At 46.5% G+C, this 134,416-nt stretch overlaps 1 protein-coding gene and 1 pseudogene across 3 annotated transcripts; both read left to right on the top strand.

The window, feature by feature from the left end:
- Positions 1–22,860: 22,860 nt before the first annotated feature.
- On the top strand, positions 22,861–83,022 carry OCM2 (oncomodulin 2). 3 transcript variants are annotated; one of them, XM_055114730.2, is made up of 5 exons: positions 22,861–23,084; positions 51,517–51,588; positions 78,539–78,671; positions 79,952–80,061; positions 82,121–82,999. In XM_055114730.2, the coding sequence occupies exons 3-5, from the start codon at positions 78,592–78,594 to the stop codon at positions 82,144–82,146; spliced, it is 216 nt and encodes a 71-aa protein (XP_054970705.1). In that variant the 5' UTR covers positions 22,861–23,084; positions 51,517–51,588; positions 78,539–78,591; the 3' UTR covers positions 82,147–82,999. The 3 variants fall into 3 exon arrangements, with proteins under 3 accessions (XP_054970705.1, XP_063462384.1, XP_063462385.1); XM_063606314.1 differs by lacking the exon at positions 22,861–23,084 and having other exon boundaries at positions 51,247–51,588; positions 79,952–80,075; positions 82,121–83,022; XM_063606315.1 differs by lacking the exons at positions 22,861–23,084; positions 51,517–51,588 and adding an exon at positions 74,641–77,047 and having other exon boundaries at positions 82,121–83,001.
- A 10,567-nt stretch (positions 83,023–93,589) lies between these two features.
- LOC100970075 (olfactory receptor 7E24-like) lies at positions 93,590–120,878 on the top strand (annotated as a pseudogene).
- The last annotated feature ends 13,538 nt before the right edge of the window (positions 120,879–134,416 follow it).

Here is a 134,416-nt window from a genome sequence, read left to right as displayed (position 1 = left end):
TAAGACGAAATCTCGCTCTGTCACCCAGGCTGGAGTGCAGTGGTGTAATCTTAGCTCACTATAACCTCTGCCTCGTGGGTTCAAGCGATTATCCTGCCTCAGCCTCCTGAGTAGCTGGGACTACAGGTGCACACCACCATGCCCAGCTGATATTTGTATTTTTAGTAGAGATGGCGTTTCATCCTGTTGGCTAGGATGGTCTCGATCTCTTGACCTCGTGATCCACCCCCCTCGGCCTCCCAAAGTGCTGGGATTACAGGCATGAGCCACTGCGCCCAGCCCAAAAACGATGTTTTTAAAGAAAAGAAACAGATATGTAATCCACTTTGAGCTAGAGAGACAAAATGAGGCTTTGACATGGGAGAAAGGGGTCCTTTCTCTTGCCCTTCACTTGCCCTGGAAGCTTGCAGGCTAGAACTGTCACCACTGTCACATGTCATAAAGGGAAAGCCTGCTTGAGAGTAGCCAGCAGAGGAAAGCCAGAGAGATAAAGCGAGGTCAGGGGTTGGTGACATCATTTGGCCTCTGTATGCAGCCATACCTGAAATAAACATCCAGTGGTGTGCTGGTAAAAGTTTAACAATCAGCTCTGGGGTGAGGGGTAAGAGAGCCCTGATTCATAGCATCTGCCAATTTCCATAGTGTAAATATTCTCACCAGGCTGATTGAACTCAGGCTTGGGAGAGATTGCACACAGTCAGTAAGCTGCTCCATCATATCACTGCCCTGACTTCGAGTTCAGTGAATAACCCAAGATATGCCCTTCTTGCTTAAGTCAGCTTGTGTTCGGCTTTCGGTCACCCAAAGATCCCTGATACAGGTGCTGATAAAATAACAAGCCAAGGATGGGCTTAGTGGCTCACGTCTGTAATCCCAGCACTTTGGGAGGCTGAGGCAGGCAGGTCACTTGAATTGAGGAGTACGAGACTAATTTGGCCAACGTGGTGAAACCCTGTCTCTACTAAATACACAAAAATTAGCCGGGGGTGGTGGCAGACGCCTGTAATCCCAGCTATTCAGGAGGCTGAGGAAGGAGAATAGCTTGAACCCTGGAGGCAGAGGTTGTAGTGAGCTGAGATCACACCACTGCACTCCAGCCTGGGTGACAGAGTGAGACTCTGTCTCCAAAAAATATATAAATAAATAAATAACAGCACAAACAAATGTGAAATTGCCCTTGTGACAGGCACAAAGAAGAAAGGCCCATGAGATAGCTTGCTTGGCAGTGCTTACAAAGCCCCATGGAGGGAGGCATAGGAGGGAGGACCAGCCTGGGCAACAAAGTGAGACCCCGTCTCCATAAAAAATTAAAAAAAAAAAATAGCCAGGCATACTGGTGTGCACCTGTAGTTCCAGCTACTTGGGAGGCTGAGGCAGGAGGATTGCTTGAGCTCAGAAGGCCAAGGCTGCAACGAGCTATGATTGAGCCACTGCACTCCAGAGCGAGACCCTGTCTCAAAAAAATTGACAATGAGATATCACTTCATACCTGTCTGAATGGCTATTTGAAAAAAGATGAAAGATTAAGTGTTGGTAAGGATGTGGAGAAAAGGGACATTCGCACACTGTTGGTGGGAATGTGAATCAGTACAGCCATCATGGAAACCACTGTGGAAAACAGTATGGAGATTCCTCAAAAAATTTAAAAATTTAGCATATGACCTAGCATATGATCTAGCAATTCCACTACTGGGCATATAGCCAAAAGAAGTAGAATCAGGCTGGGGCGTGGTGGCTCACGCCTGTAATCCTAGCACTTTGGGAGACCTGAGGTCAGCAGTTCAAGACCAGCCTGGCCAACACGGTCAAACGCTGTCTCTACTAAAAATATAAAAGTTAGCCAGGTGTGGTGGCACGTGCCTGTAATCCCAGCTACGCAGGAGGCTGAGGCAGGAGAACTGCTTGAACCCAGGAGACAGAAGTTGTGGTGAGCTGAGATCGTGCCACTGCACTATAGCCTGGGTGACAGAGTGAGACTCTGTCCCCCCACCAAAAAAAAAGTAGAATCAGTACATCAAAGAGATATCTGCACACTCATGTTAATGACGTCATTATCTTTTAAAATTTTTTTTCCTTTTTTTTTTTTTGAGATGGAGACTCGCTCTGTCACACAGGCTGGAGTTCAGTGGCGCAATCTCAGCTCACTGCAACCTCTGCCTCCCAGGTTCAAGCAATTCTCCTGCCTCAGCCTCTCGAGTAGCTGGGACTACAGGCGCCCGCCACCACGCCCGGCTAATTTTTTGTATTTTTAGTAGAGAGGGGGTTTCACCATGTTAGCCAGGATGGTCTCGATCTCCTGACCTCATGATCCGCCCGCCTCGGCCTCCCAAAGTGCTGGGATTACAGGCATGAGCCACCACGCCGGGCCAAATTTTTCCTTTTTTAAGTCTTTTGCACTCCTGATTGACAGCATTATTCACAATCGCCAAGATGTGAAATCAACCTAAGTGTCCATCACTGGATGAATGGATAAAGGAAATGTGGAATACTATTCAGCCACAAAAGGAGGAAATCCTATCATTTGCAAAAACATGGGTGAACCTGGAGGAAATTATGTTAACTGAAATAAGCCAGGCACAGAAAGACAAATACTGTGTGATCTCATTTACATGGGGCATCTGAAAAAGTCGATTTCAGAGAAGTACAGAGTAGAATGGCCTGTTATTCCATCGTCTGCTCTGTGATATGGCAGAGCCCAGGTTACCAGGGGGCTTGGGGTGGTGATAGGGGAGGAAGTTTGGGAGATGTTGGTCAAAGTTTACAAAATTTCAGTTAGATAAGAGAAATAAGCTCAAGAGATTGGTTGTACAACATGGTGACCAATATATTGGCTGGACAAGGTAGCTCATGCCTGTAATCCCAGTGCTGTGAGAGGCCGAGGCCAGAGGATTGCTTGAGCCCGGGAGTTCAAGACCAGCCAGGGCAAAATAACGAGACCCCATCTCTACAAAAAGTTTAAAAATCAGCCAGGCGTGGTGGTGCGCACCTGTAGTCTCAGCTACTCGGGAGGCTGAGGAGAGAGGATCACTTGAGCCCAGGAGTCTGAGGCTGAAGTGAGCTGTGATTGTGCTATTGCACTCCAGCCTGGGTGAGAGAGAGATACCCTGCCTCAAAAAATAAAAATAAAATAACAATATGTTGTTTTCTTGAAAAATGCTAAAACAGTAGATTTTAAGTGTTTCCACTGCAAAAATTACAAATGTGAGGTGATGCGTATGCCTGTTGGTTGGCTTGGTTTGGCCATTCTGCAATGAATATGTGTTTCAGAACATCATGTTGTAAACAATAAACATATACAAGTTTAGCTGTCAGTTAAAAAATAAGTAATAACAAATGCAAAAAAAACTGACTGGGTGCAGTGGCTCATGCCTGTAATCTCAACCCTTTGGGAGACCAAGGCTTGCAGATCGCTTGAGTCCAGGAGTTTCAAGACCAACCTGTGCAACATAGTGGAATCCATCTCTACAAAAAATACAAAAAGTTAGGTGGGCATGGTGGTGCGCACTAGTGGTCCCAGCTACTCGGGAGCCTGAGATGGTAGGATCGATTGAGCCCAGGAGTTGGAGGCTGCAGTGAACTATGATTGCGCCACTGCACTCTAGCCTGGGCAACAGAGCAAGATCCTGTCTCAAAAAAAAAAAAAAAAAAAAAAAAAAAAGGCCTGGGATTTTAAAGCAGCCGAGACAAGCAGTATTTGGAAGTTTTATGTTCCACATTACGAGGGTTTGATGTGTCTTCTGCAGGATTCTCCTTTAGCGTTTCAAGATTGGTTGTGGCTTGGGAGTTCTAATTCTCCAGCAGTGGGCCAGAGCTCTGCAGAAGAGGCAACAATGCACCTTGTTCAGGGACTCTTAAAAAAAGACAACTTGGCAGGGCGCCGTGGCTCACGCCTGTAATCCCAGCACTTTGGGAGGCCGAGGCGGGCGGATCACGAGGTCAGGAGATAGAGACCATCCTGGCTAACACGATGAAACCCTGTCTGTACTAAAAATACAAAAAATTAGCCGGGCGTGGTGGGGGGCACCTGTAGTCCCAACTACTCAGGGTCAGGAGAATGGCGTGAACCCGGGAGGCAGAGCTTGCAGTGAGCCAAGATCGTGCCACTGCACTGCAGCGTGGGCGACAGAGTAAGACTCCGTCTCAAAAAAAAATAAAAAACAAAAAACAAAAAACAAACAAACAAAAAACTTTCACTCCATTCACAGTGTAGCCCAGGGCAGGGTCGTGAATGTGTTGGAAAGGATGTTTTAGACACTTTGAGCGTACGGCTCTGAACTTGTTCACTCACAGGCAAGCAATGCCCATCGTTTCCCTTTTGATTTCTGCTGCTCACATTTCCACAAGCCATTGAGAGGCTGCCAGCTTGGATGGAACACTCTTCATCTCAGCCCTGTTATTCCATTGTCTGGGCTGTGATATGGCAGAGCCCGGGCTGGTTAAACACACACAATCCCTGCTCTATCCCTGTATGAGTCTGTTCTTGCTCTGCTGTAAAGCAATACCTGAGACTGGATAATTGAGAAAGAAAAGAGGTTTTAATTGGCTCATAGTTCTTCTGCAGGCTGTGCAGGAAGCATGGAGGCTTCTGCTTTTGGGGGAGGCCTCAAGAAGCTTCCAATCACGGTGCAAGGCAAAGTGGGAGCGGGCGATCTTACATGGCAGGAGCAGGAGCAAGAGAGAGAAGGGGAGGTGCCACACTTTTTTCCCTCTTTCTTTCTTTCTTTCTTTCTTTCTTTCTTTCCTTCTTTCTTTCTTTCTTTCCTTCCTTCCTTCCTTCCTTCCTTCCTTCCTTCCTTCCTTCCTTCCTTCCTTCTTTCTTTCTTTCTTTCTTTCTTTCTTTCTTTCTTTTTCTTTCTCTCTCTTTCTTTCTTTTCTTTCTTTTTCTTTCTTGTCTTCCTGCCTGCCTGCTTGCTTGCTTTCTTGCTTGCTTGCCTGCTTGCCTGCCTTCCTTCCTTCCTTCCTTCCTTCCTTCTTCTTTCTTTTTTTTTTCTTTTGAGGCAGAGTCTCCCTCTGTCACCCAGGCTGGAGTGCAGTGGCGAGATCTTGGCTCACTGCAACCTCTGCCTCTCTGGTTCAAGCGGTTCTCCTGCCTCAGCCTCCAGAGTAGCTGGGATTACAGGTGCCCGCCACCATGCCCGGCTAACTTTTGTATTTTTAGTAAAGGCTGGGTTTCGCCATGTTAGCCAGGCTGGTTGCGACCTCCTGACCTCAGGTGATCCGCCTGCCTCGGCCTCCCAAAGTGCTGGGATTACAGGCGTGAGCCACCGTGCCTGGCCGCATTTCTACTGTTTTAAGCCACCACCTCTGTGGTAACTGGCTACCGCAGCCACAGGAAACTAACGCGTTTGTAAACCCCAGTCTGTCCCCTGGCCCCTACCCCAGCAGCTGGAGCGACCTTTTAGGCCACGTCCCTCCAGCGTCCTCCCCTGCCATGCAGAATGAAATCCACCTTCCTCCCACAGCACCAGGCTCCCTGCCAGCACCCCGGCCATACACCTCTCCCCATTCCTCTCCTCTCCTCCCACACTGGACTCCACCCATCAGCTGTCAACTGCTTGAAGTCTTTTGTTTCTGGAAACTTCTGTTCCAAGAAAACCTGCCGAGCTCGTTCCCACATTGGGTCCTACACGGTCATTGTTCTCTGTTGCGGGACGTCCTTCTTGTGGCTCAGTCAGTGGTTGACTTTTCCTCCTGTGGGACACGTGATCTGGCAACATTTTGGTTGTGGGGACTTGGGGGCTGGGGGATAAGAAGAGGGCTACTGGCATCCAGCGGGCAGAGGCCATGGATGCCGCTCAACACCCTATTGGGCACAGGGAGCACAAGATAGCCCAGTTCCTCCAACTGCAAAGAACTATCTAGCTCCAAACATCCACAGTGCCCAGGTGGAGAAATCCAGTTTCACATCTTTCCATAACTCATTCCTTAACTCTATCCTTTTTGCCTTTCAGGATTCAGCTCCAAAGCCACCTTCTCGCAGTGGTTCACACCTGTAATCCCAACACTTTAGGAGGCTGAAGCAGGAGGATCATGAGGTCAAGATTTCGAGAACTTCCTGGCTAATATGGTGAAACCACGTCTCTACTACAAATGCAAAAATTAGCTAGGCTTGGTGGTGCATGCCTGTAATCCCAGCTACTTGGGAGGCTGAGGCAGGAGAATCCCTTGAACCTGTGAGGCAGAGGTTGCAATGAGCCGAGATCGCACCACTGCACTCCAGCCCGGCAACAGAGCGAGACTTTGTCTAAAAAAAAAAAAAAAAAAAAAAAGCCACCTCTTTCTCCAAGAGACACTGTCTCACTATCCATTGTAAAGTAGCACTCCTCCCCATCACCTGCCTTCATTTTCTTGTTTCGTGAGAATGGGGTCTCACTATGTTGCCCAGGCTGGTTTGAAGTCCTGGGCTCAGGCAATCCTCCCACCTCTGCCTCCCTAAGTGCTGGGATTATAAGCAGGAGCCACCGTGCCCAGCCAAGCTTCATTTTCATCTACCATTATTACTATTGTTATTTTAAGAGATGGGGTCTCACTATGTTGCCCAGTCTGGTCTCACGTTCCTGGGCTCAAGCAATCCTCCTGCCTCTGTCTCCTTAAGTGCTGGGATTATGGGCAGGAGCCACCATGCCCAGCCAAGCTTCATTTTCATCTACCATTATTACTATTATTATTTTAAGAGATGGGGTCTCACTATGTTGCCCAGGCAGGTCTCAAGCTCCTGGGCTCAAGCAATCCTCCCACCTCGGCCTCCCAAAGTGCTGGGATTCCAAGTGTGAGCCACAGTGCCCGGCCTGGCTTCATTTTCTTCAGGACCTCATCATCACTTGAAATCATCCTGCTTATTTATTTTTTGTTGTTTTTGTCTGCCTCCCCGCTCCCAGCCCTCCCCAAGACATCCCAGAAGATTTTCACAGCCACTGTGGATGGGAATTATTACTGTCTAGCCATCCCCGCCCCCGTCATCACCCCCGCCACCCCCAGGGAGTCATTAATTGAAGGTTTGTTCTTTCCTTGTAGCCAGCAGATACTTTTCCCCCTCTCCTAGATCTCCTTCTGAAGGTGAGTGCTGCTGGCTTGGACCTGTCTGAACAAGCATCACTTTATGCGGTTTTACTGGTACTTTCTAGTCTTGCCAAGGCTGTGAGGGTGGCTGTAAAGACGGTCGGCCTAGCTTTGCGTTGGAACAAGCTATTGAGGCTGTCCTGTTCCTTCTGAACACACCTCATTGACTGGGTGTTTCCCTGTGGTCTAGACATAGCCCTGGAACCAGAGCCGAGGCCAAGGTCCCAGCAAATCTAAACCTCCACTTATTTCAGAATTAGAATCCCAAGATAACAGGAGAAGGGGAGCTGTTATGGGCTGATCATGTTCCTCCAAAATTCATACGTTGAAACCCTAACCCCCATACCTCCGAATGGGACTCTATCTGGAGACGGGGCCTTTAAAATGGTGATTAAGTAAAAATGAGCCAGTCAGGGTGGGCTTTAATCCAGTACGACTGGTGTCCTTATGAGAATAGATTAGTGGCCAGGCACGGTAGCTCACACCAGTAATCCCAGCAATCTGGGAGGCCGAGGTGGGAGGATCACTTGAACCTAGGAGTTCAAGATGAGCCTGGCCAAACTGATGAAACCCTGTCTCTACTAAAAATACAAAAATCAGCCAAGCATGGTGGCACACACCTGTAGTCGCAGCTACTTGGGAGGCCAAGGCAGGAGGATTGCTTGAGCCCGGGAAATGGAGGTTGTGGTGAGCTGAGATGGCGCCACTGCACTCCAGCCTGGATGACAGAGAGAGACCCTGTCTCAAAAAAGAAGGAGAAGAAGAAGGAGGAGGTGGAGGAGAAGGAGAAGTGATTAGCACACAGACACACACGGAGGCTGACATAGGAAGACCCAGGAGGAAGACAGCCATCTACAAGACAAGGAGAGAGAGCTCCAAAGGGCACCAACCCTGCCAACACCTGAACTGTGGGCTTCTGGCCTCAACAATTGTGAGACAACACATTTCTGTTGCTGAAGCCACCCGGACTGTGGTATCTTGTGATGGTGGCCCCAGAGAACTAATACAGGGGCCAGCCTAGGCTCTAACCCCTCACTCCTCAAGCACTGTTAGGAAGGTAGCCTCATCTCCCTAAGGGTCCTATTCTTCCTTTGTAGCAAGGAGATGGTAAGATGCTTCTACTTTATTGAGCTGCTATGAAGAGCAAATGAGATAGACCTGATGTTTGTTTCTTTCTTTCTCTTTCTCTTCTTCCTTTGTTCCTTCTTTTCTTTCTTTTTCCTTTCCTTTCTTTCCTCTCCTCCCTCCCTCCCTCTTTCTCTTTCTTTCTTTCTCTTTCTCTTCCTTCCTTCCTTTCTTTCCTCTCCTCCCTCCCTCCCTCTTTCTCTTTCTTTCTTTCTCTTTCTCTTCCTTCCTTCCTTTCTTTCTTTTCTTTTCTTTTTCTTGCTTCTTTCCACAGACTCTTGCTCTGTCACCTAGGCTGGATTGCAGTGGTGCAATCCTGGCTCACTGCAGCCTCAAATTCCTGCGCTCAATCAATCCTCCTACATCAGCCTCCTGAGTAGCTGGGACCACAGGTGCATGCCACCATGCCTGGATAACTTAAAAAGTTTATTTTTATTTTTATTTTTTTGGGGAGATCGGGTCTCGCTCTGTTGCCCAGGCTGGTCCTGAATTCCTGAGCTCAAGCAATCCTCCTGCCTTGGCTTCCCAAAGTGCTGGGATTATAGGCATGAGCCACCATGCCCAGCTAAGCCAACCCTTCTTGAGAGCACCAAATATGCCCCAAGCTTTTGTGCATGATCTAGTATGCACCTACCTTGTTCAATTCTCCAGCAACTCTTGGCAAGGGGTTCTGTTTTATCCATTTTACAGTTCAGGAAACCAAGGCCCAGAGAGATCAAGTAACTTGCTCAAGAGCACACCAAGATCAGCACAGATATGGCGCTGAATGTGAATGCAAGTTTGCCTAAATCCAAAACCCAGGTTAGGAAGGTATATGGTACTCTGATGTACAGGAGAGCCCTGCACTTATTAGTTCTATTATTTACAATATACTAGTAAGTTACTATTCACCACTAAAAAAAAATTGAAGGCCAGGCACAGTGACTCACACCTATAATCCCAACACTTTGAGAGGCTGAGATAGGAGAATTGCTTGAGGGCAGGAGTACAAGACCAGCCTGGGATCCGATCCCTACTGAAGATCTTTAAAAATTAGCCAGGCATGGTGGCACATGCCTGTGGTCTCAGCTACTCAGGAGGCTGAGGGGGCAGGATCACTTGAGCCCAGGAGGTTGAGGCTGCAGTGAGCTATGATAGCGCCACGGCACTCCAGCCTGTGCAACAGAGCAAGATCCTATCTCTAAACAAAACTTTAAAACTAAGAAAAATAATTTGTGCAGCCATCACTGTGATCCATTTCCATAACTCTTTCATCATCCCAAAAAAGATGTCTGAACCTATTAAAGGTTCAGAGGGCACACAGACTCCACTTTTCAGGAGAGGTCTATCAGCCAATTTGTAAAAAGAGCACATAGGATAGATAAATATATTGATGAGGACATCTTTGAAAAATACAATCTGCTCCAGATGAGGAGGCTGAATACATAAGTGCTAAGACATTGCTCAGTCATAGAAATGGCCATGGGTAGAGGTGGCTGATCATGGACAACGTGATTTGGGGCTTGGCAAAAATATAGTATTTTACATGGTGGGAAAAAGGAAGCAAAGACAGCCAACACCGGCTGGAGAAAAGCCTAAGACTTGGCAACTCCTTTTTGACACGTGTGGCCAGTGCTGTGAGGTTGAGTTTCCATGGGACTCTACAAACTGATGGCTTGTGACCAACACTGCCACATATAAATCCAGCACGTCTTTGGGAGCCAGAGCCAAGAGCCCCAACAAAGAACCAGTTACATGGATGAGTTTAGAATCCAATGAAGGTGGCCTAGTAGCTCATCCCCGTAATCCCAGCACTTGGGGAGGCCGAGCCCGGAGGCTCACTTGAGGCCAGGAGTTCAAGACCAGCCTGGCTAACATGGTGAAACCCCATCTCTACTAAAAATACAAAATTGCCTGGGCGTAGTGGCTCACGCCTGTAATCCCAACACTTTGGGAGGCCAGGGCAGGAGGCTTACTTGAGGCCAGGAGTTCAAGACCAGCCTGGCCAAAGTGGTGAAACTCCGTCTCTACTAAAAATGCAAAAATTAGCCAGGCATGGTTGCACACGTCTATAATCCCAGCTACTTGGGAGGCTGAGGCAGGAGAATTGCTTAAACCCGGGAGGCAGAGGTTGCAGTGAACCAAGATCGTGCCATTGCACTCCAGCCTGGGCAATAAGAGCGAAACTCTGTCTCAAAAAAAAAAAAAGAAAGAAAGAAAAAAAAAAAGAAAACCAAGGAGGAAAGATTGGCTGCTTCAAGAAATGATGCTGGGACAATTGGTTAGCTTATTATGAACAAGAATAAAATTAGACTTCTTAACTCTCACTTTATGGTATCAAAATAAATTCCAGGCCAGGCGCAGTGATTCGTGCCTGTAATCCTAGTGTGTTGGGAGGCCTAAGTGAGAGGATTGATTGAGGCCAGGAGTCCAAGACCAGCCTGGGCAACATAGCAAGACTCCGTGTCTACAAGAAAGTTAAAAATTAGCCAGGCATGGCGATGTGTGTCTGTAGTCTCAGTTATCGGGAGGCTGAGGCAGAAGGATTGTTTGAGCCCAAGGAGCTGGAGGCTGCAGTGAACCATGATTGCACCACTGCACTCCAGCCTGGGCAACAGAGCAAGACCTTGTTTCTTAAAAAATAAAAATAAAAATTTTTAAAAAATTTAATGAAGCCATAAAAGAACTAAACATATTTAGGAGAATGTTGATCTGATCCTAGAGAGAGGAAGGCTTTCCTGAACATAAAGACATTAAAGTAATATCAAACATTCAATAAGGGATTTCCTCCGCAGTATTGTCTAGAAAAGGAAAAGATAAGGAAACCCTCACCTTCCCCGGGTCCAACGATGGAGAATTGGCTAAATAAATTATTGGATACATCCCTATGTTGAATAGTCATGTGATAATTAAGAATCATACTTAGGTAATATTTAAGGATATAAGGAAAATGCTCGTGCTATGTTAAATTTTTTTAAAATTATGTTGCAGAATGTTATAATTATACCACACTATACTTTGCTGCTGTGCTTGAAGAAGGGGGTGTGGTTCTACTGACGGCTTACTGGGTATTCAGCACTGTGCTAAGCATTTTACATGCATTTGACCATTTCCCCAGCTGGGTGAGGTGGCTCACACCTGTAATCCCAGTACTTTGAGGGAACAAGGCTGGAGGATCACTTGAGCTCAGAAGTTCAAGACCAGCTTGGGCAACATAGAGAGACCGTCTTTACAAAAAATAAAAATAAAAAATTTTTGGTGGTGCGCACCTGTGGTCCCAGGTACTCAAGGAGGCTGAGGGAGAAAGATCTCTTGAGCCTAGGAGGTCAAGGCTGCAGTGAGCCGTGTTTGCCTCACTGCCTGGGTGACAGCAAGGCCTTGTGTCCAAAAAAAAAAAAAAAAGAAGAAGAATATGCGGTAGATACTGTTAGTATTATTCCCATATTACAAGTCAGAAGACTGAGGTGTAGAAAAATTAATTCATTTGCCAAAGGTGGCAGGTAAGCAAAGAAGCTGCAATTGTAACTCATGCCTACTCGTTTCCAGAGCCCTGGCAGAAGATCCCTTTGAGGCTATGAATTTCCAATGTTGCAAGACGCCAACTCTCAAAGTGAATGGGAAAGGAAAGGGGATACTGGAAGGATACGGAGATCTAAATGTTAGCTGTGGCCCGGGCGCTTTGGGAGGCTGAAGCAGGTGGATCACTTGAGCACAGGAGTTTGACACCAGCCTGAGCAACATGGCAAAATCCTGTCTACCAAAAATACAAAAATTAGCAGGGCATGGTGGCACACACCTGTAATCCCAGCTACTTGGGAGGCTGAGGCAGGAGGATCTCTTGAACCCGGGAAACAGAGGTTGCAGTGAGCTGAGAGCATGCCACTGGACTTCAGCCTGGGCAACAGAGTGAGACACTGTCTCAGAAAAAAAAAAAATGTTAGCTGTGGTTATCCGTGGGTGGTGAGATGATTTCCCAGATTTCCTACAGATTCGTGTGACTTTTAGAGTAAGATCAATTTATAAAACATTTTATAAAAGGGTGGGCGTGTAGCTAGATAGACGTCCACACCGGCAGGTTATGAAGCTCTCTCCTTTCTTGGAGTCCCCAAGTGACTTGTCCCTGCGGAATCTGGAGGTCCCCACAAAGACACACACCCATAATAAATGCGACAAGCAGTGCGTGACACCAGGCAGTGCCCGGCAAGCCTTTGATGGCTAATGGCTGTAGGTGAAGTTTCTGAAATGACTTGCTCTTGTCCTAGGGTGGCAGATGCAGTTACAAGGGACCCAGCGGGACAGGACAACGCTGTTCTTTATATTCAAGAAGTGCCCCCTTTGATTCATAGCTGGGGACCCCTCGCCGAGCGGGCCATCAGAGAGGCCACCGGTGGAGCCCGGGAGCCCGTCGTGGCGACTGGTCCAGCCTTGCGAAGGAGACCTGGTTACCATGGATACAGCAGGGCGGGGGCGGAGCCAAACCGGATAATTAGTGGTAATTAGTCTCATCTTCCCGCCACCTGCCTGCTTCCCCACCTCACACCCCATGGCCTCCAATCCTGTCGCTTTCCCCCTACCCCCTGCAGGCTTAGGTTTTCCTTGTCTTTAAAAGGCAGGAACTGGGGAGGACTGGGTTGGCAAACAAAAAGAGAAATTTGGCAGCCCTACTTTAAAAAAAAAATTGTGGAATTGTTCAAACCTACAGAAAACTATAGGGAGTAAAATAAACACTCATGTACCCTCCACCTAGAATTAATATATGTTCACGTTTTTGCTTGGAGGTGTTTCTGATTTTGATCTTCAGAAACCCCCTTTTCGGGCCGGGCACAATGGCTCATGCCTGTAATCCCTGCACTTTGGGAGGCCAAGGCAGGCAGATCTCTTGAGGTCAGGAGTTCAAGACCAGCCTGGCCAAAAAGGTGAAACCCTGTCTCTATTAAAAATACAAAAATTAGCAGGCCGTGGTGGTGGATGCCTGTAATCCCAGCTACTCAGGAGGCTGAGGCACAAGAATCGCTTGAATCTGGGAGGTGGAGGTTACAGTGAGCCGATATCGCACCATTGCACTCCAGCCTGGGCGACAAGAGCAAGACCCTGTCTCCAAAAAAAAAAAAAAAAAAAAAAAATTGGCGTTACACAGTGTAAAGATGAATGGTAAATTCATGCTAATAATTTAGATTTCTGAGTTTTCTTTACTTAGAATGATAGTAGGGAGCAAATAAAAAATATTGTGACAAGTCAATAGAGAGACTGCAGAAAAAAGAAAAAAGCTTTATATGTTATTCATTTTTTTTGTTTTGTTTCGTTTTGTTTTTTTGAGACAGAGTCTCACTCTGTCGCCCAGGCTGGATTGCAGTGGCATGATCTCAGCTCACTGCAACCTCCGTCTCCCAGGTTCAACCAATTCTCCTGCCTCAGCCTCCCGAGCAGCCAGGACTACAGGTGCGTGCCACCACGTCTGGCTAATTTTTGTATTTTTAATAGAGATGGGGTTTCACAATGCTGGCCAGTCTGGTCCTGAACTCCTAACCTCAGGTGATCTACCTGTCTCAGCCTCCCAAAATGCTGGGATTACAGGTGTGAGCCACCACACCCAGACACCATTTTGTTATGATTGAGTTTTAACAGTTCTTTGTATATTTGGAATACAAATCCTCTATCTGATATATGTTTTGCAAATATTTTCTCAGAGTCTTTGGCTTGTGTTTCCTTCTCTTAACCCTGGGTCATTTTGGAAAATCAGGGTAAAAATGGGTTAGGCCCACCAGTTAGGATGAGGGGAAGATAAACCAGTGATCTCAGGGGAATAGTCTGGACTGGAGAGGACTGGCTGGTAAAATTGGCCTCCAAAAAAACATGCCTGGCCCTTTTATCACATGGGAAAATATTGGGCTTCTTTTCCATTTCCAAGTCTTCTGGGTCTTTGGGGGTGAGGACTCTGCTACAGGGCCAGTTCCATAATTTGTGGAGTCCAGTGCAAAATGTAAATGCAGGCCTCTTGTTCAAAAAGCAGGAAAAAAGTGCTGTTCAAAATACTAGGCTGGGTGCAGTAGCTCATGTCTGTAATCCCAGCACTTTGGGAAGCTGAGGCAGGAGCATCTCTTGAACTCAGGAGTTCAAGACCAGCCTGGGCAACATAGCAAGATCCCATCTTTAATTAAAAACAAACAAACAGGCCAGGCAAGGACCCAGACAATTGTGGGTTGTATTTTTAGTAGAGACAGGGTTTTGCCATGTTGGCCAGGCTGGTCTTGAACTCCTGACCTCAAGTGATCTGCCCGCCTCAGCCTCCCAAAGTGCTGGGATTACAGGTGTGAGCCACTGCGCCCGGCCCCAGGAATAGGTTTGATCCTCAGCTCCTGACCAAATCTAGGCTGTGGCTCAGCGCCCCATCCCATCCTGCCTATTCCCCGTCTTGCGAGTGCCGGACACCAATGGAGAAATCCCAGGGTAACTTAGCAAATAGGTGATCTGCCAAGGAAGGGAACAGGCAGGCCAGGGCAGTCCTAGCCACACTAAGAGGGGCAGAGCCCTGTCAACACCTGCTTAGGCTCAGGAGTGAGTAACTGGCCAGGAATGCAGGTTGCCAGAGGGCTCAGCTGCTATGAGATGCCAAAATCTTTCTCGCGGATGTTAATTTCCACCGTCTCGGGAAGTGGCTGCTGTTTTCACACTAACTCTGCCGCAGCCAGGGGCTTTTCTAAGCCTCTCCATCTCACACTACACTGAAATCTCTTCAGACCAAATTAAAGCATCAAGGATCCACTTGTGAGATTTGAGATGGGGGTTACCAGTGGTGAACCCCATTGGAGTCGCAATGAGAGCTGTTGTGTCTTGAGGCTCACTGACTCTTTGGGGGAAAAAGTCCTGATCTGTAGCAGTTACTAATTTCCACAGTGTAAATACTCTCACGGTGGCCAATTTCAAGTAGATAACAAGTTGGACAAGAATCAGGCACAGGTTCTTTGTCAGAAGTTAGAGGGGAAGAGAGTGAACGTGGGGGAAAAGAGAGAGACTTTGGGGACAGACTTAGAGACTCAAGTTTGCGTCCAAACTCTCCCACTTGCCAGCTCAGACAACTCGTTTCTTCCTCCAAAGGCTTAGCTTTCTCCTATAGAAAACAGGGGCACTTGGCCGGGCATGGTGGCTCACACCTGTCATCCCAGCGCTTTGGGAGGCCAAGGCGGGCAGATACTTGAGTTCAGGAGTTCAAGAGCAGCCTGGCCAACATGGCAAAACTCTGTCTCTACTAATAATACAAAAATTAGCCAGGCGCGGTGGCTCACACCTGTAATCCCAGCACTTTGGGAGGCTGAGGTGGGCAGATCAGTTGAGGCCAGGAGTTCAAGACCAGCCTGGCCAACATGATGAAACCCCATCTCTACTAATAATACAAAAATTAGCTGGGTGTGGTGGCACGCAGCTGTAATCCCAGCTACTCAGAAGGCTGAGGCAGGAGAATCGCTTGAATATGGGAGGCAGAGGCTGCAGTGAGCCAAGATTGCACTCCAGCCTGGGTGACAAAGCAAGACCCTGTCTCAAAAAGAAAACAGGGACACTAACAATGCCTGCTTCGTTGGATTACTATGGGCATGAAATTTGGGGCAGTTGCAATAGCAGTTGGCAACTGACCACCTCATATCTATTTCTTCTTCTTAACACTATCCTGGATGGGTGCAGTGGTTCATGCCTGTAATCCCAGCACTCTGGGAGGCTGAGGTGGGAGGACTGCTGGAGGCCAGGAATTCAAGACCAGCTTGGACAGCATAGCAAGACCCCATCTCTGCGAAAAATTTAAAAACTATGTTCACACCACTGCACTCCAGAGCCTAGGTAACACAGCATGACCCTGTCTAATATATATATGGCATACTATGTATATACACATATATATTTATATATATATAAGACATATTATATATACATATGTGTATGTCTATTTATATATGTGTGTATATAAATATATATACATATATAATATGCCTTATGTATAACATATATAATATGCCTTATATATAACATATATAAGATATATAAAACATATATGTCTAATATATATAATATGTGTGTATATAAATTTTTTTTTTTTGAGACAGAGTTTCGCTCTTGTTGCCCAGGCTGGAGAACAATGGCACGATCTCGACTCACCACAACCTCTGCCTCCCAGGTTCAAGCGATTCTCCTGCCTCAGCCTCCCAAGTAGCTGGGATTACAGGCATGCGCCACCACCCCTGGCTAGTTTTGTATTTTTAGTAGAGATGGGCTTTTTCCATGTTGGTCAGGCTGGTCTCAAACTCCTGACCTCAGGTGATCCACCCACCTCAGCCTCCCAAAGTGCTGGGATTACAGGTGTGAGCCACCGTGCCCGGCTCTTTATATAAATTTTTAAAAAGACAAATACCCCAACTTTTCTGAAGATATTTACCCAAAGGTATCAGTCCAATGTGTTTGAGGAAAGCAACCTCCTCCTTCTCACTCTCATGACCTCTCCATGCCAGGAGAGGAACATGTGGTCAAGGACTAAGCTCACTGGGACATCACGTTTTCTGGCAACAGTGATTGGTTCAGAGACAGCCTGTGACCTCAGAGGGTCCAACTGGGGCAAAGCCTTGGATTTGTTTGGCGGTCAAGGGCACTCTCCTTCTTGCTGGCTGAAGACCCAGGAGAGTGTAGCTTTGTGAACTGCTTGCTGCATTTGTCTGTGATCACAAAAAAAAAAAAAGCATTTTTTTTTTTGGCCAGAATCCTGGGATGCAGAGCTGAGACGTGGATGGTGGTAAAGTTGCGTGTATGTTTCACCAAGCCCTACCTGAAGCCAAAATGACTGCTGTGTGTTCACAGGCTTTCACGGAGATGGTTCCGGGATTCTATTTATGGTAGTGACAGACAGTTTATTTTTAAAATAAATACATGTACGTTTGAAATGTGAGTCACTATAGTTTCTCTTTCTGCAATACATTTTCTTTCTGTGGAAATTTGATAATGTTTTCTGTCACTAGTAACAAAAGGTTCTTCCTGTATTGGTTTTCTCCTGTGTATTAGAGGGCTGCCATCACTCAATACCACAGACTGGGTGGCTTAAACAAAAGAAATGGACTTTCTCACAGCTCTGGAGGCTGGAAGTCCAAGAGCAAGGTATAGACAGGCTCAGTTTCTCCCGAGGCCTGTCTCCCTGGCTTACAGATGGTCATCTTGTCACTGTGTCTTCAAATGACATTGCCTCTGCACGCAAACATCATGGTGTGCCCCTGTGTGTCCCTCAGTCCTCCTCTTCTTTTTTTTTTGAAATGGAGTCTCACACTGTCACCTGGGCTGGAGTGCAGTGATGCGATCTCGGCTCACTGCAACCTCCACCTCACGGGTTCAAGCGATTCTCCTGCCTTGGCCTCCCAAGTAGCTGGGATTACAGGCACGCATCACTACACCCAGCTACTTTTTTGTATTTTTAGTAGAGATGGGGTTTCACTATGTTGGCCAGGCTGGTCTCGAACTCCTGATTTCATAATCTGCCCACCTCAGCCTCCCAAAGTGCTGGGATTACAGGCATGAGCCACCATGCCTGGCCCCTCATTCCTCTTCTTATAAGGACACCAGTAAGAAGGGATCAGGGCCCACCCTAATGACCTCATTTTAACTTAATTATCCTTTTAAAGGCCCTGTTTCCAAGCACACTCCCATTCTGACGTCCTGGAGGTTGGGACTTCAACATATAGGCCAGGCGCAGTGGCTCACGCCTGTGATCCCATCACTTTGAGAGGTCGAGCCAGGCGCATCGCTTGAGGCCAGGAGTTCGAGATCAGCCTGGGCAACATGGACAAACCCCATCTCTACGAAAAATACAAAAATTAGCCAGGCATGGTGGTGCATGCCCGTAATCCCAACTACTCTAGAGGCTGAGGCAGGAGAATAGCTTGAACCCAAGAGGTGGGGGGTTGCAGTGAGCCGAGATGGTGCCACTGAACTCCAGCCTGGGTGACAGAGTGAGACTCTATCTTGAAATAAATAAATAAATAAATAAATAAATAAGACTTCAATGTAGGAATGTGGAGGGTACACAGTTCAGCATGTAACACTGCAGCTGCTATAACAAGGTGCTGGCTGGGTGTGGTGGCTCACACCTGTAATCCCAGCACTTTGGGAGGCTGAGGCGGGCAGGTCACCTGAGGTAAGGAGTTCGAGACCAACCTGGCTAACATGGCAAAATCCTGTCTCTACTAAAAATACAAAAATTACCTGGGTATGGTGGTGCGTGCCTGTAATCTCAGCTACTTGGGAGGCTGAGGCAGAAGAATCGCTTGAACCTGGGAGGTGGAGATTGCAGTGAGCCAAGATTGCACCACTACAGCCTGTGAAACAGAGCAAGACTCCATCTCCAAAAAAAAAAAAAAAAAAAAAAAAAAAAGCCACAAACTGGGTGGCTTCAAACAACAGGCATTCTCTTTGCTCTGACAGCTCTGGGAGCTAGATGTCCAAAATCACTGAACAACAGCAAGAACAAAAAAACTTGCTTCTGTTAAAATCAGGTGGGACGCATCTCACGCTGGGACACGCAGGTCCAGACGGCAGCCCTGAGCATCTGTGGTCCTGTGAGCACCTCGAGATGACCGCCTGCAAACTGCCCAGCTGCCCTTGTGTGCAGAGTGCTGCAGGAAGGACAGGCGTATCTTCCCTAACCACACCACCCTTCAGTGCAGACGCAAGAGGTGCACGCCTGTCTCTCTCATTGTGAGGCTTCTTACTCATTCCCTTTCCCAATCTATACCCATCGATCCACCAAATACCAAGGACAAAACCAAGAAAAACCATTCATACCAATCTCTACACTTTTCTACCTTCTGTCCAGTCTCCGTTCACCTGTAGGTGTATTTTCACACAGTTCTAGTCAGCATGGATACGATTTTGGATTCTGCTCGTTTTGCTTAAAATTATGTGGACATTGGCCGGGTGCAGTGGCTCACGCCTGTAATCCTAGCACTTTGGGAGGCCAAGGCGGGCAGATCACGAGGTCAGGAGATCGAGACCATCCTGGCCAACAAGGTGAAACCCCATCTCTACTAAAAATACAAAAATGTGCTGGGCATGGTGGTACATGTCTGTAGTCCCAGCTACTCAGGAGGCTGAGGGAGAAGAATCGCTTGAACCCAGGAGGCGGAGGTTGCAGTGAGCCGAGATCGCACCACTGCACTCCAGCCTGGCGACAGAGCAAGTCTCCAGCTCGAAAAAAAGGAAAAAAAGAAAATTATGTCGACATTTTTTCTGTATTGCTGCAGTCTTTGTAGTCATGTGTGTGTGTGTGTGTGTGTGTGTGTGTGTATGTGTTTTGGGGGGTGGGGAGAGACAGGGTCTTGCTCAGTTGCCCAGGCTGGAGTGCAGTGGTGCAGTCATGGCTCACTGTAGCCTCCAAGTCCCGGGCTACAGTGGTTCTCCCACCCCAGCCTCCCAAGTGACTGGGACCACAGGCACATGCCACCACACCCGGCTAATTGTTGTGGGTTTTTTTTTAGAAACGGGATTTCACCATGTTGCCCAGGCTGGTTTCAAACTCCTAGACTCAAGCAATTCTCCCACTTCGGCCTCCCAAAGTGCTGGGATTACAGATGTAATCCCAGCCTGATTGTTATTTTGAAGAACTGTGTAACATTCCACCTAGAAGATGTACCATAATTTTTTGTTTGTTTTTGAGACAGGGTCTTGCTCTATGTCCCAGGCTGGAGTGCACTGGTACAATCACGGCTCACTGCAACCTTCAACTTCCAGGCTCAAGTGATCCTCTGGCCTCGGCCTCTTAAGTAGCTGGAACTACAGGCATGCACTATCACACCTGGCTAATTTTTGTATTTTTTTTGTAGAAACAAGGTTTTGCCATGTTGCCCAGGCTGGTCTCAACCTCCTGGGCTCAAGTGATCCTCCTGCCTTGGCCTCCCAAAGTGCTGGGATTACAGGCATGAGCCACAGCTCCCAGCCTGAGATAAAATTCTTTACTGCACAATAAATTATACTTCTGGGAAACCAAAAAGACTAACAAAATCCAGAGTAGTGAGAGAACAAGGAGACAGGCCTTCTCATGCTCTGTTTTGGGGGTGTCAATGATTATCATCTTTCCAGAAGGCAGATCAATGTTCTCATACTTCATTGGTGGGAATAAACTGGAACAGACTTTGGAAGACTTCTTGGAAGGCTTATTTAACCACCCAGAAATGTAAATGAGAGGATTCTTTGAAACAGCATTTCCACTTTTTCTAAAGGAGATCATCAGACAAGAGTGCAAAGCCGCATGATTTGCGCATTGGAGTTTAATTTCGGCCGGGCACAGTGGCTCACACCTGTAATCCCAGCACTTTGGGAGGCCAAGGCGTGCAGATCACCTGAGGTCAGGAGTTCGAGACCAGTCTGGCCAAAATGGTGAGGCCCCATCTCTACTAAAAATACAAAACATTAGCCAAGTGTGGTGGTGAGCACCTGTAATCACAACCACTTGGGAGGCTGAGGCAGCAGAATCGCTTGAACCCGGGAGGTGGAGGTTGCAGTGAGCCGAGATCATGCCACTGCACTCCAGCCTGGGCAACAGAGCTAGACTCCATCTCAAAAAAAAAATTTAATTGTTTAATTTCAAATATTGAAATACTGGTAACAACAGGCATGTTCATTAATAGGGAAGGGATTGGTTGAATAATTCATTGGGATTGTGTTGAATCTACAGATCACACAAATCACTGTACTATATGATCAACCTCACTCAAAATAAGAAATATAAATTAAAACTACAAGGAAATAGTATGTTTCACATCTCCGATTGGCAAAGATAAAGAAGGTAGCAAATTATTACTTAGGGTGTGAGGAAAGTCTACGGTAGTTGATGGGACAGTCAACTATAGGGTAGTTGATCCTATATTTGTAGGACAATTTGGCAACATCTATCAACCCCCAAATGCATAAGCTCTTTGACACATCAGTTCCATTACTGATAATCTGTATACGCTCTAGCATGGACTCAAAGATCTAAATACAAAGATATTAATTGCCACATACTTAGTAGTAGTTACTAAGTAATAAGTTACTAATACAGTAAGTAGTAAGTTACATAGTAGTAAGTTACTAAGTAGTAAGTTACATAATAGTAAGTTACTAAGTAGTAAGTTACATAGTAGTAAGTTACTAAGTAGTAAGTTACATAGTAGTAAGTTACTAATACATTAGTTACTACTAACTAATATATTTAAGGCTGGTTAAATACATTATATGACAGGGCCAGGGGCAGTGGCTCACGCCTATAATCCCAGCACTTTGGGAGGCTGAGGCGAACAGATCACTTGAGGTCAGGAGTTCAAGACCAGCCTGGCCAACATGGCAAAACCCTGTCTCTGCTAAAAATACAAAAATTAGCAAGGCATGGTATCACGTGCCTGTGATCCCAGCTACTCAAGAGGCTGAGGCACAAGAATCGCTGGAACTCAGGAAGCGGAGCTTGCGGTGAGCCAAGATCTCACCACTGCACTCCAGCCTGGGCCACAGAGTAAGACTCTCTCTCTCAAAAGACCAAAACCAAAAACAAAAACAAAAATATGCAGCTCTGCATCCTCTCAACAAATATGACTGAAGCCTACCATAACTAGGCATTATTTGAGGGGCCAAGGACTAAAACAATCTGTCCTCTCACCATGCTAAGATTCTAGTTGGAGAAGACAGAAAACTGTTCTAAATGTTTGTAATAGTCAAGTGGTGAAATGCACTCAGAAAAATAAGGCTGGGTAAGGAAGAGAAAGCGCTGGGACTGAGCGTGTGCTATCCTGTGGGTCAAGGAAGGGGTCTCAGAGCACATTTGGGGAGAAAGCTGAAGGAAGTGAAATGCGGGTATCAGGAAAAGAGTTCCAGGCAGAGGGAACAGCTCATACAAAGGCCCTGGGGTCAGGGTGCCCTAGGCACACTGGAGGAATAGCAAAGTGGCCCAAGTGGTTTAAGGAGTGAGTGAGGAGTAGGGGGAGGAGCTCACAGAGGTATTGGGGGTGGCAGATCCCTGAAGGCCTAGTCAGGTTAAGATTTCAGCCCTGGAGGTCACTGATCTGAGATAAGACTTCTTTTTTTTTTTTTTAAAGACTAACTTTATTGAGATATAATTCACATAACATACAATTCACTCATTGAAAGTGCACAATTCAGGCTGGGTGCAGAGGCTCACACCTGTAATCCCAGCACTTTGGGAGGCCAAGGCTGGTGGATCCAGATCACCAGAGGTGAGGAGTTCGAGACCAGCCTGGCCAACATGGTGAAACCCTGTCTCTACTAAAAATACAAAAATTAACCAGATGTGGTGGCACACATCTGTAATCCCAGCTACTCGGGAGGCTGAGGCTGGAGAATCTCTTGAACTCTGGAGATGGAGGTTGCAGCGAGCTGAGATCGTGCCACTACACTCCAGCCTGGGCGACAGAGCAAGCCTCCATCTCAAAAATAAAATAAAATACAACACGTTACATGGGGATGGCACGTTAGCAGCACCCAAAGCGAGGGGTGCAGAGTGAAAATGTACACCCTTCTGAGTGAGCACCCGGTGCTGACCAGGAGGTGTTCACAGCTGCCCTCCTCTATGCCCGTCCCCGCCGGAAGATGCTCTGCAGATTGTTCCAGTCGAGGATGCGTGGCAGATGGGGATAAGTCTGCAGAGCAGTGATCAGGGGAAGAGAGTGAGGAAGGCAGGCTGGGAAGGAAGCAGGATTGAACAGCGGGGAAAGCTGAGCTGCAATGCAGTCTCGATGAAGGCCTCAGCGGACTCCATAGGGAGCGCCGGAACTGGGAGGGCCCTTCCAAGTAGGCTTGAGTCAAGACAGGAAATTGGGTCTTCAGACCTCTTTGCTGCTAAGCATTGAATGCAGTTGCCCTGGGAAGGGACAGGGCTCTGTGCAACCTGGAGACTCTCTGCAACCAAGGTAACACCTGCAGAGGGCCATCAGGGGATGGGGGTGCTCTCAGCAGTGATGGGAGTCAATCTTTCCGTCCTATAGGGAGTCTGGGGGTTGCCATCATAGGGTTACCGTGGCTGGCCATTGGGCTGTACTCCTTGGGAGAGTGGGGACAGGGAAAGACTAAGTCCTCCCAGGACACCATCTGACCAGGCAGTCCTCCCTCCTCCATCATCCTCCTTTCCTTGGGAGATCTAGGGTTCGAATCTTGGGGTGGACTCAAGGAAGTGGGCGTCAGAAGTCACCCAACCTGGGTCTGCCTTTGATCAGGCAAGGAGTCCCTTCCACATGGCCACACTCGCTACCACCTGCCTTCTCTCTCTCTCTCTGCTCCCTCAGTGCCCAACAAGCAGACCCCCCATAACAGAAAAATAGGACTCTGTAGCCTGCAGCCCTGCCTCTCAGTGGCCAGGTAGCCTTGGGTAAGGCAGCTCCTGTCACTTGTGATTCACTCAGCTTTCTCAACCATCCAACGTGGATAAAGGTTCTTTTTACACAGGGTCTCTGGGGTCTTGATCTGTGGCCCAGGCTGGAATGCAGTGGCATGATCACAACTCACTGCAGCCTCAACTTCCTAGGCTCAAGTGATCCTCCCGCCTCAGCCTCCCACATAGCTGGGACCACATATGTGCACCCCCACATCTGGCTGATAAAGGGTCACTTGGAGGCAGATCACTGCACCTAGAGCCCAGGGCCTGGCAGTCAATTGGTCCTCATCAATGGAAGCTGTTGTCACGACTGTGCACAGAAACACACCCTTGACCTATAGAGAAATTATGAGGACGTGGTCGTAGGATGGCTTGGCATCACGTGGAAAGATGGGTTTGTGCCAGTGGGGAATTTCTTAGGGAAGATGGGTGCTCTTTATCTGCTCTGAGTTGAGTTGTGTGTCCCCAAAAAGATAAGGTGGAGACCTAACCCCGGTACTGTGAGTGTGACCTTATTTGGAAACAGTCTTGTTAGCTGTCATTAAGATGTAAGTTAAGATGAAGTCAGACTGGATAAGGGAGGGCCCTAAATCAAGTGACTGATGTCCTTTATAGAAAGAGAAGAGGGCCAGGCACAGTGGCTCATGCCTGTAATCCCAGCACTTTGGGAGGCCGAGGCGCGTGGATCACGGGATCAGGAGTTTGAGACCAGCCTGACCAACATGGTGAAACCCCATCTCTACTAAAAATACAAAAATTAGCTGGGTGTGGTGGCACGTGCCTGTAATCCTAGCTACTCAGGAGACTGAGGCAGGAGAATTGCTTGAACCCAGGAGGTGGAGGTTGCAGTGAGCCAAGATTGTGCCACTGCACTCCAGCCTGGGCAATAGAGTGAGACTCTGTCTCAAAAAAAAAAAAAAAAAAAAAAAAGAGAAGAGGCTGGGCGCATGTCTTAATCCCAGCAGTTTGGGGAGGCCAAGACAGGAGGATCACTTGAGGCCAGGAGTTCGAGGTCAGCCTTGGCAACATGGTAAGACCCTGACTCTACAAAAAATATCAAAATTAGCTGGGTGTGGTGGTGTGCACCTGTAGTCCCAGCTACTCAAGAGGCTGAGGTGGGAGGATCACTTGAGCCCAGGAAGTCAAGGCTGAAGTGAACTGTGATGGTGCCACTGTACTCCAGCCTAGGCAACAGAATGAGACCCTATCTCAAAAAAAAAAAAAAAAAAAAAGGAAAAGAAAAGAAAAGAAATTTCCAGCATCTCTGCTGCCAAGAGGACGGGTGAGAATACTGACAAGCTCCCTGAATCCGTGACCTGAGTGGAGAGATGGAGAGAGAAAAGGGTTCCAGAGAGAGGATCAGATGGGAGGCAGTGAGTTTAGAGAAATCACTGGAGGAGGTTTGGCTGAAAAAGGAGAAGAGAGAAAGAGGGAGGATAGCTGGAAGGGGGTGAGGCATCCTGAAGGGTTTTGAGTGTTTTGTTCTGTTTCTAACAAGAAGCCTAAAAGCCTGTTGAAAAGTGATGGGGAGGGCCCAGTGGACTAGGAGAGGTGGTGAGAGGGAGGTGGGGAGGGTTCCAAATCATGGATGGGGAGCAGGCTTGCAGAGAGGAAGGGATGATGGGGAGGGCAGATCTGTGTGTTTAGAAGAGGGCTTTGGAGTTTCTTTCTTGTTTTTTTGTTTGTTTGTTTTGTTGTTGTTGTTGTTGTTGTTGTTGTTTTGAGACGGAGTCTGCTCTGTCACCCAGGCTGGAGTGCAGTGGTGCAATCTCGGAATCTCAGCTCACTGCAACCTCCGCCGCCTCCTGGGTTCAAGAGATTCTCCTGCCCTAGCCTCCGGAGTAGCTGGGATTATAGTCGTGTGCCACCACCCCTGGCTAATTTTTGTATTTTTAGTAGAAACAGGGTTTCACCAGGTTGGCCAGGCTGGTCACGAACTCCTGACCTCAAGTGATCCTCCTACCTCAGCCTCGCAAAGTGCTGGGATTACAGGCATGAGCCACTGTCCCTGGCCAATGGGTGTTGGAGTTTCTAGCTGAAGGCTTCGAGGACCCTTATGAGGGGGAAGTGAGGCCACCATCTGAGTGAAAGGGAAGGGAAGGGGCAGGGACCACAGGCTTGAGGAGAGAAGAGAAGGGAGTATAAAACAGTTACTACACGCCAGGGGCGGTGGCTCATGCCTGTAATTCCAGCACTTTGGGAGGCCGAGGCAGGCGGATCACTTGAGCCCAAGAGTTCGAGACCAGCCTGGGCAATCTGGCAAGCCCCTAACTCTATAAAAAATACAAAATGTAGCCAGGCATGGTGGTGCATGCCTGTAGTCCCAGCTACTCGGGAGGCTGAGGTGGGAGGTTCACTTGAGTGCAGGAGGTTGAGGTGGCAGAGAGCCATGATGGCCCCACTGCACACCAGCCTGGGCCAAGAGTGAGACCCTATCTCAAAACAAACGAACAATAGAATAAAATAAAATAAAACAATGACTGCAGGGTGAGGAGGAGTCATGGAGCCCCAGGTTCCCCGGGAGGGTGGTAGCCCCTTAAAGAGGGCCATGGTAAATTTACATGAGTGCCCTGAGTGTCCGAGAATCTTGAGCTCAACTACCCCATGCCTTCCCCCAAATTCTCACCCTAGACAGAGCCAATTACTTTTGCATCTGAAATTCCTGCCAAGTCAATTGGCCATTTAGCAGGATCACTAAGGGATACTAGTTAAGGAGACAGTACATCTGTAGAAATCCAAATTTATAGAGCCTTCTGTCCATAAACAATCAAAATCTCAGCCCAGGGAACAGACAGCAAGTGTATGACATATTTACAAGGTGCAGGGCTTCCAGCAATGGGCATTAAAAGGAACTTTGGGGCCAGGCATGGTGACTCACACCTGTAATCCCAATACTTTGGGAGGCTGAGGCAGGAGGATTGCTTGAGCCGGGGATTCAAGACCAACATAGCAAGACCCAATCTCTACAAAAAAATAATAATTTAAAAAATTAGGCCAGGTGCGGTGGCTCACACTTGTAATCCCAGCGCTGTGGGAGACCGAGGTGGGCAGATCACGAGGTCAGGAGTCCAAGAACAGCCTGACCAACATAGTGAAACTCCATCTCTACTAAAAATACAAAGATTAGCCAGGCATGGTGGTGGGCACCTGTAGTCCCAGCTACTCGGGAGGCTGAGGCAGGAGACTCGCTTGAACCCAGGAGGCAGAGGTTGTGGTGAGCCGATATCATGTCACTGCACTCCAGCCTAGGGAATAGAGCAAGCCTCTGTCTCAAGAAAAAAAAAAAAAATTAGCAGGGCATGTGGTGTGCTCCTGTAGTCCCAGCTATTTGGGAGGCTGAGGCAAGAGGATTGCTTGAGCCCGGGAGGTCAAGGCTGCAGGGAGCTGTGATTGCACCACTGGACAACAGAGCTAGACTCTGTCTCAAAAACAAAAAAAAGTTAATTAAAAAAACATAAAAGGGGCCAGGTGCAGTGGCCTGTAATCACAGCAATTTGGGAGGCCGAGGTAGGTGGATCACTTGAGGTCAGGAGTCAGAGACCAGCCTGGCCAACATGGTGAAACCCTATCTCTACTAAAAATACAAAAATTAGGTGGGCGTGGTGGCAGGCGCCTGTAATCCCAGCTACTCCGGAGGCTGAGGCAGGAGAATTGCTTGAACCCTGGAGGCGGAGGTTGCAGTGAGCCGAGATCACACCATTTCACTCCAGTCTGGGTGACAGAGCAAGACTCCATCTGAAAAATAAATAAATAAATAAAATAAAAGGAACTCTGTAACCAGCTCTTTCTGATTCCAAAGGGTGGCCAGGAAGCTGGCATCGTTCCTCAGGCACGGGTGGGAGAACCAGAGCAGGCTCCTCTCCCCCACGGTGCCATCTGTGCCCAAGAACCGCTCTCCCCACGTGGCTGGCTCTATTTCGGCAAGAGAAAGAAGCTTCTCAGATGTGAAGCCCACGGGAGACCCACACGTATGAAGCAGGAGACCAAAAAAAAAAAAAAAAAGGCAGCTCAAAATAGATTCTGTCTACAGCAGAAAATGACCTGGTGCCAGAATGGAGAAAAGTGGCCAAAACGAGCCAGTTTCGAGGCTTTCTAGGGTGCACGCCAGCATTCTGTCTGGAACAGGGGGTACCTCGGGGACTTCAGGATTGTGTGGGCCCCTTGTGGGGTGCAGACGAACCTCCCCCTTCATTCAGAAGCCCGCCTCTATGGCCTGGCCTTTAAAAAAAACCCATCTCCCGGGATGAACTGGAGGCAGAAGCCACAGCAATTACTTGGAAGGAAGATCTGACTGCAGAAACAGTGATCTGCATAGCGAGATGTTTCTAAGGCTTGTGGGAGAAAGCCATGGTGGTTTCCAAGTAAACGGCTTTTTACAAATTAAGCACAGCTACAGACAACAGAAGCAAAAAATAGATAAATTGGATTACCTCAAAATTTAAAACTTTTGTGCATCAAAGGATACTATCGTCATAGCAAAAAGGCAACGCAGGAGAATGGGAGACAATATTTACAAGTCATATATATATATATATGACTTGTAAAAATACATTCTTTCTTTGAGACAGGGTCTCGCTCTGTCACCCAGGCTGGAGTGCAGTGGTGAGATCTCGGCTCACTGCAACCTCTGCCACCAGGGTTCAAGTGATTCTCGTGCCTCAGCCTCCCAACTAGCTGGGATTACAGGCACCCATCACCATCCTCAGCTAATTTTTGTATTTTTAATAGAGACGGGGGGGGGGGTTTCACCATGTTGGCCAGGCTGGCCTCAAACTCCTGACCTCAAGTGATCCGCCTGCCTTGGCCTCCCAAAGTGCTGGGATTACAGGCGTGAGCCACCATGCCTGGCCCACAGGTCATGTATCTGATAAGGGGTTAATATCCAGATTATGCATAAAGAACACCTACAATTCAACAGTTTTTCTTAAACCTGATAAAAATGGATTTGAACAGACATTTCTCCAAAAATACACAAATGGCCAATAAGTACATGAAACGATGTTCACCATTATGAATCATTAGAAAAATGCAAATCAAAACCACAGTGAGATAGAGCACTCTACCCATTAGGATGGTCACTCAAGAAAAAATTGAAAATGAGTGTTCATGAGGATGTGGAGAAATTGGAACTCTTGCCTACTGCCGGTGGGAATGGAAAATTGCACAGCCATTGTTGAAAATAGTTTGACAGCCCCTCAAAAAATTAAGTCAAAAATAGGGCCAGGTGTAGTGGCTCATGCCTATAATGCCAACACATTGGGAGGCCAAGGCGGGAGGATCACTTGAGCCCAGGAGTTTGAGACAAGCTTGGGCAACATAGTGAGCCCCCATCTCTACAAAAAAAAAAAAAAACAAACATACAAAAATTGGTTGTGTGTACTTATAGTCTCAGCTACTGGGAGGCTGCAGGAGGAGGATCGTTAGAGCCTAGGAGCTGGAGGCTGCAGTGAGCTGCACTCAAGCCTGGGCAACATAGTGAGATCCTGTCTCTAAAAAAAACTTTTTTGGGCCAGGTGTGGTGGCTCACGCCTGTAATCCCAGCACTTTGCGAGGCTGAGGCAGGTGGATCACCTGAGGTCAGGAGTTCAAGACCAGCCTGGCCAACATGGTGAAATCCCCATCTCTACTAAAAATACAAAATCAGCTGAGCATGGTGGCACGTGCCTGTAATCCCAGCTACTCAGGAGGCTGAGACAGGGTGATCACTTGAACCCGGTGGTGGAGTTTGCAGTAAGCCAAGATTGTGCCATTGCACTCCAGCCTGGGCAGCATAGAATTACCTTATGAGCTAGCATTCCAAAGAACTGAAAGCAGGAACTCAAACTATTTGCACACCCATGTTCACAGCAGCATTATTCACAATAGCTAAAAGATAAATACAATCCTGCAGGCACAGTGGCTCATGCCTGTAATCCCAGCACTTTGGGAGGCCGAGGCAGGCGGATCACGAGGTCAGGAGATCGAGACCATGTTGGCTAACACGGTGAAACCCCATCTCTACTAAAAATACAAAAAACTAGCCGGGCATGGTGGTGGTGGGCGCCTGTAAGTCCCAGCTACTCAGGAGGCTGAGGCAGGAGAATCGCTTGAACTCAGGAGGCGGAGGTTGCAGTGAGCAGAGATTGCACCACTGCACTCCAGCCTGGGCGACAGAGCAACAATCTGACTATAAAAAAAAAAAAAGAAAGATAAATGCAACCCAACTGTCCACCAGCGGATGGATGGGTAAACCAAATGTGGCCTATCCATACAATGGAAGATTATTCAGCTTACAAAGGAAACAAATCCTGGCACAAGCTACAACATGGATAAACCTTGAGGACATTGCATTAAGTGAAATAAGCCAATCACAAACGGACAAATCCTGCATGACTCCACTTATATGAGTTACCTAGAGTCTCAAAATTATAAAGGCAGAAAGTAGAACAGCGGGTGCCAGGAGGTGGGGGGAGGCGGATGGAGAGTGAGTGTTTAATGGGGACAGGGTTTCAGTTTGGAAGGATGAAAAAGTTCTGAAGATGGAGGTGGATGACGGTTACATCACAGTGTGAAAGTATTGAATGTCATTGAACTGTATGCCTCAACATGGTTAACATGGCACGTTTTATGTTATGGACATTTTAAAACTATTTTTGAAAACGTTTTAAGGCCGGGTGCGGTGGCTCATGCCTCTAATCCCAGCACTTTGGGAGGCTGAGGTGGGTGGATTACCGGAGGTCAGGAGTTCAAGACCAGTCTGATCAATATGGTGAAACCCTGTCTGTACTAAAATTACAAAAATTAGCCAGGCATCATGGCACACATCTGTAATCCCAGCTACAGGGGAGGCTGAGGCAGGAGAATCGCTTGAACCCAGGAGGCAGAGGTTGCAGTGAGCCGAGATCGTGCCACTGCACTGCAGCCTGGGTGACAGAGTGAGACTCCATCTAAAAAAAAAAAATAAGTAAAATAAACAATTAATAAATAAAATAAACATGTTTTAATAACTAGTGAACTAAAAATTTAAAAAATCACAAGATTCCCTTCCATAAATTCAGGAAACATCTAGAAATCTGCCAATCTATGGTGGAGTGAGCAGCTTCAGGGTCAGACATCCACAAGTCATCCCCAGTTGCCCGGGATCCAGGCCCCCTCAGCTCATAAGGAGGAAACAAACAATGGAAATCCAACCCAACCCCCTTCTCTTTCTTTTTCTTTTCTTTTCTTTCCTTTTTTTTTTTTTTCGAGACGGAGTTTTGCTCTTATTGCCCAGGCTGGAGTGCAGTGGTGCGATCTCGGCTCACTGCAACCTCTGCCTCCCGGGTTCAAGCGATTCTCCTGCCTCAGCTTCCCAAGTAGCTGGGATTACAGGCACGTGCCACCACACCCGGCTAAGTTTTTGTATTTTTAGTACAGGCATGGCTTCACCATGTTGGCCAGGCTGGTTTCGAACTCCTGACTTCAGGGGATCCACCCGCCTCAGCCTCCCAAAGTGCTGGGATTACAGGCGTGAGCCACCGCACCCGGCCGAGACTGGCATTTGAATCAGTGAATTGTGTAAGGGAGTTCTGCCCTCTCCCAATCTGGGCAGGAACCACCCAATTGTCAGTGGGCCTGGAGAGGATAAAAGAGCAGAGGAAAGAATTCTCTGTCTCTCTCCTGGACCTGGGACACCCATCTTCTCCTGCCCTTGGACATCAGAATTTCCAGTTGTCCGGCCTTTGGGACTTGGACTGAGCCACGCTGCTGGCTTCACCAGTTCTCCAGCTTGCAGATGGCACAGGGTGGGTGAGTGTCAGCCTTGATAATCTCATGAGCCAGTTCCCATGGTAATCCTCTTCTCATTTATCTATATCGCTATCTATCTATTATCTATCTATATCTATCATCTATCATCTATCTATCAACTATCATCTATCTATCATCTATCAATCTATCATCTGTCTATCTATCTAGCTGTCTATCATCTATCATCTATCTGTCATCTATCATCTATCTATCATCTATCTATCTATCTATCTATCTATCTATCTATCTATCTATCTATCATCTATCTATCTAATCTCCTGTTGGTTCTGTTTCTCTAAAGAACCCTGACACAATACACTTTTCCTATTCATTCGAAACATCATCTTCATTCTGCAGGATTCATCCCTCGCCTAGATGCTGGCGGGGCGGGCCTGGTCTGTCTGCGGGTGCTGTCTGCACACAGCAGGAACGAGTTAGCACTTGCAAATGCTCGCTGCTCCCCGGCGCCGCCCGCATGTCGGCTTGGCTCATCCCGCATCCTGGGCAGAGCCCAGCGTTTGTGTTTGTCCTTGGCCCTGGGCTCGAGGAGATGTTTACACTTTCTGCTTAAATCATAAGAAACTGGATCTGGCCAAGCACTTTCCCCAGATTTAGCCACTTTTCTTGTTTCGACTGCAAATATCTTATCTATTCTCTCGAGATATAAACAGCACGAGGGGATGATCTGGTGTGTTCATCTGACATCAGCCCCATTCAGATGCTGAGTCCGGGGTGCTGTGTGTGGACCAAACATGGGGTAAATAAAAATGGGTATGTCCCCCAGGAGGCAGTACTTGTTTCCTGGCCACCCTCAGGGACCCACCTGGCTCCCAAAGCTAAGCTTGGGGCTCCAACTGCCTATCTCAAGAGGGAGCCTGGGCCGGGTGCAGTGGCTCACGTCTGTAATTCCAGCACTTTGAGAGGCTGAGGTGGAAGGATCACTTGAGCCCAAGAGTTCAAGACCAGCCTGGGCAACATAGTGAGACCCCATCTCTACAAAAAAATTTTTGAAAATTAGCCGAGTATGGTGGTGCATGCCTGTAGTCCCAGCTACTCAGGAGGCTGAGGTGGGAGGGTCGCTGGATCCCAGGAGTTCGAGGCTGCAGTGAGCCATGATCACACCACTGCACTCCAGCCTGGGCAACAGAACAAGACCCTCTCTCTAAAAAGATAAAAATAAAAATAAAAAATAAAAAGGGCTCCTGAAGTCTAAATGTTCCAGAAACATGGAGAGGGAAACAATGATTTCTTTGAGCAATATGGGTACAGAAATATAGCTAGGTAGGTTGAATAAAATCTACTATTCGGTAACACAACAGGGTAACTACAGTCACCATTAATTACTATACATTTTAAAATAACTGAAAGAGGCCGGGCGCGGTGGCTCACTCCCGTAATCCCAGCACTTTGGGAGGCCGAGGCAGGTGGATCACCTGAGTTCAGGAGTTCAAGACCAGCCCGGCCAACATGGCGAAACCCCATCTCTACTAAAAATACAAAAATTAGCCGGGTGTGGTGGTGTGTGCCTGTAATTCCAGCTACTAGGGAGGCTGAGTCAGGAGAATCGCTTGAACCCGGGAGGTGGAGGTGGCAGTGAGCCAAGATTGTGCCACTGCATTCCAGCCTGGATGACAGAACAAGACTCCACCAAAAAAATAAAAATAAAAATAACTAAAAGAGTATAACTGGAATGTATGTAACATGAAGAAATGATACATGTGTCCAGGCACAATGGCTTACACCTGAAATTCCAGCCCCTTGGGAGGCTGAAGCAGGAGGATCACTTGAGCCCAGGAGTTTGAGGTCATACTAGGCAACATGGCAAGACCCCATCTCAGAAAAATATATAATCGATTAAAAAATTTTTAACAAAATGTGAAACATCACAAATGAGGGTTCTCTGTAAGTTCTCTGACCTGTTGATTAGATGCTTTAGAAGCATTCTTTTTTTTTTTTCCCCCAAGACAGGGTCTCACTCTGTCACCCAGGCTGGAGTGCAGTGGCATGATCTTGGCTCACTGCAACCTCCACCTCCCTGGTTCAAGCAATTCTCATGCCACAACCTCCCAAGAAGCCAGGATTACAGGTGCACACCACTACGCCCAGCTAATTTTTGTATTTTTAGTGGACCTGGGGTTTCACCATGTTACCCAGGCTGGTCTTGAACTCCTGGCCTCAAGGGATCCACCTGCCTCAGCCTCACAAAGTGCTGAAATTACAGGCATGAGCCACCATGCCCGGCCAGATGCATTCTTTCTGGGTTCCACAGAAGGGCCCCCCGTTGACCCTGAGACCTGCTGTCTGAGGCACTCCTATTTCCAGGCACGACTCCTTCCCGGGGTGAATATCCCAAGCTTCATTTGAAAGGAGCCATAATGATGAGGCAAGAAGCCTTTGCCCAATCCTCCCCAAGGGCTGGCGGTGAACCTCACTCCTGTTTTTAAAGCATTAGCTCAATGAGGTGGCAGTGAGGTCCAGGTATCCACTTTTCTTGATTAAACCGAGAATGCCTTTGCCTTCCATAAGGTCCAATTCCAGACTGGGTGTTGGGCTTGATTCAGGCTTGGGGGGCCTCCCGGGCAGGGCAGCAGTGCAAGTCAGCACCTGGTGTGTGGCCAAGATTACATTTCCTGTCCCCAGGTCCAGTGCATGGACACACAGGCTGGCAAAGGAATCGGCCCTCACTGTGACTGTGGGGCTTCCTTCCCTCCTTCCCTGGCCTATTTCTAAGGATGCCTCGCTCATCCCCAGACTCCAAGGATGCCTCTCCAGCTTGGTTTGGGTTTTTGGTGTTTTGGGTTTTTTTTTTTTTTTTTTTTTTTTTTGAGACAGAGTCTCGCCCTGTTGCCCAGGCTGGAGTGCAGTAGCACGATCTTGGCTCACTGTAATCTCCACCTCCCAGGTTCAAGCAATTCTCCTGCCTCAGCCTCCTGAGTAGCTGGGATTACGGGTGCATGCCACCACACCCAGCTAATTTTTGTATTTTTAGTAGAGACAAGGTTTCACCATGTTGGCCAGGCTGGTCTCGAACTCCTGACCTCAGGTGATCCGCCCACCTCAGCCTCCCAAAGTGCTGGGATTACAGGTGTGAGCCACCACGCCCAGCCTGGTTTGAGTTTTAAGTGTCACCAGAGGCAGATTGGGGACTCCAGGGCAGAGACTCACTCTTCCTTAGTTACATTTCATCCCAGCCATGGCCATGACCCATATTGTCTCCCCGAAGTGTATCAAGGCTACTCAGCTGCAAAGTGAGGGGTTGGCTCTCACCCCAAAATGTGGAGGGTTGGCTGGACGCAGTGGCTCATTCCTGTAATCCCAGCACTTTGGGAGGCTGAGGCAGGAGGATTGCTTGAGGCCAAGAGGTCGAGACCATCCTGGGCAATATAGCCAGACCCCCATATCTAAAAAAAAAAAAAGCAAAAAATTGGAGGGTCCTGGGGGGTGTCAGGGCCAATATGTTCTAAGGTCACTCTGACCCACCCTCCTCCTTTCAGATGAGGAAACTGAGGCTGAGAAGTCAGGTAAGCCTATCCGGGCCCACAGTGGGGCTTCCAGACTCCCAGGTCCTCTTCCCCGGTGCAAAGACCACAGGATACCAGGGAATGGGTCACCTCAATAGACAGCACAGGGACGTGGTTAAAAGCACAGGCCCGGGGCTCACACTGCCCAGGCTCAGCCTCTTCTCAGCCACTTACCAACCCCAGGACACCAAATAGCCATTTAACTCCTCTTTAATAGCCATTGAGCTTCAGAGAGTCCATTCATAAAATAGATAAAAATAGAAGCTGTTCCATGCAAATAGATGCCCAGTATCTGACATGCAGTGAAGCACTCAATAAATTCTAGATATTATTGTTATTAATGTTGACATCTTTCATCAGATTCTCTTTGTGAATTACAGCAAGTTTATAGGCTGGGGGGTGGATATTGAGAGCACTTCTTTGCTATTTGTGGCCAGGCTTGTAAATCTGAAGGGTTGCTTTGGTTTGCTATTAGCATTCAATTGTGCCTAGAGATACTGTATAAATTTTTAAAAGCCTGTTTATGCCAGGTGTTGCGGCTCACGCCTGTAATCTCAACATTTTGGGAGGCTGAGGTGGGAAGACAACTTGAGTCCAGGAGTTTGAGACCAGCCTGGACAACATAGTGAGACCCTGTTTCTTTCTTTCTTTCTTTTTTTTTTTTTTTAAAAAAAAAGCCTGTTTGTGATGACTGTTCTAGACATAGATACTTTTACTTCAATGGAAGAGGATATTTGATATTATATCTTCCTGAATAAATGTACATAATCTATCCTATTAAAAAAAAAACCCAGCCAGGCGCGGTGGCTCATGCCTGTAATCACAGCACTTTGGGAGGCCGAAGTGGGCAAATCACGAGGTCAGGAGATCGAGACCATCCTGGCTAAAACGGTGAAACGCTGTCTGTACTAAAAATACAAAAAATTAGCAGGGCGTGGTGGCGGGCGCCTGTAGTCCCAGCTACTCAGGAGGCTGAGGCAGGAGAATGGCGTGAACCCGGGAGGCAGAGCTTGCAGTGAGCCGAGATGGTGCCACTGCACTCCAGCCTGGGCAACAGAGCGAGACTCTGTCTTAGAAAAAAAAAAAAAATTCCCAGCCAGGTGCGGTAACTTACACCTGTAATCCCAGCACTTTGGGAGGCCAAGGCAGGCAGATCACAAAGTCAGTAGTTCGAGACCAGCCTGACCAAAACTGTGAAACCCCATCTCTACTAAAATACAAAAATTAGCCGGGCGTGGTGGCACATGCCTGTAATCCCATCTACTCAGGAGGCTGAGGCATGACAATCGCTTGAACCCAGGAGGTGGAGGTTGCAGTGAGCCGAGATCGTGTCACTGCACTCCAGCCTGGGCGACAGAGTGAAACTCCACCTCAAAAAAAAAAAAAAAAAAAAAATTCCAGCTCTATCCAAAACACAGGCAATAACAAATGCTGGCAAGGATGTGGAAAAGGGGGAACCCTCATACACTCTTAGTAGGAATGTAAATTAGTACATCTACTATAGAGAACAGTTTGGAGGTTCCTCAAAAAACTAAAAATACAGCTATGACACGATCCAGCAATCCCACTGCTAGATTTATCCCCAAAAGAAAGGAAATCAGTCTATGAAAGAGATCTCTGCATTTCATGTTTATTGCACCACTGTTCACAGTAGCCAAGATTTGGAAGCAACTTAAGTGTCCATTGACAGATGAACGGATAAAGAAAATGCGGTATTTATACACAATGGAGTACTATTCAGCCATAAAAAGAATGAGATTCTGTCATTTGCAACAACATGGATGGAAGCAAAGTTCTTTCTGTTAAGTGAAATAACCCAGGCACAGGAAGACACACTTTGATGTTCTTCCTTATTCGTGGGAGCTAAAAATTAAAAATAATTGAACTCAGGCCAGACGCACTGGCTCACGCCTGTAATCCCAGCACTTTGGGAGGCTGAAGCAGGTGGATTACTGGAGGTCAGGAGTTCAATACCAGCCTGGCCAACATGGTGAAACCCTGTCTCTCCTAAAAATACAAAAATTAGCCGAGCTTGGTAGCACGCGCCTGTAATCCCAGCTACTTGGGAGGCTGAGGCAGGAGAATGGCCTGAGCCTGGGAGGTGAACGATGCAGTAAGCTGAGATCGTGCCACTGGACTGCAGCCTGGGCGACAGAGCAAGACTCCATCTAAGAAATTAATTAATTAATTAAAACAAAATAAAATAATTGAACTCATGGAGATAGAGAATAGAAGGATGGTTACCAGAGGTTGGGAAGGGTAGGTGGCAGGGGCGGGTGAAAGAGGGGATGGTTAATGGGTGCAAAAAGTAGTTAGAAAAAATGAATAAGACCTTGTATTTGATAGTACCACAGGGTGACTACAGTCAATAGGAAATGTGCATTTTAAAATAACTAAAAGAGTATAACTGGATTGTTTGTAACACAAAGGATAAACGCTTGAGGAGATGGATACCCCATTTATCCTGATATGATTTTTTTTGAGACGGAGTCTTGCTCTGTTGGCCAGGCTGGAGTGCAGTGTCACTATCTCAGCTCACTGCAACTTCTGCCTCCCGGGTTCAAGCAATTCTCATGCCTCAGCCTCCCGAGTAGCTGGGATTACAGGCATGGGCCACCACACCCGGCTTATTTTTGTATTTTTAGTAGAGATGGGGTTTCACCATGTTGGTCAGGCTGGTCTCGAACTCCTGACTTCCTGACCCACCCGCCTCGGCCTCCCAAAGTGCTGGGATTACAGGTGTGAGCCACTGCACCCGGCCCCCCGATGTGATTATTATACATTGCATGCCTGTATCAAAATATCTTATGTGCCCCATAAATATATACACCTACTATGTACCCACAAAAATAAAAAACAAAAAATTTGAGTCCTTGGTGAAGGATTAGGATGGATCTCAGGGTTTTGTGCCTGGAAGTCCCCTTCACCCTTCTGCACTCACCTCTGCACACATTTCTGTCTTTAAATGTCATCCATCAATCAACTACATTGATGTAGTTGTAGTGCTGCTCACTGCACAATCAGGACTGTTTGCAGAGTAGGCATTTGGGACATCACTCCATGGGTCGCCACTGAGGCAGAGCCAAAGGTGAGTAACTGTGGCAACTCAATGTAGTATTCCGGTGGAGAAAACCAACAAAGTAAAAAAACAGTCCACAAGAGGATGCCTGCCTTCCTCCCTCCCTCCCTCCCTCCTTCCCTCCTTTCATTCCTTTTTTTTTTTTTTTTTTTTTTTTTGAGATGGAGTCTTGCTCTGTCACCCAGGCTGGAGTGCAGTGGTGCGATCTCGGCTCACCGCAAGCTCCGCCTCCCGGGTTCACACCATTCTCCTGCCTCAGCCTCCCTAGTAGCTGGGACTACAGGCGCCTGCCACCGCGCCCGGCTAATTTTTTGTATTTTTAGTAGAGACGGGGTTTCACCGTGTTAGCCAGGATGGTGTCGATCTCCTGACCTTGTGATCCACCCGCCTCTGCCTCCCAAAGTGCTGGGATTACAGGTGTGAGCCACCGCGCCTGGCTGGACTGCATGCCTGCCTGCCTGCCTGCCTGCCTGCCTGCCTTCTTTCCTTCCTTCCTTCCTTCCTTTCTCTCTTTCTCTTTTCTTTCTTTCTTTCTCTCTTTTTCTTTCTTTCTTCTTTCCCCTTCTTCCTTCCTTCTGCCCCCTTTCCTTTTTTTCTTTTCTTTCTTCCTTTCTCTTTCCTTTTCTTTTGTCTCTTTCTCTTTCCTTTCTCTTCTTTCTTTCTCTCTCCTTCTTCCTTACTTCTCTCTTTCTTGCTTTCTCTCTCTCTCTCTTTCCGTGTTTGTGTGTGTGTGTGTGTGTGTGTGTGTATGTGTGCGCACTGACATTCATGACTCCAGCTCCCCAAGATGGGGCGTCTTTGTCCGTGGGATCCAGTGGAGATTTTGTTTCTGCCTGGATTGCAAATCTGGGGCAGGAAAGCAGAAAAAGTATCAGGAAGCCAGGCATGGTGACACGCACTTGTAGTCCCAGCTACTTGGGACACTGCCGCTAGAGGATCCCTTGAGCCTGGGAGTTCAAGGCTGCAATGGCTATAATCGCACCACTGCACTTCAGCCTGGGTGACATAGCAAGACCCTGTCTCTAAAAAAAAAAAAAAAAGTATTAGAGAACTGCCACTTAATGCTAGAAAAGGGAAACTGTACTAGGAAAACATATGCATAATTTAACAAAAGGAACACGAATATTTGATGAAGATGCAGGAGGAACATACTCTCATACACGGTTAGAGAATGAATTAGTTTCAACTTTCTAAAACCCTACCTGGCAAATAAAGTCTTTATATTTCAAAAGTGTATAGTTTTTGGTCTGTGCATATTTGTGTGTGTACAGAAAAACACTGGAAGGCACTAGGCAAACATTTATAGTGGTTTTACCTAGTTGAAGGAATTATGGATAATTATTTTTATGTTTTCTTATAATTTCTTCCAATGCTTCTGCCTTTCCTCAAAAATGTTTTTTTTTTTTTTTTTGAGACAGAGTCTTGCTCTGTTGCCCAGGCTGGGGTGCAGTGGCGTGATCTCAGCTCACTGCAATCTCCACCTCCCGGGTTCAAGCGATTCTTCCGTCTCAGCCTCCTGAGTAGCTGAAATTACAGGCATGCGCCACCATATGCCCGGCTAATTTTTGTATTGTTAGTAGAAACGGGGTTTCACCCTTTTGGCCAGGCTGGTCTCAACTCCTGACCTCAAGTGATCCGCCCGCCTCAGCCTCCCAAAGTGCTGAGATTACAGGCGTGAGCCACTGCACCCAGCCCAAGACAAGACATCTTTAAAAGGAAGGGGGAAGGAAAGAAAGGGCTCGACAAATGTGGGCACGCAGGGAGATGCCTTCATTTGCACACATGAGTCAGGTCAGGTCCACCTGGGGGGCAGAGGAGGAAACTGAGCTTCCAAACTAATATTTCTCCCAACACAAAGACTCGGGACCATGATTACAGCTAGTTCTGTGGCCCAGGGCAGGCAATCTAATCCCTCTGAGACTCAGTTTGTTTGTTTGTTTGTTTGTTTGTTTGTTTATTGATGGAGTCTCACTCTGTCACCCAGGCTGGAGTGCAGTGGCGCGATTTCAGTTCACTGCAACTTCTGCCTCCCGCGTTCCAGCGATTCTCCTGCCTCAGCCTCCTGAGTAGCTGGGACTACAGGTGCCCGACACCACACCTGGCTAATTTTTTTATATTTTTAGTAGAGACGGGGTTTCACCATATTGGCCAGGCTGGTCTCGAACTCCTGACCTTGTGATCTGCCCACCTTGGCCTCCCAAAATGCTGGGGTTACAGGTGTGAGCCACTGCACCCAGACAATTCTTTCTTATTTTTGTAGAGACAGGGTCTTGCTCGGTCGCCCAGGCTGGAGTGTAGTGGCGCAATCATAGATCTCTACAGTCTCCAACTTCTGGGCACAAGTGACCCTCCCACTTCAGCCCCCTGAGTGACTGGGACCGCACTTGGCTCTTTTTTTTTTTTTTTGGAGAGATGAACGCTCACTATGATGCCCAGGCTGGTGTTAAACTCCTGGGTTCAAGCAACCCTCTTGCCTCTTCCTCCCAAAGGGCTGGGATTACAAATGTGAGCCACTGCGCCCAGTTGATTTGTATTTTTTAATCTGAAGCTGCTCTGGTATTAGGACTGATTTGCTTCCTGACCACAGATTTAGATGTCACTACAGTACTGATTCCCCAGTGCCCTGAGGCACGCGTCCTCCTGTGTGGGGAGTCCTTATGGTCCCTTCAGGGCTTGATTCTTCTCAAATGTTTAAGCATTTTTATTTATGTATTTATTTTTTTGAGACAGAGTCTTGCTCTGTTGCCCAGGCTGGAGTACAGTGGTGCAATCTCAGCTCACTGCAACCTCTGCCTCCCAGGTTCAAGCGATTCTCCCACCTCAGCCTCCCAAGCAGCTGGGACTGCAGACACGTACCACAACACCTGGCTGATTTTTTTTTTTTTTTTGAGACAGAGTCTTGCTGTGTTGCCCAGGCTGGAGTGCAGTGGCGAGATCTCGGCTCACTAGAAGCTCTGCCTCCTGGGTTCACGCCATTCTCCTGCCTCAGCCTCCCGAGTAGCTGGGACTACAGGCGCCCGCCACCACGCCCAGCTTTTTGTATTTTTAGTAGAAACGGGGTTTCACCGTGTTAGCCAGGATGGTCTCGATCTCCGGACCTCGTGATCTGCCCACCTTGGCCTCCCAAAGTGCTGGGATTACAGGCATGAGCCACTGCGCCCCGCCCAATTTTTGTATTTTTAGTAAGAGATGGGGTTTCACCATGTTGGCCAGGCTGGTCTCAAACTCCTAACCTCAAGTGATCGGCCTCCCAAAGTGCTAGGATTACGGGTGTGAGCCACCACTCCTGGCCTCAAACGTTTAAGCACTTTCAAGTTTATGCTCAGTGAAGTTTGCACTCGCTTGATATTCTGTTGAGGTTGAGGGGTGTGGGCTTTGTCCAATCCAAGCATCTTTATTATATCTTTTTCCAAGTATGGATGTCCTTTTGTACTTTGGAGTTGTTTTTGTTTGTATTTTGAAACAGAGTCTTCCTCTGTTGCCCAGGCTGGAGTGCAGTGATGCCATCATAGCCCACTGCAGCCTCAAGCAATCCTCTCGCCTCAGCCGCCCGAGTAGCTGGGACAACAAGCATGTGCCACCATGCCCAGCTAATTTTTTTTTTTTTTTTTTTTGTAGAGATGGGGTTCTCACTATGTTGCCCAGGTGGATCTCAGACTCTAGGCCTTAAGCAATCCACCCACCTTGGCCTCCCAAAGTGCTGGGATTACAGGCATGAGCCACAATGCCCAGTGAAGCGAAACACTTGGTATGCTCTCCCTGCTCCAGAGACAGAGGCCACTTCCCAAAAAGACATGAGGCCACGGACACTCAGTGAGCTGGCAATCTGTGCTTAGTTTTATTTCCTGGAATTGGCAAGGGGAGTCACTGCTCTCAATTGGACATCGAACTTCCAAATGGTGAAAAATGAGGGTTGTGTGTATATCATGGGTATCTCTGTGTGTATGTGCGTGTGTGTGTGTTTGTGTGTGTGTGACAGAGAGAGACTCTGAGAGAGAGAGAGAGAGAGAGAGATCGAGTTTGGCGGTTGGGCACAGTGGCTCACACCTGTAATCCCAGCACTTTGTGAGGCCGAGGCGGGTGGATCACTTGAGTTCAGAAATTTGAGACCAGCCTGGGGAGCATGGTGAAACCCCATCTATACTAAAAATACAAAGATTAGCCGGGCATAGTGATGCACGCCTGTAATCCCAGCTACTCGGGAGGCTGAGCAGGAGAATCGCTTGAACCCAGGAGGCAGAGGTTGCAGTGAGCCGAGATCACGCCACTGCACTCCAGCCTGGGCAACAGAGCAAGACTCCGTCTCAAAAAATAAATAAATAAAATAAAATAAAATAAAATAAAATAAAATAAAATAAAATAAAATAAAGAGTCTGGGGAGCTACAGAGAGGGGATAGCAGAGTTATTTCGCCCTGGGCTGTAGTCATCCTTGTTGAAATCTGACTTCGTTCATTCCATGGAATTTGGGGAGGGGGGTGTATATGGAATAAATGTGTCTGGGATAGCTGCATTCAGCATTGCATACACCCAGCTAGGGAGATGGATCACCTTCTCAGGACAGCTTGATCCAGCTGCCTGCTTGGGGTCGGAAGCAAAGACAAACCGGGACCTCCACAAGAAGTCCCATCCCCTGGATACAAACAGGGGGAGGGCGGTGGCAGCACCTGGCTTCTTACTGCATGCAGGTACCAGTTGGCCATGGGAAGCCCCATTTCAACACCTTCAGAGGCCATCTGTCAAGCGCATCTATTCTAGATCCTACAGCTGTGATCACATGCACTGAGTGGGTGTGAAGAGCTGGGGGTCCAGGACTTTCCAGCCCAACCCCGCAGGGTCTTTCTTCTTGGCCCCAGTCTCTGGCTTCTGTTGACGTAGCTGCGAGGACAAGCTCTCTTTCCCCACATTCAGGACTGTCACGCCATCCACATGCAGTGTGAGGTTGGCCTTTCCTGGGGTGGTTGAAGAATCAGTGTGCAATTTGCAGTTGACCTTTATTATTATATTATATTATATTATATTATATTATATTATATTATATTAATTTAAATAGAGACTATGTTGCTCAGGCTGGAGTGCTATTCACAGGTGTAATCCCACTGCTGATCAGCACGGGAGTTTTGACCTGCTTCGTTTCTGACCTGGACCGGTTCACCTCTCCTTAGGCAACCTGGTGGTCCCCTGCTTCTGGGAGGTCACCAATGAATGCCAAACTCCTGGGATCGAGAGATCTCCTCACCTCAACCTTCCAAGTAGCTGGGACTACAGGCATGAGCCACCACACCCAGCGCAGTTGACGTTTCTTATGTGCACCCAGAAATGTCATCCTGGTGACCAAGGAGAGTATATGATGCCCCCTGTTTATAAGAGCCCAGTGCCCACACTATAATGGGGTTACCAAGTGTCTATCAATGCTCAGACAAAAAGTTTTCCATGAGAAGGAGTGAAGCTCAGCCAGGCACAGTGGCTCACGTCTATAATCCCAGCACTTTGGGAAGCAGAGGAGGGAGGATTACTTGAGGCCAGGAGTTCGAGACTAGCCTGGACAACACAGTGAGACCCAACCCCCGCCACACACACACCCAAAAATTAAAAAATTAGCCCAGCATGTTTGCAAGTGCCTGTGGTCCCAGCTACTCAGGAGGCTGAGTCGGGAGGACTGCTTGAGCCCAGGAGGTCAAGGCTGCAGTGAGCTATGATAACATCACTGCACTGCAGCCTGGGCAATAGAGCAAGACCCTGCCCCTAAAAAAAAATTAAAACATTAATAATAAAAATAAAATAAAGATCACCCAGGCAGCTTAAAACTCAGGTTATCCCTGTGATCAGTGCTGCAAGGTATTGACCATTAGCATTGACCAGTGTCTTCAAGAAGCTTCCATCAGAGGCTGCAAAATGGTACCCACAGGCCAAGCCCGGCTGTAGATTGCCTTGACTGGCCCATGAAGAGTTTGAAAATAATTGTAACTAACTGCCAATATTCAAACATTTGGAGATTTCCTGTGGAAAAAAAATTCTGCATTTTCCAATTCTCTGGCCACGCGGAGCCCACATTCGGGCCTAGTAAGTGCCCAGGAGCTGGGCTACAAATGCAGCTACCCCCTTTAGAGTTGGCCTTGGTGTCCACAGGCCTCTCTCCCAGGGGCCGGGTCTGCTCAGGCCTGTGGACACCTCTCCAGCCCTGCTGGAAAAGTGCAATTCCTGGAGTGTGTTCTGACCAGGAAGGACTCCTCAGAGCTCCTGAGGAAGGCACGGGCCCCTGGCCTGAGGCTCACTGCAGCTGTCCCAACCCTGTCACCACCTCTGGGCTGTGGTTTGGTTTGGTTTGGTTTGATTTTAGAGACACAGTTTCACTCTGTGATCCAGGCTGGAGTGCAGTGGTGCAATCATAGCTCACTGCAGCCTTGAACTCCTGGCCTCAAGTGATCCTCCCACCTCAGCCTCCTGAGTAGCGGGGACTATAGGTGCCCACCACCACATCTGGTTCATTTCTAAATTTTTTTGTAGAGATGTTGCCCAGGCTAGTCTTGAACTCCTGACCTCGAGCAATCCTCCTTCCTCAGCCTCCCAAAGTGCTGCAATTATAGGCTTGCGTCACCCCACCTGGCTGATTTTTATTTGCCTATTTATTTATTTATTTTTGAGACAAGGGTCTTATTCTGTCACCCAGGCTGGAGTGCAGTGGCACAGTCATAGCTCACTGCAGCCTCAAACTCCTGGCCTCAAACGACCCTCCCACCTCAGCCTCCTGAGTAGCTGTTCATGCTCAACACCTGGCTCATTTTTAAGTTATTTGTAGAGATGGGATCTTGCCATTTTTCCCAGAGTGGTCTTGAACTCCTCCTGGCCTCCAACGATCCTCCTGCCTTGGCCTCCTAAAGTGTTGGGATTACAGGGGTGAGCTGTTGCACCAGACCCCAGTGTTTGTCTCTGAGGGACTTCCCTACACATGACCTCACCTGACCTTCAGAGAAACCATCCAGAGGGAAAAGAGACAAGGTCATTACCTGCGCAGGGAGAGCCCTTGGGCCAGGTAAATGGCGCAAGGTATGGGCTGAAGCTTTCACCTTGGGGAGGGAAGGGACATAGGTCATGGGACAAGGTGATGTGGCCTGGACACGGTGGGGCACTTTGTCATCCTGGGTGAAAGTAAGGACGTAGGAAGGATGGGAGCATGGAGTAATAGCAGAGTGGGTGACATGAGAAAGTGGAGGCCCGGCCTGAAAACGGAGGGGGACAATGGTGGGAGGTGATGGGCGGTGGAGATGCCAGCCCGGCCCAGCAGAGACTCAGAGCTGTGGCAGCGGCGCCCCCTGGTGGCCGTGATGGTGCCTGCTTCCCCTTCCCTGGAGATTTGATGGCAACATCACGGGAGAAATGATTCAAAGCTGAGCAGGTGCCAGGCACCGTTCAATGTACACAATACATGGGTGTTTCTCTTTTAAATTTTTTATTTAAAAGATTATTTTAAAAAATTTTAACAGGCAATTTTCCTTGGGTCTTGAAGTCATAATTTCTTTTTCTTTTTTTCTTTTTTTTTTCTGAGACAGAGTCTCATTCTGTTGCCCAGGATAGAAAGCAGGGGCACAATCACAGCTCACTGCAGCCTCGACCTCCCACCTCCCAGGCTCAAGCAATCCTCCCACCTCAGCCTCCCGAGTAGATTGGACTACAGGTGCACACCACCACGCCCACCCAATTTATATATATTTTTTGTAGTGATGAGATCTCACTGTGTTGCCCTGGCTGGTCTTGAACTCCTGTGCTCAAGTGATCCTCCCACCTCGGCCTTCCAAAGTGCTGGGATTACAGATGTGAGCCGCCACGCCCAGCCTGCGTGGGTGTTTCTACAAAATCTTAAGTATCTCTTACAGCAACCCTGTGATTGCCACTATTATCACTATCCCTTTTCACAGCTGAGGAGACCCAGGTTCTGAGAACTGAGGACCGTGATATATCCTATGCAGTGCTATACTGGGATTTGAGAAACCCAGGCCCACCCAACCCACTTCAAAAACAAAAGTAGGCCAGGCGCAGTGGCTCACGCCTGTAATCCCAGCACTTGGGGAGGCCGAACCAGGTGGATCACTTGAGGTGAGGAGTTCGAGACCAGCCTGGCCAATATGGTGAAACCCTGTCTCTACTAAAAACAGAAAAATGAGCCAAGCATGGTGGTGGGCGCCTGTAGCCCCAGCTACTCGGGAGGCTGAGGCATAAGAATTGTTTGAACCTGGGAGACGGAGGTTGCAGTGAGCTGAGATCGCGCCATTGCATTCCAGCCTGGGTGACAGAGCAAGACTCTGTCTCAAAAAAAAAAAAAAAATGTAGATCCAGCAATTCCACTTCTGGGTAGATGCTCCAAAGAATTGAAAGCAGGGACTGCAGCTGATATTTGTGGGATTTTTTAACCTCTTTTTTTTTTTTTGAGGTGGGGTCTCACTCTGTCCCCCAGGCTGGAGTGCAGTGGCAAGATCATAGCTCACTGCGGCCTCAACCTCCAGGCTAAAGCAATCCTCTTGCCTCAGCCGCTCAAGTAGCTGGGACTACAGGCATTCCCCACCATGTCCAGCTAAGTTTTTTATTTTTTGTAGAGATGGGGTCTTGCTATGTTGGCCAGGCTGGTCTCAAACTCCTGGCTTCCAGCAATCCTCCCACCTCGGCCTCCCAAAGTGCTGGGATGACAGGCCTGAGCCACTGCACCCGTCCTCAACAGATATTTGTACACCCATGTTCATTGCAGCATTATTCACAATAGCCAAGAGGTAGAAGCAACCCAGGAGTCCACCTACCAATGAATGAACAAAATGTGTCTATCCATACAATGAAATATTATGTAGCCCTGAAAAGGAAATAAATGCTGACACCTGCTACTGCATGGAGGAACCTTGAGGACATTATGCTCAGTGAAATCAGACAGTCACAGCTGGGCGCTGTGGCTCACACCTGTAATCCCAGCACTTTGGGAGGCTGAGGTAGGAGGATCACTTGGGCCCAAGAGTTCAAGACCAGCCTGAGCAATAAAGTGAGACCTCATCTCTACAAAAAAATTTTAAAAGCCAAGTGTGGTGGTGTATTCCTGTAGTCCCAGCTTCTAGAGAGGCAGAGGTGGGAGGACTGCTTGAGCCAGGGAGGCAGAGGTTGCAGTGAGCAGAGATCATGCCACTGCACTCCAGCCTGGGGCACAAAGCCAAACCCTGTCTCAAAAAAAAAAAAAAAAAGAAGAAGAAGAAGAAAGAAGGGAAGGAAGGGAGGGAGCGGAGGAGAGGAAATAAGTCAGTCACAAAGAGGCAAATATAGCTGGGTACAGTGGCTCACACCTGTAATCCCAGCACTTTGGGAGGCGGAGGAAAGTGGATCACTTGAGGTCAGAAGTTTGAGACCAGCCTGGCCAACATGGTGAAATCCTGTCTCTAATAAAATACAAAAAATTAGCTTGGCGTGGTGGTGCACGCCTGTAATCTCAGCTACTTGGGAGGCTGAAGCACAAGAATCACTTGAACCCAGGAGGCAGAGGTTGCAGTGACCCAAGATTGTGCCACTGCACTCCAGCCTGGATGACAGAGTGAGACTCGTCTCAAAAAAAAAAAACAACAAAAAGGCCAGGCGAGGTGGCTCATGCACTTTGGGAGGCTGAGGTGGGTGGATCACCTGAGGTCAGGAGTTCGAGACCAGCCTGGCTAACATGGCAAAACCCCGTTTCTACTAAAAATACCAAAAAATTAGCCGGGCGTGGTGGTGCGCGCCTGTAATCCCAGCTACTCAGGAGGCTGAGGCAGGAGAATCGCTTGAACCTAGGAGGCAGAGGTTGTAGTGAGCCAAGATTGCACCACTGCACTCTAGCTTGGGCAACAAGAGCAAAACTCCAAAAAAAAAAAAAAGGCAAATACAGCATAATTCCACTTATATAACGTACCTAGAATAGTCAAACTGATAGAGACAGAAAAAAAGTAAAATGTTGGTTATCAGATCCTGGGGATAAGGGGGATGGAGAGTGAGGGTTAATGGGGACAGTTTCAGTTTGGGAAGATGGAAAAGTTCTGGAGATGGATGGTGGTGACAGTTGCATAATATTTTGTTTATTTCTCTCCTGTCTCTCTTTTTTTCGAGACAGAGTCTCGCTCTGTTGCCCAAACTGGAGTATGGTGGCGCAACCTCGGCTCACCACAACCTCCGCCTCCCAGGTTCAAGCAATTCTCCTGCCTCTGCCTCCTGAGTAGCTGGGATTATAGGTGCGCACCACCACACCCAGCTAATTTTTGTATTTTTAGTAGAAACGGGGTTTTGCCACATTGGCCAGGCTGGTCTTGAATTCCTGACCTCCTGCCTGCCTCAGCCTCCTAAAGTGCTGGTGTTACAGGCGTGAGCCACCATGCCCAGCCCGGTTGCACAATATTTTTGATGTAATAAATGCCACTGAATTGTACCCTCAAAAATAGCTAAAATGGCAAATTTTATGTTATGCATATTTTACCATAATTAAAAAAAAAAAGCAAGTGTAGGATCCACTCCCAGCTGGGGCTCTGGCCCTGCCCTGGCCCCACAATGGAGGAAGGTGCTTCTCTCCCATTAAGGTGGACACGCATTGACCAGGATTTTGAGCATGTGGTTTTTCCCTTCCCTAGCCCGGGCCTCGACCTTCTATGACAATCCGCTTTCCTCTTTCATGTGATTTTACTTTCCCAGACTGGAACATTCGCTTTCTGTTCACTTTACTGAATGACTCTTAGACATCCAACCCCTCTCTGTCCTCTCTCTTCCCTGAAGCTTCCTTGGCACACGACACACCTAGGCAAGCCTGGGTGGGTAGAGGAGTGGTTCACCCCATCCCTGGAACAGGCTCAGGGGCTTTCGGGCATAAAGGCCTCCTCCCTGGCTTGATGGTCAACCTGTGCCCAGTGTCACATCCATCAAATGACTTTGTATTTCCCAGCTTCTCTTCCACCCCCACTCTCTTGGGAGAGGTCAGGCCCTTCCAGCCCAGAGTAGGGGTCAGTGTGGACCTGGGATTTGATGTATACTCTAAACTTGGAGAAAAAAAATGGTTAAAAAGTCCCCCAAGGGCAGCAGCAAATCGGGCTCTGTCCCCAGATGCATTTGTGACGAAAGGGATTAGACTCTTTGCAGATCCTGTTAAAACCAGCCACCGCGTCCATAGGTTGATCCAAGAATTCTCTGCAAAGTCTGTAAAATTCCATCCTTGGTCTTGCTTGCTTTAATGACAGTCTTTCATATTTTTGTCCTAACGTGTTCCTTCTCAGCCTGATTTTTTAACAAACTGGCAACTTTGAAATGTAAAACAGTGAAATCTAGAATTTTCTCCCAGAGAAAACTTTTCCAGAGAGAACACACACACACACACACACACACACACACACACACACACATCAATTGAGAACCATATGCTAAGAGCAACTATGTTTACTTTACAAAAGAATAATGTCTTGGCTGGGCACGGTGGTTCATGCCTGTAATCCCAGCACTTTGGGAGGCCGAGACAGGCAGATCACTTGAGCTCAGGAGTTCGAGACCAGCCTGGGCAACATGGTGAAACCCCATCTTTACAAAAAAAATTAGCCGGATGTGGTGGCACGTGCCTGCAGTCCCAGCTACTTGGGAGGCTGAGGTGGGAGGATCGCTTGAGCCTGGGAAGTGGAGGTTGTGGTGAGCCAAGATTGCACCACGGCACTCCAGCCTGGGAGACAGAGTGAGATGCTGCCTCAATAATAATAATAATAATAACAACAACAACAACAACAACAACAACATCTTGAAATATCCATTTCTGTCTCTTTCTTGCCACTGGAGACAAAACAGTGAGCCAGGTTGCAATTTTTTTTTTCCCATTCCTCACTCCTGGAGGCAGCCAGGCCACTGGGTTCTGAGCTCCTTGTCTCCAGAGAGTTGAGAAGAACATGCTAGAGTCAGCTTGCTTCAAGTCTCAGCTCTACCATTTGCTAACTTTGGGTAAATCATTCAAGCCTCAGTTTCCCCATCTGTAAAACAATGAAGATTATCAATGTAACTACATCCTACATGGAGTAGGCAGCAGACTACAAGGGTGTCTCGAGACCAGCAGAGGCAACATAGTCTTGCTCTGTCACCCAGGCTGGAGTGCAGTGGTGCGATTATAGCTCACTGCAGCCTTGAACTTCTGGGGCTCCAGCGATCCTCCTGGCTTAGCCTCCCAAGTAGCTGGGACTACGGGCACATGCTATCACGCCTTACTAACTTTTTAACTTTTTCGTAGAGATGGGGTCTCGCTATGTTACCCAGGCTGGTCTTAAACTCCTTGCCTCAAGCATTCCTCTTGCCTCTACCTCCCCAAGCAGTGGGACTACAGGCATGAGCCACTGTGCCTGGCTAATTTTTAAATTTGTGGCAGAGACAGGTGTCGCACGATGTTGCCCAGGCTGAGTCTATATTTTCATACGGTCATTATTCCCCATGTTAAACTTAGAGGCAAAGTCTTATTATTATGGTTGTAGTTGAGAAAACCTGGGCTCAGCAATATAACAAGGTTCATCTGAGGTCAGCCAGTTTATAGCACACCTGAGTTGGGACTGGACCCCGCCCGCCTCTCTCCCCTGCCCCGCCCACCAACTCTTCTGTTGGGTACAAGGTGCTGCCTACATAATGCAAAATATCCACAGTAAATTACAGCGAGGTGAGGCTGGAGCTGTAGTCTGCATGACAAAGCAGTCTTTAACACACAAACACACACTGCAGTAATCACCACGTACAGTATTCCCCTGTGAGAGTTAGTTGGCTTTCAGGTTGAAAATAAGCTGATTCTCTGAAACAAGAAAAATGTCAGATTACTTTGCCAAAAAGAGATTCAGATACTTTTTTTTTGAGACAATGTCTTGCTCTGTTGCCCAGGCTGAGTGCAGTAATGCAATCATGGCTCACTGCAGCCTCGACCTCCTGGGCTCAAGTGATCCTCCTGCCTCAGCCTCCTGAGTAGCTGGGACCACAGACATGCACCACCATACCTGGCTAATTTTTTATTTTTTGAAGAGATAGAGCCTCACTATGTTGCCCAGGCTGACCTCAAACTCTTGGGCTCAAGCATTGCTCCCGTCTCAGCCTCCCAAAGTGCTGAGATTACTGGGATTACAGGCGTGAGCCATAGCACCCGGCCTCAGACACACAGGACGAAATCTCCAAACTGCTTCTCTATAAAGAACAGAGGGTGACTCAAGAACATGAGCTCGGCTGGGTGTGGTGGCTCACACCTCTAATCTCAGCACTTTGGGAGGCCAAGGCGGGTGGGTCACTTGAGGTCAGGGTTCGAGACCAGCCTGGCCAACATGGTAAAACCCCATCTCTACTAAAAATAAGAAAATTAGCCAGGCATGGTGGCAGGTGCCTGTAATCCCAGCTACTCAGGAGGCTGAGGCAGGAGAATCACTTGAACCTGGGGGGCGGAGGTTGCAGTGAGCCGACATCGCACCATTGCACTCCAGCCTGGGTGACAGAGTGAAACTCCGTCTCAGAAAAGAAAAAAAAAGAACGTGAGTTCAAGGAACCTGACCCTCACGCCGTCTTGTTTCCACCTTGGGTGTTTATTTCCTTGTTTATTTGTGTTTCTTTTCTCCTTTCCCAGAAAGCTGACTTCATGAGACCGAGGATCTCATTCATTGATTGATGCTACATATTCAGCATGTTGGATAATGAGGTTGGTGAGATTAATGAAATCCCGTCCACCAGGGCCGACCCACAAAGAGCCTTTTTATGAAGAACATGCTCCTGAACTCCGCTCCAGAACCAGCTTTTGAAAAGAAAAATCTGAAAAAAATTGACCTCAGTTAAACTAGTCCAAATCCCTGAGCATAACCAAATCTTTCCTCATTCACTCTTCCCTTGGACCATGTTTAGTTCAGTTGCTGATGACAATATTTGTTTTAGTAAGATTGTCACTCTACCTTGGGTGAAGATTTGGGTTCTGTGGACTGATGTTTTTATTTTATTTCTTCATTTTATTTATTTATTTTAATTTACTTTATTTTATTTTATTTATGTTATTTTATTTTTTTTAGTTGAGACAGGGTCTCACTCTGTTACCCAGGCTGGAGTGCAATGATGTGATCGTAGCTCAATGCAGCCTCAAACTCCTGGGATCAAGTGATCCTCCTGTCTCAGCCTCCCGAGTAGCTGGAACCACAGATGCATGCCACCACGCCCAACTATTTTTTTTTTGGTAGAGACAAGGTCTCGCTATGTTGCCTAGGCTGGTCTCTAACTCCTGGGCTCAAGCCTACCTCAGACTCCCAAAATGCTGGGATTGCAGGTGTGAGCCATTAGGCCTTGCCAAGATGTCTTGATTTAAAACAAAGCCCTCTTCTGTGTTTGACACAGGGCCTTTCCACTCATGCTTGTGCCCTCTGCCACAGTGCTGTGGTTCTCACCCTGGGATTTTTATTCCCTCTGACGTGCCTTCCTCTGGTGACATCTATAGGCAGCTGCGTAATTCATGCCCACAAAGAAGGACAAACCGAGGAGGCTGGAGAAGTCAGGGTTCCTCTGGAAATAAATATTCTGTTTTCTGTTGCATGCACACATATATGCACTTTTTTTTTTTTTTGAGATGGAGTTTTGCTCTTGTTGCCCAGGCTGGAGCGCAATGGCATCATCTCGGCTCACTGTAACCTCCTTCTCCTGGGTTCAAGTGATTCTCCTGCTTCAGCCTCCTGAGTAGCTGGGATTACAGGTGCTCACCACCACGCCTGGCTAATTTTTGTATTTTTAGTAGAGATGGGGTTTTGCCATGTTGGCCAGGCTGGTCTCAAACTCCTGACCTCAGGTGATCTGCCCACCTCGGCCTCCCAAAGTGCTGGGATAACAGGTGTGAGCCACCACACCCAGCCCACTGCTCCCTTTTGACCAATAATTTGGGAATGTCATTTTAAAAAAGCTTTAATTCTTTATATAGCCTTTAACTCACCCTTCCAGGAACTTAAAATGTTTTTATTTTTTTCTTGAGACAATGTCTCACTGTGTCACCCAGGCTGGAGTGCAGTGGTGCGAACATGGCTCACTGCAGCCTGGATCTCCTGGGCTCAAGCAATCCTCCCACCTCAACCTCCCACGTAGCTGAGACTATAGGCGCACATTGTCATGCTCGGCTACTTTTAGTATTTCTATTTTCTTGTAGAGACGGGGGTCTTGCTGTGTTGCCCGAGCTGGTCTCGAACTCCTGGCGTCAAGCAATCTTCCCACCTCAGCCTCCCAAAATGTTGTAAAAATTGTGGAGATTTCCCCAACTTATGGCCAAGATGGATTAACCCTCTTGCCTTAAATACCTACAAAACCGTACAACACATACGCAAAGGCAGTTTTTAGACACCGGTCAATAGGTGGCACTAAAGACCGTGATCTCTGTTAGGTGAGAAACCAATGAGGCAAAGTGTTTCCAGCTGCTGCGGGAGGAGGGCAGCCGGGCAGAGCCCAGTGGTCTCCCTGAGTGCAGGAGACAGAGCTGAAAGTGTGAGCAGGCCTGGCCAGGTGCAGTGGTTCACGCCTGTAATCCCAGCACTTTGGGAGGCCGAGGTGGGTGGATCATATGAGGTCAGGAGTTCGAGACCAGCCTGGCCAACATGGTGAAACCCTGTCTCTACTAAAAATACAAAAAATTTAGCTGGGTGTGGTGGTGCATGCTTGTAATCCCAGCTACTCAGGCGGCTGAAGCACGAGAATCACTTGAACCTGGGAGGCGGAGGTTGCAGTGAGCCAAGATCGCGCCCCTGCACTCCAGCCTCGGCCACAAAGTGAGACTCCATCTCAAAAAAAAAAAAAAAAGTTTGAGCAAGCCAAAGCAGCTGGAATTTGCAGGATGGAATCCCGCGGGAGAGATATGCAAAAAAAACCAAACCCTGCAGCTTTGCAAAGGAAACCTCTTGACTCTGAAGCTGAGTGGGATCAGCTCACGCATGGAGGAAATTATCCGAGCAAGACCAGGGGAAGGAATCACACAATAGAAACAGGCAGAATAATTCCAAAGTCTACAAAAAGCTGGGAACCGTTCGTGTTCCCAGCAGGCAAAGTGAAAAACCTCATAATACACGGAGCATTGAGTCAAGCATTCAGAGGGGTATTGCTTTCGTGGTGCGGCAGAATTGGCCCTAGACTAAGGGTTCTGCAAGTCTCAAAAGGACCATGCATCTGGGCGCAGAGGTTCATGCCGGTGATCCCAGCAGTTTGGGAGGCCGAGGAGGGTGGATCACCTGAGGTCAGGAGTTCAAGACCAGCCTGGCCAACATGGTGAAACCCCCGTCTCTACTAAAAATACAAAAATTATCCAGGCGTGGTTGTGCGCACCTGTAGTCCCAGCTACTCGGGAGGCTGAGGTGGGTGCATCGCTTGAACCCAGGAGGCAGAGGTTGCAGTGAGTCGAGATTGTGTCACTGCAGTCCAGCCTGGGTGACAGACTGAGACTCCCTCTCAAAAAAAAAAAAAAAAAAAAAAGGATTATGCCATTTCCAAGTCACTTAACCATGTCCCAGAATAAAGCTCAAGAATATATTTTTTAAACAAGAATATTCAGCACCCAACCAGGTAAAATTCACAATACCTGGTGTCCAGTAAAAAATCACCAGGCATGGCAGGAAGTGTTGGCTCACACTTATAATCCCAGCACTTTGGGAGGCTGAGGCAGGAGAATTGCTTGAGGCCAGCAGTTCAAGACCAGACTGGGCAACATAGCAAGACCTCATCTCTACAAAAGTAAAACTAAAAAATTAGCCAGGTGCGGTGGTGCACACCTGTAGGCCCAGCCAGATGAGAGGCTGAGGTGGGAGGATCACTGAAGCCCAGGAGGTTGAGGCTGCAGTGAGCTATGGTGGTGCTGCTGCACTCCAGCCTGGGCAACACAGCAAGATCCCGTCTCTAAAAAGTAATAATCACCAGGTATGCCAAGAAGCAAGGATTATACCCCAGGAAGAGGAGAAAAACCAATGAAATGAAATGACAAAGATAGAATTAATAAAGAGATTAAAACAGCTACTACAACTATTTGATGTGTTCAAGAAGGTAAATAAAAATATGAGCATGTTAAGGGTAAGTATGATGGCTCACACCTGTAATCCCAGCACTTTGGGAAGCTGAGGCGGGCGAATCATGAGGTCAGGAGTTTGAGACCAGCCTGACCAACACGGTGAAACCCCGTCTCTACTAAAAATACAAAAATTAGCTGGGCGGGGTGGCACATGCCTGTAATCCCAGCTACTCAGGAGGCTGAGGTAGGAGAATCGCTTGAACCCAGGGGGCGGAGGTTGCTGTGAGCCAAGATCGTGCCATTGCACTCCAGCCTGGGCAACAAGAGAGAAACTACATCTCAAAAGAGAGAAAAAAAAGAAAACTCGCTAGGCATGGTGGCTCACACCTGTAATCTCAGCACTTCCTGAGTCTGAGGCAGGTGGATCACTTGAGGTGAGCAAGGTGTCAGAGCCCCAGCACCAGGAAGTGGTCGATTGGAGGGTTGGTAAAAAGAATTTGCTGACATCAGGCTGGGCATGGTGGCTCACATCTGTAATCCCAGCACTTGGAGAGGCCAAGGTGGGTGGATCACTTGAGGTCAGCAGTTCAAGACCAGCCTGGCCAACGATGGCCAGGAGAAATGTAGTGATGGTGTAACCCCATCACTACTAAAAATACAAAAATTAGCTGGGCATGGTGGTATGGGCCTGTAATCCCACCTACTCGGGTGGCTGAGGCATGAGAATTGCTTGAACCTAGAAGGTGGAGGTTGCAGTGAGCCAGGATGGCACCACTGCACTCCAGCCTGGGGCACAGAGAGAGACTCTCTGTCTCTCAAAAAATAAATAAATAAAATAAAAATAAGAAAACTGATGTTCTGAGAGATTAAGTGAATTTCCCAAGGGCAGACAGCTAGAAAAGCCCAAGATAGGATGGGATCTCCTGTCTCCTGAGCTTCTTTCTATCCATTCAAGGTCATATCTAGATAAGAACATGAGGGTTTTTTTTAATTATTATTTTTTAGAGACAGGTTCTCTCTCTGTCACCCAGGCTGAAGTGCAGTGGCACAATTGTATCTCACTACAGTCATGAATTCCTTGGCTCAAGCAATCCTCCCACCTCGGCCTCCCAAGTAGCTGGAACTGCAGGCATGCGCTACCATGCCTAGCTAACTTTTTACATTTTTGTAGACATGGGGTCTCACTCTGCTGCTCAGGCTGGTCTCAAACTCCTGGCCTGCAGCAATCCTCCTGCCTCGGCCTCCCAAAGTACTGGGATTCCAATCGAGAGCCACCGCACCTGGCCAACATGAGAGTTCTTTTTTTTTTTTTTTTTTTTTTTTTTTGAGACAGTCTTGCTCTGTCACCCAGGCTGGAGAGCAGTGGCACGATCTCGGCTCACTGCAAGGTCCGCCTCCTGGGTTCACGCCATTCTCCTGCCTCAGCCTCCCCAGCAGCTGGGACTACAGGAGCCTGCCACCACACCGGCTAATTTTTTTTTATTTTTATTTTTAGTAGAGACGGGGTTTCACCTTGTTAGCCAGGATGGTCTCGATCTCCTCACCTCGTGATCTGCCCACCTCAGCCTCCCAAAGTGCTGGGATTACAGGCGTGAGCCACCGCGCCCGGCTCATTGAAGCTTTTGGGTGACAACGTCTCTTCCTTGATGGTTTTCTTTTTGTTGATTTTTGTTGTTTGTTTTGTTTTTTTGTTTTGTTTTGTTTTTTGAGACAGTTTCAGTCTTGTTGTCCAGGCTGGAGTGCAATGGCGTGATCTCGGCTCACTGCAACCTCCATCTCCCAGGTTCAAGCGATTCTCCTGCCTCAGCCTCACGAGTAGCTGGGATTACAGTCTCCCACCTATAATTTTTGTATTTTTACTAGAGACGGGGTTTTACCATGTTGGCCAGGCTGGTCTTGAACTCCTGATCTTAGGTGATCCACCTGCCTTGGCCTCCTAAAGTGCTGGGATTACAGGCATGAGCCACTGCACCCGGCCAGTGTTTTTTTATTGGATGGTTTTTCCTGGGTTCTGAATCTCATGGGGATGTCTGCCCAATACAAGGAGACCCCCCATAAAGAGAACCCACATCATGGACAAGTGCAGATAGATAAAAATACGGGACCCTGGAGCGAGAGATACCGGCTCTCTCATTATGTGGGGTTTACTTGCAATTTCTCCTTAATTAACTCACTTAAGTCTTCATTAAATGTTGCCTCCAGCTCATCCGTAAGTTGAGACGGAGCCGCTCATATTTCTTGTTCATGAAAAAATCAGCATCCTATAGCATTTTGTTTCTTTTCTGCTATAGCATTTCACATGTGCCTAAGCAGTTTGGGGCTCTCCCGATATGTATATGTATGTATGTATGTATATATGTTTGTATGTATGTATGTATGTATGTGTGTATATATATATATTTTGTTGTTGTTGTTGTTGTTGTTCTTATTGTTCCTGCTCAAAAACTGAAACATTGATTTAGTGACCACAGAGTTGGCCAGAGAGCAAAAACAGCAAGAACAGGTTTTGGGTGAAAACTGCTGGAGAACTTCTTGGCAAGAAGTCCTCAAATGGGGTAGCCTGGAGGTGGCTCACTAATGCTGACACCAAATGTGTGTGCCACAGGTGGTGGTGGTTATAGTTGTTGCTGGTTTTTAGCAGGATGGGAGGGAGATGTGCTTTAAGAATCCCAGTTCTGGCGGAGCACGGTGCTGTGGCTCACGCCTGTAATCCCAGCACTTTGAGAGGCCGAAGCGGGCAGATCACCTGAGGTCAGGAGTTCGAGACCAGCCTGGCCAACACGGTGAAACCCCATCTCTACTAAAAATACAAAATTAGCCGTGCTTGGTGCCACTTGCCTGTAATCCCAGCTACTTGAGAGGCTGAGGCAGGAGAATGGCTTGAACCCAGGAGGCGGAGGTTGCGGTGAGCCGAGATCGCACCATTGCTCTCCAGCCTGGGCAACAAGAACGAAACTCAGTCTCAAAAAAAAAAAAATCCCGGTTCTTGGGGAGGAAGTTGGAATAGAACCAGTTGCGTCATGTGATAGACACTTCCACTGTGTTTTCCAAAGGAAATTTACATTCAGGAAGGAAAACATGTTGAAGAATGGAAGGAGAGCCAAGAGAGTTGCTCAGTACTTGGGTAATGCATTTCTTATTCAGAGGAAAGTGAGTTTAGCAGGGAAGGAGGGTTCCAGTTCCTCCCTCACCAGTGCTTGGCATGGGTCAGCCCTCCTCATTTTGGACATTTTCATTAATGTGTGTTGGCATCTCATTGTGGTTTTATTCATTTATTTATTTATTTATAATTTGTTGTTGTTGTTAGAGACAGGGTCTCGCTATGTTGCCCAGGCTGGTCTCAAACCCCTGGGCTCAAGTTATCCTCCCACCTCGGCCTCCCAAAGCATTGAAATTGCAAGCATCAGCCACCACACTCGGCCTACTTTTTAATTTAAAAAAAATTTTTTAGAGACAGGGTCTTGCTATGTTGCCCAGGCTAGAGTACAGTGGCTATTCAGAGGCACGAACATTGCACACTACAGCCTCAAACTCCTGAGCTCAAGTGATCCTCCTGCCTCAGCCTCCTGAGTGGGTGGAACTATAGGTGTGTGCCACTGGGCCCTCACGGTGGCTTTAATCTTCATTCTCTAAGGATGAATAACGTTAAGCATCTTTTCATGTGCTTGTTTGTCATCCATTTTGGAAGTTCGTTTTAAAGATAGGATCCATACACCAGCATGTTTGTACTGTGAAAGAAGATAAATTATCAGGACCCCGAACTCACTATGCCAAAGAGAAAGTCAAGCTTGGAAACTGAGTCATGCATTACTGCCTTCCCTTTTGTTCCCAAACGGAGAGCTATATTTTCATAACCCCATGTCCTAGCCTCAAGCATAAGCCAGGTGCCCGCCAAGATAGAAGGTTACGTATCTTCCCAGATGGCTCCCTCACAAGTTGCTCACAAAGTGAGACCCTAATTCTTTCAGGATATATCTCCCGCTATAAACTAGCCCTAAAAGCAAGTTCTGTTAAATCTCACACTGACAATGTCAATTACCAGCTTATTTTCACATGGATAGGACAAGGACAAGACCATAAATCATCCTTCCACCTACCCTGAGAAAAATGCAGCATGGCCCTATTCCCCTACTCTCTCTTTTCATGTTTACTTTATGTTATGTAAAATGCAGATTTACTGAGCTCAAGATGAATGCAGCATAAACTGTTTACTCCCTCTTTTCGCGTTTATCTTATGTAAAATGTAGATTCACTGGGCTTAAGATGAATGCATCACAGACTCTACTCCTTTTCAAGTTTACTTTATCTTGCGTAAAATGTAGATCTACTGAGCTCAAGATGAATGCATCATGGACTCCTCTACTCTTTTCACATGTTTATTCTATGTAAAATGTAGATTTACTGAGCTCAAGATGAATGCATCATGGACTCCTCTACTCTTTTCACATGTTTATCCTATGTAAAATGTAGATCTACTGAGCTCAAGATGAATGCATCATGGACTCCTCTACTCTTTTCACATGTTTATCCTACGTAAAATGTAGATTTACTGAGCTCAAGATGAATGCATCATGGACTCTTTACTCCTTTTTTCACATGTTTTACTTTACCTTATGTAAAATGTAGATTTCCTGAGCTGGAGACGAATGTCTCATTGACATGTAAAATGTAGATTTATTGATCGCTAATCAGAGCCTTGAGAGAATGGGACCATTTGCCTCTCTGCCTACCCTCCCTTCCTTTATCCCTCCTGCTTGCTCTTTCCCCTTTAAATAGTGAAGTCCCCAAACCCTCTTTGGAAACTCACAGGTCACAGATGCTCCTGTGGCTGATGTTCCTCCCGGGCGTGTCCTCAAACTGCTGCATCAACCTCAGTCAATGGGGACTCATGCCTCAGTCCCTTTTTCGGTTAATATTATGTTAATGGGAAAGATCTATTAGGGAGAGAGAAATTGATGGCACAGGAGAGGGAAGGGGGAGTACCTGGAGTGATGTGCTTGAGAGGGTGTCAGGAATGGAATCCAGTTTAGATGGTGGAGGGGCTGGCTTTAGATAGGATGTGGATGGTTCATTTTTTTTTTTTTCTCGAGACGGAGTCTTGCTCTGTCACCCAGGCTGGAGTGCAATGGCATGATCTCAGCTCACTGCAACCTCCACCTCCTGGGTTCAAGCAATTCTCCTGCATCAGCCTTCCAAGTAGCTGGGATTACAGGTGCGTGCCACCACGCCCAGCTAATTTTTTGTATTTTTAGTACAGATGGGGTTTCACCATGTTGGCCATGCTGGTCTCAAACTCCTGACCTCACGATCCACCTGCCTCAGCCTCCCAAAGTGCTGGAATTACAGGCGTGAGCCACTGTACCCGGCCTGATGGTTCATTTTATAGCTAAGGCAGGAAGGCAGAGTGAGTGGATGCAGATGCTGGGAGAGGGCCGATGTTGTCTAGGGAACCTGGGGACACTCTCTTCTGGTTGTTACTGTTTTCTCAGTTAAGGAGAAGGCAAGGTCTTCAGCTGAGGATGAAGACATGTTGGGGTTTGAGAAGGAGATCAGGAATGCAAGAATGATCTGGAGAACAACGGGACAAAGAGGGGGCCAGGTGCTGTGGCTCATGCCTGAAATCTCAGCACTTCAGGAGGCCGAGGCAGGAGGGTCGCTTGAGCCCATGAGTTCGAGACCAGCCTGGGCAACATGATGAGATCCCATCTCTACAAAAAATAAAGCATTAGCCAGGCATGGTGGTGTGTGCCTGTGGTCCCAGCTACTGGTTGAGGGGGATGCTATGGTAGGGGAAATCACTTGAGCCCAGGAGGTTGAGGCTGCAGTGAGCTGTGATCGCACCACTGCACTCCAGCCTGGGTGACAGGGGGAGACCTTGTCTCAAAAAAAAAAAAAAAAAAAGAGGAAAAATGACCTTCACGGTGTTCTAAAAAGCAGTGGCTTCCAGTTCAGAAGGGGTTTGCTGCTCTCTGTCTAATGAGTTGGGGTTCTCTTTTCTCCTCCACGTTCTAGGGTTTTGATGCCTCTTAGCATCACCATCTCTCATTTGGGGAGCAATTATGAATCTTTAGTAAAAGCTCAACTTTTTTAAGAAGCAAAACCAGCAAGAAAATTCAGCATGTCCCGGTTTTCTAGACAGCATCCTCAAAGATCACACCCAGGCGCTTAATAATTTAGCCTTTTGGGCAAAGTTCTCATTAGAATAGATCAAATAGGCTGGGCACGGTGGCTCACGCCTGTAATCCCAGCACTTTGGGAGGCCGAGCCAGGCGGATCACCTGAGGTTGGGAGTTCGAGAGCAGCCTGATCAACATGGAGAAACCCCGTCTCTACTAAAAATACAAAATTAGCCGGGTGTGGTGGTGCACGCCTGCAATCCCAGCTACTCGAGAGGCTGAGGCAGGAGAATTGCTTGAACCCGGGAGGCGGAGGTTGCAGTGAGCCGATATCGTGCCATTGCATTCCAGCCTGGGCAACAAGAGTGAAACTCCCTCTCAAAAAAAAAAAAAAAAGAACTAGGGAAATAGAGTGTGATTTCCTGGCAGGAATTTTGACTGGCATGAGACATTTGACTTAAAAGACCTGCGGAAGACAGCGGGCAGCGGCTGTAGTTTGATACCATTGGATATGACCTGGGATTCCCATTAACCAAATTTGGTGTCGTCATGACCCAGTCACCCGATCTAGTCACCCTGAGCCCCTCTGCAACTGCTTCAGGTGTTTCCTGGCCAGTGTCGGCCGACGAGTAGTGTGATTTGCAAATGCCTGCATTATTCATGCTTTTGATCTATTCTAATGAGAACTTTGCCCAAAAGGCTAAATTATTAAGCGCCTGGGTGTGATCTTTGAGGATGCCGTCTAGAAAACCGGGACATGCTGAATTTTCTTGCTGGTTTTGCTTCTTAAAAAAGTTGAGCTTTTACTAAAGATTCATAATTGCTCCCCAAATGAGAGATGGTGATGCTAAGAGGCATCAAAACCCTAGAACGTGGAGGAGAAAAGAGAACCCCAACTCATTAGACAGAGGGCAGCAAACCCTTCTGAACTGGAAGCCACTGCTTTTTAGAACACCGTGAAGGTCATTTATGGTGGCCATCCCATTCCCATAGCTTGTCAGCCAAGGTGTTTTTTTATTAGGCTGGTGCAAAAGTTATAATTGCAAAATTATATTACAGTTGCGATAATGCAAAAACCACAATAACTTTTGCACCAACCTAATTAATAAACATGAGTCACCTCTAGCGATGGGAGAACACTAAATTCATGAAATAAAACATACTCAGCTGCGACCTGGAAGTCCCAGAGAACTGTTCTGGGCTTGGGCAACACATACCCTGTGCATTTAGAGACAGTGAGTTTAACTGTGCATTTAATACATAGGTAACAACAATACTGAAATCTTTTGTTCTTTTATTCATTTTTGGAAAAGAAAATGCATATACACATCTAGATGTAGGTCAAATATGCCACACTCTTGATAATAATAGAGTTGTCTTCATTTGGATAAAGATTTTAATCACTTCAGTCCCATAATTTCAGGGCAGTTTAAAAGCTATTCATGAATAGTATAGGTATTTGTACAAAAGTCCAGTATTTTTCTGCTGGGGGCAGTGGCTCGTGCCTGCAATCCTAGTGTTTGGGGAGGCTGAAAAAGGAGGATTGCTTGAGGCTAGGAGCTGAACACCAGCCTGGGCAACATAGCAAGACCCCCATCTCTACAAAAAAAAAATTTAATTAGCTGGGTGTGGTGGTTAGCACCTGTAGTCCCAGGTACTATAGAGGGTGAGGTGAGAAGGAGCCATTGAGCCCAGGAGTTCAAGGTGACACTGAGCTATGATTGTGCCACTGCACTCCAGCCTGGGCAACAGAGTGAGATGAAGGACAGTAGGAAGGAAGGGGGGAGGGAGGGAGGGAGGAAAGGAGGAAGGGAGGGAGGAAAGAAGGAAGGAAGGGAGGGAGGGGGGAAGAGAAGGAGGAAAGAAGGAAGGAAGAGAGGGAGGGGGGAAGAGAAGGAGGGAAGAAGGAAGGAAGGGAGGGAGGGGGGAAGAGAAGGAGGGAAGAAGGAAGGAAGGAAGGGAGGAAGGGAAGGATGGAGGGAGGGGGGAAGAGAAGGAGGGAAGAAGGAAGGAAGGAAGGAATGGAGGAAGGGAAGGATGGAGGGAGGGGGGAAGAGAAGGAGGGAAGGAAGGAAGGGAGGGAGGGAGGGAAGAAGAAAGAAAGGAAGAAAAGAAGGAAGGAAGGAAGGAAGGAAGTTAGAAAGGAAGGGAGGGAGGGAGGGAAGGAAGGATGTTGAATTTCCTACCTCCTTGATAGGATGGGAGGGATTGGAGTGAAAATTAGGTTGACTTATTATATTAAAAAACCAAATGTGTTGTTTGATTTTCTCACATCTGACCGGTGTACTGAGAATTTAAACTCACTCAACTCCCAGTAATAACTGCTAAAACCATTTGGGTGAATTTCTCTGTAGCCTTTTACTGATATGTGGTGGATTTGTATTGTGTCAATTTAGCAAAACTGGGACTGCATTTCCTATAATTCCCCTCCCTGCCTAGTTCCAGTTTATTGTGAGCAAGAAGACATATCTGTGGAGGGTGGAGGTTGAAACTGGTTACCATGTGACCCACTCCCACAATTGTGTAAGGTCCAGTCCCTATAACCGCCATCCTGTGTCTATAAATATATATTTTCCAATTTACAAAATGCATTTAGCATAGTGCCTGTTTCACTTTACAATATGTGGTGGATATTTTTCCGTATCATTAAGTAGACTTGTAGACTATCCTTTTATTTTTTATGGCCCATCAATTAACAAATCCCTGCACATTGGACGTTGAGGTGATTTCCAATTGCTAAGAGAAGCAAAATCTTTGTGTCCATCTGCAATAGTTTGTTCATTTTTCTTGCAGTTCTTTAAAAAAAATTCCTCCTTGCCTTCTGGCCTGCATTGTTTCTGATCAGAAGTCTGATGTCAGTGGGTGCAGTGGCATGCACCTGTAATCCCACCTACTCAGGAGGATTGCTTGGGCCCAGGAGTTCAAGACAAGCCTGGGCGACATAGCAAGACCCCATCTCAAAAAAAAAAAAAAAGAGAGAGAGAAGTCTGATGTCAATCTTTTCTTTGTTCCTCTGAACATATTGTGTCTCTTTTTTCTGGCTGCCTTTATGATCTTCATCTTCTCTTTATCACTGGTTTTAAACAATTTTATAATAATGCGCCCTTTATACATGTTGGCTCTTCCTCCTCCTCCTCCTTTTTCCTCCTCTTATTTTTTCTGGAGGTTCATTGAGCTTCTCGAGCCTACTTTCATCCAATGTGGAAAATTTTCTGCCATTATTTCTTTAAATATTTTTCTGTTTCTTCCTCTTTCTCCTTTCCTCTGAGACTCCAATTACATGTATATTAGGCCACTTGAAGTTGTCCAATAGCTCACTGATGTGTGGTTTTATTTCTTCCAGAACTGTTTCTCTCTGCGTTTCAGCTTGTATCTTTTCTATTGCGATGTGGGGGTGTTTGGGAGGGGATTGGTTTTGTTTTGGGGGGTTGTTTTTTTTTAAGACAGGGTCTTGCTATATTGCCCAGGCTGGAGTGCAGTGGCACAATCTTGGCTCAATGCAGCCTTGACCTCCTGGGCTCAGGTGATCCTCCCTGGTAGCTGGGACCACCAAACCTGGCTACTTTTTAAAATTTTTTTTGTAGAGATGGGGTTCCACCATGTTGTCCAGGCTGGTCTCAAACTCCTGAGCTCAAGTGGTCCACCCACCTCAGCCTCCCCAATTGTTGGGATTACAGGAGTGAGCCACTGTGCCTGGCCTCTTTCCCACTGCTCTGTTTTCAAACTCATTACTCTTTTTTTCTTCAGTGTCTAATTTGCTAATCCCATCCAGTGTATTTTTCATCTCTAGCTTCACTGTGTTTTGTTGTTGTTGTGTTGTTTTGTTTTTTTGGAGACAGGGCCTACCCAGGCTGGAATGCAGTGGCAAGATCATAGCTCACTGCAACCTCAACCACCTGGGCTCAAGCGATCCTCCTGCCTCAACCTCCTGAGTACCTGGAGTCACAGGCATGCACCACCACACCCAGGTGAACTTTTTAATTTTTGTAGAGATGGGGGTCTCACTATGTTGCTCAGGCTGGTCTTGAACTGCTGGCTTTAAATGGTCTCCCACCTCAGCCTCCCAAAGTGCTGGGATTACAGGTGTGTGCCACTGCGCCCAGCCACTCTCATCTTTATTTCAGCCTTTTCTTCCCCCAACAATGCTCTAGTAAGCTCAGGAAGACACAGCCAGCCAAAGGTCTAAAGGGCTTTTGCCATCAATTTCACTGAGTAATTTAGAGCAAGTGTCTAAGAGTGAGGGGGAAAAAAGACATAGCCAATAGTCTCTCAGATAATTTTAAGGAATTTTCCTCTCCTGCAGCATTTGGATAAGAAATGATGTAGCTTCTGTCTTCCTTTGAGAGTCAGTTAGAAGGCACTGGGAATGTGAAGTCTGACACCCATAACAGCTCTGGGCTACCCAGAAAGTCAGCTAAACCAATACTCATGCCAAGAGCTACTGAGTCCAGGCCAGTCACAGTGGCTGACGCCTATAATCCCAGCACTTTGGGAGGCCAAGTCAGGTGGATCACCTGAGGTCAGGAGTTTGAAACCAGCCTGGCTAACATGGTGAAACTCTGTCTCTACTAAAAATACAAAACTTAGCCAGGCATAGTGGTGTACGCCTGTAATCCCAGCTACTTGGGAGGCTGAGACAGGAGAATTGCTTGCACCCAGGAGGCAGAGGTTGCAGTGTGCCGAGATCGCGCTATTGTACCCCAGCCTGGGCAACAGAGTGAGACTCTGTCTCAAAACAAACAAACAAACAAACAAACAAACAAACAAAACAAAACAAAACAAAAACGACTGAGTCCAAAGTTCTAAATAGCTGGGTTGACTTCATACCATTGGCATTCTGAATACAATACTAACAGAAAGCTGCAGGAAGAAAAGAGAGAAGAGAGGAACTCAGGAACCATGAATGTTCCCCACAAGGGGGTGCCAGGCCCTCCTAGACCCACCTGTGTACCTACCCCTTCCCCAAGGCCATTGGCAGCTGGAGTCTTAAAATACTTCCTGCAGCTCTAGCTGGGCATGGTGCCTCATGGCTGTAATCCCAGCACTTTGGGAGACCGAGGCAGGCGGATCACTTGAGGTCAGGAGTTCAAGACCAGCCTGAACAAAGTGGTGAAACCCTGTCTCTACTGAAAATACAAAAATTATCCAGGCATAGTGGTGTGCGCCTGTAGTCCCAGCTACTCAGGAGGGTGAGACAGAAGAATCACTTGAACCCGGGAGGCGGAGGTTGCAGTAAGCCGAGATGGCGCCACTGCATTCCAGCCTGGGCAACAGAGACTCCATATAAAAATAAAAATAAAATTTAAAAATTTAAAAAATATATTTCCTGCAGCACTGTATCCTCCCCTATGATCTCACTCCCACCTGCACCCTTCTCCAGTCCCCTCCCACCTGCACCCACCTGCATTACCCCAGAACAGTTTCTTCTGCACTACCCAGGAACAACTCACCGCCCCACCCATCATCTGCACGTGCTCACCCTGGCGGCCTCATCCTAACCTCTCGGAAGCATTCAACTTGCCGGGTCCATTCTCGAAGCATTCGTACCCTCGCTCCCGCCCCTGACATTGGCTGACCCAGGACAAGAGCACAGAGGCCCACGTGCCACGTGTGTGAATTGCAAGTGAAACTGACAAGTGGTTAAATACAGTATGTTTGTGCCATCCTCCAGCCTTGACAAGAGTATTCTCATAGCAACAAAACCATAGCTATGACATCTTTGCTTTGTTTTCTTTGTTATTATATATTTTGGGCAGAGGAGTAGGCTGACATTTGCAGAATCCTTTATTTTTATTTTTATTTTATTTTATTTTATTTTTGGAGACACGGTCTCGCTCTGTCACCCAGGCTGGAGTGCAGTGGCATGATCATGGCTCACTGCAGCCTTAATCTCCCAGTCTCAAGCCATCCATCCTTCCACCTCAGGATCCTGAATAGCTGGGACCATAGGCTTGTACCACCCCGCCTGGCTAATTTTTAAATTTTTTTTAGAGACAGAGTCCCACTATGTTGCCCAATCTGGTCTCAAACCCCTGGGCTCAAGCGATCCTCCCTGCCTCAGCCTCCCAAAGTGCCAGGATTACAGGCGTGAGCCACTGCCCTCAGCCTTTGCAGAATTCTTTATGCATTCTCATAGCAGCCTGCCCATTGGCTGGGGCCAGAACAAGCCCTTATTAATAATAATTTCTTCTCACTGGGGTTCTGAGCTCTGTGTCTTACAAAATAAGCCATTAGTCCAGGCCGTGTAGGAAAATCAGGGAACCAGAGATTTCAGCACACATCTGAAGGTTGGTACATTCTGGCCATCTAATCTCTGAAATTTAGTTTATCTTCATCTGTAAAATGGGAGCATCAATACCTGCCTTAATGTTCTGAGCAGTGAGGTATCTTGTGGAAAATGTTTGCTGCTTTGCTGAGTACAGAAGTGCTTGACATGTCAGCGCAGAGGCTTAACACATGTTAACATAAGTATGCAGTCTTAGCCAATGTTTAATCTGGGCACCCCATGGCCCACTCAAATTGACATACAACATTAACTATCACAACTACCGCATGAAATTCTTGTAAATATCACGCTAATTGGTGAATATCTTTTTTTTTTTTTTTAAAGACCGAGTTTCGCTCTTGTTGCCCAGGCTGGAGTGCAATGGCACGATCTCAGCTCACCGCAACCTCCACCTTCCAGGTTCAAGCGATTCTCCTGCCTCAGCCTCCTCCCCAGTAGCTGGGATAACAGGCATGGTAATCCACAAATTAAAATGCCCAGAAAGCCGGGCACAGTGGCTCACACCTGTAATCCCAGCAGTTTGGGAGGCCAAAGCGGGAGGATGGCTTGAGCCCAGGTGTTCGAGACCAGCCTGGGCAACATAGTGAGACCCCCCCCGCCCCCGTCTCTACAAAAAATAAAATAAATTGGCTGGGTGTGGCGGCGTGTGCCTATAGTCACAGCTACTCGGGAGGCTGAGGTGGGAGGATCACTTGAGCCCAGGAGGCAGAGGCTGCAGTGAGCCATGATTGAACCACTGCACTCAAGCCTGGGTGACAGAGTGAGTCCTTGTCTCAAAAAAAAAAAGAGAGATAGGGGTCTCACTCTGTTGCCTAGGCTGGTCTTAAACTCCTGGCTTCAAGCAAACCTCCCAAAGTGCTGAGATTATAGGTTTGAGCCACCGCACCCTGCCTGACCTGGGATATCTCTCCCTTGTTCGTCTCGGGGATAATAATATTTCAGAGTTGTTGCCATGGTTAAATGACACGACATCATGTTGGTGAACTGGGCAGTGTTGCACACACCTGCCGAGAGCAGGGCAGGCTTCACGGGTGTGAGACCTGTGGTCTTCAGGGTCCTGCACTTAGAAAGCCTGCACACTTGATTCAATCCGCTGAGGCCCCCATAGTGAAATTCTCTGAACGAGAGGACTTGCATTTCCTTTTTTCTTTCTTTTTTTTTTTTTTTTTTTTTTTTTTAGGGATGGGGTCTTATTATGTTGCCCAGGCTGGAGTGCAGTGGCTATTCACAAGCATAATCCCACTACTGATCAGCACAGGAGTTTTGACTTGCTCCGTTGCCAGCCTGGGCTGGTTCACCCTCCTTAGGCAACCTGATGGTCCCCTGCACCCAGGAGGTCACCATATTGATGCCAAACTTACTGGAGACACCCAATCGGCAGAGCGCACTGCAGCCCAGAGCTCCCGGGCTCAAGCAATCCTCCTGCCTCGGCCTCCCGAGTAGCTGGAACTACAGACACCAGCCACCGCGCCTGGCAGGACTTGCATTTTCACCGTGCACCGGAGCCCACAGATTACGGGTCCAGCGGTAATCAGGGGACTTGTGCCATTTCCACACCCACCGTAGGTCACGAGGGATGCATTTTGCCCTGCCCCGTGGGTAATCAAAGCTGTAAACCCAGGAGAGGTCAGCTCTTATAGATGGGGGCTGTGCGCTCCTGGGGATCCCCCATCCTTGTTATTCATTCGTTCCATTGGGAAACACACAAGCTGTCCTTTTCACGCAGCCCTAAGACACTTTACGGTCTTCGTTTGTAAATAGCAGTCACTTCGTCTCACGAAGGAGCTTGTCCCAAACCCCCATGTGTAAACTTATTTAACCAATTATTGCTCAGTCTGTGAGTGGGAAAGGAAATCCACTCGTAGAGAAGTATCTCATTTATAAATAAACACTCCCATAACTCTGGATCCCACCACATCCCCCACGTCACTACACGGAGACGGCTGGATGCAGAAACTCAGATTCAGAGAGCCAGTTCATTGACTGCTCAAATGTGTTCATTGAATAGTTACACTGTGACAAGGAATGTGCCAATGAAAGACCGAAGATAAAAATGGACGATGGGGCTGGGCACGGTGGCTCACACCTGTAATACCACCACATTGGGAGGCCAAGAAGGGAGGATGGCTTGAGCCCAGGAGGTCAAGACTGCGGTGAACCACAATCGCATCATTGCACTCCAGCCTGCATGACAGAGCCAGACCCTGAATGTACAAAAATTAAATTAAAAAATTAAGGCCAGGCGCAGTGGCTCATACCTGTAATCCCAGCATTTTGGGAGGCTGAGGCGGGTGGACCACTTGAGGTCAGGAGTTCAAGACCAGCTTGGCCAACATGGTAAAACCCTGTCTCTACTAAAACTACAAAAAATTCACAGGGTGTGGTGGTGCACACCGGTAATCCCAGCTACTTGGGAGGATGAGGCAGGAGAATCGCTTGAATCTGGGAGGTAGAAGTCGCAGTGAACCTAGATCTTGACATTGCACTCCAGACTGGGCAACAAGAGCAAAACTCCATCTCAAAAAGAAATTTTTTTTTAAATTAAATTTAATTTAATTTAAAAATCAGCCTGGTGGTGGCACATGCCTGTAGTCCCAGCTACTCAGGAGACTGAGGCAGGAGGACCACTCAAGCCCAGAAGCCTGGATAATTATTTAGTTATTTTCATTTTTTGTAGAGATGGGTTCTTGCTTTGTGACCCAGGCTGGTCTCAAACTTCTGGGCTCAAGCAATGCTCCTGTCTCGGCCTCCTAAAATGTTGGGATTACAGGCATGAGCCACCCAGTCCAGCCATGCTTGGGTTTTTTCAAAACCCATCTGGCTAGGTTGGAGGTGACCCCGCGTGGAGAAGGGTTAAGAGGCCACCACAGTTGTTTCCATTCCCAAAAGAGATGCTGGTGGCTTGGGCTGGGGTAGTGACGGTGGTCCATGAAGAGAAGATGAAGTTAAGAGATATTTAGGAAGACATCTGTTGAGAGAACATGGAAGTAGGTCCACGGTGCCCTCAACTAGCCCATCATACATGATGGAAGGAGGGTCTCCCATGCAGTCAAGAGTTTTGTCCCCACAAGGGCAGCCAGGCTGGGCGCGGTGGCTCACGCCTGTAATCACAGCACTTTGGGAGGCTGAGGTGGGCGGATTACTTGAGGTCAGGAGTTGGAGGCCAGCCTGACCAACACGACGAAACCCCGTCTCTACTAAAAATAATTAAAAAATTAGCCGGGCATGGTGGCAGGCACTTGTAATCCCAGCTACTCGGGAGGCTGGGGCAGGAGAATTGCTTGAACCCGGGAGATGGAGGTTGCAGTGAGCCGAGATCGAGCCACTACATTCCAGCCTGGGTGACAGAGCGAGACTCTGTCTCAAAAAAAAAAAAAAACGATCTACTTCCACATCCTCCTATTCTTTCCTGGGAGCAATTAGGAATTGGTGGCCAAAATAATGAAGACTACTGAATCAACGTTTAAAAATTGTTAATATATACATATACATGATATACATAAGCATTACATTACATAAATATGCAAATATGATAAACAACACATCATTATGCATATGCAACATATGTCAGATGCATAACATGATATGCAACATAAAATACATAATATGAAATTTACCATCTTAATAATTTTCTTTTTTTTTCTTTGGAGAGACAGGGTCTCATTCTGTTAACCAGGCTGGAGTGCAGTGGTGTGATCACAGCTCACTGCAGCCTCAAACTCCTGGGCCTAAGTGATCCTCCCACCTCAGCCTCCCGAGTAGCTGGGACCATAGATGCACGCAACCATGTCTGGCTAATTTTTTTTATTTTTTGTAGAGACGGGGTAGTGCTTTGTAACCCAGGCTGGTCTCAAACTCCTGGCTTCAAGCAATTCTCCCGCCTCGGCCTTCCAAAGTGCTGGGATTGCAGACATGCACCGCCTCACCCGACCCATCTTAAACCTTTTGAAGTTCAGTGGCATTAAATATATTCACATTGTGCAACTGTCACCACCATCCATCTCCAGAACTTTCTCATCTTCCCAATCTGAAACTCTGTCCCCATTAAACACTCAATCCCATTACCCCTCCCCCCAGCCCTGCTAACCACCATTCTGTCTGTCTCTGTCAGTTTCAATATTCTAGGTACCTCGTATTAGTGGAATTATACAATATTGTCTCTTTGTGTGAATCTATCTATCTATCTATCTATCTATCTATCTATCTATCTATCTATATATATTTTTTGAGACGGAGTCTTGCTCTGTCACCCAGGCTGGAATGTAGTGGCACAATCTCGGCTCACTGCAACCTCCACCTCCCGGGTTCAAGCAATTCTCCTGCCCCAGCTTCCCAAGTAGCTGGGATTACAGACACCCACTACCATGCCCGGATAATTTTTTTGTATTTTTAGTAGAGACAGCGTTTCGCCACGTTGGCCAGACTGGTCTCGAACTCCTGACCTAAGGTGATCTGCCCACCTCAGCCTCCCAAAGTGCTGGGATTACAGGTGTGAGCCACGGCACCCGGCCTGAATCAATATTTGATGCTCAGATTGCACATAATGGAATTCAAGTTGTCATCTTAAGTGCCTCCTTGATTCAGAAAACATGTTCACTGAATATGTTATCTTTTTAAAATTTAAATAAATACAATATTTTTCTATAGAGATGGGAGTCTCACTACATCACCCTGGCTGGTCTCGAATTCCTGGGCCCAAGCAATCTTCCCATCTCGGCCTCCCAAAGTGTTGGGATTATAGGCATGAGCCACCACTCCTGGCCTCGTCTCTGGTATCTTTATTTTCTATCAGAAAAATAGCATGAACATAAAAAGTATCTTGGTTTAACCCATATGCTACTTTGATTTAAATGAGCAGATTTTTTAAAAATGTTTTATCTCTATGGACAATTGTAAACACTCCCAAAGAAAAAGAACGGGCTCAGCTAGTTTCTATGGCAACTTAATGTCAGAAACCTAATTCAAAACTCTTAAGACTTATTTTCAGAAACTTTTTTTTTTTTTTGAGACAAGGCCTCACTGTGTCACCCAGGCTGGAGTGCAGTGGTGCAATTGTAACTTGCAGCAGCCGGTACTTCCCAGCCTCAATCAATCTTCCCACCTCAGCCTCCTGAGCAGCTGGCACCACAGGCATGCGCCACCATGCCTAGCTGATTTATTTTTTTTTCCGAGACAGAGTCTCGCTCTGTCACCCAGGCTGGAGAGCAGTGGCATGACCTCAGCTCACTGCAACCTCTGCCTCCCGGGTTCTAAGTGATCCTCCTGCCTCAGCCTCCGGAGTAGCTGGGATTACAGGCATGCACCACCACGCCGGGCTAATTTTGTATTTTTAGTAGAGACAGGGTGTCACCATGTTGGCCAGGCTGGTCTCGAACTCCTGACTTCAGGTAATCCACCTGCCTCGGCCTCCCAAAGTGCTGGGATTACAGGCGTGAGCCATCGCACCTGGCCAGGGCTGATTTATGATTATTATTTTTTTGTAGAGACAGGACCTTGTCATGTTGTCCAGGCTAGTCTTGAACTCCTGGGCTCAGGCAATCCTCCCACCTTGGCTTCCCAAAGTGCTGAGATTACAGGCATGAGCCACCACACCCAATCTTTAGAAACTTCTTTAAGGGGCTGGGCGAGGTAATGCTGGTTGGGAATCGTATTTTCAACTTCTTTTTGCTATTTTTATTTATTCATTCATCAAATAACTGCTGAGCGCCTAAATCTAGGTCAGTCCTGGGCTAGGCACTGGGGAATAAAATGTGGACAAGAGATAGGGTGCCGGCTGGAGGTTTGGTCATTTAAGAGAGGCTGCAGGTATCCCTGAGAGAAACTCTTCACTGACGACACTAGGGGGTATACCATCCTGGTAGGAGAATATATTTGGGGCAAAGTGAAGATGCCCACTGTTTTACCCAGGAAAGAGTCTGAGGTCTTGCTCTAGGTATCCTGAATTGTCTACTTATTTATTTATTTATTTTTTGAGGTAGAGTTTTGCTCTTGTTGCCCAGGCTGGAGTGCAATGGCATGATCTCGGCTCACCACAACCTCCACCTCCCCAGTTCAAGTGATTCTCCTGCCTCAGCCTCTCGAGTAGCCAAGATTACAGGCATGTGCCACCATGCCCAGCTAATTTTATATTTTTAGTAGAGACGGGGTTTCTCCATGTTGGTCAGGTTGGTCTCGAACTCCCGACCTCAGGTGATCTGCCTGTCTCAGCCTCCCAAAGTGCTGGGATTACAGGCATGAGCCACCGCACCCGGCCTGAACTGTCTACTTCTAAGCCACTGTATGTTTCTCATTGCAACATGGGATCTATTTTTGCACTTTTTAAAAACTTCAGGCTGGGCACAGTGGCTTACGTCTGTAATCTCAGCACTTTGGGAAGCCGAGCAGGGTGGATCGCTTGAGTCCAGGAGTTTGAGACCAGCCTGGGCAACATCGTGAGGCCCCTGTTTCTACCAAAAAAAATACAAAAAATTAGCCAGGTGTGGTGGTGTGCGCCTGTAGTCCCAGCCTCCTGGGAGGCTGAGCTGGGAGGATTGCCTGAGCCCAGGAGGTCAAGGCTGCAGTGAGCCGAGATCACACTACTGCACTCCAGCCCGAAGAGCAAAACTCTGTCTCAAAAACAAATAAAAATAAAAATGAAAAACAAACAAACAAAAGACATGACTCCAGCTTTTAAAAAGGAGATCCTAGGCCAGGTGCGGCGGCTCGCACCTGTAATCCCAGCACTTTGGGAGGCCAAGGCAGGTGGATCACTTGAGGTCAGGAGTTTGAGACCAGCCTGGCCAACATGGTGAAACCCCCATCTCTACTAAAAATACAAAAATTAGCCGGGTGTGGTAGCATGTGCCTGTAATCCTAGCTACTCGGGAGGCTAAGGCAGGAGAATTTCTTGAACCCGGGAGGTGGAGGTTGTAGTGAGCTGAGATCATGCCTCTGCACTCCAGCCTGGGTGACAGAGCAAGACTCCGTCTCAAAAAAAAAAGGAGATCCTGACACATGCCACAACACGGATGAACCTTGAGGACATTATACTCAGTGAAATAAGCCAGTCTGAAAGATACAAATACTATATGATTCCACTTATATGATGTCCCTAGATAAAGCAGTCAAACTCTTTTTTTTTTTTTGAAGTGGAGTCTTGTTCTGTCACCCAGGTTATAGTGTAGTGGCGCAATCTCAGCTCACTGCAACCTCTGCCTCCCAGATTCAAGTGATTCTCCTGCCACAGCCTCCCAAGTAGCTGGGATTACAGGCTACCATGCCCAGCTAATTTTTGCATTTTTAGTAGAGATGGGGTTTCACCATGTTGGTCAGGCTGGTCTCGAACTCCTGACCTTGTGATTTGCCTGCCTCGGCCTCCCAAAGTGCTGGGATTACAGGCATGAGCCACTGTGCCCGGCCAGTAGTCAAACTCTTAGAAGCAGAAAGTACAATGATGCTTACCAGGAGCTGGGAGGTGGGGGAACAGGGGAGTTGTGGCAGCTCAATGGATACAGAGTTTCTGTTTTTCCAGCTGAATAAATTACAGAGATCTCTCATTCAATAATGCACCAAGAGTTAACAATATTGTACTATACATACACTTAAAAATGGTTAAGATTATATATTTTATGGAATGTGGTTTTTACCCAATAATTAAAAAGAAGAGTCTAGCACAGTGCTGGCCATATAAAGCCTCAATAAATGTTTGCTGAAAATTAAAAAAAAAAAAAGGCCGGGAGTGGTGGTTCACACATGTAATCCCAGCACTTTGGGAGGCTGAGGTGGGAGAATTACTCGAGCCCAGGAGTTCAAGACCAGCCTAGGCAACATGGCAAAACCCTGTCTCTCCAAAAAATATGTATATTAAAAAAATTAGCCAGGCATGGTGGTGTGTGCCTGTAGTACCAGCTACTCGGGAGACTGAGGTGGGAGGATCGCTTGAGCCTGGAGGTCAAGGCTGCAATGAGCTGAGATCGTGCCACTGCACTCCAGTCGGGGCAACAGAGCAAGACCCTGTCACAACAGAAACAAAATCTTGAGGTGTCTAGTCCTGGCCTCAGCCTCAGAGTATTTGTTTCTGAACTTGTTAGTTTTGGGGGTTGGGGATGCTGGTTTGATTTCCTCCTTTTTGCCTTTTGAGTGTGTGCAGTTTATGGTATAGCTGGGAAACGTCAAAGTCAAGAGTTTTGTAGGAAAATCACGTCACTTAGCCCTGTCTCCTGTGCCAGACGAGTCCTGTGTGTGCACTTGGTGACAATGGCTTTGAGTCTTCAACTCCAGATTGAGGTCAGCCTTACACATCCATAGTTCCCAAAGCTGAAAACAGGCCTGCCTCCAACGGTACCTGCTAACATCTGGGGAGCTTTTCAGCTTACAGAGCACCCTGTATGTGTTTGTCTTAGTTCAGGCCACCATCTCCAGCTTACCAGGCTCTAGAACCTTCTCCACACTTTGCCAACAGGGTTCGTTTGCAGAATTGAAACCTTAGTTAAGGTTTGTTGAGGTTGTTGTTGTTGTTGTTGTTTTTACAATTGGCTATTCCCACCCACATTCCCTTGAGACATAAATAGAAAAAAAAAAAGAGGTTTCATGAGTAAGACAAGACATTTGAGCTGCATTCACTTGATCCTTGAAAAGGAAATCTAAGAGGTTGTAACTATCACTTTTTCTAGCCTATATAAGGTAGGTCAGTAAGGTAGCAAAAGCACATCTGTTGTTTTGCTCCTTCAACTCTTTTTCCTGATTCTTCCTGGGGGAAAACCTAAAACGGTGAGTAACTGGTGGACCCATCAGACCCCAGACTCTTCTTCACTGCATGCATTCATATTAGGCTCAGGTGCTTAGACTCCTGTTTTCCCATGGCTCTGACACCTGGAAGGATTTTAATCTCTGGGAGATGGGCTTTTCATCCATCTGCTTCCCACCTTTCAGGACAGGTAGCATGTCTTCTTCCACAGAATGTCTGCAAGCAGCCCAAACTGTATCCTTTCCCACGTGGAATTTGCAACAGTGCATCTCTCGGGCTGCTGTAGGAAAATGCCAGTGCATTTGTAACATGGTTTACGGCTGCCTATGCAAATGACTGATTATGTCATTATAATTTTTATAAGGAAACAAATGAATCCTTCTTTGGGTCATGTTTTTTTTTTTTCATTTTTTGCATATATTCAAAAGAAGGCTCTGAGACAAAAAGGGCTGGGGTCTTTTTGGTATCTGGTTTTAATTTGGATATTCTGTCCCGTCACTTAATACAAAACCATGCTTATCACATTTAAAAAATTCTAGACAGGCCTGGCTTGGTGGCTTATGCCTGTAATCCCAGCAGTTTGTGAGGCCAAGGCAGGCAGATCACCTGAGGTCAGGAGCTTGAGACCAGCCTGGCAAACATGGCAAAACCCCGTCTCTACTAAAAACACAAAAATTAGCCAGGCCTGGTAGTGCGCACCTGTAATCCCAGCTACTCGGAAGGCTGAGGCAGGAGAATCACTTGAGCCCAGGAGGTGGAGGTTGCAGTGAGCCAAGATTGTGCCACTGCACTCCAGCCTGGGTGACAGAGTGAGACTCCATCTCAAAAAAAAAAAAAAAAAAAATCTAGACACACATACAGTTTCAGTGGGCCTGGGAAGATGTGTTTCCCCTGGATGTGCACGTTCCTGTTTGTGGCTTATCGCCTCTCGTTTATTCTGTGTGAGTAGGTAGAAAATGAGCATCACGGACGTGCTCAGTGCTGATGACATTGCAGCAGCGCTCCAGGAATGCCAAGGTAGAGGGGACGTGGGGCAGGGGTGGGATTTCCTCACAGCTTTGCCCCTCCAGCGAGGCAACACAAAATCAAAATGTAGGCCAGGCAGCCAGACGCAGTGGCTCACGCCTGTAATCCTAGCACTTTGGGAGGCTGAGGTGGGTGGATCACGAGGTCAGGAGTTTGAGACCAGCCTGGCCAACATGGTGAAACCCCATCTCTACTAAAAATACAAAAAAATTAGCCGGGCGTGGTGGTGGGCACCTGTAATCCCAGCCACTCAGGAGGCTGAGGCCGAGAATTGCTTGAACCCGGCCTTTTTTGTAGACTCTGTCTACAAAAAAAAAAAAAAAATGTAGACCAGGCATGGTGGCTCACATCTGTAATCCCAACACTTTTTGGAGGCCAAGGTGAGAGGACTGTTTGAGCCCAGGAGTTTGAGACCAGCCTGGGCAACATAGCAAGACTCCATCTCTACAACATAACAATAAAAATAAAAACTAGCAGGGCATGGTGGCATGTGCCTGTGGTCCCAGCTACTCTGGAAACTAAGGTAGGAGGATCACTCAAGCCCAGGAGGTTGAGGCTGTGGTGAGCTATGGTCGCTACACTGCACTCCAGCCTGGACGACGGAGTGAGACTCTGTCTCTAAATAAATAAATAAATAAATAAATAAATACGAGCTTGGCTGGAAAATTCATGGAATCAGAGAAGAAAACTACTATTTATTAGATAACTAAAATTATAGAGATCTGGGATCTGAGCACACGATTACACTTCTGTAAGACAAAAGAAACCTACTAAACATGAAAGCAAGAAATCACTGAAGGGCCAGGTGTGGTGCTCACACCTGTAATCCCAGCACTTTGGGAGGCCGAGGCCGGTGCATCACTTGAGGTCAGGAGTTCAAGACCAACCTGGCCAGCCTGGCAAAACCCTGTCTCTATTAAAAATACAAAAATGAGCTGGGCATGGGGGTGCACGCCTGTAATCCCAGCTACTTGGGAGGCTGAGGCAGGAGAATCAGTTGAACCCGGGAGGCAGAGGTTGCAGTGAGCCGAGATCACGCCACTGCACTCCAGCCTGGCGACAGAGTGAGACGCTGTCTCAAAAAAAAAAAAAAAAAAGAAAGAAAGAAATCGCCAAAGGCCATTTAGCCTGTTGAAATCCAGTGATTGCATTTCCCCCTACCAATTAGACCAGGGATGTTGGGGGCTCGGCCACACAGCCTGTAAAGTGGGCCAGGGGGAGGGGGAGGCACAGAGGAGAGGAGGAGGGAAAAGGAAAATGGACAAAACCAAGTGGAGGAGGGAAGACCGGGGCGGAGGGGACATGGGATGCCATCACAGAGCCATCAAGTCTTGGCTGTCCCAAAATCTTAGACCAGTTGAGCATCCCCGTAGCTCAGGGATATTGTTGAAGTGTTTTTAATCATCTGTGTTTTCAGTACCTTGGCCCCAACATAGAATGTGATCCAATGAGTGTCAGAATAACCCATTCTCTGTTCTTCAGACCCAGACACTTTTGAACCCCAAAAATTCTTCCAGACGTCAGGCCTCTCCAAGATGTCAGCCAGTCAGGTGAAGGATGTTTTCCGGTTCATAGACAACGACCAGAGCGGGTATCTGGATGAAGAAGAGCTTAAGTAAGCTTCGTCCTGAGGCTGTCTGCTACCCGGCACTGCTGGGTGGGCCTGGGGTGCAGTGGGGCCAGGTTGCTCAGTATTTCTTCAATGGCCAGCCTTGGTGTTGGTCACTCGGCCGAGCATCATTAAAGCAAAGGACATGAGTCAGTTGACCGCACATCTACCCATGCAAAGCCCTCAACATGGGCAGTGAAGACTGCAGGTGCAAAGATTCTTTTTTTTTTTTGAGACAGGGCCTCACTCTGTCACCCAGGCTGGAGTGCAGTGGGGTGATCTCAGCTCCCTGCAGCCTCCGCCTTCCAAATTCAAGTGATTCTCATGCCTCAGTCTCCCAAGTGGCTGGGATTACAGGTGCTTGCCACCACATCCAGCTAATTTTCATATTTAGAGTAGAGATGGGGTTTCACCATGTTGCCAGGCTGGTCTCAAACTCCTGACTTCAAGTGATCCTCCTGCCTTGGCCTCCCAAAGTGCTGGGATTACAGGTGTGAGCCACCATGCCCAGCCGCAAAGATTCTTTCATGTAAGGGATTTCCTTTGGCAAATGGACTTTAAAAAACTAAAAACTTGGCTAAGCGCGGTGGCTCATGCCTGTAATTCCAGCTACTCAGAAGACTGAAGCACAAGAATCGCTTGAAATCAGGAGGCAGAGGTTGCAGTGAGCCCAGATCGTGCAGCTGCACTCCAGCCTGGGTGACAGAGAGACACTCTGTCTCAAATAAATAAATAAATAAATAAATAAATAAATAAATAAAAATCAAAACCACTAAAAATTTAAAAATGGGCCAGGCACTGTGGCTCACACCTACAATCCCAGCCCTTTGGGAGGCTGAGGTGGGTGGATTGCTTGAGTGAGCCCAGGATTTAAAGACCAGTCTGGGCAACATGACAAAACCTTGTCTCTACAAAAAAAAAATACAAATGTTAGTGGGGCATGGTGGGGTGCACCTTTAGTCCCAGCTACTCGGGAGGTTGAGGCAGAAGGATTGATTGAGCCCAGGAAGTTGAGGCTGCAGTGAGCCATGATGGTATCACTGCATTCCAGCCTGGGTGACAGAGCAAGACCCTATCTCAAAAACAAACAAACAAACAAACGAAACCTTAAAAATGAAGTGCCCACCATTGGTTTCTACAGCTTAAGGAAACCTTTGCTTGCTAAGACCTTGGTTAATTATTGCAGGTGCTGGAAACAGATGATATGCTTAAAGGAAAAACAAAAGTGTAAACACAGAGATGCATGATCTTTTTGAAAATCCCCATGGATCTTTATTATCCTGTAGGTTTTTCCTCCAGAAGTTTGAGAGTGGTGCCAGAGAACTGACCGAGTCAGAAACCAAGTCCTTGATGGCTGCGGCAGATAATGATGGAGATGGGAAAATTGGAGCAGAGGGTATGTCCACACGTGTACGTAGCATAAAACACTCTAGCTCAGGAAGCATCCGTGAGGGGTTGGGCTGTGAGATCAAACCAATGTGGCTTAAAATCTCCCCTTCTTAACCTTACCGAGCCTCAGTCTTCTCATCTGTAAAATGAGACTAAAGTAAGGATGCAAATGATGTGTGTAAAAACCCTGGCATAATGCTCGGTAGGTACTATAGAAGCTGGTCACACTGATCATTGTCTATGAGCTGCAAAATATCCTTCACCTGACTAGGGGACTAGCTAGCCACCTGGCCAATTATTTGCACCTGCCAACCATAATGCACCTGCATATAGCGCGAGGTATTTCTACCAGTGGGGTTTGAACCCCTCAGAATAAGGGAAAGATTTACATCCTCAGACCAGGGTCCATTGGCATGCGTAGGAAGGCCTTTTCATCTTCAAGGGTTTAGACAAATATATTTTATTGGACATTAGCCCGCCAAGGGGATAATATTAAACAGAGAACAAATAAGCCAACCTCATTTATTGAGTCTTCCGTAGGCAGAATCCTAGGTTTGAGCTTTAGAATACACTAGCACAGCTGTAGGACTATTTTCACTTGATTTTGTCATGTTGCTAGCGTGCTTTTTAACTACTTTGTGCCTGCCAACTCAGCAGAATGTATGGTGGTCCTTCTGGTGGTGCTAATTTGAAATTTAAAACTGCTACGTTAGATGCTTATTAAAAAAAAAACCTGTTCAAAATTATACCACTATCGCTTACTACATGGGAGTTAATGCAGATAGATAGCTCATAAAAACAGATTAGGTAAGGGGGGATTGCCTTATTTAAACATAACCACGGGCTGGGCGTGGTGGCTCAGGCCTATAATCCCAGCACTTTTGGAGGCCAAGGTGGGCAGATCCCCTGAAGTCAGGAATTCAAGACTAGACTGACCAACATGGTGAACCCCATCTCTATTGAAAATATAAAAAATTAGCCGGGCATGGTGGTGGGCACCTGTAATCCCAACTACTCGGGAAGCTGAGGCAGGAGAATCACTTGAACCTGGGAGGCAGAGGTTGCAGTGAGCCAAGATGGCACCATTGCACTCCAGCCTGGGCAACAAGAGTGAAACTCTATCTCGAAAGAAAAAAAAAAGATAAACATAACCATGAAGGATTTCCAAATAAACAAAGCTTACCAATAAATATAAAGCAAGTCCCCAGTTTTTTATATCAATCTGTAACATCCATACCTTGTTATTATTACTATTATCCTTCTTTTAGTAACAGAAACTTTTGGAGTTTGGTTCAATGGAGGAAAGTCAGTTCAAAGTCCCACCCTATCAAATATATCCTAAAAATGCAATACCCAGCTACAGAATAGAGAAAGAAAATCTCCCCTTCCTGTCTGCAGACAAAAAGTTAAATGTTCACAGATGGTCACAGGTAATTACACTGAATTCATGCATTATCAGGGAGAAATGATGGGCTTGACAAGTTCTAATTCAAAGACCTCTATTGCAAAGCTGAAGATGTTTGTTAAATAAGATTATTCAGAGAAAAGGAACCCTGTGGACTTCCTCGAGATATAGTCATTGATACCCAGGGTTTTTTTCTTTCTTTCTTTCTTTCTTTCTTTTTTTTTTTTGAGATGGAGTCTGGCTCTCTCGCCCAGGCTAGAGTGCAGTGGCATGATTTCGGCTCACTGCAACCTCTGCCTCCCAGGTTCAAGTGATTCTCCTGCCTCAGCCTCCCAAGTAGCTGGGACTACAGGCACATGCCACCACGCCCAGCTAAGTTTTGTATTTTTAGTAGAGACAGGGTTTCACCATTTTGGCCAGGATGTTTCGATCTCATGATGTCATGATCCACCCGCTTCGGCCTCCCAAAGTGCTGGGATTACAGGCATGAGCCACTGTGCCCGGCCAGTTTTTCTTTCTTTTGTGCCCTCCAAGGGGGCCATGCCCATCATCTGACAATTTTCTTTGCTTCCTTCCCTCTTTGGAATTCTCACAGGCCACGGCATGTCTGTAAAGAACCAAGCCACCTCCACTGACCCTGTTCTCACCTCTTCTGTTCTAGAATTCCAGGAAATGGTGCATTCTTAAAAGCCCCAGTCTCTGGAGAAAAGAGAGAAAGGGATAATCACCTGGAAGGATTCCAAAGCCCTGGGAATGGGGAACCCCACATCCCATCCCTACCTAATTTGTTAATCTTCCCTGAAAACCTTCTGCAGTTTGCTCATTGTTTTAGCGAGGTCACGAGAGAGTCACTCATGACTTTCTTGGTGGTGGGTATATGCCCTGACAACTTCTGTAAGCCCCCCTTCCCCCAACAGGCAATGCCTCTAAAAATCACCCAATAAAGACAGGCTTCTCATCATCTGCTGATGTGTGGGCGTGTTTTTTCCTCAGCACGACACTCAAGCAAGCTGGGACCAAAGGCTTTTTGTAGGATTTCTGGTCCCATCAAGCTTGGAGCGGGTCACACTGGTGTTATGGTCGAGCAAACAAGGAAATCAGGTTTTGGAGGGTGTTTTTGGTTGTTTCTTTAGAGTCACAAATAAATGCCATTGTCAAGCTAGGATTTTTCTCAGCAAATCTTCTGACACTGAAATTAATAGGAAGGGATTTTAGCCAGCATAAAATCACTCTTTTTTTTTTTTTTTGAGACAGAGTCTCACTCTGTCACCCAGGCTGGAGTGCAGTGGCTCAATCTTGGCTCACTGCAACCTCTGCCTTCCGAGTTCAAGCTATTGTCCCACCTCAGCCTCCCAAGTAGCTGGGATTACAGGCGCACACCACCACGCCTGGCTAATTTTTGTATTTTTAGTAGAGATGGGGTTTCACCATGTTGGCCAGGCTGGTCTCAAACTCCTGACCTCAAGTGATCCACCCACCTTTGCCTCCCAAAGTGCTGGGATTACAGGCGTGAGCCACTGTGCCCAGCCAGTCACTCTTACCAGTGTGTTTTCTGCCATGTGTTAGAAAGCCACTTTGCTTTTAATTAAAAGCAAAAGGTACAAGACAAAACAGAATACGTGTCTGTAGTGGTCTGTAAAGCTCAGGAGAGACTTGCGATTCCAGATTAGTACAAACGGACCCATTTCCTCTTTATTATTTATTTATTTTGAGACAAGGTCCAGCTCTGTCGCCCAGGCTGGAGTGCAGTGGCACGATCTCAGCTCACTGCAACCTCTGCCTCCTGGACTCAAACCATCCTCCCACTTCAGCTTCCTGAGTAGCTGGGACTACAGGCATGCACCACCACACCCGGCTAACGTTTGTGTTTTTGGTAGAGGTGAGGTCTCACTATGTTATTTAGGCTGATCTCGAACTCCTGGGCGCAAGCGATCCTCCCACTCAGCCTCCCAAAGTGTTGCGATAACAGGCGTGAGCCACCACATCCGGCCTTACTTTTTATTGTTTATTTAATAGAGATGGTGGGGGAGGGTCTCACTATGTTGCTCAGGCTGATCTCGAACTCTTGGGCTCAAGCCATCCTCCCACCTCAGCCTCCCAAAGTGTTGGGATAACAGGCATGAGCCACTGCACCCGGCCTTACTTTTTATTGTTTATTTATTAGAGATGGTGGGGGAGGGTCTCGCTCTATTGCCCAGGCTGGTTTGGAACTGCTGGTCTCAAGCCAACCTCCCACTTCAGCCTCCCAAAGTGCTGGGATTGCAGGTGTGAGCCACCACAGATCTATTTTCAAGTCCTTTTTCTTCTTTTCATTTTGAGACAGTCTCACTCTGTCACCCAGGCTGGAGTGAGGTGGCACGATCTTGGCTCACTGCAACCCCTGCCTCCCGGGTTCAAGCAATTCTCCTGTCTCAGCCTCCTGAGTAGCTGGGATTACAGGTGCCCACCACCACGTGCAGCTAATTTTGTATTTCTAAAGACAGGGTTTCACCTTGTTGGCCAGGCTGGTCTCGAACTCCTGATCTCAGGTGATCCGCCTGCCTAGGCCTCCCAAAGGATTCCAAGCCACAATTAGGCATGCGCCACCATACCCGGCCATCTTCTTCTTCTTTGAGAAACAAGCTATCAAAAAAAAAAAAAAAAAGAGAGAGAGAGAGAGAGAGAAACGAGCTCTCAGAGAGGCTCACCTGCTCTCACCCAGTCCTCTGACACCTCCCCCTTCTCTTTCTCAGCCACTGGTTTCCTGGCTCTGAGGCGATTCACCTAAGCCCAATACACCTAGCCTTGCCTTTGGTTTGAGGTGAGCCTCCGGGGTTCTGTTACAGGGCTGTCATTAGGGCTGGGCAGTCTTAAGCCAGGAAATTCTCACCAGGCTGGTTTCCAGGTGGCACATTAAAGCTCTTCTCTCGGGCTAACCCTGCGAGTTGAGGACTCCTGGGAACAATTGAGGCATTTTCTGGAGAGCTTGTGTAAAAGCTCACACTTTTTACTAAACCCTCCAGCTCACAAGAGGCCTTGGAGCTCTTCCAGATTGCTTCTGGCACACTAACCAGCTTAGTGGCTTTTCAGCCTCTGTTTTCCAGAGGGTCATGTTAAGTGCAGTTCCTCAAAGTATGGGGCACATACTAGCAGGGGGCCTCAAGATGACTTAGGGTGACAGGCACAAACTTTTTTTTTTTTTTAACAGTATCACTCTCAGCATAGTGAATTTTTTTTGTTTTTGTTTGTTTTTTGAGACAGAGTCTCACTCTGTCGCCCAGGCTGGAGTGCAGCAGCTCGTTGCAACCTCTGCCTCCCAGGTTCAAGCGATTCTGCTGCTTCAGCCTCCTGAGTAGCTGGGATTACAGGCCTGCACCACCACACTCAGCTAAGTTTTGTATTTTTAGTAGAGACGGGGTTTCACCATGTTGGCCAGGCTGGTCTCGAACTCCTGACCTCTGGTGATCCGCCCACCTACGCCTCCCAAAGTGCTGGGATTACAGGTGTGAGCCACCACACCTGGCTGAGCCTTGATTCTTAAAACAATCCACAGTTTGCCTTCACCGCCACACCGTACACTGGTATTCTGCTCTGCTATTTTCTTTTCACTCCACCGACCGTCCCCAGCTAAGGATTCTTTATCTCATCAACAGTTCTAAATGGGTGATTCTGTCGTTCCATGGGGCTTCTGACCACCATAGACACCTCAAAGAAACAACGTGGATGATAACGCTTTTTAAATCACAGTTGTGAGTTTTTCACGGACCAAGAACTCCATTACCCACTGGAGCTGCCAAGACAACCTCACCCTAATCTAGGTTAAGAGCATGGATTTCTCTCTCTCTCTCTCTTTTTTTTTAAATAGAGATGGGGGGGTCTCACTATGTTGGCCAGGGTGGTTTTGAACTCCTTGTCTCAACCAGTCCTCCCTCCTTGGCCTCTGAAAGTGCTGGGATTACAGGCATGAGCCGTATGTCCAGCCTAATTTCTCTTATTTCTTTTCTGTCAATCAGGAGGGCACCTGAATAGGAAAAATGACTAAAGGGGTTATATGGAGCCACCAGGGGACACTGTGTCATTAAGTCTTACATAGCAAGACCCCATCTCTACAAAAACAAATTCGTGCCCAAAGAGGTTTACTCGTATTCATAGGTGGAATTAAACGCCCCAAGAGCATTCCCCAAATCCAAACACCACAGTTAAAAACTGGTGTGAGTAAAGACAAGACTATTAGCATTGGATTAGGTCAAGACTATTAGGTCTGACTGTCTTAGGGAAAATGCTTAGATGTATACAAAGGGATAAATAGCCAGAAAATTTTTTTTCTTTTTTCGAGTCAGAGTCTCGCTCTGTTGCCCAGACTGCAGTGCAGTGGCGCAATCTCAGCTCATGCAACCTCCACCTCCCAGGTTCAAGCAATCTCTTGCCTCAGCTTCCTGAGAGCTGAGATTACAGGTGTGCACCACCATGCCCAGCTAATTTTTGTATTTTTTGTAGACACGGGGTTTTGCCATCTTGGCCTGGCTGGTCTCAAACTCCTGGCCTCAAGTGATCCACCCGCCTTGGCCTCCCAAAGTGCTGGGATTACAGGCATGAACCACTGCACCTGGCTGGATTTTCTATAGGTAGAATTTTAGTTGGTTATTCATAAATTTTATTCATTTTACTGTTTCAAAACTACAATTCAAATGGACAATTATTTTTGTCCATTTCAAATAACAGTACACTACTTTTTCATTCTTCCAACCCGATCTTAGGGACTTCATTTCAGAGTCTCTGTCAACAGACAATAAGCGGCAATAATGAAGCACTATCTCTATTTAACACCCAAGAATTTCCAGGTGGTACACTTACATGAAACCTAATAATCTCGTCTTTACTCATACCAAAGTTTAATTATGTTATTTGGATTCTGGGTATGCTCTGGTGGGGTTGAGGGGGGATTTATTTCAACTGCTCATACAAGTAAAACTCTCTGGGGATTAGAAAAAAATTTTTTTAGAGATGGGGTCTTGCTATGTTGCCCAGGCTGGAGTGTGGTGATGCAATCACAGCTCACTGCAGCCTCCAACTTCTGAGCTCAAGTGATTCTCCTGCCTTAGCCTCTCAAGTAGCTGGGACTACAGGTGCTCACCAACTGCACCCAGCTAATTTTTGTATTTTTTGTAGAGACAGGGTCTTGCTATGTTGCCAGGGGTGGTCTGGAACTCCTAGCCTCAAGTGATCCTCCCACCTGAGCCTCCCAAAGTGCAGGGATCACAGGCATGAACCACCATGGCTGGCCTCTTTGCACATTTGAGCATATTCATTAATTAGCACTTTTTGATTTAGTTGTTATTTTTCTAAGTTTGCATTTTGTAAAAAAAAAATAATAATTAGCATTTCCAAGTCTTTGATGGGAAGTATAATTTTAAAATAATTTTTTTAAGTTACCTGAGTTTAGTCATTATATGAATTTCATACAAATTTCCTATTCAACATGCATCTCACAATAAAAAGAATGAAAGGAGATGCAGTAAAATTTTAATCCTAGTTATCGCCAGCTGGGAGGATTACAGAACAGGGAGAGAAGACTGGAGCCTTTATAAACGTGCAGCTGGGCGGGGTTCAGGGGCTCACGCCTGCAATCCCAGCACTTTGGGAGGCCGAGGCGGGCAGATCACCTGAGGTCAGGAGTTCGAGACCACCCTGGCCAACATGGTGAAACCCCATCTCTACTGAAAGTACAAAAATTAGCCAGGCGTGGTGGCAGATGCCTGTAATTCCAGCTACTTGGGAGGCTGAGGCAGGAGAATCGCTTGAACCCAGGAGGTGGTGGTTGCAGCGAGCCGAGATCGCACCACTGCGCTCCAGCCTGGGTGACAGAGGGAGATTCCATCTCAAAAAAATAATAAATAAATAAATAAAAAGAAATAAAATAAAGTGCAGCATGGTAACTAGAGAAAATGAAGGAAAAAAATTAAAATTAAAATTTTAAAAAAGACCAGTCTGGACAACATAGGGAGACCGTGTCTCTACAAAAAAACTTAAAAATTAGCTGGGTGTGGTAGCATGCACCTGTGGTCCCAGCTACTCGGGAGGCTGAGGTGGGAGGATCCCTTGAGCCTGGAAGTTGAGGCCACAGTGAGCCATGATCATGCCACTACACTCCAATCTGGGTGATAGAGCGAGACCCTGTCTCAAAAATAAATTAATAAAATAAATAAAATGAAAAGAGATGCAGAGTTGCCCAATAACTATCACTAAACCAAAGTAGTAATAAATTCTTTTTTTTTTTTTTTTTTTTTGAGAAAGAGTCTCGCTCTGTTGCCCCCAGGCTGGAGTGCAGTGGCGTGATCTTGGCCTACTGCAACCTCTACCTCCCGGGTTCAAGTGATCTTCCCACCTCAGTTTCCCAAGTAGCTGGGATTATAAGCGCCTGCCACCATGCCCAGCTAATTTTTGTATTGTTACTTGAGATGGGGTTTCACCATGTTGGCCAGGCTGGTCTCAAACTCCCAATCTCAGGCGATCCACCCGTCTCAGCCTCCCAAAGTGCTGGGATTACAGGCATGAGCCACCGCACCTGGCCCAAAGTAGTAATAAATTCTGATTTCAAAAAAATCTTTCATGCCTAGAGTGTGTCCCACACTCAAATTAATGAAAGCTTGGCATGCTATTCTGTTCCCAAATTTTCTATTCATTGTTTGACTCATTTGTATGTATTTTCATGTACTGAAGGAGAATGTTAAATATAACATACCCAAAATGAAATCAAAACTCTAGAGAAAATTAGAACAATCCAGAAAAGGGATTGACAAACATATAACCACCTTTATCTTTGCGCTTGCCTTCTCAATTTTTACCTAATTTGTAGATGACCACAGGTCTACCTCAAGAGAGCTTGTTCTTAGCACCAAAATGATGTATGTTGACTTTGTTGTTGTTTAGACAGAGTTTCGCTCTTGTTGCCCAGGCCAGAGTGCAATGGTGCAATCTCGGCTCACCGCAACCGCCACCTCCCAGTTCAAGCGATTCTCCTGCCTCAGCCTCCCGAGTAGCTGGGATTACAGGCATGCACCATCACGCCTGGCTAATTTTGTATTTTTAGTAGAGACAGGGTTTCACCATGTTGGTCAGGCTGGTCTCGAACTCCCGACCTCAGATGATCTGCCCACCTTGGCATCCCAAAGTACTGGAATTACAGGTATGAGCCACCACGCCCAGCCATATATTGACTTTGAAATGAAAGTCTATGGCCAGGTGTGGTGTCTCACACCTGTAATCCCAACACTTCGGAAGGCCAAGGTTCAAGGATCACTTGAGCCCAGGAGTTTGAGACTAGCTGGGGCAACATAGCAAGATCCCATCTCGAAATTTAAAAGTTAGCCGGGTGTGATGGTGCGGCTATTGTCCCAGGTATTCAGGAGGATGCCTTGACCCATGGAGTTGGAGGCTACAGTGAGCTGTGATCGCACCACTGCACTCCAGTCTGGATGATAGACCAACAACCTAGCTAAAAAAAAAAAAAAAAAAAAAAAAAAAAAAAAAGAAAGAAAGAAATGAAGGTCTAGATTGCAACGTAGGTCACAGAGTTGAAAATTTAGGCATCCTATTATTTTCCCTAATTGCTTATAAAACAGGACTGGAAGTGTGGGCTTTCATTTTGACTATTTTTACTTAATTGTAATTTTGGCTTATAGTTTGGGAGAGTAGTTCATATTTTGGTAGAACATGATTTATTTATTTATTTATTTATTTATTGAGATGGAGTCTCACTCTGTCACCAGGCTGGAGTGCAGTGGCACGATCTCGGCTCACTGCAACCTCCGCCTCCCGGGTTGGCAATTCTCCTGCCTCAGCCTTCCAAATACCTGGGACTACAGGCGCCTGCCACCGCACCCAGGTAATTTTTGTATTTTTAGTAGAGATGGGGTTTCACCATGTTGGCCAGACTGGTCTTGAACCCCTGACCTCAGGTGATCCACCCACCTCGGCCTCCCAAAGTGCTGAGATTACAGGCGTGAGTCACCGCGCCCGGCCAGAACATGATGTTAAAACCAGCTTTGTGTGTTTGCTTTGGCAGCACGTATACTAAAATTGGAACAATACAGAGATTAGCATAAAAAAATAAAAATTTAAAAACCAGCTTTGTGAATGTTTAGTTGTTGACTAATAAGAATTATTAAAATACTTCAAACATTATCTAGTATTTTGCTTCAGCATCTGTACATGATGAAGTATTTAAAAGATTTTGTAAATACTATAAGTACCACTAATTAGTAAATACTTTAGTAATTTGTAAATACTAAGTATTTTAATATTTAGCACTACTATATAATTGCACAAAATCTAATTAATTAGTATTTTGTAATAGTTATTTGCTAAGTACTGCAACTCAGTAAATATGTTAGTATTTTGTAAGTAGTCATTTGCTAAGTACTGCTACACAGTAAATACTTTCATATTTTGTAAGCAGTCATTTGCTAAGTACGGCTATTCAGTAAATGTTTTAGTATTCTGTAGGTAGTCATTTGCTAAGTACTGATACTCAGTAAATGCTTTAAGATTTTGTAAGTAGCTATTACTAAGTAGTAGTACTTAGTGAAGACTTAGTAGCAGTATTTACAAAGTAGTTCTTTCTAGCTCATAAGCAAAGCATAGCAAAACAGTGAAGATAGGAAATACTTGTCTATTTGTACAGGTTTACAAGGTACGTAGTTAATTCTCTGTCATGACTGCAGTTTAAGTTTATGTAATGAGCACTCCAGAATCCAATTGCAAGCAAAAACCTATCTTCTATCTCTTCTGCTCATGTTAAGGTATGCGGTTACTTTGCAAACACTTAAGAAGACAGATGAAATTGGAATCACCAGGATGGTTTCCACCTGGCCTGTTAATTTATTCACTGGAAAGACTTCATTTGCATATGTTTTCACAGGTTTCAAAAAGTCAACTTTTTTTGGCGGGGGGGCGGGGATAGATTTTGACATTGTTTTCCTAGGGGCTCTACAATGAATGTAAATCTATTCACCTTAAATTATTATGTTTTTGAGACATGGTCTTGCTCTGTTGCCCAGGCTGGCATACAGGGGAGCGATCACGGCTCACTGCAGCCTCGACCTCCCCAGGCTCAGGTGATCCTCCCACCTCAGCCTCCTGAGTAGCTTGGATACAGGTGCGTGCCACCCCGCTCAGCTAAGTTTTGTATTTTTAGTAGAGACAGGGTTTCACCATGTTTGCCAGGCTGATCTCAATCTCCTGACCTCAAGTGATCTGCCCGCCTTGGCCTCCTAAAGTGCTGGGATTACAGACGTGAGCCACTGTGCCTGGCCGGAACTGTGACTTTCTACTTGGAACTGAGCTCCCTTTCCAACACCAAAATGTGTCTTTCCCACAGCTCATTCCCTTGGAATTTTGAGTTCGCAAATTCTTTGTGCAAAACATCTAACTTCTATTTCTGTAACTGAACTTGATTTGAATTCCCATTGTGCTGGGAGTCAGAATCTTAATTATGTCAGGTAATTAAGCAACCTCTTCTCCCTTCTTACTATAGGCTGGGGGAGAGAGTCGAGGCCCCACATGGGACTGGAGTATTCTCAGTCAGAACAGTGAACACAGAGTCATCCTCAATCCTCTCTACTCTCGTGGTCTTGAGGGGCCACTGCTACCTCCTCCTGGTCCTGACCTTGAGGCTTCTCAGCACTGGCTTTCTCTGAATTCCTTCTATGCACAAGTAAATCATTCAGCTTCTTCCTGAACAATAAGGATATCTCGTCCAGATACCCCTGTTCCGTGGTTACTCTACTGTTACTGAGCCATGCTGGACCCAGAGGGGAACTCTGCAAAGCTCACCACTTCCCCCAGCTTCCCCAAGACACACACACCCTCTCCTCTGAGACCTCCAAACCTATGTGGGTATCTGTCATCACTACCACTCCTGCCTCGTACCCGTGCACACCCAAGGACTGTGTTTGGAGAGGCAGATGCATTGAAGTCTAAGTGTTCTTGCATCCTTAACTTTGAAACCATAAAAGCATGTTCTTTTCTTTGATCTCTGGATGTTTCATTTTGTTTTTTGTCATCTCCCTCTTGCGATGCCTCCTGCAATGAATTGTATGTGGGAGGAAGGGAGAGGCAAACATGTACAAGGACACAGAGGTATCCTGGGAGAAACTGTGACTCATACTCTAAAATATTAATCTCACTCACTTGTATAGCACCTTGTGCTTTATTTTTATTTATTTATTTATTTATTTTTTGAGGCAGAGTCTCACTCTGTCCCCCTGCTGGAGTGCAGTGGCGCAATCTCAGCTCACTGCAACCTCCGCCTCCCGGGTTCAAGCAATTATCCTGCCTCAGCCTCTGGAGTAGCTGGGACTACAGGCACCTGCCACCACGCACGGCTATTTATTTTTATTTTTATTTTTTAGTAGAGAAAGTGTTTCACCATGTTGGGCCTCAAACTCCTGACCTCAAGTGATCTGCCAGCCTCGGCCTCCCAAAGTGCTGGGATTACAGGCATGAGCCACCACACCCAGCCAAAACATGTATTTCTCATGGAATAATTTCATGCACTAGAGCAAGCTAATTGGGAAAGTCAATAGCAAGGAACAGTAGCAATCGTTTATGAAATAATGATTAGGTGCTGGCACTTGATGCACATTCATAGTCCCATTTAACTCTTCAAGTGAAATTCTCACTTGGCAGGAATTTACTATTAGCCATTTTCCAAATAAGAGATACAGACGAGAGAGTCTCTATCTCTTCTTTGGTGCAAGGAGATTGGTGCAGTCGGTGAATGGCAAAAGTGGATATGTACCCAGATCTGTCTCCAGTCCAAATTCCAGCTCATCACTTCCCTAAATGTGATCTATTCTGCCAGGCTGGATAAGGGAAGTGGTTCTGCTTCCAAACTTAATATGTGACAGATGAGGCAATCTAAACCAAAGTCTTCTTGAGTTTGGTCAAACCATATGCTGCCAAGTCTTGAATCCAAATAACCGTAACGAGCCATCCCAATTATCCCACAACCCACACACCTCAAAGGCAAGGGAATCCCAGGCGACAAGGTCCAGGAACAGCCACTCTGGGGAGTCTGCCACCTGTGATATTGCTCCCATGGCACACACAGTGCCCCATCTGCCTCCAGACCTGCACTGAAGGAATGGGGGAAAGGGGCAAACTTTGTAGGTGTGGGTGATCCAGTGGTCACTTGAGGTCTCTCAAACAAGGACTCTGTAGATTATGCTAATGGGCCAAACAGAAATGTGTTTCTTTTCTTTCTTTCTTTCTTTCTTTTTTTTTTTTTTTTGAGACAGGGTCTCGCTGTGTTGCCCAGGCTGGAGTGTAGTGGTGCAATCTTGGCTCACTGCAACCTCTACCTACTGGGTTCAAGTAATTCTCCTGCCTCAAGCCTCCCAAGTAGCTGGAACCACAGGCATGTGCCACCACGCCTGGCTAGTTTTTTGTATTTTAGTAGAGACGGGGCTGGTCTGGAACTCCGGGCCTCAAGTGATTCACCCACCTTGGCCTCCCAAAGTGCTGGGATTACAGGCATGAGCCACCGTGCCCAGCCTTGTTTCTTTCTAAATGAGGCTTCCTTTGTGTCTTTACATTTCCTTCTACAAAAAAACTGCCATGGCACAGGGGCTTATGCCTATAATCCCAGCACTTGGAGAGCCCAAGGCCAGTGGATCACTTGAGCCCAGGAGTTCGAGACCAGCCTGGGTTAACATAGTGAGACCCCAGCTCTACGAAAAATTTAAAAATTAGCCAGCCATGGTGGCATGCACCTGTGGTCCCAGCTATTCGGGAGGCTGAGGTGGGAGGATCACTTGAGCCCAGGAGTTCCAGGCTGCAGTGAGCTATGATCTGGCCTCTGCACTCCAGCCTGGACAACAGAGCAAAGTGCTGTCTTAGAATAAAATACTTTTTAAATAAACTAAAAACAAAACAATGGGCCAGGTGTGGGTGGCTCACATCCGTAATCCCAGCACTTTGGGAGGCCAGGTGAGGCAGAATAGGGCATGAGGGTAACCAAGGGTTAAGGCAGAAACAAAAGAACAGCAGGTGCAGCCAGTTCTAGGCAAGATTAGGCAGCATAGAGGCCACGTGTTCATTCCGTCAATCAGGCGGAGTGGGGGGCGGGGAGGGTGACAGTTTCTGATTGACGGCGGGGGGTGGGTGGTGGTGCGCAAGTCTCCACTTCAGCCTCTGATTGGTCACAGGCCAATCCTTCAGAGGGTGTAACCAATCGGAGGCATCTAAAGGGCACCTAGGGGCGTTACCTAATTCTTCCAGCTTAATAAAAATCCTGACGGGTGCTATTGAGCCGTTTGCTCTATCCCGCTCCTGCTGTGTGAATTGTACTTTCGCTTTAATAAATCTGTCTCTTCCTTACTCCGGTTTTTTCTTTTGTTTCTTTTCGTTGCTTTGTTCTTTTGCTACTTTGTGCATTTTGTTCAATTCTTTGTTCAACACGCCAAGAACCTGGGCAATCCACGGTCAAGACCTTCCATCCAGTAACAGAGGCAGGAGGATTCCTTGATGCCAAGGGTTCGAGACCAGCTGGGGCAACAAAGTGAGACCCTGTCTCTACTCTCTATCTCTCTCTCTCTCTCTCTCTCTCTCTCTATATATATATATATATATATTTTTTTTTCTTTTAATTATCTGGGCATGGTGGTGCATGCATGTGGTCTCAGCTACTCCTCAGGCTGAGGTGGGAAGATCGCTTGAGCCTGGGAGTTGAGGCTGCAGTGAGCTATGATGGCACCACTGCACTCCAACCTGGGTGACAAAGCGAGATCCTGTCTCTAAATTAAATTAAAAACAATACCACCAAAACAACAACAGGTTGGGCGGTGGTGTCTCACGCCTATAATCGGAGCACTTTGGGAGGTCGAAATGGGAGACCATGTGAAGCCAGGAGTTCGAGAGCAGCCTGGGCAACACAGACCCCACCTCTACAAAAAATAAAACTGGCCTTGATGGCGTGCCCTGTAATCCTAGCTACTTGGGAGGCTGAGGCAGGAGGATGGCTTGAGTCCCAGAGGTTGAGGCTGCAGTGAGCTGAGATCCCGCCGCTACACTCCAGCCTGGATGACAAACTGAGATCCTATCAAAAAACAAACAAACAAACAGTGCCCCACTCAGTTTTTCCTGAAACGCGCAACCCTCGCCTGTAGCCAGGAGAAAACTCCGCGAGCCAGCAAAACACAAACTCGGCCGGGAAACAGACAACAAGGCCACCCTGGGGTGCCAGAAGAGGACGCTGCGAGGCGGGTTCTTCTTCCTGGTCGGCGGCGAGCGCTTCCGGGGTGGTGGCGAGGGAGGCGGAAGTGCGGTGTTCTAGCAGGTGGCTGCTTTCTGTGGGCTGGCTGTGGGAGGCTCCCGAGGTGGGGACCCGGCCGGGATGGCTGCAGCTGCGGCCGGGGCCGGGAGCGGGCCCTCGGCGGCCCAGGAGAAGCAGTTCCCGCCGGCGCTGCTGAGTTTCTTCATCTACAACCCGCGCTTCTGGCCGCGGGAAGCAGAGGTATGCGGAGGGGGCGGCGCGTGAGCGGGCGGCGTCGGTGCCCCCAGGGGCGGCGGCTCTGTGGTTCTGCACACCTCGAGCGGCACTGACCTAGCCTGCGTTGTTCCAGGTGCTGACCCCGGGCCGGGGGCTGCGGCGGGGACCTGACAGCAGGCAGGGACCGCTTCAGGTCCTGGGTCGATGTCTGTCTATGGAATAAAGCCCCGTCAGGTCTGTATCACTCCACACCCCAGGTTCAGTCTCTTTGCGCTTTGCTTTGCGTCAGTTCTGGGAAATTAAAATTGAACTTGGCTTTGTTAAGTGGGTAGTCCCCAACTAGAAGCGTGGAAGCAGAGTGGCAGACGCTAGCCTTCAAATGATGCAAGCCAGGAGGACCCTGTAAAAGTTTTCACCCAAATGAGGAAAATTAGTTCCGGGACACGTGTGTGTGTGTGTGTGTGTGTGTGTGTGTGTGTGTGTGTAAGTTCCGGGACACGTGTGTGTGTGTGTGTAAGTTCCGGGACACGTGTGTGTGTGTGTGTGTGTTTGTGTGTGCTGAGGTGGGGACAGCGACTTTCTCAAAGGATGTCCGGAGCTGTGTTTCGTTACCAGCAAGTCAGAGTTCTTTTAAAGACTGTCCAGACTGGGCGCTGTGACTCAAGCCTGTAATCCCAGCACTTTAGGAGGCCGAGATGGGAGGATTACTTGGGGCCAGGAGTTCCAGACCAGCCTGGGCAACAAAGCAAGACCCCCAACTCTACCAAAAAAAAAAAAAAAAAAAAAATCGAAAAATGAGCCAGGCGTGGTGGCACGCACCTGTATTTCCAGCTACTCAGGAGGCTGAGGCCAGAGGATCGCTTGTGATTGAGGCTGCAGGTGAGCTGTAATTGGGCCACTGCACTACAGCCTGGGTGACAGAGACCCCATCTCCAGAAAAAGAAAAAAAAAAAACTCGTCAGTTCAAATGCCTGGGAACTGGCTGGATTTAATTTTCAGGGAGCTATGTGTCTGCAGATGTGCAAACCTTTATTTCTTACAAGCATTGGTGTATTACAGATTAGCTCTAGGAAAGAAATCTGGAGACTTGAGTTTCCATAAAAATTACCTGGTGCTACTTCAGATGTGACTTACTGACTATCGAAATTGCCTTCTGACTGTTGGGCAGTATTTGCACAATGATGAGATAATTCCTGTTATTCTTATTATTTTAAATAGAGATGAGGTCTCACGGTGTTGCCCAGGCTGGTCTTGAACTCCTGAGCTCAGGTGATTCTCTCACCTCGGCCTCTCAAAGTGCTAGGATTACAATTCCTGTTTTTCTAAAACCGGTTTTTCTTTGGTTTTGTCATTAGCATGTGCAACACAAGAGGTCGACACTGAACTTAGCGTTTTCAATAGCTAAGATGAAATGTTTCTATTCATGATGTGCTTCTGTTTCCTCATGTTTCAGGAGGAAAATAAGATTTTATTTTATCATCCAAATGAGGTAGAAAAGAAAAAGAGGCCGGGCGGGTGGCTCAAGCCTGTAATCCCAGCACTTTGGGAGGCCGAGGCTGGCGGATCATGAGGTCAGGAGATCGAGACCATCCTGGCTAACACAATGAAACCCCGTCAATACTAAAAATACAAAAAAATTAGCCGGGCGTGGTGGCGGGCGCCTGTAGTCCCAGCTACTCGGGAGGCTGAGGCAGGAGAATGGCGTGAACCCGGGAGGCGGAGGTTGCAGTGAGCGGAGATCGCACCACTGCACTCCAGCCTGGGTGACAGAGCGAGACTCCGTCTCCAAAAAAAAATAGAAAAGAATGAGAGGATTAGAAATGTCGGATTGTGTGAAGCTATTGTACAGTTTACAAGGTAATACCTCTAAGTGTGCCTTTAGAGTTCAGTGAATTCTTAAAACTGCTGCTGGAGAATTGTCCCAAACATATTTTTTTAACCTTTGTAGGACCTTTAGCCCATCAAAACCTGCAAAATCTTTACATACGCAGAAGAACAGACAGTTCTTTAATGAACCAGAAGAAAATTTCTGGATGGTCATGGTATTTACATACACAGTGTATCTTTCTGAAATTGTATGGTGAAGTTATGGGTGATCTTTACTATTCAGAATTTAGCAAAGTTCTCTGGCTATTGCATCCAAGTAAAATTAAAATAAAATTGGTTGCAATTTTAAAATCAAGTTCTTCCTATTTGCTTTATTCGTTCTTGGGTCTGCTTTAAGAAGCTGTGTTTCTTGTGCTGTAGCATGTTCAAAGTTTTTAAACTAAGGCAAAATAAACATGGTCTAATGAATTCATTGTATAATTTCAGTTTATCAAACTTTGTAGGTTGTTCGGAATTCTATAATTGAAAAACAGTAAAGATGGAAAACCAGTTATTGAATATCAAGAGGAGGAGTTGTTGGTAATGTGTCATTGTTTATTTATTTATTTAAATGTATTGCTGAGTATGTTGAATGCCTTCCTTGGTCAGATTTAAACTAGGTGGCTTTTGCGAAAGTTTCTCAGGGTATATAGCAAAGGTTTATGTTTATCATTTACATGAGCATAATCTTTTTAAAATGTATATGCACCCTATCTCACTAATACCTTCTATTCCTCATCTATATTGAAAGCCCTCCTAAAGTAAGGCTTACTGATTCACAAATTAGAGTTTAAACACTTCTGGCTGGGAACAGTGGCTCACACCTGTAATCCTAGTACTTTAGGAGGTCAAGGCAGGCAGATCATTTGAGGTCAGGGGTTCAAGACCAGCCTGGCCAATGTGGCGGAACCCTGTCTCTACTAAAACTACAAAAACTGGCCAGGGATGGTGGCGCACACGTGTCATCCCAGCTACTTGGGAGGCTGAGGCAGGAGAATCGCTTGAACCGGGGACGCAAAGGTTGCAGTGAGCCAAGATTGCATCACTGCACTCCAACCTGGACAACAGAGCGAGACTCCATCTCAAAAAAAAAAGAACGCAAACACTTTTTTTCAGCACACGACTATGGTGGGACCAAGTTTGTAAACATTATCCTGTTTGGCCAAGAGTCAGTGTACCTTTGCCATCTATCCAGTAGACATTGTTTTTCCCTTGAACTGAGATGTGTGCTGTGTTTTCGTGTGTGCAGGACAAGGTTTATAGCTCGGTGCTGCAGCAGTGCTACAGCATGTACAAGGTAAGCATGGCATTCTTACTCAACTCAGAGTCCAACCACTTACCCCTATCTCTAGGCTCAGGGTTGTTTAAAGAGAAATCTGTAAATGACTGCAAAGTGACTCTGTATTTGTCTTAGAGAAGAAAATAATGAGGCCTTTGAAACAGGTAGTGAGGTTTATGCCTACATTTATTCAGTAAGTATTGAACTCCCTTCTCTTTTCTCAGCCTTATAGTAGGAATGTGTCCCCATTGATGAAAAAGTGTGTCTATGTGCTCAAGGAACGTACAGAATGCAGATAATTTTATGATTTAAAAGTTTCAGTGAGGCAGGGCACTGTGAATCACACTGTAATTTCAGCATTCTGGGAGGCTAAGGCGGGAGGATTGCTTGAGCCCAGGAGTTCAGGACCAATCTGGGCAATATAGGAAGGCCCCATCTCTACAAAAAATTTTATAAAAGTTAGCCATGTATCATGGTGCATGCCTGTAGTCCCAGCTACCTGGGAGGCTGAGGTGGGAGGATCGCTTGAGCCTCGGAGGTCGAGGCTGCAGTGAACTGTGATTGCACCACTGCACTCTACCCTGGGCAACAGAGTGAGATTCCATCTCAAAAAAAAAAAAAAAGGATAAAAAGTTTGATGATTCCATTCATTGAGAGGAAACTGAAAAATAACAAAAATGTGGGTGATATTCTGTATGTAAATTGAAACTTCAGGATAAGTTGAAATTTTTGAAAGATGCCTAAAGCAATTAGGTGGTTTCATAAATGAGACAACATCACTTAACAGTAGTTTTTGTAACATATTTTTAACTTAAGTTTTCTCATGTAAATATTCTCTGTATTGAAAAGAACTGGGAGATTTAATAAGCTGAATTAATAATTCCCTAGAGCCTATATCTTGCTTGGCACATAGGAGATAGCCAAAGTCAACATCTATGTGAATTCTTGAATTCACACTTCCTTGGTTCACAAAAATTGGCTGTCATAAGTGTGACTTCGACTTACTTGATTCCTCTTGTTTTTTGTTTTTTGAGACGGAGTTTTGCTCTTTTTGCCCAGGCTGGAGTGCAGTGGTGTGATCTCGGCTCACTGTAGCCTCTGCCTCCCAGGTTCAAGCCATTCTCCCGCCTCAGCCTCCCGAGTAGCTGGGACTACAGGTGCGCACCGCCATACTGGGCGAAGTTTTTGTATTTTCAGTAGAGGCGGGGTTTCGCCATGTTGGCCAGGATGGTCTTGATCTCCTGACCCCGTGATCCGCCCTCCTCGGCCTCCCAAAGTGCTGGGATTACAGGCATGAGCCACCGCATCTGGCCAAACTTTCTGATGAAAACTCTAAGTCCACCTAAGCTAAGGACAGGAGTTATAGCTTCCATGAATTTTAAAACCAGACCCACCGATTTGAGTAAGCAATTACTCTCTTGAAGGAGAAAAGTCAGAAAACATAATGATGAAATCACTAGTACCTAACTGGCATGTGGAACTATTTTCTGCTTATGAACTATCAACTTTAATTTCATTTCCAGATGACATGGTCTCAGCTGTTCTACAGTGTTTATAAATGTTCTAAATCAAGGGAATTCATCAATCTAGTAGAATAAAATATTTGAGTTCTTAATTTCCTTTAAGTAGGATAACCTTTTTCTTCAAGTGAAGAGAATGGTTTTATTACATAGTTTTCTTCGAAAAAGATAGGCTGTATTTTCTAGCAGTTACGAATTTGTTATGTATGATGATCTGGTTCTTGGAACATTCTTGAATCTAGTGTCTCTAAGGCAGGTGTGTACAGCAAGAAGTGAATAACACAGAAATCAATGATGAAAGCATTAGAAGACAATTGAGTCTGTCAGAACTGCAAAATATTGCTGAGTGTGGATTGCTCTGAAATCTGAAAACATTACTTGTGAATTGCTTCTATTCAAAATGCAGACACAATGCCAGGTGTTGGTTTACTTGTTTCCCATTTTTCAACCCTCTTTTCTAGGCAAAGGTGTCCAAATTATGCAGACCCACAGAATCTAACAGATGTCTCTATATTCCTCCTCCTAGAAGTCTCAGGGGATCCAGAACTGCAGCCGGTCCTCGCTGGGCTGTTCCTGTCCATGTGCCTGGTCACGGTGCTGGGGAACCTGCTCATCATCCTGGCCATCAGCCCTGACTCCCACCTCCACACCCCCATGTACTTCTTCCTCTCCAACCTGTCCTTGCCTGACATCGGTTTCACCTCCACCACGGTCCCCAAGATGATTGTGGACATCCAGTCTCACAGCAGAGTCATCTCCTATGCAGGCTGCCTGAATCAGATGTCTCTCTTTGCCATTTTTGGAGGCATGGAAGAGAGACATGCTCCTGAGTGTGATGGCCTATGACTGGTTTGTAGCCATCTGTCACCCTCTATATCATTCACCATCATGAACCCGTGTTTCTGTGACTTTCTAGTTTTGTTGTCTTTTTTTTTTCCCTCAGTCTTTTAGACTCCCAGCTGCACAACTTGATTGCCTTACAAGTGACCTGCTTCAAGGATGTGGAAATTCCTAATTTCTTCTGTGACCCTTCTCAACTCTCCCATCTTGCATGTTGTGACACCTTCACCATTAACATAATCATGTATTTCCCTGCTGCCATATTTGGTTTTCTTCCCATCTTGGGGACCCTTTTCTCTTTCTCTAAAATTGTTTCCTCCATTCTGAGGGTTTCTTCATCAGGTGGGAAGTATAAAGCCCTCTCCACCTGTGGGTCTCGCCTGTCAGTTGTTTGCTGAATTTATGGAACAGGCGTTGGAGGGTACCTCAGTTCAGATGTGTCATCTTCCCCCAGAAAGGGTGCAGTGGCCTCAGTGATGTACACACTGGTCACCCCCATGCTGACCCCCTTCATCTACAGCCTGAGAAACAGGGATATGAAAGGTGTCCTGCGGCGGCCGCACGGCAGCACAGTCTAATCTCAATATCTTATCTGTTCCATTCCTTTGTAGTGTGGGTTCAAAAAGGCAGCAAGGTCAAATAATGATAACACAGGGTGAACACCTACTGTGATATTAGGAGTAATACCTCCCTAGGATATAAAGAATACCGTCACACAGTATACACAAAAGGGGTATACCCACTGTGATATTAGAAGCAATATCTTCCTATAATATGATGAAAATTATCACAGGGTATGCCCGCTGTGTGATCTTAGGAGTAATCTTTACCCTGGATATTATGACTAACATCAAGGGTGTACATACCCGGGGTACACGCACTGTGATATCAGGAGTTGTATCTCCCTAGGATATTATGAATCATATCACAGGGTATACACTATGTGTGTACATCCACTGATATTTCAAGTCATATCTCTCTATGAGATTACAAATAATATCAAAAGGTGTACACCCCTGTGACCTATTAGGAGTAACGTCCTTCCAGGGTATTACAGATAACGTCACAAGGTGAACACCTTTTGTGACATTTTGTACACCCTTTGTGACATTGAAACATCCCCCTAGGATATTACGAGTAATGACAGGCGGTGTACACACATGGTGTACACCGTCTGTGCCATCAGGAGTAACATTCCCCTAGGATATTATGAATAATATCACAGCAGGTGTACACACATGGTGTACACCCCATGTGACATTAGGAGGAACATGCCCCTAGGATATTAGGAATAGTATCACAGGTGTTGAATACGCATGATATACACCCCTGGTGACATTAAAAGTAACAAGCCCTTAGGATATTATGAATAATATCACAGGGAGTACACCCCGTGTGACATTAAAAGTGACATCCCCTGAGGATATGATGAATAATATCAGAGGGTGTACATGCATTGTGACCTTAGTAACGTCTCTAGGATATTATAAATCGTATCACAGGGTGTACACGCATTGTGACATTGGTAGTAACATCCCGCTAGGATATGACGAGTAATATCACAGGGTGTACACCCCCTGTGACAATAGTAACATTCCCCTAGAATATGACGAATAATATCACAGGAGGTACAGCCCCTGTGATTTACGAGTAACATTTCTATATAATATTACACGTCATAGCACTGTGTGACTCTGTGTACACCCTGTATGACATTAGGAGTAACATCCCACAAAACAATTACGAATAATATCACAAGGTGAACACCCTCTGTGACATGAGGAATAACGTAGTTTTAGGATATTATGAATGATATGACAAGGTGTACACACCCTGTGATGTTAGGAGAAATAGCCGTCTAGGATATTAGGAATAATGTCACAGGGAACACACCCCCTGTGACATTAGGATATTACGAATAATATGCCAAGGTGTACACGCATTGTGACATTCGTACTAATATCCCTCTGGTATACTATGAATAATATCACAGGGTGTACATCCCTGTGACATTAGGAGTAACGTCCCCCTTGAATAGGAGGAATAATATCACGGGGTACACACCCTGTGACTTTAGGAGTATCACCGCCCTGGAATATGAGGAATACTGTCCCAGGGTATTAACCACCTGTGACCTGAGGAGTAACATCCTGTTGGAATATTACGACTCATATCACGGTGTGTACACCAACTGTGATATTAGGAGTCCTATTTATTTTTAGAATATTAGGAATAATATCACAGTAGGTGTACACAAATAGTATGTACACCCACGGTGATATTAAAAGTTATATCTCCCTAGGGTATTCCGAATAACATCACAGTGGGTGTACACCCACTGTGATATTTGAAGTCATATCTCCCTAAGATGATAAAAAAATCAAAGGGTGGACTCTGTCTGTGACATCAAAAGTAACATCTCTGTGGATATTCCGAATAGCATCACAGGGTGTACACAGCCTGTGACGTTAGGAGTAGCATCCCCATAAGATATTCTGAGTAATATCACAGGGTGTACACCCCATGTGACATTAAGAGAAACATCTTCTTAGGATATTACGAACAACCTCACAGGGTGTATGCCCCCTGTGACTTTAAAAGTAACATCCCCCTAGAATATTAGGAGTAATATCATGGGTGTACACCCCGTGTGACATTAGGAGTAACATCTCCCTAGGATATTACGAAGAACATCACTGGGTGTACGCCCTCTGTCTTATTAGGAGTAACATCCTTCTAGGATATGAAGAATATCACAAGGCGTACACACACTGATATTCGGAGAGATATCTCCCTAGGATATAAGGTGTATCACAGAATGTACACGCATGGTGTACACCCACTGCGACATTAAAAGCAATATCTCCCTATGAGAGTATGAGAAATATCAAAGGGAGAACACTCTCTGTGATATTAGATGTAATGTTTACCATGGATATTACAACTAATATCACAGGGTGTACACACATGAGGTACACCCACTGTGGTATTATTTGTATTGTCTTAGATATATCTCTAATATAACACAGAGAGCTATAACTCTGTAGTATCTGAGATATTACAAATAATATCACAGTCTACACATAGTGTACATAGTGTACACCCACTGTGAGATTTACAGTAAAATCTCCCTATAAGACTACAAATATTATCGAAGTGTGTGCATCCCCCGTGACCTTAGGGGTAACATCCTTCTTGATATCAGGAATCATATCATGAGGCATACACACCCTGTGACATTTTGTACACTCTTTGTGACATTCAAAGTCACAGCCCCCTAGTATATTACGAATAATATCAAAGGCGGTTGATGCACACGGTGTACACATCCTGTTACATTAGGTGTAATCTTTTTCTGTGATTTATGAATATCACAGAAGGTGTACACACATGCTGTACACTCCAGGTGACATTAGGAGCAACATCCTCCCAAGATATTAGAAATAATATTACCAGGGTTGCATACACATGGTGTACTCTCCCTGTGACATTAGCGGCAACATTCCCCTAGAATATTACAAATACCATCAGAGGGGGTGTACACACATAATGTACGCACCTTGTAAAATTACGAGTAGCATCTCCCTACGATGTTATGAATAATATCACAGAAGGTGTACGCACATGGCCTATACCCCACGTGATGTTAGGAGTTACATCTTTCTAGTATGTTAGGAATAATACCACAAAGGTGTTCACACATGGTTAACAGCATATGGAATATTAGGATTAACATCCCTCAAGAATATTACAAATAACATCACAGGGGCTGTGCACACATGGTGCACATGCCCTGTGACATTAGGGGTACATTTCCCTGGCACATTGCAAGTAATATCACAGAGTGTACACCTTCTGTGACATTTGGAGTAACATCCCCTAGGATAGTATGAATAATATCACAGGGTGTACATCCCCTGTGACCTGAGGAGTAACATCCTTCTAGGACATTGTGAATAACATCACAAAATGAATGCACAGCCCCTGTGACACGAGGAGTAACATCCACCTAGGATATTCTGAATAATATCACAGAGAGTACACCCCATGTGACAGTAGGAGAAACCTCCCCCGAGGATATAACGAACAAATACAGAGGATGTACACGCGTCGTGTCACTAGCATTAACATCCATTTAGGATATTACGAATATTATCACAGTGTGAACGCCCCCTGTAATATTAGGAGTAACATCCCCCTACAATACTGGGCACCATATCATACGGTGTACACCCCCTGTGACATTAGAGGTAACATTTCATTAGGTTATGATGAATAATATTACAAGGTGTAAGGCCCCTGCGACATTTGGAGTAACATTTCCATAAAATATTATGAATAATATCACTGTACACCACGGGTGACATTAGGAGTCCCAGCCTCCAAAATTATTGTGAATAACTTCACAGGGTGTACACCTGTTTAGGAGTAACATCTTTCTAAAATATGACGAATAATATCAAAAAGTGTACACCCCATGTGACATTAGAAGCAACATTGCCCGAGGATATAAGAAATAATATCAGATTGTGTACGTGCATTGTGACATCAGTAGTAACATCCCTTTAGGGTATGACGAGTATTATCAGAATGTGAATACCATCTGTAACATTAGGAGTAACATCACCCTACAACATCGGGAATAATACCACAGGGTGTACACCGCCTGTGATATTAGTGGTAATATTTCTTTAAGATATTATGAATAATATCACGGGGTGTACAGCCCCTGTGAGATTAGGAGTAACATATCCAAAAAAGCTTGACAAATCATATCACGGTTTATACACCAAGTGTGACATTAGGAGTAACATCCCCCGAAACTATTATGAATAACTTCACAGATTGTACACGCTCTGTGATATTAGGGGTTCACATCTTCCTAGAATGTGAAGAATAACATCACAGGAGGAACACCCCCGTGATATGAGGGGTAACATCACTCTAGGATATTACGACTAATATAACAAAGTGTACCCAATTTGTATGGTAGGAGTAACATCCCCTGGGATACTACAAATCATAGCACAGAAAGCACAGCCCCTGTGACAACAGGAGGAACATCCCCTTAGGATATTACGAATAACATCACAAGGTGTACACACATTGTGACATTAGTAACAATAGCCAGCTAGTAGATGGTGAATAATATCACAGCGTGTACACATTTGCAACATGAGGAGTCACATCCCCCTAGAATATGAAGAAGAATATCACAGGGTGTACACACCCTGCGACTTTACAATAATCACCCCCCTGGATGACTACAAATAATTTCACAGGATGTGAAACCCCTGTGACAATAGGAATGATATTCTTCTACGATATGACAAATAATATCACAGTGTGTACACCCACTGTGATATTAAAAGTTATACCTCCCTCAGATATGGTGAATAATATCACAGGGTGTACCCTCTGTGGGATACTAGCAGTCATGTTTACCATGGATATTACAAAGAATATCACAGGTGTAAACACATGGGGTACGCCCACTGTGATATTAGGAGTTACGTCTCTTGAAGATATTAGAAATAATATCCCAGTGGGTGTACCCCATGTGTGTACACCCACTATGATACTTTAAGTAATATCTCTCTATAAGATTACAAATAATATTGAAGGGTGTACAGCTCCCGTGACATTAGGAGTAACATCCCCCTACAATATTGGGAACAATATCACATGGTGTACACCCCTGTAACGTTAGGGGTAACATCCCCCCAGAATATTACTAATAATATCACATGGTGTACACGCATTGTGACATTAGTAGTAATATCCAGCTAGCATATTTTCAATAATATCACAGAAGGAACACACGTGTGACATTAAGAGTAACATCCCCCGAGAATACTAAGAATAATATCACAGGGTGTACACCCCCTGTGACATTAGGAGCATCATCTCGCTAGAATATTACGAATAATGTCACTGGGTGTTATCTTCTGTGACATTAGGAGTATAGACCCCTGGAAAATTATGAATACTCTCACAGGGTCTACACCCCTGTGACATTAGGAGTAACATCCTTCTAGAATACCACGAATCATATCACAATGTGTACACCCCCTGAGTCATTAAAAGTAAAACTGTCCTAGGACATTACGAAATAGAACACAGGGAGTACACCCCGTGTGACATTAGAAGTAACATCCCCCTAGGATATAATGAAGAATATCAGAGAATGTACCTGCATTGGGACATGAGTAGTAACATCTTAGGATAATACGAAGAATATCAAAGGGTGTACACACATTGTGAAATTACTAGTGAACTCCCGCAAGGATATTACAAATTTTATGACAGGTCCGACTCGCCCTGTGACATTAGTAGTCACCTATTCCTACAATATTATGAAGAATATTAAAGGGTGTACAGGACCTGTGACATACGAGTAATATTTCTAGAGAATATGACACGTAATATCACCGTGTGTACACCCCGTGTGACATTAGCAGTAACATTCCACAAAACTATAACGAAAAATTTGACAAGGTGTACTCCCTCTGTGACATTAAAAGTAACATTTCCCTAGAATATGACGATATTATCACAGAGTGTACACCCTCTGTGATATGAGGAGTGACATCTTCTAAAAACAATACAAGGAATTTGACAGGGTGTAGAAAACCTGTGACATAAGGAGTGACATCCCCCAAGTATATTACCAATAATATCAAAGGGAAAATACACCGTGTGACAATAAACTAACTTCCCCTTAGGAGACTAAGAATAACACCCCAAGGTGTACACACATTGTGACATTCTTATTATTGTCCCGCTAGGATATTATGAATAATACAACAGGGTACAGAGTCCTGTGAAATCAGGATTAACATTCCCCTAAAATATTACGAACATCGCAGGGTGTATCCCTCCTGTGATTTTAACAGTTGCATCTTCCCAAAATACGGAAAATAATGTCCCAGGGTGTCAACCAAGTGTGGCAGTAGAGAAAATCTCCCAGGAGTAACGTATTAATAACCCCCCACGATGCGGGCAGTAATATCGCCCCCCTCTCCCACCCTGGATATTACGATCCACATCGCAGGGGGGCGAGGGCGCCCACCGAGATGCGGTGAGTAATATAAGCCCCCTCTCCCCCCCTGGATATTAGGACCCACATCGCAGGGGGGCGGAGGCCCCCCTCGATGCGGGGAATAATCTCACCCCCTCTCTCCCCTGGATATGACGATCCATATCTCATGGGGGCAGGCGTCCCCGCGACTCGGGGAGTAATATCACCCCCCATTCCCCACATGGATACGAGGATCCACAACGCAGGGGGACGGGCGACCCCCCCATGCGGGGAGTAATATCACCCCCATCTCCCACACTGGACAAGACGATACATATCGCAGGGGGGAGGGCGCCCACCACGACGCGGGGAGTAATATCACCCCCCTCTCCCACCCTGGACAAGACGATCCACATCGCAGGGGGACGGGCGCCCCCGCGACGCGGGGAGTCATATCAACCCCCTCTCGCACCCTGGATATGACGATTCACATGGCAGGGGGGCGAGGCGCCCCCCGCGATGCGGGGAGTAAGAGCCAGCCCCTCTTCCCCCCCTGGTTTTTAGGATCCGCGGTGGACTCACAGCCTGTTTACCATATTGTGAGCAATATCATCTCCTCGTCTGGAGATTATGATCTGTTTCACAGACGGGTGTACACCCGTCTGTATTGGGAGTAATATCATCCTCTTCCTCCCTGAATATTAAGAAGAGTATCACAGGGGTGTTTCCACTCCCTCGGATATCGCGTGTCATATCCTCCTCTCCCACGTTGCAATTAGAAACAATATCAGTGGGGGCGTGTCCAGCTTCTGTGATATTGAAAGTAATATCATCCTCTTCCCTCCAGGATCATGGGAACAATATCCCTGGGGGGTGTCCACTTTCTGCCATATACGTAGTCATATCACCCCCTCCGCCTTGGAATATTATGAAGGACCATCTCACACGGGGGTGTATACTTTCTGCGATATTGGGAGTAATATCAACCTCTCGGCCTCTGAATATTAGGAAGAATATCACAGGGTGGGTGTACACCTCCTGCTCTATTATGGGGAGTCATATCTATCTACTATGGGGAGTAATATCATCCTCTCCCTTTCAGGATATTAATAACAATTTCACAGGCTGGGTGAACACAGCCTGCGATGCTGGAATTATTATCACCCTCTCCCCCTCGGGATACTAGGAAGAGTATCACAGAAGAGTTGTACACTCCCTGCGATATTGGGAGTAATATCATACGCTTCTTCCGTGAATATTAGGAGCGATATCACTCGGTGGCTGTACATTGATTGCTATGTTGGCAGTCATGTCATACTCTACCCGCTGGGTATTAGGATCGGTGTCACAGGGTGAGTGTACACCTACTGCGATATGAAAATTAATATCATGCTCTCCATCCCTGGATATTAGGAACAATATCACAGGTAGGTGTACACCCTCTGTGGTGTTAGCAGTAATAATATTCTGAATTATTAAACATCAGTCTTATTAATAATTATCAATGGTAATATTAATTAACAGTATAACATTATTAATCATTAATGATTATTTCAAGATATGATTATGCATGATTAAAATTAATTATTAATATTAATGTCACTTTTAATATTAGTTATTAATCTTAATATTAATTATTGTTTTATTACCGACATCACTTATGATTGATTGAAGTAACATTAATTAGTGATATCATTATTTTATTATTAATAGTGATATTGCTATTATTTATAGTAACCATTAATGTTTTTCATCCGTACTAAGTTTTACTGTCTCTACTGTAATTATTAATATTGATGATTACTATTGTTACTATATTTATTAATATTAATAATTAATAGAACTGTTCCCGATATCCGTGGGAGAGAGGATATTACTCCCAATATCGCAGAAAGTGTACACCCCTCTATGATGTTACTCCTAATAGCCGGGGGGTAGAGGATGACATTATTGAAAATAGTGCAGTGGGTGTACATCCCTTCGGTCATCTTGTTCCTAATATTGTGGGTGGGAGCGGATGATATGACTCCCAATATCGTAGGGGGCAGAGACCTCCCCTGTGATACTGTCCCTAACATCCAAAGGTGGAGAGGATGATATTTCTTCCAATTTCGCCGGGGGTGCACACCACCCTTGTGATATTGATCCTAATATCCAGGCGGCGAGAGGATGATATTAGTTTGAATATTGCAGGATGTGTACACTCCCTAGGGATATTGTTCCTAATATCCAGGGATGGAGAGGATGATATCACTCCCAATATAGCCGGGGGTGTACACCCCTTGTGTGACATTGCTCCTAAAGGGCAGCGGGGGAGAGGAAGATATTACAGCCAATATCGCAGGGGATGTACACCCCCTTGTGACATTCTTCCTTCTATCCTGGGAGGGAGAGGAACATACTAGCGGCAATGTCGCAGGGGCTGTACACACTCACTGTGATATTGTTCCGAATATCCGGAGGGGGAGAAAATGATGTTACTTCCAATATCGCAGGGGGTGTACATCCTCCTGTGATATTGTTTCTTATATTCAGGGGGAGAGGATGGTATTACTCCCAATATCGCAGGGGTTGTACACACCTCCTGGGATACCGGGAGTAAGAGCCAGCCCCTCTCCCCTCCTGGCTCTTAGGAGCCCCATCGCAGGGGTTGAGGCCCCACCCCGGGGTACGGGGAGTAAGAGCCAGCCCCTATCACCCCCTGGATCTTAGGACCCCCATCGCAAGGGGGTGAGGCCCCCGCGATGCGGGGAGTCATATCACCCCCCTCTGGATATGACGATTCACGTCGCAGGGGGGCGGGCGCCCCCTGCGATGCGGGGAGTCACATCGCCCCCCTCTCCCCCCCTGGATATGACGATCCACGGTGGTCACACAGCGTGTTCACGTTATTGTCAGTAGTATCTTCTCCGCCTCTGGAAATTACCAACTATGTCACAGACGGGTGCACATCCTCTGCGCTCTTTGGAGTAATAGCATCCTCTTTCCCCTTGATATTAAGAACAATATCACAGGAGTGTTTTTACCCCTAGGGGCATTCCGTGTAGTATCATCCTCTCCCACGTTGAAATTAGGAACAATATCACTGGGGGCCTGTCCACCCCATGCGATATTGAAAGTAACATCATCCTCTTCTCTCCTGGATCATGGGAACCGTATCACTGGGGTTGTGTACACTTTCTGCGGTATTGGGAGTAAGATCATCCTCTCCGCCTTGGAATATTAAGGACCATATCACAGTGGGGCTGTACACACCCTGTGCTATGAAGAAGAGTATTATCCTCCCCTGCCCTGCACATTGGAAAAAATATCACAGAGTGGGTGTACACCTCCTGCGATGGGGGGGTGATATCATCTTCTCTTCTTCCGGATAATAGCAACAATAGTACACAGGTTTGTACACTTTCTGTGATATTGGGAGTAATATCAACCTCTCCACCTTTGAATATTAAGAACAATATCACAGACTGGATGTACACCCCCTGCGATATTGGGAGTCATATCAGCCTCTCCTCTCCGTGGATATTAGGAATAATATCCCAGGATGCGTGTACACCTCCTGCTGTATGGGGAGTCATATCGTCCTCTCACTTCCTGGCTGCTAGGAACAATATGAGAGGGTGGGTGTACACAGCCTGCGATATTGCGAGTAATATCACCCTCTCCCCCTCCGGATATTAGGAACAATGTCACAGAAGAGGTGTACACTTCCTGAGATACTGGGAGTAATAGCATTCTCTTCTTCCGGGAATATTAGGAGGAATATCACCGGGTGGATGCACACCCACTGCTATCTTGGGAGTAACGTCATACGCCACCCCCTGGAGATGATATTCGGATCAATATCACCAGGTGGGTGTACACCTACTGCGATATTGAACGTCATATCATGCTCTCTCCCTCCCTGGACATTAGGAACAATATCACTGGTGGGTGTACACCCACTGAGGTATTAGGGATAATATTCATATTAATTCTTCCTCATTTATTAACATGAATATGTATTACCAATATTAATATTAATATTAAGAAATCATTGCTAAAAATAGTGTTCAGATTATTAATATTACTGTTAATTATTAGGAGCTAATATGACAGTTTTCTAATGAATAAGATCAATATCACTCTTTAAGACCAGGCGTCATTAATCATTAATATTCATCATTTATTGTTATCGTGAGTATAACTCTTTAATATGAATTATCATTATTATCGGTATTGATTTTAAGAATTATATGATCAGTTATTAATATTGATAATTATCAGTATCAATTAATAATTGAGATTATTAATTGCGGTAAGTAACATTGCGCCATTCCACCCCTCCCTCGGCAACTCGTTTACGACCCAAAACGGGGATCCAAACGCCCCTGAGAGAGCAGCGGTATACTGGGAGACAGGAGGATGGTCACGTGGTGGAGAGACGTGTTTTTGTGTACCAGTCCTTCACCTCTGCCGACCTTCTCAACTGGGAAAACAATACCCCGTCCTAGAGCGAAAAGCCGCAAGCACTAATTGATTTGCTCCAAACTGTTATCCAGACCCACAACCCCACCTGGGCTGATCGCCACCGGTTGCTCATGTTACTCTTTAAGAGAGATGAAAGGCAAAAGGCGGAGAGGGCTCCACGTAGCAACTAAGTGGCTAGAGGAACATGCACCAGCTGATTATCAAAACCCCCAAGAGTATGGAAGGACCCAGTTACCAGGAACCCACCCCCAGTTGGACCCACATGAAAGAGAGGATATGCAAAGGCTAAACTGAGACAGGGAAGCTCTCTTAGAAGGATTCAAGAGGGGAGCTCAGAAGGCCACAAACGTTAACAAGGTCTCTGAGGTCATTCAGGGAAAAGAAGAAAGTCCACCACAATTCTACCAGAGACTGTGTGAGGCCTATGGTATGTAAACTCCCCTTGATCCTGATAACCCTGAAAATCAGCGCATGATTCACATGGCTTTAGTCCGTCAAAGCGCGGAAGACGTTAGAAGAAAACTGCAGAAGCAGGCTGGGCTTGCAGGGATGAATACATCACATTGATGAGAAATAGCTAAGCAGGTGTTTGTAAACAGGGATGCAGTAAGCCGCGAGGGAAAGTGCAAAGAGAATGAAGGTCAGGCCCGGTGAAACGCCGACCTGTTTGTTAGCTGCAGCAATCAGACTGTCCCCTCAAAGAAGCAAGGGAAGGGGGGCGCTGGGAAAGAAACTCAGCTTGGCTGTCAGAGTTTGCAGCGTCACTAGTATGCTTATTGTAAAGAAATAGGATAGTGGAAGAACAAATGCCCTGAGCTCAAAAGAAAACAAGGTGACTCAGAGCAGGAGGCCCCGGACAAGGAGGAAGGGGCCTGGCTCAACCTGGCAGAAGGGTTATCGGACTGAGGGAAACCAGGCTCAAGTGTTCCCAAAGAGCCTCTGGTCAGAATGACAGTCGAGGGTAGAGACATTGATTTTCTTGTAGATAGCGGTGCTGAACATTCGCTAGTAGCCGCCCCGGTCGCCCCCTTATCCAGAAAGACTATTGAAGTCACCAGAGCCACGGGGGTTTCAGCAAAGCAAGCTTTCTGCTTGCCTGGGACTTGCACTGTAGGAGGAGATCAAGTGATTCATCAGTTTTTGTACATGTCTGACTGTCCCTTGCCCTTGTTGGGAAGGGACTTGCTTAGCAAGCTGAGAGCTGCTCTCTCTTTGACAGAACACAGCTCTTTGCTGCTAAAGTGACCCGCCACGGGAGTCATTATGACCCTTACGGTCCCCCGAGAGGAGGAATGGAGACTTTTGTGAACTGAGCCGGGCCAAGAGAGAAGACCAGCTCTGGCTAAGCGGTGGCCAAGAGTACAGGCAGAAGACAACCCTCCAGGGTTGGCCAGTTAAGACTGGGGCCCAGCCGCTTAGGCAAAAACAGGACCCGGTCCCCAGAGAAGCTCTTCAAGGTATCCAGGTCCTTCTTAAGCACCTAAGAACTTTGGGTATGATAGTTCCTTGTCAGTCTCAACGGAACACTCCCCTCCTGCCTGTTCCCAAGCCATGGACCAAGGACTACAGGCCGGGACAGGATTCGCGCTTGCTTAGTCAAGCTACCCTGACTTTCCATCCAACAGTACCTAGCCCGTCCACATTGTTGGGGTTGCTGCCAGCCGAGGACAGCTGGTTCACCTGCTTGGACCTGAGAGACGCTTTCTTTCCTATCAGATTAGCCCCGGAGAGCCAGAAGCTGTTTGCCTTTCAGTGGGAAGATCCGGAGTCAGGTGTCACTACTCAGTACACTTTGACCGAGCTTCCCCAAGAGTTCAAGAACTCCCCCACCATCTTCAGGGAGGCGTGGGCTCGAGACCTCCAGAAGTTTCCCACCAGAGACCTAGGCTGCGCGTTGCTCCGCTAGGGTGATGAGCTTTTGCTGGGACACCCCACGGCAGTCCGGTGCGCCAAGGGAATGGATTGCCCTACGCCGACACCTGGAGGACTGTGGGTGTAAGGTGTCCAAGAAGAAAGCTCAGATCTGCCTACAGCAGGTACGTTCCTTGGGATTTACTATCCGACAGGGGCAACGCAGCCTGGGATCAGAAAGAAAGCAGGTCATTTGTAATCTAGCAGAGCCTAAGAGCAGAAGGCAGGTGAGAGAATTCTTAGGAGCTGTGGGGTTTGTAGACTGCGGATCCCAAACTTTGCAGTATTAGCCAAGCCTTTGTATGAGGTCACCAATGGGGCGGGGACCGGGAACTTTTTGAATGGGGATCCCAACAACAGCAAGTCTTTCATGAGTTAAAGGAGAAACTTATGTCAGCCCCAGCCCTGGGGCTACCCTATCTGACAAAGCCTTTTACATCCTATGTGTCAGAGAGAGAGAAAAGATGGCAGCCGGACTTTGAACCCAAACTGTGTGGCCCTGGCCGAGGCCAGTGGCCTACCTCTCCAAACAACTAGACGGGGTTTCTAAAGGATGGCCCCTGTGTTTGACGGCCTTGGCAGCAACTGCCCTGCTAGTACAAGAAGCAAAGAAGCTGACTCTTGGGCAGAACCTGAACATAAAGGCCCCCCATGCTGTGGTGACTTTAATGAATACTAAAGGACATCATTGGCTAACGAATGCCAGACTCACCAAGTACCAAAGTTTGCTCTGTGAAAATCCCCGTATAACCATTGAAGTTTGTAACACCCTACACCCCGCCACCTTGCTCCCGCTATCAGAGAGCCCTGTCGAGCATGGTTGTGTAAAATTGTTGGACTCAGTTGACTCTAGCAGACCTGACATCCGGGACCAGCCTTGGGCATCAGTAGACCGGGAACTATGCGTGCATGGGAGCAGCTTCTTCAACCCCCAAGGAGAGAGAGGTGCAGGGTATGCAGTGATAACCCTGGACACTGTTGTTGAAGTCAGATCGTTGCCCCAGGCCACTTCAGCCCAGAAAGCTGAACTCATTGCTTTCATTCAGGCCTTAGAACTCAGTGAGGGTGAGACTGTCAACACTTACACTGATTCTTGGTATGCCTTTTTAACCCTTCAAGTGCATGGAGCATGCTAGAAAGAAAAGGGCCTATTGAACTCTGGGGGAAAAGGCAGAAAATATCAACCAGAAATCTTCCATTTATTAGAAGCAGTATGGAAACCCCACAAGGTGGCAGTTATGCATTGCAGGGGACACCAGCGAGCTTCCACCTTGGTGGGCTTGGGGAATTCCCGTGCTGACTCAGAGGCTCGAAAAGCAGCATCTGCCCCTTTCCAGGCATCAGTCACAGCTCCTTTGCTCCCTCAAGCACCTGATCTTAGACCTGCTTATTCTAAAGAAGAAAAGGACTTTCTCCAGGTAGAGGGACAAGTGATGGAGGAAGGATGGATTCGGTTACCAGATGGGAGAGTAGCTGTGCCACAGCTGCGAGGAGCTGCAGTTGTACTGGCTGTGCAAGAAACCACCCATCAAGGTCAGGAGTCACTGCAAAAAGTTGTTAGGCCGGTATTTCTACATCTCGCCTTTCTCAGCCCTTGCCAAAACAGTGAGGCAGTGATGTGCCAGCTGCCAACAGCATGATGCGAGGCAAGGTCCAGCCATTCCACCTGGCATACAAGCTTATGGAGCAGCCCCCTTTGAAGATCTCCAGGTAGACTTCACAGAGATGCCAAAGTGTGGAGGTAACAAGTATTTACTAGTTCTTGGGTGTACCTACTCTGGGTGGGTGGAGGCTTATCTAACACAAACTGAGAAAGCTCGTGAAGTAACCCGTGTGCTTCTTCGAGATCTGATTCGTAGATTGGGACTGCCCTTCTGGATCGGCTCAGATAACGGGCCTGCGTTTGTGGCTGACTTGCTACAGAAGACGGCAAAAGTATTGGGGATCACACGGAAACTGCATGCCGCCTCCCGGCCTCAGAGTTCCGGAAAGGTGGAGCGGATGAATCGGACTATCAAAAATAATATTATTGTCTTCCCCGCTGTATATGTAAAACAACACCACGAGGGGCGTCAAGCCACCTGCTACATTGGAGGGAATCTTATCCTCTCCCCACCTCCTTCGGTCCCGGATATTAGAGGCAATAACACAGGGGTAATGTACACCCACTGCTTTATTGGGAGTAATGTCATCCTCTGCCTTCTTGGATATTAGGAACAATATCACAGTGTGCGTGTATGCCTGTCGCGAAATTCAATGGAATGTCATCCTGTGCCTCCCTGGATATGACGAACAACATCACGGGGGATGTACAACTTCTGAGATATTGGGAGTGATCTCATCCTCTCCCCTCTGGAAGTTAGGGACAATATCACAGGGGTAGTGTACACCTTCTGTGACGTTGGGACTAATATCATCCTCCCACCTCCTGGATATTAAAAACCATGTCACAAGGGGCGTGTACACACACTTCGATATTGGTATGAATGCCATCCTCTCCCTCTTTGGATATTCGGTGCCATATTTCAGGTGGGGTATCCACCACCCGCAATATTGGAAGTCATGTTACTTTCTCCCCCCCTGGATATTAGAAAGAATATCACAGGGGGGTGTGAACAACCCTTGCGCTATTTGGAGTCATATCATCACCTCCACTCAAGAATATTAAGAACAATATCTTAGGGGTGGGGGTTGTACACCCCCTTTCATATTCGATATCATCCTCTTCCCCCCTGGATATTAGGAACAATATCAGGAAGGGATGTACAGACCCTGCGACATTTGCTGTCATGTAATTGTCTCTCCCCTAGATATTAGGAAAAATGTCACTGGGGATGTGAACACCTCTGCGATATTGAGAGTAGTATCATCCTCTCCCTCCTTGCATATTGGGAACAATATCACAGGTGGGGTGTACTGCCTCTGCGATATTGGGAGTACAATTATCCTCTCTTCCCCTGGATACTAGGAAGGGTATCAGAGGGGGAGGGTGTACATTCCCTGCGATATTCAATGTCACCTTATCCTCTCCCTCCCAGGGTATTCAGAACAATAGGACAGGAGGGGTGTACACCTTCTGCGAAACTGGGAGTCATATCATCCTCTTTCGCTCTGGATATTAGGAACAATATCACAGGGTTGTGTACCCACCCTGCGATATTGGGAGTCATATCATCCTCTCTCCCTGTGGCTATTAGGAAGAGTATCACAGGGCTGTGTAAACCCCCTGCGGTACTGGGAGTAATATCATCCTCTCGCCCTCTGGATATGAGGAAAATTTTCACAGGGGTGTGAACACCCCCTGTGATATTGGGAGTAAGATCATCCTCTCCATCCAGGAAATGACTAACAAGGTCACGGGGGGGTGTACTTCCCCTGCGATATTGGGAGTAATGTCGTCCTCCCCAAACCTGGATGTCAGCAACGAGATCACAGAGGGGGTGCACACACCCTGCGACATTGGAAGTAATATGATCCTCTCCCCAACTGGATACTGGGAAAGATACCACAGCGCGGGTATACGTTTCCTACGCTGTTGGGAGTAATATCATTCTCTTCCTTTCTGGATATTAGGGAGAATATCACAGGGGTGCTGTACAATTACTTCGACATTGGGAGAAACATCATCCTCTATTTTCCTGGATATTGGGCACAAAAACACAAAAGGGTGTACAAACCCTGCGATATTGGGAGTAATAGCATACTCTCCTTCCCTGGATGTTAGAAAACAATATCATAAGGGCTGAACACCCCCCGCGATAATGGGAGTCATGTTTACTCTTTCACAGGCCATTTGGAACAATATCATAGGGGGCGTTTACAAACAGGGGTGGTGTACACCCCCTGTGATATTGGGAGTAACATCATTCTCTCCACCTCCGGATATTAAGAACAATATCCCGGCGGGAGGTGGTACACCCCCAGTGATATTGCGAATAATGTCATCCTCTCCTTCCCTGGATATTAGGAACATATCACAGGGGGGTGTACACCTTCTGTGATATTGGAAGCAATATCATCCTCTCCCCCGCTGGATATTAGAAAAAAATATCACTCACGGTGTACACCCACTGTGATATGAGGAGTAATATCTTCCTAGGGTATTATGAATAATTTCACTGTCTGTACACACATGGTGTACACTCACTGTCATATTAGGAGTAATATCTACCTAGTAGATAACAAATAACATCATAGTGTGTACACCCACTTTGATATTAGCTGTCATATTTTTCTAAGTTGTTACAAATAAGATCACAGAGTGTACAAACATGGTGTACACTCACTGTGATATCAGGAGTCATATCTCTGTAATATATTATGAATAATATCACAGGGTGTACACCCACTGTATTATTAGGAGTAATATCTCTGTAGGATATTACAATTAAGATCACAGGGTGTAGAGCCACCATGATATTAGGAGCAATATCTTTCTAGGATATTACAAATAATATCACAGGGTGTACACCCACTCTGCTGTCAGGAGCAATATCTCCCTAGGATATCAAAAATCCTATCACAGGGTGTCCAATCTCTGCCTTCCAGGTTCTAAGGGATTCTCCTGCTTCAGCCTCCCGAGTAGCTAGGGTTACGCGCCACCATGCCCGGCTAATGTTTTTTTATTTTCACTGGAGACGGGGTTTCACCACATTGGCCAGGCTGGTCTGGAACTCCTAACCTCAGGTGATCCATCAGCCTCGGCTGCCCAAAGTTCTGGGATTACAGGTGTGAGCCATGGTGCTGGGCCAAGAGTTATATATTCAATTCATTTGGAAACACAGCTCCCATCTTTGAGTGTGCGTGTACTTTTATGAAGAAATGATGTCAGAAAACCGAAGGATGATAATAAATATGAAAAGTAACAGGCATGTGAAAAGGTCTTCCAATTGAGAACTATAAGGTTTGATTTCGTTTTCAGATAATGGGGTCCTAGCTCTTGTGTCGTCCTTTTACATATTCTACATCAATGGAAGTTGTAGCACGGTGTCAGAATAAAGTAGAGTGTATTTCACGGCTTCTTAATTTCTTTCAATTAGACAGATCTTTTTCTTAAAGAGAGAAGGACATTGTCATTGCATTGTATTTTTTCGGAAAAGAGTAGGCCGTATTTTACTGAGATCACGGATTTGTTATATATGACGTTTTGGTCTTCTAATATTCTTCAGTGGATTTTCTCTAAAGTAGTATGTACAGAAAGCCTTGTATAGCAAAAAAGTAAATCACGTAATAATTCTGAGATTTTTTGGAATTGTCATAACTGAGAAACATTGCTGGCAGTGTATGGTCCGCAAGTGTGAAAATGTTCCTTGTGAATTGCTTGCATCCAGCATTAAGGGCTGGTTTTTAGCTTTTATTTTTCCAATCTTCTTTCCTTCTCAAGGTGTCCAAGACACACAGAGCCACGGAATCTCACAGATGTCTGAGAATTCCTCCTCCTGGGACTCTCAGAGGATCCAGAACTGCAGCCGGTCCTCGCTTTGCTCTCTCTGTCCCTGTCCATGTATCTGGTCACGGTGCTGAGGAACCTGCTCAGCATCCCGGCTGTCAGCTCTGTCTCTCCCCTCCACACCCCCATGTACTTCTTCCTCTCCAACCTGTGCTGGGCTGACATCGGTTTCACCTCGGCCACGGTTCCCAAGATGATTGTGGACATGCAGTCGCATAGCAGAGTCATCTCTCATGCGGGCTGTCTGATGCAGATGTCTTTCTTCGTCCTTTTTGCATGTATAGAAGCCATGCTCCTGACTGTGATGGCCTATGACTGCTTTGTAGCTATCTGTCGCCCTCTGCACTACCCAGTCATCGTGAATCCTCACCTCTGTGTCTTCTTCGTTTTGGTGTCCTTTTTCCTTAGCCTGTTGGATTCCCAGCTGCACAGTTGAGCTGTGTTACAATTCACCATCATCAAGAATGTGGAAATCTCTCATTTTGTCTGTGACCCCTCTCAACTTCTCAAACTTGCCTGTTCTGACAGCGTCATCAATAGCATATTCATATATTTCGAGAGTACTATGTTTGGTTTTCTTCCCATTTCAGGGATCCTATGGTCTTACTATAAAATCGTCCCCTCCATTCTAAGGATTTCATTGTCATATGGGAAGTATAAAGCCTTCTCCACCTGTGCCTCTCACCTAGCAGTTGTTTGCTGATTTTATGGAACAGGCATTGGCATGTACCTGACTTCAGCTGTGTCACCACCCCCCAGCAATGGTGTGGTGGCGTCAGTGATGTACGCTGTGGTCACTCCCATGCTGAACCCTTTCATCTACAGCCTGAGAAACAGGGACATACAAAGTGCCCTGCGGAGGGTGCTCAGCAGAACAGTCGAATTTCATGATCTGTTCCATCCTTTTTCTTGTGTGGGTGAGAAAGGGCAACCACATTAAATCTCTACATCTGCAAATCCTGCCCCTTAGTCACATTATTTTTGTGGCTTGATGGCTTTTATTCCTTTCTGCATTTCCTTTGTGAATATTGCTTTCTTCGTTATGCCTTTAACTGGAATGGGTGAGGATTCTGGGATCCTTTGTTTAGCAGAAACCTCATGACTGAATCCTCTATACCTAGGCGGCCTCTTTTAGTTTCTGAGCAATAACCCTGTCATCCAGGTGGAATCACAACCATCTTTTTATATACACGAAGTCCTCACTTTGTTTTGGAATTCCCTGAAAACTGACTTTATGGAAACAATGTACAGGAGGTCCTCCAACACCATTGGTTGTTCAAAGTTGTGTAGTTATACTGTTGATGAAAAATAAGGTGTTTCACTATACATCATTTTGCTTCGAGGTGAAGTTTCCAAGAGACTTTCAAAGATGTTAAGTGAGGACATACTGTACATCAAATTCATATCCTCTTCCACAGTTCATGTGGAATTTCTTTATAAACTGCTTCTAGAGAATCTATTTAGGCAGGTTATGTGTAGAGATCCATGTCGCCGTTCCTCAATCTTGGTTTTGAGTCAACTCACCTGGGGAGCTTACAAATGATGAGGCCCTGGGTCTCAATACCTGAGATTCTGATTTCCTTGCACCTGTGTGAGTATGTGGATTTTTTTTTTTTCTTTTAAAGCCCCAGAGGTGGTTCCAATGACGAAGTTTTTAGAGGCATCAAGCTCCAATGTGTAAGAACAGAAATTAATTGTAATATGATTTCTTCAAATATTATCTTCAAATGCATTGTCCATCAACACCATACAAATGTTTATTATGCTGTTTTTTCTTACCATTTCACATTTTCTATTTCTTTCTTTTCCTTATTTTTTGAGTCAGAGTTTCACTCTTGTTGCCCAGGCTGGAGTTCAATGGCACGGTCTCGGCTCACTGCAACCTCTGCCTCCCGTATTCAAGCAATTCTCCTGTCTCAGCCTTCCAAGTAGCTGGGATTACAGGCATGCGCTAACATGCCTGGCTAATTTTGTGTGTGTGTGTATTGTTAATAGGGACAGTGTTTCTCCATTTTGGTCAGGCTGGTCTTGAACTCCCGACCTCAGGTGATCCGCCCGCTTCCGCCTCCCAAAGTGCTGGGATTACAGGCATGAGCGACCGCGCCCAGCCACCACTCAGCATTTATATTTTACATTTGTTGAAGTTGTAGATTTATACACACATTGATTGCTGCTTTGTTATACACTTGCATATACATAAGATGGGAAATAGAAAAGAATAAAATGGACACAGTATCCCTGAGGTTTCACATTCTGAGACATTTTAAAAATATTTGCTCTTCAGAAATTTGTTTCAATGAAGAAACTGTGGTATACACACCCAATGAAGTATTATTCAGCCTAAAAAGGAAGAAACTCCTCTCCGCTGCAGACAAAATGGATGAGATTGCAGGTCTGTATATTAAATGAAAGAAGCCAGGCACAGAATGACAAATATTTCATGTCCTCACTTCTATGTAGGAAGAAAAAAGGACACCTTGGCCAGGTGTGGGGGCTCAGGCCTGTAATCCCAGCACTCTTGGAGGCCGAGTCGCATGGATCACTTGAGTCCAGGAGTTCGAGACCCGCCTGGCCAACATGGTGAAACCCCGTCTCTACGGAAAACACAAACAATGAGCCGGGCATGGTGACGTGTGCCTGTAGTCTCAGCTACTCAGAGGGCTGAGGCCCAAGAAGCGCTTGAACTCGGGAGGTGGAGCTTACAGTGAGCCTGGATTTTGCCTGTGTACTCCAACCTAGGCAACAGAAAGAGACTCCATCACCCACCTACACACAATAGGAATCTCAGGAAGGTGGAAAGTATAAAGGTGATCAGCAGACGCTAGGAAGAAAAGGGGTGGGATAGGGAATGAAGACAAGTGGATAATTGTGTCCCAAAATACAGAAAGATGGAATAAGTGAGTTCTAGTGTTTGATAGTACAGTATGAAAATTTTAGTTCACAAGAATTGCTTGCATATTTCCAGATGCTTTGGTAAGAAGCTTCCTAACTTTCTCATTATGCTGGTTTTTAAGCTCTTCTCTTTCCGCTCTTGAAATCATGCTGGTTTTTTGTTTTTTGTTTTTTTTTTTGAGATGGAGTTTTGCTCTTGTTGCCCAGGCTGGAGTGTCATGGTGCAATCTTGGCTCACCATAACCTCTGCCTCCTGGGTTCAAGCGATGCTCCTGCCTCCACCTCCCGAGTAGCTGGGATTACAGGCATGCGCCAGCACGCCCAGCTAATGTTGTATTTCTAGTAGAGACGGGGGTTTCTCCCTGTCGGTCAGGCTGGTCTTCAACTCCTGACCTCAGGTGATCCGCCCGCCTCGGCCTCCCAAAGTGCTGGGATTACAGGCGTTGAGTGACTGCGCCCAGACCATGCTGTATCCTTATCTGTTGTCTGTTGTTGTTTGTTTGTTTTGGAGCCCAGAAATAACTTCTCACCTATATGTTCAAATGATTTTTCACATGAGTGCTAAGAAAGCTCATTGGTGGAAAAGCAGCCTTTTCAAGAAATGGTGTTGGAGAAACTTGATTTCCACACGCAGAAGAATGAAGGTGGACCCTATGTCACACCAGGTGCAAAAATTAACACAAACTGGATCAAAGACCTCACCCCAAGGGCTAAAAGTATCATACGCCTAAAAGAAAACATTGGCCACACTTTCATGACATCAGATTGGGCAATGTTCTCTGGCATATGACACCAAAAGCATAGGCAACAAAAGAAAATTAGATTCCTTGGATTACATCTAAATGACAGACACTTTTGTGCAGCAAAAAACACTGTGAACTGAGTGAAAAGATAACCCATGGATTAGGAAAAATATTTGCAAAGCATATATCTGAAAAGAGGCTGATATCCATCATATATAAAGAACAGCTAGAACTAAACAACAAGAAACCCAAAGCATCCCATCAACAATGGTCAGAAGACTCGAGTAGACGTGTTCCTAAAGAAGATATAGCAATGGCCAATAAGCATCTAAAATGATGTTCAAAGTCACTCATCATAGGGAAGCACAAATCAAACCAAGAATGTCATACCACACATTAGGATGGATATGATAAACAAACAAGCATTGGTGAGACTAGAGGGAAGTAGGAATGCTCGAATATGATCGGAGGGAATGTAAAACCGTGAAGGAACGGGGAAAATAGTATGGCATCTACTGGAAAAATTAGAAACAGAATGATCAGATGTTCCCGCAGTTTCATTTGTGGGTACCTACCAAAAAGAATTAGAAGCCAGGAGTGGAAGACAGATTTGTGTACACCCATATTCATAGCAGCATTATTCACAACAGCCAAAATGTGGAAGCAACCCAAGGGTTCGTGGACAGATGAATGACAAAGCACACTGCAGTTCCTTCATACAATGGAAGACTATTCAGCCTTAAAAAGGCAGGCACTTCTGGCCGGTGCAGTGGCTCACGCCTGTAATCGCAGCGTCTTGGAAGACTGAGGTGGGCGGATCACCTGAGGTCAGGAATTCAAGACCAGCCTGGCCATCTTGGTGAAACCCTGTCTCTACTGAAAATGCAAAAAATGAGACGAGCGTGGTGGCGTGTGCCTATAGTCCCAACTACTCGGGAGGCTGAGGCACAAGAATGGCTGGAACCCAGGAGGTGGAGGTTGCAGTGAGCCCAGATTGTGCCACTGCACTCCAGCCTGTGAGACAGAGTGAGGCTCCATGGAAACACAAAACAAAACAAAGTCAAACGAACAAACAAACAAAAGACAAACAAACAAAAAAAAAACAGGCACTTCTGACGCAGGCCACAACATGGATGAACCTTGCAAACATTATCGTCAGTGAAATAAATGAATCCCAAAAGGATAAACACACCCAGGCTCAGTGGCTCGCACCTGTAACCCCAGCACTTTGGGAGGCTGAGCCAGGCGGATCACTTCAGGTCAGGAGTTCGAGACCAGCCTGGCCAATATGGTCTCTATTAAAAATACAAAAATTAGCTGGGCGTGGTGGCGCACGCCTGTAATCCCAGCTACTCCGGAGACTGAGACAGAAGAATCTCTTGAACCCACGATGTGGAGGTTGCAGTGGGCCGAGATCACGCCACTGCACTCCAGCCTGGGTGACAGAGAAAGACTCTGTCTCCAAAACAAGAAAATTAAACACGGTATGATTCCACTTATCTATCAAGTGTCTAGAGTAGTTAAACTCAGAGAGTTGCAAACTAGAAAGGTGGCCCCCAGGGGTGGGCAAGAGAGAGGAGTGGAGAGCTTGGTGAATGGGTGCAATTTCCATTTTGAAAGATAAAACTGTTCCAGAGACGATGACGGTGATGGTTGCTAAACAATGTGAACGTACTTAATGTCATGAAACTGTAAACTGAAAAAGAGTGGAAATTGTAAATGTTTATACTGGCCATTCTATATGAACTAATATATATTTATAATTTTTAATATTTATACATGGTATATTTTCCCATAATAAAGATGAAAATTAAAGCAGTTGGATGTTTAAAAAGAAAAGAAAGAAGTGAAGAATACACACCAGCTTTCTCCTGATTAAAGGAAGAGCCGCAAAGCTTCTATGGACACTCACTTTTCTCTTCTTCTTCTTGCATTATTATGAGGAAATCCTTAGTGGTTGGGGAACTTGGGCAACTTTGACTAATGAGGAGCTCTGTGCCTTGAGCCCCCAGGCCACAGAATAGTAAATAGTCTGTGCCTCCAGCCCTGCAGTGTGAGGTTGCAGTCCTGTGGGCTCCACAGACATCACCTGTATCAGGAGGCTCATGTCTTACCCTGTCTTCTTGCCAGCCTCGAGGACGGAGTCTGAGCCTCCATGGTGCACCATGCAGGGAGGACAGTGGACCTGTTCTCCGTGGTCATGGCCCAGCAGAGGGGAAGGGCAGTTCAGTGAGTGTAGGCAAAAGAAAGAGCGATCAGACTCTTACTGTGTCTATGTAGAAAGGAAAGACATAAGAGACTCCATTTTGAAAAAGGCCTGTACTTTCAACAATTTCTTTGCTGAGATGTTGTTAATCTGTAGCTTTGCCCCAGTCACTTTGAACAAACCACTTTGACCCAACCTGAAGCTCACAAAAGCATGTGTTGTATGAAATCAAGGTTTAAGAGATCTAGGGCTGTGCAGGACGTGCCTTGTTAACAAGTTGTTTCCAAGCAGTATACTTGGTAAAAGTCATCGCCATTCTCTATTCTCAATAAACCGGGGGCACAATACACTGTGGAAAGCCTCAGGGAGCTCTGCCCTTGAAAGCGCCGTATTGTCCAAGGTTTCTCCCCATGTGATAGTCTGAAAAGTGGCCTCATGGGAGGAGAAAGACCTGACCGTCCCCGAGCCCGACACCAGTAAAGGGTCTGTGCTGAGGTGGATTAGTCAAAGAGGAAATCCTCTTGCAGTTGAGAGAGAGGAAGGCCGCTGTCTCCTGCCTGCCCCTGGGAACTGAATGTCTCGGTATAAAACCCGATTGTACATTTGTTCAATTCTGAGATGGGAGAAAAACCGCCCTATGGTGGGAGGTGAGACATGTTTGCAGCAATGCTGCCTTGTTATTCTTTACTCCACTGAGATGTTTGGCTGGAGAGAAACATAAATCTTGCTTAGAGACACGTCCAGTCATAGTACCTTCCCTTGAACTTCCTTATGACTTAGATTGTATTGCTCACATGTTCGTTGCTGACCTTCTCCTTATTATCACCCTGCCCTCCTACTACATTCCTTTTTGCTAAAATAATAAAAATAATAATCAATAAAAACTGAGGGAACTCAGAGGCCTGTGCCGGTTCAGATCCTTGGTATGCTGAGTGCCGGTCCCCTAGGCCCACTGTTGTTTCTCCATACTTTGTCTCTGTGTCTTATTTCTTTTCTCAGTCTCTCGTCCCACCCAACTAGAAATACCCACAGGTGTGGAGGGGCAGGCCACCCCTTCAAGTGAGTGCTGAGGGACGGTCAGGAGCCTTGTTTCCTCCTCCTCAGGACAAACAGGAGAATGTGCTGGGCAGATGTGAGGAGACCAATATGCAAACTCTGTCCTCAGCAGACTGTGGAGTTTCTGTTCTTGGTTGTGCTGGGGGTCTCAGAAATCTTATTCAAAATTTTTCTTTCCTCCCCCACTGGTTGTCCTTTTCATAGACATCTCACCCATGATAGCAGGGAATCAGTCCCTCTAAACTATTCCCTAAGAACAACAAAGAGATTATGAAGGTGATGATGAGGATAAAGAGGATGACGACAGACACCATGGCATCATGAACCCTTACTGAGGGCTTCCTAAAGGCCAGGCTCTGAGCTCTGTGCTCTATGCAGCTGGTTTCATTTCATCTGCATAGTCTCCACGTTATTAGTGCACATTTCATGATGATTTTACAGACTAGAAAAGGCGCAACGGATTTTCATGTAGCTTGTACCAGATCACGAAGTCAAAAAGGGTGAAGTCCAATTTGAACCAGGCAGTCTAAGTCCAGACACATGGCATTTGGCCAGTCCTCTCCCTGCATCCAACCTGCCCTCTCAAATCCTCGTCACTCAGGCCGATGGCCCTGCTCACTGTGCCCTTCCCTTTCGGGGTTCCTTGTAGACCACATCTAGACCAGTGGGTGCCACAATCACTGTGTCATGTATAGAAAGGGCAGCTGAGATCACATCAAGGATTCCAGAAAGAATTGGCACAGGATCATTCGGGACGCATCCCTCCCTTGCCCCTGTTCCTGGCTTTCCTTACAGCTCTCGACTTCCTCAAAGGAGTCATCAATTCGGAGTTTGGCTTCCATTCCTATTGAGGAAGCTGGAAAGCATTTCAAAAATGCTCCTCCGATGTGCCTGTGGTTAAGACCTCTGAGCTCTGCTTAAAACTTTTGGAAGCTGGGCGTGGTGGCTCACGCGTGCAATCCCAGTCCTTTGGGAGGCTGAGGCAGGCGAATCACAAGGTCAGGAGTTCGAGACCAGCCTGGCCAACATGGTGAAACCCTGTCTCTACTAAAAATACAAAAAAAAAAAAAAAAAAAATTAGCCAGGCATGGTGGCGTATGCCTGTAATCCCAGCTACTGGGGAGGCTGAGGCAGGAGACTCCTTTGAAGCCGGGAGACAGAGGTTGCAGTGAACCGAGATCAGGCCACTGCACTCCAGCCTGGGCAACAGAGCAAGACTCTGTCTTAAAAAAATAAATAAATAAAAATTACGAAAAAATGTGCTTGGATGGGCTTGGCAAACTTTAGCCATTAGCTCACGTACCACTTTGGAAGGGCATACCTTCAGTCACTTCACCCTTTAATCCCTTTGTTCAAGACTAAAGTTCTGAGAGGAAGTCTAATCGGCTGAGTTGTGTCCATGTGGGCAGTGCAGGAAAGGGTGCAGCAGGAGGCGGCTCCAGGGACGTCTTTGGCTTCCATCATGGGAGAGCAGGCGCCTGGATTATCCACCCTAACAAATCTGGACAAAGGAAAACGAGGTTCTTTGAGGAAGGAGACATAGAGCCCAAGGAGCTAACCAAGAGACAAATAGTCATCCTGTCTTGTCATTTTCTTTTACACATGTGTGTACATTATCTTACACTTATCACTTTGTTTTCTTTCTCTCCTTTAATTGCACCTGGTTGCCAAAAGTTAAAATAAAATGAAAGTATTGAGATAGCTCAGTAACTGACTTTTGGTCAATTGCCTTTTCATATAGTGAACAGCTGCCCAAACGATTGTGTCTGTCACTGTGCAAATTTGCAAGCGTTTGCATGATCACTCCCAATCCCCCAACACAGGGCTGTGTTACAGCACAATTTAGTTCAGTGTTTTGCTCTCTGCAACAGGGAGGTTCTCATCCATTACAGGTTGCAGTAAAAACAGGGGTACCATAAGCAACCACTTCTTTCCTCAATGATGTGATGAAAGCAAAAGCCAAGTAGCTCCATATATCCAACTTAAAAATATAAAAAGTTATGCCCGTGGACTGCAGTTGGAGCTATGGCGGCGGCAGCTGTCGCTGGGCCTAGCCCGGGGTGTGGACCTGGGGACTCCCGAGAAGGGCCCGATGTGGAGGCTCACGGAGCGTCGGTGGAAGGCGCACAGGATGCTAAAGCTTTACAACGGCCTCTCAGAAGGGGAGGTGGTGGGACTCCCCGCGGGGCCCGACCCCCTGGACCCCACTGATCTGAACGGGGCGCACTTCGACCCGGAAGTTTACCTAGACAAGCTGCCTAGAGAGTGCTCTCTGGCCCAGCTGATGGACAGTGAGACGGACATGGTGCAGCAGATCCGGGCTCTAGACAGCGACATGCAAACCCTGGTCTATGAGAACTACGATAAGTTCATCCCAGCCACAGAAATTGACAAACAGCATAAAACTGTATGAGGAATTGCAGAAGACCCAGAATTTCCCAAATAACCTTGTAAAAGAAGAACAAAGTTGGAAGACTCACACACACAAAAATACATACATATATATATAAAGTTGTGTTTTCATTCAGTTGTAAATGTTTAGTAATTTCTATTGTGATTTTTCATTTAACTCATGAAAGGATATTTTTAATTTTCCTAATGTATGCTTGTGTTTAGCTATCTTCTTGCTGTTGACTTCTAATTTTGTTGCATTATGATCAGGAAAATGTGGTCTGGACAATGTCAATCGTATAGTGGATTTTGTTGAGACTTCTTTATGGCCTAATATGTGGCCAGTTTTTTTGTTTGTTTGTTTGTTTGTTTGTTTTGCAAATTCGCCACATGTTGTTAAAAGGACTGTGGATTATTTGTTTTTTTTAGGAGAGTTTTTATTTTTAAATAGATAAGTTTCTCAGTGTAATTGAAATCTATCTTCAATTAACAATATGCTAGATTGCTCAAACCTTAGGATGTTAGTCAGTGTAACAATAGACTGCTGCTGAGACGAATAAACCCTGAACTCTCAGTGGGTTGGCACCCATAGCATAGTCTGGTGCAGGGCAGGGGTTCTCCTTGGGGGCCCTTGTCCAACAGTGATTCAGAGATTCTGGAGGTTTCCATCTTTTAATTCTGCCATCTCAGAGTTTTTCACTTGTAGCCATATGGATAGGAAGAGAGGGAACATAGCTCACACTTGCCTTTGATAACCTTGGCCTGAAGGGATTTCTTACATTCCTATTGGTGGAAATGCAGTCACATGGTTCCAAACTAACTGCAAGTAAGGCTGGGAAATGTAGTCTTTCTGCATGTCCAGGAAGAGGAATGGTGTGAACACAGCATTGTCTTTGACACACTAAGCATGTGCTAAAGAGTTCTTACTCTTATAGGAGGTTTGTCTGTCCTGTGTAACTTTCTCAGTTTTTGCTTAGATAGTTTCAGGCAATGTTGTTTGGTGCATTCAGCTTGATGATTATTATGTCCTCTTGGCAAAGTAGTCAAGATTCCCATCAGTTTGAATGAAACTGTTTTACAGATAGGTCAGGAAATGTTAATACTTTAAAAGGCCCTTCTATTCCTCCACTCTACAGATAAGAACAACAGAGTCCTACAGAGAGGAGGTCATGGGTCTCACTCATGAGTGGCAGAATTGAAACCAACATGACAGTAACTTTGCCTTTCCCCCATCATGTTGTTCTCCCTCTATCTTCACTCTGCTGATTTCTTCACTTGCTCCATACAGACCTCCCAGTGCCAAGTGTATACGTGTGTCCGGAATTGGTGGGTCTCACTGACTTCAAGAATGAAGCCACGGACCCTCCTGGTGAGTGTTACACTTCTTAAAGGTGGCGTGTCTGGAGTTTTTTCCTTCTGATGTTCGGATGTGTTCGAAGCTTCTTCCTTCTGGTGGGGTTCGTGGTCTCGCTGGCTCAGGAGTGAAGCTGCAGACCTTCACGGTGACTGTTACTGCTCTTAAGGCTGCACGTCTGGAGTTGTTCATTTCTCCTGGTGGGTTCATGGTCTCGCTGGCTTCAGGAGTGAAGCTGCAGACCTTCTCGGTGAGTGTTACAGCTCATAAAGGCAGTGTGGACCCAAACAGTGAGCAGCGACAAGATTTATTGCAAAGAGCGAAAGAACAGACTTCCACAGTGTGGAAGGGGACTCCAGCCGGTTGCCACTGCTGGCTCGGGCAGCCTGCTTTTATTCTCTTACCTGGCCCCACCCACATCCTGCTGATTGGTCCATTTTACAGAGAGCCTGAATGGTGTGTTTCGACAGGGCGCTGATTGGTGCGTTTACAATCCCTCAGCTAGACACAAAGTGTCCCCACGTCCCCACTAGATTAGCTAGATACAGAGTGTCCACACAAAGGTTCTCCAAGTCCCCACCATAATGGCTAGATACAGAGTGTCGATTGTTGCATTCACAAACCCTGAGCTAGACACAGGGTGCTGATTGGTGTGTTTACAAACCTTGATCTAGATACAGAGTGTCGAGTGGTGTATGTACAATTCCTTAGCTAGACATAAAGGTTCTACAAGTCCCCATCAGACTCAGGAGCCCAGCTGGCTTCACCCAGTGGATCCCGCACAGGAGCTGCAGGTGGAGCTGCCTGCCAGTCCCTGTCCATGCACCCACACTCTTCATCCCTTGGGTGGTCGATGGGACTGGGTGCCGTGGAGCAGGGGGCGGTGTTCGTCGGGGAGGCTCGGGCCGCACAGGAGCCCACGGAGTGAGGAGACTAAGGAATGGCGGGCTGCAGGTCCCGAGCCCTGCCCCGCGGGGAGGCAGCTAAGGCCCGGCGAGAAGTCGAGCACAGCAGCTGCTGGCCCAGGTGCTAAGCCCCTCACTGCCCAGGCCGGCAGCTCCTAGTGCGGGGCTGCCAAACCCACGCCCACCCGGAACTCCAGCCGGCAGGCAAGCAGCGCGCGTAGCCCCGGTTCCGGCTCACGTCTCTCTCTCCACACCTCCCTGCAAGCTGAGGGAGCCAGCTCCGACCTTGGCCAGCCCAGAAAGGGGCTCCCACCGTGCAGCCGCGGGCTGAAGGGCTCCTCAAGTGCCGCCGAAGTGGGAGCCCAGGCAGAGGAGGCGCCGAGAGCGAGCGAGGGCTGTGAGGGCTGCCAGCATGCTGTCACCTCTCATAAGGAGTGATTAATCTGAGCTTCTCCAGAAAGTCCATTCCTGGTAGGCACTGGGAATAAGAAATCTCAGAGTATAAAAAAACATCAAGTGGTAGCACTTTTGTGAATGGCTCCCAAATTAGATCCTTTACTTTTTTTCTTTTTCATGAAGCACAGTTGCCCAAAACACGCTCAGCCTGAGATGAAGCACATATTAGAGAAAGGTTCTCTCTATAGCATTATGTATTACTTGAATGAGCATTAAAAAGAGAAGACGGGACATGCTCTCTCTAGCTATTATTACCTGCACTATACAGTTGACATACACAAGCTCATTATTGCATTATGTTTTATTCAACAAAATAACTTTAATGTTGAAGCTTAAATTGAATTCACTAAAACATCTTTGTCTCCAGCATAGTGTGCCTCAAGTGTCTCCTTGGTGCCTGAATTTTCTCCAGAATTATAGTGCTGAAGCTATGGAAATGGTGAAATTATATGCAATCTGCAAAACAATGTGGCTATAACGTGGTAATTGGCCTTCCACATAATTAAAGGAACATTTCCTCATCAGAGCTGTTCCATCAGAGACCCAAAGGATATCGTTGTACAAATCACCCACTTAGGAAAACCTTTATTCCCAGTAGCCTATACAAATCTGGTTATGCAAACAGATTTGCTTATTCAGTAACATTAATGGCTTCTCATAGTTAAAAAGTCATCAATGTGTTTGACCTATAATCTGTTTCCTCTGTGACCAAGTGTCATTTTTATTTTGACAGTTAGGAGCCTTTTGACTCTTTCATAGCTGGCATGAAGGTACAGGGAGGCAAATCTCAAAAACCAACAACCTGTGTATTCCCAGCCTATTAATCAATAGAAAATCACTTCAACTGGATTACGGTCTTGTACCTGGCAGAAAGGCTGTTATGGACATTGGAATTGGATTTTTACAGTTGATATGACACCTCCTTGAGTCAGATCAGATTCGTGTTTGATAGACTCTTGCCAAAAAATTGCTCCAGGGTCTGTGCAGTAGCTAAAGCCTTTTTGTTGTTGTTGTTGTTGTTTTAAAAGCAGCATTAAATGTTTTCATGAAGACCTTCCCAGCAGTGATTTTATTGGGAATATGGTCTTTAGCTCTGGTCCTGAATAACTCAGACTGAGGAAACCTCTAACAAGTGTTGTATTGGAAGATGTCTGATGGATGGTTGGTTTTAATAACAAATCTCTTCCCTTTTTCTGTCCCCTGTGTTCTATTCTCCTTTCTCTACACATTATTCTGGGAGGATTCACCTATTCCCAAAGTCCTTTCCTCTTTATTTCCATTCCAGAGCTCTCTGTATAACTCCAGGCTGATGAATCCAATGGCCCAGTTGTTATCTCCACTTGGCTGTCTTTCTTGCATTGACCTCATCTTACCTTGCCTCTCCTGATTTTCTCTTCTGCCTGGGCTCACCACGTTAGATTCACACCACCATCCACCCAGCTTCCAAAACACCTGGGCCTCCTCCTTCATTCCTCCCTCTGTCTCAGTCAAGTTAGTCTACTGTCTCCTCTCCATCCTCACTGCCACAGCCTTGGTCCAGCCAACCATCTTGTCTCACTTGGCGTATTGCAGCCTCCTACCTGGTCTACTCACCTCCCACTCTCCTCCAGTCAGACTGCTCTTTTTATAGCACAAAGTGGATCATTACTCCCCTGCATAAAAACATCTACTGTCTACCTTTGTCTACAAGATAAACACGACAAAGAACCTTTAAGATTTGGCTCCAACTTACCTCTATATTAGTCAATTTTTACAATTATATGAACATCTCTCAGCTCCTCACCCTCTCACGTCTCGATTTTTGCACATGCTCTTCCCTCTGCTGGGAATGATCTTCCACACCTCTCCTATCGACCTGGCTAATTCCTACCATTTTCTAGTCTTCAACTGAGGAGTCCTGTGGTGGAGAAGGATTTCTCACCACCTGATAGAGATTGCATGCCCACCCACCTCCGGGCTTTTATTTATTTATTTATTTATTTATTTGACGGAGTCTCGCTCTGACCATGCAGGCTGGAGTGCAGTGGCGCGATCTTGGCTCACTGCAATCTCCGCCTCCCGGGTTCAAGCAATTCTCCCACCTCAGCCTTCTGAGTATCTGGAAATACAGGTGCCCACCACCACATCTGGCTAATGTTTTTGTATTTTTAGTAAAGACAGGATTTCACCATGTTAGCCAGGCTGTTTTCGAACCTCTGGTCTCGAGTGATCCACCCACCTTGGCCTCCCAGAGTGCTGGGATTACAGCATGAACAACTGCACCTAGCCAATCGGGTGCCCCTTCTATGTGCTCCCATTGCCCCAGGCATACTGTCACCATAACTTTTACCATTCTGAGTTGAAAATGATTTTTTTTTTTGCTTTTTATTTCTCTCATTAAATGCAAAGCTCATTGAAAAGAGGATGGTGGTTGTTCACTGTTGTACTCCTAACCTTTGACTCAGTGTCCTGAGGTTGGCTCTAGAGCTGTGCACACATGTTCAGACATTGGAGCACATCTTGTCTAGCACCTCTTTTGAGGTGACTTAGAGAAAAGTCAGTAGGCACTTCCCCAAGGATGAAACAGAAGCTTCACCTAAACCAGTTCTTCAAATTCAGCCTGCATTAGTATCCTCTGAGAGCTTATTAAAAATACAGTCTCCTAGAGCCCACTCTTCAAGAGTCGGTGAGTTGCTTCATCAAAATATATACAGAATTCAGGCAGTCTTCAGCGCCAGCCTGGTCTGAGCCACTGTGGACTCCCACCTGCAGAATCTCCCTGCTGGTCTCCTTGCTTCTGCTCTTACCTTCTTATTACCCATTCAAGTAGCCAGGGTGATCCTTTTTAAAATTTTTTTAAAATTTTTTTGAGATGAAGTCTCAGTCTGTTGCCCAGGCTGGAGTGTAGTGGTGCTATCTCAGCTCGCTGCAGCTCTACCTCCTGGGCTCAAGCCATCCTCCCACCTCAGCCACCTGGGTAACTGGGACCACAGACATACACCACCACACCCGGCTAATTTTTGTATTTTTTGTAAAGACACGGTCTTGCTATGTTGCCCAGGCTAGTCTTGAACTTCTGTATGCACCCACCTCAGCCTCCTGCATTTTTAGGAGGCCCCTCTTGTAGGGATTTTGATGCAGAGGCCTG

Source organism: Pan paniscus, chromosome 6, assembly GCF_029289425.2.
Source record: "Pan paniscus chromosome 6, NHGRI_mPanPan1-v2.0_pri, whole genome shotgun sequence".
NCBI classification, from domain to species: Eukaryota; Metazoa; Chordata; class Mammalia; order Primates; family Hominidae; genus Pan; species Pan paniscus.
The sequence above is the reverse complement of the archived record's forward strand: the minus strand, read 5'-3'. Positions and strand labels throughout refer to the sequence as shown.

Coding starts and splice junctions, on each gene's coding strand:
- OCM2 (XM_063606315.1), top strand. CDS start 76,987: ATGAGCATCACGGACGTGCTCAGTGCTGATGACATTGCAGCAGCGCTC. Junction 78,672..79,951: donor CTGGATGAAGAAGAGCTTAA/GTAAGCTTCGTC, acceptor ATTATCCTGTAG/GTTTTTCCTCCAGAAGTTTG. Junction 80,062..82,120: donor TGGGAAAATTGGAGCAGAGG/GTATGTCCACAC, acceptor CTTCTGTTCTAG/AATTCCAGGAAATGGTGCAT.